We start from the raw sequence: 144179 nt of genomic DNA, 5'->3' as shown, positions 1-144179 counted from the left end.
ACCGCCAAGCAACGGAACATTGTTTTACGCTAGGGACGTAAACAGTCTTGACAGACTTGTTCGTGCTCGACAACATTCGCGTCTATATATTTTCTTTTTATGTCATTTATGACGTCGAGTCTTTTTTTTTTTTTTTCTCTCTCTCTCCTTATGAAGGATTCTTTATTAGTTACAATCGAGGGAATTTTATTTTGTTAGTTTTGTTGGTTAGTTTTTTTATTTGTTGGTTGTCTGCGCACATTGTCGATTCGAATGTAACGATAATGTTTATTTCATGATGCCAATAAAAATTTTCTAATCTTTAATCTCTTTTATAGCGTTCCTAACCTAAAACTACGCAACATTTGAAGCAATTACTCAAACTAATTTCGTCGAATGTCGTCCAATAGAGTTGCTCGACTTTCATAGCATAAAACATTTCGTAGTTTTTTTTTCTCCTTATGAAGGATTCTTTATTAGTTACAATCAAGGGAATTTTATTTTGTTAGTTTTGTTGGTTTTTTTATGCGCACATTATCGATTCGAATAAAATAATGTTTCTGATTGATGAATCGCTAAATTTAACCTGAAAAAAATAATCTAACCTAACTTAAAACGATTTGGATTATCGATAACGAAGTTTCATCGCTAGTTAGTTTTCTTAACCTCTTTTATAGCATTCCTAACCTAAAACTACGCAACGTTTGAAGCAATTCAAACCAACTTCGAGTGTCGTCCAATAGAGTTGCTCGACTTTCATAGCATAGAACATTTCTACGAAATTATCGCTATTAACGTAATATACTTATCTAACGCCCAAGAAAACAGCCGGATCTCGTCCATGAACTCGATGGAAACACTCGATTTACCGTACGCTTGGAGCATGTTTCTCGGCCATAGATCTAGGATAGCAACGATTTTCCCGTACTAATTTCATCGTATAATCCTTCATAATACCCGATAACCGCGTGATAAGCCACTCCACCCTCTTCTGCCATCTCATGCGAATCTCCTCATCGTTACACGGACGAACGTAAATTATTATAATAGGTCGCTTACCGATCGTAATTTCTAATGAATTTTTTAATACCGGTTCACACTAACAGCCATTATCTGTAAACAGTTAACAATGTTACTAGAAATAAAAAATATCGATATTATGTATACTATGAAGAGAGCAGACTACACAAATTGTGATCTATTGTGGTACAGAAAGAATAGATTAATTCTCGTTAAGAATGGCGTTGGTGCAAGTCGTATTATAATATATATATATATATATATATAATGATATGATTCTTTGATAAGCTTAGAATTAATGTTCTTTAAGAGTCGAAAAATAGTTGTTATATGGATTATATGGTGTTAATTTGTATTTGTTAAATTAATTCAAGACTTGTATCTTTCTATTATCCGAGGGCATACAGAATTTGTTCCACGTGCATGTTTGTGAACAACACAACTGTACAGACGCCTTTGAAAATGTATATAATATGAGAAATGATTTTTGTTTATCGATCCCCGAACGATCTGCAAATAATGAGAGATCAAATATACATATATCATAAAGCTATAATAATAACTATTTTAACTGAATACGGATTTCACGTGTGGATATTACCTTGTACATTGTCCGCGTGCATAATTCGACGACATTTGTAAATAATTTAGTAGTGGATGGATCTTTAAGCTTCTCCAACCACACAAAATAAGATAATTCAACACGATTTAAACAACGATCCTATACACAGATTACTCTTAAATACTACTCTTCCGACGTAATGCTCCACACGATTAACGTCTAATGCATAATAAATACACAAGAAACCAACGCTCTTGGATCGTGCTCGATAAAAGCGACGTTTCGTCCATCTTGCGATCTTAATATCCGAACATTTTCCACTAGGATTCCCCTAGCAGGATCAGCCTCGCTTCCGTCGATAAATTGCGCCGTTAAACAACAATTCCTTTTTACCACCATCTTCTCTTCATTAAATTCTCCTACTCTATACCTTCCCTGTATCATATTCGACACACAAATAATTGTATGTATGTACACAAATATAAACTTAATATATAAAAATATATAACTTAATATATATAATAATATAAAATATAATAATAATAATAATATAAAATATAACTTAATATATATAAATATATACTCGAAAATTGCGCAAATCATCGAAGGGAGGAGGGAGACGTAGCGCCCTGGAAAGCGTTTTCCATTCTTCGGCGAGGAGGAGAGTAACAGTACCCTTGGTGTTCCATAAGGGATTCGCATAAATCTGTCGGGTTGCAAGCAAATTGTCGGGAGATAGAACGGCGACGTGTAGAGAAGGAGCCACGCTCGGGCAAGAATAACAGCTAACAGGAAACGTTGTACGTGGCCTGTTGTGTGTACGCGGTTTGTTGGCCGGGTATGGTAGTCCCGTTCGTGTTGCCGGATACTTGGGCCTCCCCAGAGAGAGAGAGAGAGAGAGAGATTCCTCTCTTGGAAAAGAAGAAGGGACTCCTCGAGACCTCTCCTCTTAATCTCTCTTTCCCTCGCTCCCGGTATCCGCGAGATGAACTCCCCGGATGAACGTATATGGCGCACGGTAATTGTCTCCGTAGGTGCTGAGGGTATTAGTCGAGGGGGACGAGGATGGCACAAGAGTTTTCAAGGTTTCTCTTCTCGTTCTCTTCTATCCTCGGTAGGATATCGATGCTCGACGAGGGGGTCGACGGTTGAAATTAATTGGTCGGCCGGGGTTGCTTCGAGTAATGATACGATGTAAAATGTTGCGTTTTAAGAGAAGAAGTGGAAAAGTTTGAAATTATAGGAAAAGGGTTAATTATAGGAAAATTATTCTATATCGTGGTTATTTGAAGTTATCTGTTTTTATTTAAATACTCGAGATTGTAATCGAGTTGTAATAATAATATTATGGCGTTAGGGGCAATGAAAAAAAAAAAAAAAAAAAAAAAAAAAAGGAAATGAAAAACGCGAAATGTATTGAGAGTATTTAGTAGGCGATTGTACGAGTCTCCTCGAGACTTGTCAAATCGTATATTGGCTACTTTTCTTTTGAAAATCAAATGTGAAAGTAATAACCATTCAACACCGGCAATAACTTTAACTTATCCTTGAAATCGTTTCGTATAACACGATAGACATTTGTTACAAGTACAACAACGTATAGAACGTATATCCTTGCTTGTCAGCGTCTCTTCTAAGAGATTAACAAAATATCCATATTTTCCAATAGCATCGTAAATTCTGTTAAAACCCTGCCAATTACTCGCATTACAACCACACAAGTCCTAATAATCCCACAAGCAAACAAATACATATCATTACACGGGACATTACACTTTCCCGGTATTCCCTTCTTCACTAAGTTTCAATTCCTTCTTCCCGCACCGCCCATAACTCACCAACACCTTATCCCCTAATCATTACCAGCATCTCTACAAATATTTGCCAGCGCTCAATAAACCCACCCACATCTTCATCCCTACTCCCCTCTCCTAACCTGTCCCCAGAGTAGCAGAGAAGAAGAAGAAGAAGAAGCCGGGGGCTCGACGGGCTTCGATCGATCGATCGATCGATCGATCGATCGATCGGCCGTTCGGACCGAAGTGTTGGTTTCGTGAATGAAGCAGTTTACGCCGAACACGATATCGCTTACAGCGACAATTTAGCGCCGTTAGTTAGAATTATGCGCGAAACCGAATACACGCGCTCATATTACACGCGATCCACGGATTTATAGTATGCCGCGGAGGATCCACGACAGGATCCTCCCTCCTACAACCCTTCTTCATCCCTACCCCCATCCATATCGATCCCATCGGCCGCGAATTAAGTTTCCGGGCAATACGAGACGCGTGTGCAACACTCAAGGTCGTAATTTCACCGTATCTATCCACTCCATTACTGGGATTCTCGTGAACTCTAACTGGATTTCCCGTTGCCTCGACCATCGATCATCTTGGTACGGATCGTAGCGATATCCGTTCCCTGCTTACTTCCTAACTGGTTTCCTCTGTACAGGATGTCCAAGAATAGATAATACGTTGTATAAAAAAAAAGGGGATATAGAATACGTTTATTCTTCGTTATGCAATAAAAATAAATAGAAAAAGAAAACGTGGAGTATAATCTTGTTGCTCGTATTCTTTGTTTTCGAGAAGTTAAAAAAAGTACTTGCAAGTACAAGCAAGGGAAGTAAGATTAGATTCGAATCGGAAAAAGTCGGCCGAGTTCGGCAGTTTTCGTAACCGAGCCTGCCCGACTTTTTCCGATTGAACCCGACTGATCCGCGCGCAATAAATTTTTAAATTCAAATTTCTCGAAAACTATTGAACGAAACGAGAAAACTTTTTATTCCACGTATATTCGTCTTATTTTTCGTAGAATAACTTACTATCGTTTATTATGTTAATATTAAGGATATTATTTAAATATTCATCGAGTTTTCAAACTTGAATTTCTCGAAAAAAATGTTATCTCTTTCTTTCCACGCACTTTTACCCGTAGCCCATTATCTTGAGAGATATCCTCGCTCGTTTCTTATGGAAACAGCTCGAAAACGGCGCGTTGCGACTCACGTTACCGATTACGTTTCGAACGTGGGCGAATCACTTTCGCGCGATCCAACAGCTTTAACTTGCATCGACACACACAGAACCATAAAACCGGCAATTAAATACGAGACAGCTCAGCTCGAGGAGAGATCTCTTGGCGTCGTGCGCCCGATAATTTTATTAAGCCGTTAGTTTGACGTTTTCCGAGGAAAGAGTGGCATGTTTACTGGCGCGCACGCATGAGCCATGTCACCGAGTTTTTGACCGACGATTTATATTCCGTTTTAATGGACGATAGTATAAGTTTGATGAATTAATTAATCGGATGTCGTATCGATTGATCGATGACCATTACGCGGATCGTTGGAAACAAAAAATGAATACTTGCGCGCTTCGTGACGAGATTATTAAGATTCTTGTGGAGGTGTGAACTTACTGAAATAAGAAGGAACTTTTGACAGAGTAATAGTAAAGATAACGAGGTATGTGGAGTAAATGAGGAATATTTAAATAATCAATCGAAAACTGGTACAGTAGACGATCAGATTTAATAATTTTTAAGAAAATTATAATACTTTATAACACTAATAATAATTCTAAGTTCTGACCGAAGCAATATTTCAAATATTTGCAAAACAAAAGTTCTATGAAAAGAATTGAAATAAATAATCGATCCACTTTTTTATCTGTAAATATTTTTAAGTCTCTTCGTAGTATTATTACTTTTACTTTACGACTCGATGAATATTTTCTGAAACTCGACTATGCCATCCAGAAGTTGCTAATCTACGTTTTATGACGCTCACAGCTAATAACGTTTCACGGTTAATTTGAATTTCTGCAGCTACAAGACGTTTATAACTCTTGGATATCGCTTTCATCTTTAAATTATCTGGTTTTGTGCCATCTTTCCAAATGGTAGAATAAACGTTTACGTTCCTCCAATTTTAAAAATATTTCCCCAATTCTTTTTTTAAAATAGCCAATCTATTCTTTATCAAATCACCATCAACAATTTACGTAACAAATAGAATCCATTGTCCAAAGAAAAGTTTCTGATATAATACTCAGATATTTCCTCACAGTACTGTAACTATAGAATTTTTCTGACTGATCAAATCTCTCGTTTAACTCGTCCAAAATAAACGTTTCCGTTCAAATCTCCACACGTTTTTCATACTATAAACTTCGTTCCAGAGAAATCTAACGATAGTTACGCATGTAAGTTCGATCAGTGAACCGTTTCTTTTTTTTTTTTTTCGTATTCATAGTACTCCATTCGACTACAAATTGGTTTTGATACGATGTAAAACAGGAGAAAGTAAGTAAGTCACTGTGTCACATTTAGAACACGAGGATATTATAATCGTACAGCGTAGTTTCCTAGCTGGAGGTATTGTCTTATTTTACAGAATAATAATTTTTTAATTTTTACCTCTTGAGAATTCACGTATTTTTCGTAAATTAATTCAACAATGAAGTGAAGTAACAAGTACAATGGAATTAAAATTAACCTCAAAATTATTCTATACGTTTTGCCAAAAAAAAAAATATTCGAACAAAGTTTGTAATTTTCAAGATTTTTTTTTATATATTTGGACAGACGTAGATCAGACAGATGTCTTTCAACTTGCTGGACATCGTGTCAGTAGTTTCGAAGCAACGTATTTGGCCCAATTTTTCGTGACAGATAACGTCACGTTCGTGGAACAGGTTACGTAAAATAGAAATGACAGAGCTGTTTCCGCGCCTTCTCGTTTATCATTTTCTAGAACAACAGCTTGGAATAACAACGAAGTTCTAAAAGTGACGAGAGAAAAGTCGAAAAAATCTAATGATATTAATGACGACACATGATCCATTTATTTAGAAAACGATATCGTAATAGAACAGTCGATAGAAACGTGCAGAAAGAAAGAAAAACAATAATTTCAATCAATTGGGAATCTTTGTTTTTTTTTATTGTTATTTATTAAAATATATCGGATCTTTCTTAATTTTTCCCAAATGAAAAATTCTTTCATCAGAAATTATTTTTATATACATTAAATTTTTCATTAAAATTCTTAAAACTTACAAGCTCGGTTCACGTATAATCTTGTACTACAGAGAGAATTATCGTGGAATTTTGAAAAATTTTTAATCCTGTATCAATCAATCATTTCTTAATTTTTCTTAATTAAAGCACACGTTTCATAAATCAATATCGATATTATTTTCCACAGAATCAACTCAGTCTTAAACTCTCAGAGTCGAAGCAACCATTTTCGAACATAACCTATCCACCGATATTATCCTCGTTAAGGATCGAGCCGAAGATTTCTCGATACGAGTAATTGAGCCACCGAGTCTCGAGGTTTTTTTGGGAAAAAAGAAAAAAAAATAGTATAACGTTTACACTAAATTTAACATTGTAGAACTCGTGTTATCGTTAATCGTTAACCGCCTCGCGGCAACGCGCAGGACAGGTTCATACGAATCTCGAGTTGCAACATAATCGCAATTGCAAAAACGCATAAGCCAGGCTTACTCGTCCGGGCAACTTTGTTCGCATGGAACGCGTGTACACTACCCGTCAAAAGTATCCTCCTATCTTCCCCATTTTTGTAATTTAATTATAAATATCTTTGTATGAAAACGGCTGCTGTATAAATTATAAAACGTGTTAAAATAAATTTCCAACGTTCGAACTTACGATTTCGTGGCTTGAAGGAATTTATAAGAGACTTTATGCAGATCATCATTGTTGAGATTAATTTGATTGGAAACGTATATAATCGGCAAGTGGGATTGTTCATTCAAGCGATATATGATCAATTATTGCTACACCATTGCAATTGATCGTAATTGATGATCCCTTCCTTGATGTTCAATAATTCAACTTTTATAATTTAAATTAATATTCTCATACGAATTGTTTCCACTTCAATAATTATTTGAAAAATTCCAAAATTCTCTCTACAAGATAATATATCGAATAAAAAAGAGATTCAATGGCAAGTTAAAATTCTCTTTTCCCCGCGCGAATTATATACACTTCGTGCTCCACGACTTGATACGAATGAATCAGAGTCTCGAGGATACTTATGAGCAACATTGTATAGCCATGTACGAGCGTACGATTGCGTGGCTTTTTTCTCGTGGAAGGAACTTTTGCAACTCCTTCCTCCACGCGAAAGTTAGAATCCTCTCCCGTATTCCTAGCATTCTCGGCGATATTTCATTGTCGCCAAGCGTTATGAACGCGTGCTGTCTTGCCGTGCAATGCCGTGCAACTTCGCGACGATTTTTATTTTTCTATTGCTAAGGATCCAGTTATTAATCAGCGATACGCGGTTAACTGAAATTCTTGACAGAGTCTTGTCGTCAGTGTCGTGGAACTCGTGATCGATGAAATTTCGAACGAGTATCGTGGATGATAACCACGAAACGATAACCAACAATTTTTTTTATACAAAATTGAAGAAGAATTTGATATTGTATTCAAGATCGGACGTCGAAAGAATTTTCCTTGCCGACAGTGATCGATTCTAATGCATCTATAATACGATCGTATAATGCGTCTTTAGCATCTTAATGATCTCTAAACGCAACGATAAATTCTGACTTTTACGACACTAAACGTCATGACACGTCGTTGGCATTGAATTTATTGTGTTACAACGTACGTAAGGATCGTAAAAATCACGACGTTTAGCGTGTGCAAGTGAAAGCACACACGCTAAATCGATATTTATTCGAATGAGTTGCAGTGGATAAATCAAAAAACGAGAGAAAACAAAAATTTTGAATCAAATTTATAAAATCACTGGAATTGGTATAGTATGTTAATATACGAGTTTCTGTAGATGCAATCGCTCTATTCTAGTTACTTTTTCCCCCTCTACTAATCCTAAATTAACCATTGTGGCATCAAGTTACCAGATAGAAACACGTATCTCCTTTAAAAAGTGGCTCGATACTAGGATTATCGAGAAAAATTCTTCGATGCGTTATCTTTTTCTTCAAATCAGAAATAATAACGCTCCTTTCCGAATCGCGAAAGGAACGCGGATCAATTGGTCAATTTGAAAGAAAACATCTATTTTCACACGCATTTTTCTTTCTATCGTGGTTTTGTCACATATACTAGCATTAGCATAGACATAGAATCCAAAGAATTCTAATGTATCGATATAATAGAAATAAAAATTCTTTTACATCTTATAATATATTAATATAATAATAATAACTTAAATAATAATTGTATATACGAATAAGCTAGACATACTATAGATATATTAATATTATAATTAATAGTTTCGAAGATATTCATAACTTCATAAATAAAAATAACTTTTACGACTTTCAATATTCGGAATTATAGGTCTACTATTATGTAACGCGTAGTATTAAGATTGTCAACAAAGCGTTTGAAGTGGAGGATAGGCGATTCCTAGCGAAGGACCCCTCTTGCCCCTGTGTCCCCCACTTTTTTCTAGCAGCGAAACAGTACGTATCTCGATGAAACACGATACTCCTCTACTTTCGTTTGCTTCAAACTTATACACAAAGCGTCACTGTTTACTCTCTAAACCCACGGCACTATTTATACACATTATACGATCCATTATTCGTTCAACGTATTGACGGATTTCCAGACAAACTACGGTCCGTCAGTGTAGACTTTAATTCCCCTACGTACGTTCTTCGTATACTTATCTTTGTGCAATCACGGAAAACGGCCGAGGCACGCTTGAGAACAAGAAAGTTCCATTTCCTATTTGCCCGCGCTGTACGGACCCGCTCCCTCGTTGTTTCGCGATTTGCATCGGACTACAATGCGCCGCATGCTGTTTCGTTTCGTATGCGGCTTTGTCGCGCGTACACGTACGCGACCTGTCCGGGTTCGCACGACAACGATTCCCATATCAGATATTCATCTCTCGTATGCCGGTTAACCGCCGTCGAACGCGACACCGTACTGCGATTCTTGGTGTATATTATGTTGATATAATTTGAGGAATGGACGGATCGTGATGGAAACGTGGGTTTGGATGGCGGTTTGTTCCGGAGTTCGAACACGGTTTTGTTACATATATATATATATATATATTTTTGTTTAACGAAGACGCGTATGATGTACGAGTTATACGGATCGATGTAAGAGTAGGTGGGTAGTTTACTGCTTCTATATAAATATGAAATATGAAAAGATTGTGTGTTGGGAATGGCTGTATGATGTAGAATTTTTTTTTTTAATATCATAAGTGAGCAATGGTGCAGCTTGCTGCTATAACTATCTATCAGTGTGGAATTTTTTTTAACATCATTTTTATTTAGGAACTAAATAAAAATTACCAAGGAAGACTGTTTCACTGTTATAATGCAATGTTTTTTTTAACGTTAGAAGATTTAGAAATTTCGATAAGATTCATATATTTCTGCGTAAACGGGTGGGAAGGGGGGTGGGGATCAGAGTGAAAATTTCTTACGTAAGAGTATATCTGTTGGAAGGTATAGATGTTATCTGGTGGTTGATTAGGCATGCTATTGCTGGGAACGATGTGCTACGAGTTTCACTTTTGTTGTTCACCCATGTTACTGCGAGGAAACTCTACGTTCATTTTGCCAGGAAAATGCGATTATCCGTGAATAAATTAGAGATCTCTGGATACTTAAAGGTTCATTTCGATCGTTAATTTCGGATTGTGGTAAAACAAACGAGGAAGTGATATTTTTTTTCCATCGACATTACAGTTTTTGCGCTTTCTTGCAACGTGATTAGATTTAGGATAGTCAGATTCGAACCGGGCACTCGAGTAAGCACACTTTTTATACCGTGTGCAATCGCTTCCTTGTTATCCGAACGAAAACGAACGTGAGAATCGTAACTAATTGTACATTGTGCAAACGGAAGAAGGCCGTGCGTGAAAAGTTAACGGCCTTGTAACGAAAGATTAACTTACCGGAACATTTTGCAAAATACAATTACAGAACTTCTAACCCATACAATTGTTATTTCTCTTTTTCCTTTTTCTTTTTCTTTTTCTTCTTCTTCCACGCTTTCGATCTTGCGCAAATTACAATTGCGAAATTTTATTTGTACAAATAATATTCTCCTTCGCGACCTTGCACAAGTATCAAATAGAAAATCAACTGTTGATCATATATATCTTCTACGCGCGTAAAAAGAGAACGAAACCTTACATCTTTTCTCTTTCTTTACGTAATCATTCCTACGCTAAAATATTATTAAAAGATTTGTTATATATTTGTTTATAAATGTATCGTGAAAAGATCTACCAATAAATTGATTTATTATTTATCTCATATATTTAATTATTTTTTATTTATTTATTTTATTAATAAATTCATTTTTAATTAATTTTAATATAAAAAAAAAAAAATCTAAATATATTTTAAAAAAATGAAATTGACAATGATAAATTTATTTGAAATATTTGATCCATCATTTAATCATTATATCTCACTAAATTGAACATTTATATTTTTACCAATTTTTATCTTACCAAGAATTTTTTGATTAATTCAATCTCGAATTTTATTTATTTTTAAATCTTTATTAAATTTTATATATAATGAATTTAAAATTTTTTCTAAATCAAAATATCAATCAAATATTATTATTTTTATTAGATTAATAATTTACATTATAATTGTAAATATATTTAGATTAATTCCTTATGTATTCACAATTACAAGACATTTATTATTAAATATAATTTTATCCTTAACATTATGATTTAGATTCTTAATTTATTTAATTTATAAAAATTATTTAATATTTCTTAGACACTTAGTTCCACTAAATTCACCAACTTTTTAAATAAATTTTATAGTAATTATTGAATTAATTAGATTAATTATTCGCCCATTTTAAAAAAAAATTAAATAAAAATTTTAAAAAATTTAAAAAACAAAAAAAATTTTTTAAAATTTTTTTATTTAACTTACGTTTCAACGAAGACACTTGTGACTTATTTCTTTATTCTTACGCAATTATATTCGCTTTTATTGTTTATCTCGACGATTTTTAAAGAGTTTTAGCTCTCTCTCTTTCTCTCTTTCTCTATCGATCCTGTCAAAACGCGAAGGGAAACTTAACGAATGCAGAACGCGTATCGGTAACCGCAAGTTAAGAAACAAAAATCGCCCTTCTGCTTAACGCACCATAAATGGAACCGATTTCGCAGCCGAAACCGCAATTGGGACGATCGTAAATGAAGCGACACCGTTTTCTCTTTACCTATTCAACTTTGCAAAAGCGGTGGTCGAATACGAACTTGGGCAAAGTGAAAGGGTAAAGTGGTACATCGACCTGTTCGAAATTTCTCATTCATAATGTCAATATTAATCGATTTCTAATAATTATCCGAATTGCATAAATTACCAAATTGATATGTTTAAGTTAATTTTCTATTCTAAAGAGATATTTAATTGTGCTTGTGAAAAAGCAGAAACGTGAAATTGGCAATTTTTCATTTCGATTCACGGAATAATTGTTGGAATAATTGTACGATCTCGATGATTTATCTTAATATAAATATCAAGCTAGCTAAGTAATTTTAGAATTTATTCACAATTCGTCTACGAATCGTGGTGGAGTTACATCAAATTCGATGATTAAGAGATCGAGAGAATCATTAGTGAATTTAATTTCCTCATATAAAAGCCTATTAATCAAGACTACTTCCTCTTACGATTTCATCATCATCCATCACGCATACTTTTTTCTCCTCCATTCATTACTTGAATAATATCGAATGAGACACGTTTGTAAAAAAAGGAAAAAAAAAAAAATATTCCAATTCCTCGAAACTTATTTCAAAGAAAAAAAATTTACCGAGAATTCCTTCTTAAAACGACACGTTGTTTTACTAATGTACTCTACCAAATTGTAATCAACTGTATAAGAAATTAATTTCAAAAAAATTACTCCAATAACTTCGGCAAAGCTATCAATTACTATCCTTCATTCGTATTATTCACGAAAATTTTAAATGTCATATACCAAACTCTCTTAATAATAGAATAAAATTCAGAATAATCATCTCCCTCGCCACAGTGCGTTTTTTCCCTCCTATCGTGGGAATCTATCTAATCCGTTCGAAGAGAGGAGAACCGATGAACCTTTCACCACGATTTCCACTACCCATCCGAATCGAAGGGAGGAGTCGTCCTCTCACTCTCACTTTTCCACCTTTCCAACTGTATCGAATCCCTCCCAGGAACACGACCATCCATCCATCCATCCATCCATCAATCCGTTTTAACGCACGAGTTTTAACCTCGAAGCGAAATTTACGAAGCTTTCTCCTCCAACGAGGAGGCCTTCCTCCCCTCCCCTCTACGCTTTTATTACCGCAATAAAAGCCGATATGATAGGGCCCGGCTGTCGTTGGCCGGGGGAGGGGGAACGAAGAACGAAAGGTGTACAAGGCCGGGGTCGGATATCGGAAGGTAGCATCCTCCTCTGTTCGAGTGAACGCGGCCGAGCCGCTATCACCGTGTACTATGACGTGATACATGACGCGGGCCGCGATAATAATCGTCGAATGGCATTCGAAGCCCTCGGGCGATGTTCCGTGCGACTGGCCACGAGGGGGAGGAGGAGGAGGAGGAGGAGGGGAGTAAACCCCCTTTGGCCAAGGACTCGTTATCGGCGCTGTTCATCCGCATAATCTGGCCCCTCGATAACCTATGACCGTGTAATTTATCGACAGACGCATTGGTCGCCGTCGTGGTCTGCCTGCGTTTTTGTCACCGCTCGATAATTTTTTTTTTCCTCTCTTTTCTTTTTTTTCTTTTGCTCTTTTACTCGAGGGGGATATTTATTTACTCGCGACGACTCGCTTCGAGGCGACAATTGAATTGGTTATGCGTACCAAAAATTAAGATATTGTCTTCATGGATGGAACTTGATATAGTTTCCTTTTTTTTTTTGGAAAGTTAGTTAATAGATGTTATAATTGAATTTTTACTCGAATTAATATTTTCAATCTCGAGTAACTCGAGATGACACAAAATGATTTTATACACTTTTTAAGAAAGGAATCTAAAGGAATCTGTTCAATTAAATCAACTACTGTCCTCTTATTAATTATTGGAGATCTAGGATAAATCACTCGAGTTGAAAGATATAAAAAAAAGTTTATTATTAGAACGTTAAAAGTGTATGATCTTTCGATCGAGAAATGGTATAGCTTCGTGTTGCGACACCCCATTTAATTGATTATCGATTGCTGCTCGAATCGGCGTAATCTGGTATGCGGTGGATACGAAACGACTTAATAAATTCGTTCAGGATCGTGGAAAATATAAAGACCCGTTCACGGTCTGGCGAGTACGGCCAGCTGATACGGTATCGATATGGTTATTGTTGCTGGATTTCTTTTAGATTTTCCACCACACCGTGACTTATCTTTGCGCCGGATACGGATACGGCTTCCTGGACCTGAAATCCATTGTGAATCGTATACGTATATCAATTCTTGGAAAATCGATCGATCTTATTTACGGTACGATCTTGTTCTCGAAAGTTGGAACTGTTCGAACGATTGTCGATCATTCTCTTTTTCTTTTTTTTTCACGTTCGAATATGAATAAGTAGACAAGAAATGGAATAGTTTCTAGATGAAGTTTTTTCTCATTGTATCGATTATGCAGATCAAGAATCTAAAGTTTTCTTGTATCACTCAACGTGATAACATTCGCGATTCCATCGAATGGGGAGCGTAACGATCCATGAATTAAATTTCAATCCGAAGCAATTTTACCAAACGTTCCCTCCACGTGTGAAAGAAGTGAATTATCACCTCCTCCATATCGTAATTTCGCAAAAACTGCCGGAACAAAGCGAACAAAATCCACCTAATTCGCCGTGTTAATACCAAAAACAAAAAAAAAAAAGAAAAAGGGAAAGAAAGAAAAACGATTCCATATCCTCGAGCTTCCTCTTCTTCCTTTATCCCCAGACGTAAGCAAGAAACGCCATTCGGAATCAACGTTATTGTCCAACAAACAGGAAGGGGGGAGGAGAGAGAGAGAGAGAGAGAGAGAGAGAGAAAACGAAATGGTTAATACACCTCCTTCTCGTCCAAGCTAACAAACTCGAATTTTTCTTTTTCTTTTTTCTTTTTCTCATCCTACCAGAAGAACAACCAGACACACAACTCTCTCTCATTCATAATCCTCCAACGGGTCGTTATCGTTTGGCCAGTCAATCTGTCTGTTCGTTTCTCCCCCCTCCTCCTCCTCCTCTTTTTTTTTTTCTCGCTCGGATTCGTCGCGGACCGATGTATTCAGATGAGTTTCGCCCCGACCTTGAAACCGTAAGGGTTCATCGAACTACCGGACACGGGGTCCAAGCAAGGGGATACTTTGAAGTCTGAACAGCGTCGTGTCTCACCTCGCCTCGCCTCATCTCGCATCGCCTAACCTGAACTTGCCTCGGTGGTCCCAGTTAGTTGGTGGCTGCACACGTACGCTCTCCACTGCGGTGGACGACTGCTATGAAGTTTCTCGACCTTTCGATCCTTTCGTTGGCCGTTGAACCGGAACGATACCGTCGAAAAGTACGATTTGTCCAGCCAGTCGTTTTTTCTTTTTTTTTTTTTTTTTTTTTTTTTTTTTNNTTTTTCTATTATTTTTTTTTTTTTTTTGATTACACAAGTTCGTGACTTGTCTGTTCGGGCGAGGAGAAATAAACTTAGACTTCGTTCTTGATGGTAAGGAATAATATTCGCGAGAGATCGAGGCGGTTAGGATTTCAAGATTGGATTTCGATATTATTTTCTTTGAATAAGTAAAAAAAAAAAAAAAAGAATTATTTTACGTTATATTTGCGCGCACGGTTCGGGCTTATCGGTATTTATGGAGATTTGTTTTATGGCGATAAAGGTATGAAGGTATGGATATCTTGAACAGGTTAGGTTAGATGTCTAGCTTATTATGATTCTAATGTGTAGGAGTTTGTGCAACGTGTCCCTTCTTGGTGTATTCTTCTTGAGCGTAGGTTGAAAATTGTAAAGCGATGTCGTTCGTTTGCATGAAGTTGAGGATGAAGTTCTTCTTGAAGCGTAATTTTGTAGTCTGAGTAGGAGGGAATGATGGGGGATTTTTTCCTCTTTTCTCTTTTTTTTTTTTTTTTTTTTTTTAAACGTTGAGCGCTGGTTTCAATTTCCTTCCTAGGATAGCGTTACTAATTAACTTAACGAAGGATTTTTAGATTTTTAGAATTTATTTTTATCACAACTATATTTCACAAGACGATTAAATATAGCATTATCGTATGAACGAAAATTTAAATTAATTTTCAAATATTTTTCTAAAAAAAAAAACGAAGCCTTTTAATATCCAATTATACAAGAGACCTTAACGTAGAGGATATATTTCATCGATCGCTTTCGCCTTTTATCCATCTATGATGACTTTGCAACTTGCAGGAATAGGAATAAATTCAATACGCGCTTATAAATCCAATGAAAAATTTATCAACACCCATCCAACGAAAAGAAACTTTATAGAAACTAAAAACGAACTACGATACTACACAGAGAGAACTACAATTACTTTCGAAGAGACGAAGAAAATTAATTTCAAATAAGTTCGAATCTATCCAATCAATCCTATACTGAAATTAATTATAAATTTCGGATAAAGAATTCGAATCTCGTTTGTCGAATCGATGTTCGAACCTACGATTCGTTTGATCCCATCACTAGTTGCAATACCTCAAGCTTAACGATTCTGTAAAGGCTACCACTATTTGTCGAATTGAATCACGTTAATCCATTCGTGATTCCGCGATCGAATTGCGGCACGATAGTCTCCAGGAGCAGATCCTTAGATCGACTCGTGGTGAACACTCGTTAAGAACATTCCTAAGGGGACCGGCCTAAAGCCCCTCCCCCCCCCCCCTTCTGTCCCTTCGAAAGCTGAGCTCCGGATACGATCTGGTAGTTAGACGGTAGTTCTCGAGCTCGATCTCGCACAATGCAGCCGTGATTTGTCGACTTTGGACGAGATCAATGTGCACTGTACGTGCAATCAACCTGGCTGCATTGCCGTGTATAAGCCGATTCGAAAAATCCTCTTCAGCTAATTAAAGGTGGAGAGTGAGTGAGCGAATGAAAGAGAGAGAGAGAGAGAGAGAGAGAGAGAGAGAGAGAGAGAGAGAGAGAGAGAGAGTTGTGCAACGCTTGCAGTATGAGGTATTTCCAGAGAGGGAATAGGGCAACTTTTCTCCGAGTGCTGTTTGTTCTCGTTCGTGTTCTTTTCTTCTTTATGTATTTGTCGAACACTTTTGTTTGTTGAAACTGCGTTTGAACATTCGTTTTACTTGGATTTTATGAATGGAGGAACGTTAACGTTTCACTTTGAAAATTTTCATTTTTGCACAGTTTGAAATGCGAATGGACGAGGAATAAAGATTTAAGAAACATATTTTTTTTTTGACAATTTCTGAACGAATGCTTTCTAAAATTAATCAAGATTTTATTCGTTTTACTACTTTTACGTACTCGTCTTTGAATCGATCATGCAAAAATATTATATATCAATATCCCATGTAATATTCTCAAGTACTGAAGAAATGGTGGGGATAGCTCGTAGCCAATGAACGTTCAAATTCGTGATACACCAGATCACTTAACAAATGTTCCACCAGAGCTCCCTCTTTATCTTCGCGACGAAACTAACCTATTCTCACGTACGCGCGATAGAGGTTAGGTCGACATGGCCGCTAACTCATTGCCAGGCAAACGCGTAGGTATCGTACGAGAGGGCATACTTCGATTCACTTCGAGTCTATACCGAGTCGCTATCTTGGGCAATTGTGTCCACACGAGGCAACAGGCGACAAGTCAGCTGGTGCGACACAACGAGATCTCGCGCCTTTTCGTGATTTTCTGCTCTTAGGCGTGTCAGTGGCCGATAGTATACCGACAAATCGCCGCGGCCATTGTGATATCCTTGTCAAACTACCGTTCCGTGGGTTTTCGTTCGATCGCGTGGAATGAAGCACTTGGGCGTTCGGCTGTAACTTTGACAGATAAGATCTGGACTCGCCTGTTGCCGTTCGCGGAAAATTTTTTTCCCCCTCTGGACTATTTTAGTAGCCTCCAGACTTGTCGTTTCGAAGTGGGTGTTAATGGAATTCCACGTTTTTCCCGCCGTTTCTTCTAAAGCGACGTTTTAATAGAGCGGTCTTGGCCGATCGCGGACAGTTTTTATTGTCGTATAAAACATTTCTCAAACTTTTACGTCGTAAACGGTGATTTACTCGCCGTGGAACGTACGCGTCGTTCGAGGTAGGTGTTGAAGGAATTATAATCTTTTTTCCAACCCATTCTTTATTGACGTTCACGAAACGAATAGGCGTTCGCTCTTTTAAAAATTTCGATATAATCCTTCCAACCAATATATTATTATTGCTATATCAATTTTTCAATAATTCGGAACCGTGAGATGATTTCGATCACGTCATATGAAAAGCTTCGATATATTTACGGAACACTTTCGAAGATCGAAGACATTATTTTCAATCTTCTAATCAATCCCTCAAAATAGATATTAACGTAGTATTATTAATTTCTTCTTCGCGTCAGAATTTTTCATCGCGAAGGGACAGGAACACGGGTACGAAACACGTTTAAACCGAGGCAGCTAAAATATTTGAGAATCCGTATTTATTGGGTTATAACTCGGCCCGGCTATTCAATCTGATAATTGAAGGTGGCCGGCCATTGCTCGTGGCTCGATCGGCAGAGCAGGATGGCTGGGTCGATCGCGTAGCAGTCCGGTTGAAGTTGGAGCCGGTTTCGCGCATTGCTACCGTACTAAAATATTGTTCGCCGTGGGTGGCTTTATGGGGTTCGCTGATGTAAGGCCCTTTCCGATTCCCTCTCTTGTCAGATACAAACTTATTGATAGTTGCAGCGTTGTAGTCTACCGGCCTGTATCTGGCTGGTATGCCACGGCTATCGCCACGCAACCCGGGCTACGGCACACACCGAAGGGGGGAGAAGGAGAGAGAGAGAGAGAGAGGGAGGGAGAGGGAGAGGGAGAGAGAGAGAGAGTGAGAGAGAGAGAGAGAGAGAGATAAAAAAAGAGTAAGAAANGAGAGAGAGAGAGAGAGAGAGAGAGAGAGAGAGAGAGAGAGAGGGGGTGTCGTGGCGAGATAGAAGCGGGGCTGCGCGGCCTATGCACCGCCACCACGATACCGAACTGAATTTATACCCTCGATCCTGGCACCTACTCGTCCTTCGAACGTCCTGACAAGGCTTTTGTCTCGATTCGAGCAAGCTGGGAGCGTTACCTTAGAGCGTTCACTTTGCTAGCGCTATGTTACTATATTGGGTAAGTGAGTTGTTGCTTATTGTCCTCGCTTCTTGGAGTAACGGAAGATATTTATGCCTCTGGATTGTATATAAATTGTGCACGGTTTAACTATGTAACACGATCGCTTGAATTGTTTTCGTTAATAGTTAGAATGAGTGAAAATTTATTTTCTTCATGATAGAAGCGAATGATTTTTATTTTATTTATTTTTCTTTTTTTAGTAATAAAAGAATGGTATATAGACTGATAAAGAAATTGATAGCGATATTGATAAAAAAATATGAAAAAAGATAAAATGGAAAAAAAATGTACGAATGTTCAGTTAATAATTTAAAATGCTAACTATAAAAATATTAAAATTCTTGAATTAAAGTAGAGAATTAACCTTTATCTTGAAACATGCATAAAATATCTCTTAACATCTTTTAAAATATTAGTTTGCTCTATATTAAGAAATTAAACGAGTGATTCCTACAAGATCTTCGATCAAAAGGATGAAAATTGTCGATTATCTTGTTTCGAATCTTATCTATCTACCAGAATAGCATCTCCGGGGGAATTCCTCTACAAATCGTTCAATCCCTTCTTTAAACTTCGCTGACGACTGTTATAAAATTCTTGCACGATACGAGAATTGCTAAATTACGTTTATCCGCCATTCGAATGCGGTTTCGCGGCATTTCTTATCCAAAAGGGAGGAGAAAGATTAAAAATGGTAGACCACTAATGAACATTCCTATTAATTCCAAGATAAAATGGAATGTAAACGAGTGGCCGGCGAATGAACGACATTAATTTCGCCGAACAAATGATGCTAATTTCACCAGCATTTGCAGTTTCAACCGGTAGCCCCTCATAAACGTACGAACCTCGTTTCGCCACTATTCATCATAAAAGACAAATTACCCCGTCCCGCCCTCGGTTAAATGCCCTGTCCACGAAGAAAAAGGGCTCGAGGTTCACTGAAAAGGTCCGCTGCCTCTGAATAAATTCGCCGCAAACTCGATTACAGTAATCATCCGCGTCCTCGTAATTAGAACTCCTAAAATAGCTGCACAGTCGTTGCCTTTTTAGTTATAAACGGAGAGAATTCACTTGATAGGTTGCTTAAATATCCTGTTTACAAGCGAGATTGACGAACACTACTAAATTTACGTAATTTCGAATAATATCGAATGAAAAAATAAAATTCGCAATAAATAAGTATTTATATACATCGTCGTGAGTATAGGTATTAAGTGTTTAATTACGTAACAAATAGCCTTTTGATGGACGAGACAGAACATTTAAAATATTCACACGCACGAGTCAAGATTTTACGTTCTTTTTGTTTCGATATATTCATTTCTTATTGAAAAACTAATAAATCGAAAATGATCGGAGACGAATAATTATGATGATTTTATTTTAATTCAATGAAAATTATTGATGCATTCAAGATTATCGAATATATGTGTCATATATATATCAATTTCGAAAACTATCGATATTATTGATTATTAGAAAGATTTTTTATTTGAAAATTAATCATTGAATTATAAGAAAATCATTTGAATTATAAAAGCATGTATCTTACCAATTTGTAGAAATTGAAGTGAAATTTATATGGAATCAGGAGGATTTCAAATTTTTCAATATGGAGTCTTTCCGTTGGACGTGAAAAAAATGTCGTAGAGAAGAATCACACATACACACATACTACAAGACTTATTTGACAAATAAATCTTTAAAAGATACTGTAATTCACCACTGATAATGTTATCATTCAACCACGAGTCAAGATTTTACGTTCTTTCCACTCACATCGCAATGTCAATCACAACAAACGTAACACAAAGCAAAATGAGGAAAGACGCGAAGGCCATTGAACGATAAGCGAACCGTTCGTCTCACTAGATCGATCGAAATTAATTAAAGTAAATCGTTGATTCGTATATCCTCGATGCGCATCGGCGTGTCGAACCGGTCAGTATATTCGAACGAACGTTGTACGCAGAAACGACAGCGAATTCATGATGAACGAATCGCGCGGTTAAAGGAACGTGACAAGCCATATTTGTTTTATATGGCATACTAGTAAATGATAAACGAGCATGCGCGATTAGGCAAAAGGAATAGATTCCGATTGCGCGCGCAATCATGGCACGGGCGCATGCGCAATTTTTATAGCTACGCCCGTATTTTCGCGCGTATTATTTATGATCCGCCATTACGTGATCTCGCGATAAAGTTTCTTAAATAATTTATACGTTACACAATCGTTTTGTTCGTTTATCGTAGCCTCTCGGGATCGTGTTGAACGCACCACTTCTAAGAAAATTTAATTTTTTTCGATCGTGCCGGATTAATCGACTTCTAATTTAACCTTATTCGCGTACGATGTGAAATAAAGTGAAATTCTTTCAACGATTCGTTACGAGCAAGAAGATGCCAAATCAACGAGAGAAAGTAAAAACTTTTTTTAAGTGCTACCCATTCCTTTATCAACAATTACACTAAATATCTTGTTGCTTATGAAGCTGTTACAACTGTGGATAATTAAGATTGAGGTTTGTTGTAAAAATATATATTAATATCTTTGAAAACTTTAGAGATTACATAAATTACAGATTCTTTCCGAGAATTTTGTTACAAATATATTCATTATCAAAGAATCATGAAAATTATTGCAATTATAAATTGTTTTGTTTGAAATTATTCAATATCAATCAATACCATTATTAATATGTGAATAATGTATATATCGAGTATCATAAATATATTTCATAACTATTTATTCAAGTATTTGAAGCAAAATTAACATTTTTGAAAATCATTTTTGATCATCAATTGAAGATCTAATCAATTAAAGATCATCTATTGTTTCAATCTTATTAAAAATTATGTAAAAGTAATTGAAAGTTATACATAACCTTAAAATGTAAAAATGTAAAAAGAAAGGCAAAAATTTTCATGGTTACATGATAGATATTTCGTGAAATTGAATTTATCTACGCATAAAATATACACAATTTAGATTTTTTGAATCAATCAAATTCTTGAAATTTTTTAAAAAATTTCAAACACGTGGTGTAATAGCCAAGTTGCTTCTTTTTTTTACACAAATTCATTCATTAATCTTCTTATATGACATGTTTCATTACCTTTTCTTTACGTATCGTATAATATAAGATACCATAACCAATCTTCTCCTTAACAACACCGTCAGGTTCGTTTTCTACATTTTTGCAGACACCTTTAATAAACAATTAAATATTTTTACCCAATGCAATTCGTTAATATCCTTTTCTCCACCATGACTAAGGCAAAAATCTCGCAGCACAAATGTTTCGAAGTTACGAACGAGCACGTTTCAGCTCAACCATCGAGAAAATATTAAATATCGCACTTGGGCGAAGTTTACGTCCCTTCTCGGTGAACTGGCAATTAACTTTTTCAATTACACGCAACCTGGCGTTCTTGTTGGGCGTGGGACTTGGTTGTACAATGAAATTTTGTTGTCTCATATACCGAACACGCAGATATACTTATTAAACTCTTTGCACACGTTATTTCGATTTTTGCGTTATTGTGTAACTGCATACTATATTTATGTTTATGATGAGGTTAGGATTCGTATTTTCTCTCTCTTTATTATTATCGTGTTATGTAGATATCATTATTCTAATTTTAATTAAAGTTTCAAAATTTAAAAGTTTTGTCAAGATTATGTAAATTTTTAATTTTCTTTGTATTTTTTTTTTTGTCAAGATTAAGAAATTGGAAAATATTATTGAATAGATAGATTTGAGTTTAAATTTTCTTTTTATTGAATCGGAAGGAATTGAATTTTAATCATTATCTATCTATATTTTCATGGTTAATTATTAACTAAATTCAACGATTCATATTAAAATCCTTCTATTCTTCAAAATCCATAACCTCTGACTCAGTTTCGTTAAAATTTATTATTATAATCCACGGTCCGAGAAAATTAAAGCTTGTTTATCCATAAAATGACTTGCTGCTTTATACATACCTGATATTTCATCACATACAAAAGATCATTAATTACGCAGAGGATTATAATCTTAGATAAAGTATCCCTTTCTTTGGCGTCTTAATTTTGCCAATCTAATACCTTACAATTCTATTATCAAGCGATTCATCCCGCGTAGATGATGCAACAAGAGAAACAAGAAATACGATGAGGGTAGACTCAAGGGGAAAGAAAAGGGAAACGATTCTTTACAACTTCAGGTCAAGGATGTAATTAGTTACGGTTTTTTCTTGTCATTGCAATTTTTGATTTAACAGTAATAACTCTGCAACTATAGTATGATTTTTACCCTCGTATATGTAATGTAACTGAACAATTAATGGTCTCTTTTCAACTTACAATGAATTTATTTCTGTTTTTCGAGATTGCATCATATTATAATAATATATGGCGAAAATATAGTTTCTGATGAAAATTGAAAAGTTAAATTTAATTTTTGATATTTTTATTAAAATTATTCCATCAAAAATTTATAATTGAATTAAGGTTTTAGATTTTCAAAAAGTTTTTAAACAACACACTTTTTATTTCATACTTCACACATACGTATTTTACATTAACCAATCGATCATCTTTTCCAATTATTTTCAATTCTTTCTTCCAACATAAAAATTCCATTGTGCTTATTATAAGAGTATTTCAAAACTACGTTAATTTTCCAAAAAGCTCGCTAATCATTTAACTTGGAAATCGCTTAAAAATGGGTTCAACATAATTTATCGTAGGGATAGCTGGTGGACCGATAAACTCAGACCATTCCACGGATCTCACATACAAACGAGTCAATTAACCTTAATTGCCGCATAATCGTTTTAACCGTGCACGGACACGACTCATCTCTTCATGTATGCGTGCACGCTAATTATTCCGCGACGTAGCCGACTAGTAACGATAATTTCAGTAGAGGCGTCGCTATTCACGAGGCCAGGGCAACTCTATCGTGGCCTACGTTTACGACTTCTATATATATTCCATGTTTATTGAGTACAGTATGCCGCTTTAAACCCGTGTGTCGTGGAGAATGTTTGCTGTTCTCATGTTAATGGTAAAATAAAGATGTATCACTGGAATAAAGGATAACTGACATAGCTAAGTGATCTAAATTTTTTCGGTTTAAAAAAAATTGAAATGCTCGATATCATATATATAAAAATTGTTCTAAATATATAATATCCAAATCTTTTAGAAAATATTCCAAAATTTTTCCAATTTTTAATATTGCTACGAATTGAATTTCTATCCGTTTAGTGATACATCATCCTTCAATACCTTAGCTATTAAAGTAAATTAATTTATTCGAACGAAACTGACGAGAAAAAACTGATCAGTAACTATAATCTTAAGCAAGTAGGCTTAGAATTTGCGCGAAGTTCGGAAATTTCATTCAAGGATTGAGCCGTAAAAGGAGAAACTCGTGGACATTTTCCACGAGGTCTCGTAGCACCCCTCTGCGATTTCCATCGTGGCCGTCCCGAATTTCCACAGGCGGCTGCGGCGGTCCAAATTCCTCGAGAGACTAGAATTCTCTGAAGAAGTGGTCGACCTTTCCTTTTTCAAATCGGCCCCCACCAATCGAGCTTCCACGAAAGTGGAAATCTTGCCGGACCGGGCCTCACCGTTCCACTTTCTAACCGATTTATCGAGCAACGATTCTCGTAATAAGCCTGCTCGTGGCTCTCCTTTACCGGATCGATCGCGTAATTTCGCATTGTCGTTTCGTAGCCGTCGTCCTCCATTCGTTTTTTCTTTTTTTTTTTACCTGCCGTTCGATCTTGGGAAACGCGTGTTTTCTTTCTGCGCTCAGATCCCATTACGCGAAATCCGATATCGGTGTATCCATCCATCGTGCGTGAAATCCTAATGGAAATCCACGATTAAAATGGATACGTAAAATTCTTAAGGATAAACGTGGAAGATTGATTAGTATTGCTGATCATTTTCCCTTTTTTTTTTTTTCTCGATACTCCTTTATAGACTTCTGTATATGGTTGCTTGCTCCTGTAAAATTTATCTATATTTTAATAAAAGGTTACTTTTATTAGTTCTTGCAATCTGCAATTTAAGATATAATAGTATTCAATAATATTTATTCTTGATGTTTCTTTGCGAATTCTTATTCGATCGTTGCTGGTATTTGATTGTTACAGTCATTTTTGCAGAAATCAATTTATAATTGTATAATCTTCTGAAAGTGTCTTGTACATTTATGTACATCTTAACGTATCTATATCTATATAGATATTCTTATGCATATTTTTCCAATGATCCACGAATGAGTATATAAAATTAAAGTTAATTTTCACGCAATTACATTACACATGTTTTGTAATAGTTAACGTAATATGATATACAAAATACACGTGCTATAAGGATCCAGTATATACGTGAATATACGTTGATTAACATCTAATCTATGACTATATAGTCAGCAATTACAGCTGACTAATCCCATCAAAATTAAATTTCCACGATCACGTTATTATTATAAAATAAACCAGTGTGTAAGTGCAAGTTAGTTTTTTTTTTTAATGAAGGAATCGATTATATATATGTATATATTTTTTTTTCAATGTAAAATTCTCAGCGTTTCACGAAGATTATCGGTAAATCTCGCTCGAAGAAACACGGTATTTTTCCGCACGATTTCACGCCGAGTGCTCGATAGAGTACACGGCCAGTGCTCGGCCGTGCCTATTAGTTACTGTCGCAGAAATTAACGACGAATATATACGTCGTATATTAAACAGGGGTGTCCGCGAGAGAGACAGAGAAAGGACGAAGAAACCCATAACCGGAAACTTTTCCTTTAATTATGATTAAGTCGCTGTTACATTAACAAGTAGCCGATCCATTTGACCCGCGTTACGTTTCTTAACTAGGAGAGATGCGATTTTTTCTTTTTTATATGGAATTTTTCAAATACTTCTTTTTTTATTTTTACAAATGAAATAACACTTCTTCTTTACAAAATTACAGCATCGTGTATTATCAGATTAACCTGTTCAGGTTTCCATTAATCTTTGTTGACTTTCCGTTTTACTTAGAAATTTACCACAATATTTTATTTAATATATTCTCTCTTTGATCTCCCTCTTTCCCTACATTTCTCGTCGCCAATGTTTCGTTAAAGAAATTGCATATATTTCTTTTTAAGAATATTTAATCCTGCTTCTTAACTTCACAATCGAAAATCAGAGATTATTCTATACGATTCGATAACCTTTTGTCCAAAATCACGTTCCATTTTCAATTATCATTATTATTTTCCTCCTTGTCTCCTTGTAAATACTTCTAATTTAATTTTTAATTCTCCCCCGTAAACAATTTTCGTCATCTTCGACTCGAATTAAGGAAAACAATGGCTACTCTCCGATCTCCTCTCCCTCTTCTCTCGTTTCAAATTTATATATACCCTCGTTCTCACGGAATCCGGACGTATATCGGCCAATATCGGCCACGGTTGACCCAAACGCGGTTCTACGTCTACGTTTGCCGTGGCTCAATTACGCTTCATTACACGTCGACGATCGACGGCCGCGGTCTTCATCAACGTGGCTTTATCGGGTCGTTAGCGACGTTGCGCTCGATGTCCCACACACACACACACACACACACACACACACAGCGATTTAACCTCCCCTCGCCTCCTTTAACGGTGCAACGGCCGTTTTTACGGTACCCAAGGGTACGTTTATCGATCGAGCGGTCTTCCTCGATCCACGGTTAAAAGTCGAATCTCCTCTTCGAGGGAGAGCTTCCTTTTGATTAGTAATAATCGAGTTCACCGCTTGTTAACCGGGACTGGAGTTATTCGAGTCCGTTCGAGGAGAAGGTTTGTCGGAGAATAATCGAATTGTAAATATTTCGTATCGTTTCGTATGCTCGTTCGTCTTTCAAATTTATATACATGGTTTGTATATAAACGAATAATATTTTTGTGGCAAAGGACGGAATTTTACTTTATAGAGAAGTACGCGTACGGTTTATATACGTATGTATAAGTTATAATGTATATATAATGGGGAAATGAAATTTTTACAATTTTTTTTTTTTGGATTTGTGTCGAAGAATTTTTAAAAATTAAGTTTTAAATTTTATTATTGTGGAGAGATAGGAAATTGTTACTTATTTTTTATTATTAATATTAATATGATTAAATTTTAAATTTAATGCGTAATTTTTTCCCCTTTATTAATTTATTAATTAATATTTTTTATTGAATAATTTAAAAATTAAAGTCCTCTCGTGCAATTAAGAAAATTAGTATCCAAAATTTTTATGTTTATTTGACAAGATAAAATTCTAAATAGAGGACAAAAGGATTCCAACAATTTTTTAAAATTTTTTAAATTTTATTATTACAGAATTACCAAAAAAACAAATATAATTGTAAAGTATAAATTTATCTTTGAATAGATCGATATATGAACATTATCAATAAATATCATAAATTTTGATCAAAACGCGTATTTCATTGTCGCTGTATTTCCGCATTTCTATTCATTCACTTTTTGATTTCCGTGTTGTAGACCAACAATGTATTGTAATGTAGAATAAACGTACAATGCTCGTTGCAGCAACCATGCTCTCTGCAGCAACATATTCCGCATATTAAAGTTATTCTACTAAATCTTCTACGGTGTGGAAAGTGGGCGTAGAAAAAAAAAATTGATTTATAGAGAAAACGAGTATTAACAATGATTTGTGGCCACTCTAACCTTCCTTCTAATTTAATTTCTTAATGCTTAAATGTTGGCGTTAAATTTACATAATAAATTAATTTCCACGAAGAATACGATGATTAATTTACATTTATTTTCTTTTTCTTGCTCCTATTCATTCAACTTCTAATCAATTTAATATTATTCCGATCAATTGAATCAATATCTTTTGGGATGAATCATCGATCGATTAAAAGAGATTTCACGAGATAAATTAATCGAATAATTTATTAAAAAAAGATCGAAACGTCAAATTGATTTAAGATTCGATTAAGGAAGAAAATAAATCGATGCATAATATCTCTCGTATAAAATTACGATTCTATAATTTTCAATACTATTCCCTCTAGTTGAACAATTCTCAAATTTTATCTTGTTTGATAATCGGCGCAATGTTGTAACGCGAGAATGAAATGCTGGGAAAACACCAAGCATTAGGAAAGCGATGATCCACTTAATTAACAATTGGACGTACGCTGGGAATAATTTTTTACGGAATAGAATTTCGAAAAATATTCCACTGTTCTGTTCTGAGAAAAAAAGATCATTATTATTATTATTATTATTATTATTATTATTATTATTATTATCGAAAAAAAATTCCACGAGTCGGATAAAATCGGCCATTCCTTTCGATTCCCATCGGATTAGATTATCATCGCGAAGTTGCAACGGAATTCCAACCGACTATATCATTCACGAATCTTCAATAACATCTTTATTAACTCTCTACTCGCCCGTATGATCGTACCTGACAGCATCGCTGCTCGACCGTTTCATCTTCGATCCGCGATCCAACGAGCGCAAACAGATGTAGACAGAACATCCCCACCCCTCGTAGAAAAGAAATTATCGCGAGGTAATATTTCGTTCGAAACGGAATACCAACCCTTTGAGATCCAAAGATACGATAAGATAAAAATAGAAATTGCGTTCTCGCGAATTTAATACAATTCTGCGGCATAAAAATAAAATTTTCATCATAAAATTTGGCAAAAAAACAATAATTCTAATTTTCTCTTTTTTCTCTCGAAGAATTGTAATATTCGGTAAAAATAAAATTTACACGATGATTTTGGTAGAAGTACATTTTATGTGATACATTATATCCGTTTTATTTGTATTTCTTTGCAAAAAGAGAACAATAATTTCTCTTTTCTCCGAAGCATTATAATTAAAATAAAATTTGGCAAAGGTGACACTTGAAACTATAATATATCTATTATAGTTTTGCAAAAAAAAAAAAAAAAAAGTAATCATTCTAATTTTTCCCTTTTCTGGAGCACAATGAAAGTGCTCCCGAGTGAAAGTCGGCCGATTCCAAGTGAAAATTCACTGTTGCGACTTTTCTCGTTGGAGCGTGACGCTTTGAATTTTACCGCGCCGCGGAAAGAGTTCAACTCTCGAGAGTTGAATCACAGGGCGGCTGCCGTTTAACAATCGTCGAGGAGGAAAGCGAATCGATAAAACTCAATTGCGTCGTCGATGACGTTTTACATCGAACACGGTTGAATGGCCAGCCAGATTTTTTTTCTTCGTTCCTACGGTACGTTTAACCGATCGGTAAAATAGGAATGGCTACGTAAAAGTGAAAATTGCTCGTATAAGATACGAGTTTTAATTACAACCTGTTATATTTCTCGTATCAATTACCAGATAATGAAAGTAATTAGAGATTCGATCTGTTCGAGGCGATGGTAATAAAGGATCGCGGATAAGATAAATTTGAGATGGCAAATAAATTTTATTGTTCCCGGTTAATTATAATTGATTTCAGACAGTCAGAAATGAAATTCATTTTGTCGAGTCGAGAAACCCGATCATTATAGTTTATTGAACACGTACGTGTCTATCCCTTATTATTATCCCATATATCATATTAAACGCATTAAAATTAAGAATATTACTCTTAAAGATAATTTTAAAAAGTAAAAGATTTATCTCCTTTCATTTCCTCCCAATTCAATATCGAATGATTACTTTCCCAAAATTATCCAATAACATCAAACCATATTTAACTTGAAAATATTCTAACCAATCCAAATCGAATCGAAATAATTGGAATCCCCAAATTTGCTAATCCCCAAACCTTTTATCCAACACTCAAACTGTCTCTCACAAATTTCACACGGAATGTGAATCCAACGATCAACACCTGCTCAGTTTCAAAAACTGCGCGAATCCGAATCTTTTCCCTCCTCCCCCTTCGATCCCCTTACGAACGTCCCCCTCGTTGTATCGTTGAATTTTCACTTCCAGGTTTCGTTCGGCTGTCGTTTCGCCCGGTCGTTCGCATTTCGCCGGCGTGTGTGCACGTTTCCTTCCGATCAGATAAAAATGTTATGCATTCAACGCATGCCTATCTGCCCGCCATACCCGCCGATGCTCTCGGCCACGGAGCCCTCAGTATCCCCAAGGAATCCTCGATCGGGCCGAGCGCACGATTCGCCCCCCTCCCCTCCCTCGCGGAAGAGCATGGCGGCCGTGGTGGGGATAGCGGACGGCGGAGTGGGGAGGACGAGGAGGAGGGAGGGAGGCAGAGTAGGCGATCGCAGCGTGCGCGAGCGAGCACCACACCACCTCTGTTGAGAAGGCAAGCGGAGAGCAGCGCGCCAGGGGTATATGGCGAGGAGGGCGAGGAGGCGACTCCTTCGAGGTCGCGGATGGACCTCTTCCTTCTGGATAGAGAGAGAGAGGAGAGAGAGAGAGAGAGAGTCCTTCGGCGGCCGATTTATCAGAGCCGAAAGATCAGAGACCAGGTGAGCAACACACGCTTGATCATAGACACGGGCGCGCGGTATCGCGTGGATAACGCCTGTACACGAATGGCTTAACAACGCAATTTATCAAACCGGGCCGGCTTTCATCCGCCCGATTCTACGTAGCAATTAACGTGTCCACCGGGGGAACATCGTATTTTAAAGGTTTACGGCCGTGACACGCCCATACAAAATTCTAACCAACGGCGCGGGATCCGATTTTTTTCCCGAGCGAGGCGTTATTAGATTTACGAGCTGGGCGTTGTGAATGAATGAATGACGCCTCGTCGCGATTTTGACCGATTCTCGTCTCTTCTTCGATCCGATTTCTCGAGGAAATTCGATTCGGGGGGAAAAAAATGGAATGGAAAATATCTCTGGATGAAAAATCGATCGACGCCATTTTGATTTTGATCAGAGCCAATTAATTGTTTAACACATATCTGATAAATAAACGGGACGAAGGACGATTAATTACCACGTATTATATCATTCTTTGCTGTAATTTTAATTAAATTAATTTCTAATTTTTCGTCTTATATAAAAATTATTTGATTTTTGAATCTAAATGAAGAAGTGTACCATCCGCGAAATTCGTGAAATAAATAAGATAACACATTAGTTTCTCTCCTCGACGATAACTCATGCATACACTATATCCAGAGAGAATGGAACGAGAATAACATCCTCGACGAACACGCACCCTGTCCAACCTCTGAATCGATCGAAATCTACGATCCGATTTTATTCGACTATCCAACTAACATCTTGCACGATAAATTCACGAAAATATTGTATAAATGATAGTTTAGAAACAGTGGAAAGATGCTTACTTTTCACTTTTATTACGAGAATATTAAATATCGATTATTTATTATAGAATTTACATAATTGATATACGATTTCCCGTGATTTGAACAATTGTTAATAATATGAAATTATATAATATATTTATTATTATTAATTATTATTATAATATATTTATTAATATTATTATTATATATTATATAATTATATAATATATGAAATTATATAATAAATATAATTTATTATATAAAAATTATATAATAAATAAAAAATAATTATATATAAATTATATATAAAATTGTGAATAATTTGAACAATTGTTTTTCTTTTCCATACATAAACTATAATATTTTCGTTTAATTCGCGTGAAAGGATAACAATTGATCAAATTGATTATCTGGATGAATAATCACATTTTCATTCAATTATATTATATTATATAAACACACGAGGCGAAGATTTTAAAGAACATTTAAAAGCTCGGTCTCGCGAAACCTAGATTTCATCCAAGAGTGGATCCCTTTACCCGTGTTACGTTCGAAGCTTCCAAAGGCACGCCATTGATAAAGTTTCACCTCGACCTTTCATTGTCCTTTAAGCCATTAGGAGGGAACGCCGCTCGCCACGAAACGGCCGCAATGTTAATGTCTAAAGTATGTTTTCTCCCGCGGTTGGCCGGTTAATGGCCGGATCCGTGCGCACGAAGCTCGATTCAATGGCATTGAAGTTATCGGCGAACATCGTTGCCACGAAAAAGCGTTCCGCGATTAACCCTAAGTGCCGCTTTGATCTGCCAATAGGCCAGTCCTCGGTTCGTGGTTTACGGGCGGAGATATATCCGGGTGAAAGCTTTCATTCTCCGGGAGATTACTCGAATTATTTATTTATTTTTTTTTTTTCGAACGACACGCAATTTTACATATTTATATCAATGTTGTGCAGAAAGAAAAATACGCAGAGGTGTTATGAAAGAAAATGATCTGGTATGTGTAGTTTCATTAAAAGTGTTGTACGATTTTTGATTATGAAATATTTCATATTTTTCTCGAAAACGAACGATTTTTAAAAATGGAGGAATCGTAAAATATCGAGATGATGATGAAAATGAAACTGGTGGAATTGATGCGTTTCGTTTGGTTATATTATATGTTAATTGTCTTGAAGGTATTTACGAAATATTTCTTGCGTTTAAAATTTATCTTTGCGAAAGACATTTATGCACGAATCGATAATTGACCGAAGTAATAATCCTCGTTGAAATTAATCTGCGGCAAATTGTCTAGATGATTTAGATTGATTGAAATGATTTACAGAAAGGAGGGAGGGAGAGAATAGACGTAGTACTTGGTGTGTGCTAACGTTAGCCATGTTGATTTACCATCTCTCTATAAATCTTTCCAGCAATAACTCGTTGTTTATTCTCTTACGAGCGGGAGAAACTTCAATGTTTTCGATTAAGACTTCGAGGACTTGAAGCTTTTCATCGGTTATGTACGTAATAGACGATAGATTTTTGAATAAAGAAGAAATTGAGATATGATCGAACAAATTTTTCAAAAATACTTCGTTCGAATTTGTATTCCTAATCCTGATTTAATTTCTCAATCTAAATTATTTGAATTCTTCGAATATCAAATCTCTCGTTCTAAGAAATCATTTAACTTAAGTTAATAACAAAAAATAAAAATCACTCCACGATTCCAAAAATCGCACATCTTCTTCATCAATTTTCCACTCGATTAAATTTAACCACCATTGTATTAACAAATGTTCAAAGCACTCTGTCAATTTTCCAAAAATTCGCATTTCATCGAATCTTCGACTCTTCCTCCAAAAATAATTCTCCACAAATTACAACTAAATTATCCCTTCGCTCAATTTCTCTGATATTTAGATCAATTTTCTGATAAACTCCTCCCTAATCACCGTCCTATCAATTTTCCAAAAAAAAAAAAAANAAAAGGAAAAGAAAAAAAGAAAAAAATATCAATCACAACAAGAATCGTCGCATTCTCGAAAGGAAGAAACAGAAGCTCGCAAAAAACTGCGCACCCAACTTCATCGAATCGAAACGATCTTCAACTTCTTCGACGATCCTCGGCATCGGTTCCGGCGGTCCCCTGTCCCCCAATCGGAGGGAGCGATTCGGCAAGAATGTTAACGAATCGCGGAATCCCGAAGGCAGATGGATAACGGCGGTGTCGGTCGTTTCGCAGATGGGCGCTGCCCTGGCCACCGTTCCAATGTCCACAGAAAGGGGGATGGAGAGGGGGGAGGGGAGGGCGGGAGGCCCTCTCGAACCAGGGTTCATCGAACCCGAATGTTCGAATATCTGTCGAGGAGAGGAGCACCGGTTGTACCAGGAACCGAGAACAAAGTACCGGGTACCATTCACCGGCTACGAACCGGAGGCCCCCCCTTGCCAGATAAGGGCGGCCAGCCCTGCCCCCCTCCTCCCTACCTTCGTGAACGTCTCGTCCCACAAACGAGCAGACGGAAATCGCGAGTCCTCGACGTCCTGGCTAATGATGCTGCACGTTGCCCTCTCTGCTTATGGGGAATATGTGTAAGTGCACGGGTGTATAAGTACGTATATGTACACATAGGGTACACCACGTTGGTAACCCCCTTCTTATCCCCCTACTTTGTTTGTTGATCCCTTGCGTATTCGCCGAGAGCCAACGACCTGCGCTTCCGATGTTTCTTTTCTGCGTGTGGATCGGGTATGGAATTGTTGGAATTTATAATCTTTATTTTTTTTTTTTTTTGACGTTTGTGTTTTATAGATTACGATTTTGAACGGAATTGTAAAATTGGAAGTCATTATATAAGGATTGTATAGTAGGTGGTAAAATTATCGAATTCATTTTGAAAGAATTAAACTACAAGTGAAATGCAAATGAAAATTGTATAATTTAGATGTAGCTAAATGACGTAAATGATAATAGATTTATAATTAGAAATAAAAGTAAAAGAGAGTTATCGAAAAGAAACACGTAAGAATGTTGCTCCCTAAAAAAATTCTAATTCAAAGCATCTAATTACAAGCAACATTAAAGGACACGTTCAAAGCGTCAAGAGAAATCGGGATGCGTGGGATCGGCGAAAGTGTATGCATTTGGTAAAAAGGTCAATCGAAAGCAACCTTTTAACCATGCATAGTTTACAAAATATCTAAACCTGTATAAAAATTCAATTTTATATTGGAATGATTCTATCTTAATAGAGATTTATAACAAGGAATACAATTAATTATACTAATAGAATATGTATTTTCAACAAAATTCTCTCGATAATAAAATAATTCGAAATCAAAATCAGATAGGATATTATTCTTACGAACTTTCTTTTTCATACGAAATATTTTCATATAGTAGATTTATCCATCTAAACGAGACACTGTATACACGCATATTTGGTACACATTACGCGATATGCACTAAATATAAATCTCTAAAGACTTATTCAACGAAACCGAGAAACACACCGACAAAATATAACCTCGAATACCGCTTCACCTCGAGCAAAGTGCATACCTTCGAGCAAATCGTATTCCCGCGTTAACATACAAAATGTCGGCTGCGCATCTCGTCGGTTCGGTTTCGCCTTGGGACGGGTAGGCGAACGAAGGAAATCAGAAGCTGGACGTCGCGGCTAATGATGCTGCACGGCTTGTCCAACTGGCACACAGTAGTAGACTCTATTCTTTATTCGTTACTTTATTTGCTTCTTCTCTCCCACGTGCAGGCCGCGATTCACTCGCGTGTCGCGTTCAGACGTCGCCCGTTACCTCTTCCGTCGTGTAGCTTTTTGCTCGGGCTGCCGTACGGCTAATTTATGTACTTATGAGAGTGTAGCGGTGGGATAGAGGCAAGGGGGGAAACCGTCCTGCGCAGTGTGTGCCAGGTCTGCTCGTTCCAATAATGACGCCCTGTTCGTCGCGTAATTTACGCGTTTTTGCCTCGATGGAATGTTGTACCCGCCACGGTGATCGGTTGAATTTGTGGCTGTTCAAACGTGGCCTCCTCCCGTGACATAGTTCTTTCCAGTAGAGAAGGGAAAGAAGAATCGAGGGAAAACTCAAATTCCCACGCAGTCGAGAATTATAGAGGGCGCGTATCACAGAGCTCGTCTTGTACGGACGCCATTTGCAAGAGGTAAAGTTATTATTTATGGGACACGAGGCTTTTTTAACGTGGCACGCGAATGGGTCTCGATAATAGTTGTGTACGATGTAATTAGCATAACCAGATACAAGGGAAACTTGGATAGTTTGGATAAGTGCGTTTGAGTGGTCCGCAGAAGAAGACTTGTGAAGATTTGTGAGGTTAAATGGTCGGTTTTGCGTCGTTACGTTAAATTCGATGATAGTGATTGCGTAGATATGTTCAACTTTATGTTATTTTTGACATATAAAATTGAGATTAAGATTAATAGATTAGAAAAACGATTAAGAAGTTAGTTTGAGGAATTTTTCTTTGAATTTGATTTTTTAGGTTAGACATTCATCTTTGAAAAATTTCTATCTCGCGATTCTGTAATTTGTGTTATTATCCTATATTGAAATTGAATATCTTAATTTAATTTCCATATTTATATCTTTTTCAATATATTAATTTGAGATTTGATGACTGATTTCTACTTGTTCCTCTACGATGATCAAAATAATCTTCTACGCCATTCATCGTATACGTAAGCAAAAGCAAGCAATGACTATCGATGTTTTCGATCGTAAAATATCATCATCTCTGACATACCTTCCATTCGTCAAGGGCTTGGCCAATAGCCTTGGATAGTTAATTGCCCAGGTACGTTCGCCCATGTTATCATCTGTTATCGATTGATAACACGTCGGCCGCCAGTGAGGTAACTGTAACTTGATAGATCGTACTTCATGGATCACGTTGGTTTCCAACGCGATCGACCCTTGGGCGATCTTGGACAGGATGTTCCCATGCCGGTTGACGTTTATCGCCTTCCTTTTTCGCTCGTTCGCCGAGAAATCAACGTTGCATTACGCGCATGCTTGAATACCAGATCCTACGGATGCCGTGAACTTGGATACGTGTATCTGCTTAGTAAAATATTAATCACGCGTGAAAATATATTTCGAGGAAAATAATCTAGTATCGCTCGTGGATCGTGTTTTTTTTTTTAAACAAATATTGATTTCTGATCGAATTATACGGGTCAGTGCGGCTGTTACTTGATAGATCGTTAAATTTTTCTTTTTATTTTCGTTTTTTTTATCGTCAATCGATTCCTTCGAATCGTGGATAATAAATCTTTGATGATTTTTTGTTTCGATATTGCGCTATTTCGGACTTTATCGAATTTGAAATTATTGAAATATAATCGATCCTCCTGTAATATGTAATTAATTCGTTCCGTGTCGAAATCGTATTAAGTGAAACGTAGAACTAGAACAGAAGAATGTCAACAAAAACAGCGCGATGAAAACATTCTTACTAGGTGAGTACTCTCCAAGTTTATTATGCTCTGGTATAAACAAAAGAAGTTTCTCAGTTTTTGCATCGTGTTATTATAACAGACCATTGTACATTAAAACTTCTTCATTCGATCAGATAGCATTGAAAGCGAGTCATACAAATTCTAAAATATCGTAACGTTAATTCGTCAAATTCTTAGATATATCCAAAGAAATCTATTAGAAATCTAAAATCTCGTATATCCAAAAAACACTTCACTATCGAAACTCGCATATAAACTTATCCGTGTCGCACACTTTCGTTAAAAAGTCAATACCCATAGAAAAGCATCCGCAGAACTATTCACGCGTGTGAAGAAACGACAAAAATTCCTCTATTACACGAGTATGTTCGTGATAAAAGCGCAGCAGGCGGTTTCGATCACAATGGCAGTTCCTGCTGGTGTCAAGTTGATTAGCCTGAGCCGTGGAGTTTCGAGGCACGTGTCCTTCGTCGGTAACCGTTATGTGGACGTGACCTATGTCGTCGTCCATAGCGAAGGCCTAGGATCAATGAGCGATCGTTTCTTGGAAGTTAGGATTATGCCCGTGGCTATGCACAATGTTCCACTCCTAACGGTCCGCCCGTGCACCAGTGACCCGAACAAGCGCAAACTTCGCCCTGCCGCCATTGTTCTCCGTCCAATCAGACCAGTTGGCTACCCTGTTTTCTTCTCTAATTGTCGCTAATAAGCGTATTTTATTGCTCTTTCTTCTTCTAACGATAGACCCTCGCTTAGAGAGAGATCTGGGAACGATTGCTAAAGTTTTTCAGACAGATTATAGGCTGTAGAGTTATCGGGTAGTTAAATTTTTTTCTATGCATCGTGGAGGAGGATTCTCTTAATTATACTCTATTTATTTCTCTAATTTTTTAATTTTCATTTCTTCAAAACTTATTGCTTCGACGTTGATCAATTGGTTCTTTCAGTTGATTCTTAAAATTTATTTATTGGAGAAGGATACTTTGAGGCAATTAAACAATCACTTGTTTTTTCCAACTTCAAATATAACTCGCAAATGTATTTTACAAATCTCTATCAAAAAAGCAATTCTGATCCATTCTTTGATCTATTCTAAGAATGTCATCAACCTGAAGTAACCATAAATTAAAAATCCATCTTTATTTCCACTTTATCCACTCTCCACAAAGTCCACGGTTCAAAGAAGAAGGATCCTTCTCAGACGATCCGTCTTAATTCTATCTTGTCACGAGGATTAGAAAAAAAATCCCTAGATAACTAAACTGGTCCTCTTCTCGTTCAATAATACTTCTTCTTCTGTAGTTCTTTTTCCATGTACACATTTGACGCTTACGAGGACGACATCTTCGGTTCTTTGTCGCTCAAATTCCTCGCTTGTCACCTAATTTGATCCGCTCGAACGATCTCGCCTCTTTTTCAAGCGGAGAGACTGGTTTTTGGCCTCTTAGATTCGCCGATTAAGATAAATCTAAGCGAGGATATAGTATAGAGAAACGGCTTCGTCGGGAGGGGAACAACTTCGGGGTGAGCAACCTTATTTGGCGTGACAATTGGACGTGGCTGACGCGAAAGCCTGTTAACAAGTCCGAATTAATACCCCTCGTCGCGTTTCGTGACTTGTCCCGACCACGTTCCTGGAGGGATCCGCTAAATCAGATTAAATTTTAACTCTTGCCAACAATTTCCATTCAATTCAAAAGATTCCTCTATATATATATATATATCACCCCATCCAAATATAATACCAATATCTCTGAATTGTATCCTTATTCCAGATATTACTTCTACACAAGACTTGTCGAAATCAAAGAAAAAATCCACCCCCTCCACAAACCCAAACCCAATCTTTACCTATCCTCCAACCTCACGATCCTCGCCACTCATCGATCCTCCACGAAATATATCTCGAATTTCTCCTTACACGCACGCCATAAAACACCCTTCTCCCCTTTCTACCCGTTTCTAAACCCGAAGCGCCAGATATACGGACTCAATCTCCTCGAATGATACGAAGGAAACTTTTCCATCGAAGTAATTCCGCTCATTACGTCCACGCCGCTCATCACGCGCTGATGATGATACCCTATCCGGCCGTGTGGAGCACGAGAGATAGTTAGCCGTTTGTAACGAGGACGAGGGTGATAAATTTTCGCGTGTCGGCTAACAAGACCGCTCGAAAATTGCACGGCCTTTCTTAGAAATTCACCGCCTGGTCCTCGCCTCCTGGTTTGGTCTATAAGCTTGGAGGAGAGCTGGCTGGGAAGGGGATAAAAGAAAGGAAGAGAGAGAGGGAGAAAGAGAGAGATCCAGACGGAACCACGTAGGCGTCCAGGGACAACGTCCTGGCTTTCAGGGTGCGTTGCACCCGCCCGCCAACCTTCCGTCCGAAATCCTTGAAAGGGGGGCTGGAGGAGCAGAGCCGGTGACAAGGGTACGCGCGAGAGGAGATCATTGTGGGGAGGAAGAAGGCATCGCGCCCACGTTCGACAAACCGGACCTGTCCGACGCTTCTTCTTCCCTGCACGCTCACCTCACGGTGACGGCCGCGTTTCTCATCCGACTTCGCGGCTACCTGCTGCTCCTCTTCGCCATAGCCGCATAGCGGATCGACGATTAGGCTCTTCTTCTCGATAAACGATCGAACGAGTGCATCGATCGGGGTGACGAAGATTTTTGGCGGGGAAGAATTTCTGAAGGACAAGTTTTAACACTGTCTTAGAAAATTATTGTCGTGAATATCGTGGGTTTTTTTTTTTTTTTTTTAAATTTTTAAAACAGGAAAAGTCAAGAGAAATGAATTCTGTTTTATAGGTTATATCCAGAGGAATTCCTCAGAGTGCACACGCATGCTCTAAGGTGAGCAACGCGACCAGTCGCGTATATGGACATAGAGGGCAAGGCGAGCGCGATGCGGCACGCGTCGGCATTCTGAATCGCGCCGCTGTTTTCCGGTCTGCGCCTGCGCCGGTTCCGTTAACCGCGTTATGTGATTGTGCTAATGGGTCAAATTGCGTCTGTCATCTAACGAACACGTGGGCGGCCCAAGACACATAATTTCGTTGATTGACATCGATTGCTAGTAGATGATTTTGTAATAATCATCTAAATTCGTCTTGATTTTTATGCCACTTATCGTTTCGATTAAAAGTTAAATAAATAGTTTAAGTGGAGAGAAGGAAATTCAGATCGGTTAAATATATTTGCCGCTTATCGTTTCGATTAAATAAATAGTTTGAATGGAGAGAAGGAAATTCAGATCGGTTAAATATGTCTTCTAATGCGTAGATCGGAAAGAATAATCATTTAGGAGATATTTTAAATATTACAAATATCAACTTTGTTCCAAATCACATTAAGAGAAATTTAAAGAGAATATTTTTTTCTTTTTTTTTGTAGAGCGGATCTTCTACGCCGTTCTCCACCGACTCGAAATGGGGAGAAAGAGAGAGAGAGAGAGAGAGAGAGAGGATTCGTGCATCAAGATCGGATCGATTCTCAAGAACGAGAAAGTAATGGCCCATGAAAATTCACGAGGTACGGAGCAGGGAGCGATAGGCTGCGTGGTAAGTGGCTAATCGTGATCATGAATAAACATTATCGTGGAAATTGTGACATCTTAGAGACGATTCTTGCGGTTACCTCATCCTCCTCCTCGTCCTCCTTTGCCATTCTCTTAGAACGAGTTAAGCTAATTAATTCGATTCGCCGAGTGTCAATAATTAAGCCACCGAATGCAAACCGAGGGATAGAGAATAATATATGTATATATTTTCTTATTCTAATGTATATTTTCTGCGAGAAGATAATAAGATATTTGTATACTGTTTATATATTTTATTACGAAACGTAGGTGATACTCGATATTTTCGATATGTCAGAAGTGTTTAGAGTTGATAAGGAAACTTGTAGGTGATTTTAAAAATGTAAATATTCCGTGATGAGATCGTGTTTTGCAAATGTAATTGTTGATATTTAAGAATATATAATGAAAGTCTTTTATATATACGTCTTTTATATATTTTGATTTGCAGAGGATGAAGTAATATTGATATTAAAGGGGTGAATTTTTTCCATTATTAATTCTGCGATGAAATATTTAGAATAGTTGAGATTACGAGTGAACACAATTTTTTTTAACGAGATATTTTTAATAATTCTATAGAAACATAATTCATGTAAATATCTCATTTACAATTTCTATTCAATATATTTATTTCAAATTTCAATACCAAGTTCCTTAAATACGTACTATTATATTATACACGACCAACAATTCCACTGCTATTGAAATTTCAAATATTTATATTATAATATTAATTGTAATTAATTATCATCCAACAGTGAACAAATACGTCTCATATCTGTCGAAAATTTGGCTGGTGGGCTAGTGCTTTATCCGGCCAGGTGAAATTCGACGATGGAAAAGAGTGGTTGATGCAGACGTGGAAGGTGCAGTCGCAGTGAAACGACCGGTAGGTAGGCTGTAAAAGGTAAACCCGTCGTACCGGCACCGTTCGTGGTCCGCGGGCATTCCAGGCGACGCCAACGTGCCCTCCTCCTCCGCCTCCTCCACCTTCTCTTTCTTCTCCTTCTTCTTTTCCTCTAGCTTGCCCACCTTCTTCGCCCTCCCCCTCCTTCCACCCTTACCAAACCTCTCCCAACGTTTGCCTCTCGCGATAATGCAACCGCGTGCTGCAAAGTTGCCGAATCGAAGATTTAAGACTTTCACGATTTATCTGTATTTACAGGTGTTTGTTATCGAGATTTTATTTTACTTTCTTTTTTTTTTCTTTTACACGTTTGTCGATAATGTATAGCAAAAAGTGTGGATGAATTATTGTGCTGTAGGAAAGAATAGATATACTAGAATAGTGTGTACAATGTCTAGGGATATTTCACTCGTCAAATTTTCGTAATTGTAGGATTTTATTTTATTTTTTTTTTCTATTTTTCGTTCGTCGAATGTTATTTTAGGTTAGGTTGGATTTGGTGAAGAAATTCGTAGTTGTTTTGTGATTGTAATTTGTTTTAGATTCTATTTTTAGTAGTTACTTCAAATCACAAAAAAGTTGTCGAATCGAAGATTTAAGACTTTCACGATTTATCTGTTTACAGGTGTTTGTTATCGAGATTTTATTTTACTTTCTTTCTTTTTTCTTTTACACGTTTGTCGATAATGTATAGCAAAAAGTGTGGATGAATTATTGTGCTGTAGGAAAGAATAGGTATACTAGAATAGTGTGCACAATGTCTAGGGATATTTCACTCGTCAAATTTTCGTAATTGTAGGATCGTCGAATGTTATTTTAGGTTAGGTTGGATTTGGTGAAGGAATTGATAGTTGTTTTGTGATTGTAATTTGTTTTCAGATTCTATTTTTAGTAGTTACTTCAAATCACAAAGAGATTTGTTAATAATTGTTGAGGTTAAGCAATTATGGATTAATTGCTATTTTAAGTCACCAAAAAGTTTTTTTTTTTTTTGAATTGGTGAATGTTTTAGGGATCTATTATAAAAGTTTTTTAAACTTTGGCAATTATTGATTTATATGAAAATTTATAGGTGTTTTATGATTTCATCATAGAACTTTATCATTTTATTATGTGGAACTTCTTTTTAATTATAAATGTCGAACACTTTCCACTATTAATCATAAGATCATAAATTCATTTTCTTTGAGAGAAAAGAAACAGAAAAATTTTCTCATTAAATTTAATGTTTTATATCTGTTTAATTATATTATTTCTCATAATGAACAAGATCTTTGCTCAGGATCTTGTTTTGAGATAGATTTTAAATTAAATCTCTTCTCTCAAGAATCTGAATCTTTCTCATAAATCATTATAAAAATTAATGATAAGATTGAAAAATATATGTGAATTTTAATTACAGTTATCCTACAGTTATCCTCATAGATAAGAAAATTTATGTTGTTTCTTAATTAAAGGTGAATGAATAATTGCAATTCATTGGACAGATATTGAAATGCAGAGAGCATAAATACAAATCCAATATCCAATTGTCTATGTCAATAAGTGTATGACTTATTATTAATCCAATTAATTAGCATATATATATATATATATATATGTATTTAAAGCTCATTCATTTTGATCCAAATCAACAATTTCTCACTAAAATTAATCACTTCTCCACGATTCAAATTTCAATCGCAATTATTCATATCAAAAAATCAATTCAAACATTTATTTCAAAATATCAACATTTACAACGAATCTTTCACATCCTACTCATCCACGAAAAAAAATCTCAAAGTTTTAACGAAATACCAAGAACGTACAACGCTCACAAACCATAAGATTGGCGCGTATCAAAGGACAAATACGAGATCAGAGGATTTGTCAGAATCCTATTTCGTAACAAAGGACGACATATACAATCACAATATACGCCGATATATTAAGGCTTGCTCACGGGACGTTTCGATACTTTCGTGATCCAATGGTACGTGAACGGTGGTGCAGAGGAGGCCGAGCAGGAGGATAAGCAGATTCATTCGATTCCTTCGTAGGCCGAACGTTACGAGCCACCGACAACTGATCTTTTACAGCTACTTGCTATGCATTGAACAACGTCGTGTTCGGACAGGGTGTCGTTTAACGGAAGTTGTTGCCTGGTAGATTGCATCCACCACCGTTCCATCTGCAAGGAATTTAATTACACAGGTGATGTGCACGCAGAAGAGCTATGAATTAAGTTTTGCGCGTGGACGAATTAATATATATATATATATATATAGTTCTTGGAATTTTGTTTGCTGTAATTAACCCTTTCGCTACGAAGGATCAATTGCAGCGGATTTTTATGGATTTCGTTGACTTTTGGAGTCAGGTATTTTCTTTTTCGAAGTTGTCGCGTTTGTGAATTCGATCGATATTAATGGGGACGAAGAAAAGTAATTTTCTTTTTTTTTTTTTAACAATTCGTGTCACGATTCGTGAGTGAGATATATAATGTATATATTTTTTAAAGATATGTTTCTTATTTCCATTATAGTTTCGTCGTAGGTTCCTTCGTGAAAAATACTCGAGACGAATACGTAATGGATTCGAACGTGCATGGATTCGGGCGTATCTAGTAAATATAGTTTTCGCGTGAAAGTGTGTCACGTTCCACCCTTTTCGGTCTAAAATTTCTTATTTCTATTTTGGCAAGCGTTGAGTTTCAAGAAAAGGATGAAACGAAGATTTCGAATTTATCACTTTCAACGACTTAATGTCCATTCTAGTTATAGAATTGAATTTCAATTTGATGGATTTATATGCGATATGCTACGCGGCATTCCCATGTGATACATGGGAAACATACAGAAGCAAACGGAACGTTATACGGTATCAGGTAGCGAGGGAACAAGCATTTACATCTGTTTATAAGAAATGAAGGATGTAATGATATACGCAGACAGAAAGTTTGAATTTAAATTTCAAACATCGGGCACGCCTAATAATTCACACGATAGGGGGGATAATATGAAGGGATACAATGCCTGATTTTCAATGCCAATGTTTTCAAAAAAGTAAGAAACATTTCCATCGCAATTCGAAAAGAATTGCATACTTACAACATCGACAAATATCGAATTTCCAATCTGTTCCAACTCCTCTTTGATACTCCTCTTTTAAAAACCTTCTCCAATTCCCCTTTCAGAATAAATTCAGCGGATAGAATCTCCTCTTAAGAATTCGAATTCTCGAACAACAAACCGAATCGAACCGTGTCAAACCGAGTCGAGGAAACGGCCCGTAGAGAGATAAAAAGATAGAGAGAGAGAGAACCTCGCTCGATTCCACCCCCTTTCAACCGCTTTATCTTCCTTCCTTCGAACCGATTCGAAAGGCCTTAGGCCATGGGTTCGATTCATCGTTCCATCCTCGAAACCAGAGAGAGACAGAGAGAGAGAAAAAATCCCTATACACCCGATTCGCAGATTGCCAGTCTCAAGGCGACTTCTCCTCCGCCGGTACAATCGCGGTCGGTCGTATATATAAGCCCAAGATGAATCCCCTAGCCATCGGTACGCGTAATGTCTTCATTGAAGACGGTGCCTCTCCTATCATAATCTCGCTATGATGGACGAGCGGTCTTTATGCGGGGACGCGGAATGGAACGAGATTAAACGAACGGTCATCAATAGCGTGAAAGGCTTGGTATATCCCGCGTTCGAAAGGGGGTGGAAGCAAGGGGTCGGGCGGACGACTCAATTAGTTAGTCGTCGAGTTCTTCTATCCTTCTCTGATCCCGGCGCAACACGCGAAACTCTTTTCTATCGTTGCTGTTCGAGCGCATGCGCGATTTCTACCGGTGACAAATAACGGCGAGGAAGATGGATCGCGACGAGTAATTGGAGAGAGTATCGATGGACAGTTTTTCTTTTAATTGTTATCGGATCTTCTTCGTAGAATAGAATTCGTCGATATCTCGTGTAAGCAGTTTATAAGAATTCTTTGAAAAGAAACAGGATAAGATCGGGGGTTATATCATTATGCGTCACATCGAAAATCTAACGATAAACTTTTCGTTTTATTCTTCATTTTTCATCCCCCAAAATCTCTATTCCTATTCTATTATTTTGTATAGGATTCTATGAAACGTATAGGAAAAATAGGATCCCTTTTGTGACTCGTTCACTCGCGTGATTCAAAATCACGTCTATTGTAATAAAGTTTCGCACGCACGATCTTTTCGAAATTCGAAAGAAAGCGTTCCACTTCTCGATAATATCGAAGAACGATGCCGATGTCTAGACTGCATGATAAATGTAACCTGAATACTTGTTATAGACAGGAGAAAGCAATAATAATTGATATCACGTATATCATTTTTAAGAAAATTTGATTTCGAGTCTTGGCAATTGAATGGTTTCATTGCGAAAAACGTAAAATTTAAAGAACGATTCTTCTAAAAATTAAGAATAAAAAAATCTGTATCTTCTTCGTTTTCTAATTTTAACAACATCCAAGAAAAAAGAAATCTAATATGAAATTGAAGAACAAATAAATATTGAAATATTAAAAAAAAAAAAAAAAAAAAAAGAATATCTCGAGGAATCCACGAGATGGGTCACCAAGAACTGTTGCACCATGAGGGATGGCGATCAGGTTGGATCGGGTCTCGATAGGGGTGGTAGAATGGGCGCCCCAGGGAGAGAGGGTAGGCGGATTATTTGCATTTTAATTTGCATATTAAAACACGGCTCGTCGATCAAGCAAGCTGGGCCGCGAAATATGATAGGCTGAGCTCCGTGGCCGTCGCATTAACGTTGTAAAGGTGAGTTACACGACCGCAAGGCAACCCGACGGCCATGAGATCGTTCACGCATGCCGATCTTGAAATATGCACCCGTGGACCAAGATTACCGTGCAACGATAGCGCCGTTGTCTCGATCGATATCCCGACCTATCGCGTCCTTGCGATTCACTGTTTGCACAGAAACCGAGGGAGAACGGTATATGGATCTCGAGAACAGACGAGTTATGGGTCGTTACTCGCGATTTTCGTCGATATCCGATGGATGGAATATGGGGCGAGTTGTAAAGTATGCAAGAACGTTTATTTTTTTTTTTTTTTTTTTTTTTTTTTTTTTGAGATACTTGTTTCAGATTTATAGTTATTATAGTATAGAAGACAAGGTTAAGGGAGGTTAAGGATCTGGGAAAGAGTTTTGTATGCAGTGTTTTTCAATTTCTAGATTTTATAGAGTGAAAAAAGATTTTAATTGATTAAGGTGGAACTTTCCAAAAGTGAAATAGTTAATAGGGACAAAAGTGAATTTGAATAATAAATTTCATTGGATAGATTCAGGATTGGAGTGTATGATTGGAAATGAAGATTTTGATTGATTGTAGAATAAATAATTTTCAAAAGTAAAGTAGAGTAACATGAGTGTTTGAATAGTAAATTTAATTGGATTGAATATTAATAAATCTAGGAAAAATTCAAGATAGGAATGTGTAAAGTTTATCAGTTTCACATTTTACAGATTAAAAAAAAGATTTTAGGTGATTTAGATAATTAATTTAGATCAGAGTAAAGAAGACAAGTATGTAAGACAAATATGTAATAAGACAAATATGTAAATGAAAATAAAGCAAGACATAAGTGTTTAAATAATATACAAGAGAATATGTTTAAATTTGATGGATATAAAATAAAGATCTCTATTTGATATATAATATATCTTTTTGAATTTGAATTTGATATAGGTAATAATAGGTATTTGAATCATAGGTAATTGAAGACAGGATTGAAAAAAAGAAAATTGTGTGAAGTTTTTTTATTTTTATTTTTATAAAATTACAGTTAAAGGAACTTGATTATTTGATAAGAGCATTTTTATGTGAAAATAAAGATAAAGGAGATAGAAAAAAATAGAGAATATTTACAGATTTCAGAATAAAATGCACAATGGAAAAACTTTTATATATTTTAATTAGTTTCAGGATGTAATTTTTTTAATTAGATGCTATCTTTGACTTCCGTCATTATGTCTTTTTGCAGAATAACAAATCTATGATGATATCTAACTCTATGAACGGTACAATTTAACGTTTGTCGAGTGTTATGTATTTGCATTAAATGAAAGAATCTGTGTACTCACGTCCGGTGCTGTTGTCCTGCTTTTCACATATTCTCTTGTATATAATAAAATACATTGTAACGTCTATAAAAATTTTGAGGATAAAATTAACGAATTGATGAAGCGTACTATATTCATCTTATAAGTACTTTGAACTAAATTATATCTCATAAAAAAGAATTTCAATCAATTTGTTAAAACAAAATAAAGCAAAAGAATCATCTTATGGATTCACTTCATGAAATCGCTCAATATCACACCATCCAACATTTCTCAGAACGTTGAAACATGATACCAGAGCATAACCTCTTTCAAAAATTCAACCAAAATTCAATAACACGATACACGATATATCGATTATTCGAAGCTCGATATTCATTTGCTAGAATCACAATCGAAATCACTCGACAACAACCTACTATTTTATGGAATATTCACGCGAAAACTATAATAAAACGTGTACCAAAAACCCTAACTTTCCATAAATACAACCAAAATTCGGTAATAAGATACAGGTATCGATTACCAATTATTTCCAATATCCATATCCATCACGCTCGATATCTATCACACGTGATGGAATCACTCGATAACAAAGCATCTCTTATTCCGTATACACATCTTTCAGAGACCACAGTAACGTCCACCCGACATAGGTAAGGAAAATCACCTCTGGATCCCTATAGTTGTCCGCTATTATCGTTGTTTCAAGCCGTTAATATTAATGGACGTAAACGCGTATCGGTCGGTGGAAACTGCGTAGACGCAGAGAGAGAAAGAGAATGCATTCGTGACTCTGTGCAGATGTGTGTACAGGGAGAGAAAGAAAGAGCATTCGTATCTCTTTGTAATGCGGAGAGAGAGAGAGAGAGAGAGAGAAAGATAGAAAGAGGTGTATTCGTAGCTCCCCTGTTAGTTGTAATTGAACGGACGCAGCTGTGCGCTCTACGTGCTCGTAAAACATTAATGACCTATAGCCGCTGACGATCGTTTCGCGTTATTATTCCTCAAAGTCAGAGCCAGACCGCGGCATGTTTATCTCTGCATTTTCAATTTTCTTGATCGTGGGTGAACCGGCTAGATGCGCGGACAGGATGAAAGCGTAATGACCACGGTTGTGCTCGAGAGATTGTGCTCCTAGGGAAAACGGGATTCTTGTTAGAACGCGTTGTTTAGCCACGATTGCAGAGATATTTTTGTGAATAACTACGCTTTTCGAGTAATTCTTTTTTTCTTTTGTTTAGAATTAAGAGAGGAGATTAAGTTTGGATTATTTACGTTTCATTATTCTTGCAAAATTGTTGTGTAAGAAGATTTCAATATTTAAATTCTACGTGTTCCAACTTGAAATAAAGAGGATTTTTATTTTTATTTTATTATTTTTGTTTGGAGTTTAAGAAAATTTGTAGAATTTTTTGAAGAAAAGTTGTGTGATGAAGATGTAATACAAAAATTATTAGATTCTTTTGCTTCAGAAATAGAATGTAGAGGAATCTTAGATCTTTGTTTCAGAAATTAATTATTCTTTGAAGATTTAAATTACATTGCTGTTAATCTTGATTTCGATTTCTCTAATTTTAGTGATTATGATTAGATCTTTTATTACTAGAATATAAGTTATAAAATTTATATCTTGAAAATTATTACGTATTATAAATTTATATAAATTTAATGAGATGCCTGAAAGTGGATATTATTTCCCAAATAAAACATCACACAGTTTAACTGCAAATCAGTGTATTATAAAATAATAACTATACAATAAGAAAATTACAAATCGTGTTTCTCGTGGGTGTTCACAACCAGTATCAACAAATGTACAAAACGCTGGTCGTCGAATAAACCATCTTAAACGCTAAAACGTTACCAACAATTGTACAACAAAAAAATGTTTTTATCGAATATCGAAAACAATCCGCTTCAAACTAAATTAATAATCATTGCTAAAAACGTGTCCCTTGCACACAACCAGGCAAGAAGGAACTATTTCTTTCATACGCAATTTTTTATTCTATTCTCTTCACTCCTCAAGAAAAAAAAAAAAAAATATACGATCCATATACGATCACAAAAGAAGAAATTCTTACACATTATCAAATATGGGTCACGCAACATTTTCACTCATCTAAAAGATACACTGATAAATCAATAAATTTCCAATTTCGAATTTAAATTTCCATCAATCTAGATTTAAAAAAAAAATTCCAAATTCGCTTCAATCATCCAATCAATCATGGAACCACACTCCGAAAATTAATAAATTGATTTAACTCAGGTCACGAACACATGGTCGACGATATTTCATTCTATATCCACTTAACCGTACGCATATCAATCCATAAATCACAAACGAAGAATCATATCCTTCGTCACACGTCCTCGAATACGGGTCGTCCCTAAATAATAATCGATCGTCCACAGCGCAGAATCCTTTAATGCAACCGGAAGTCGGGTTGGCGTCCCGCCGAGGGCCCGCTACATCCGCCGCGAGCGCCCAGGACCGCAATTACGCGATCATTTTCACCGGTCAACAGCCTTGTAAATCTTCCGGTCCGGTTCCCCGTGGAGGACGCGGCCGTTCTCTCTCGGGAAAAGGGTAGAAAAAGACTCTGGGAGGATAATTCCTTCGGCAAATGACGCTGTAAATTCTTCCTCGACGCTTGTTCCCCCTCTCTGTCCATCTTGATTCTAGGAAGTCACACGTTGTCCCTTATCAATGAACCACGATAGAGCTACGTTTATACGATGTACAAGAGGACAAGCAGGTTCATACTTGATAATTAGTAGACTGGAGGATGTTTATATGTACGTGTGATACGTAAAAAAAAAAAAAAAAAAATATTCAACGTACGTTGGGATGTTATTAAGATAATTGAAGAATGAATTATATATATATATATATATATTTTATTTTTATTCGTGTATAAATTTTGTATAAATATCCTCAGTCTAATAATTAGATTAATAAGAAGAGGGGGTTACAAATTTAGAAATGAATGTTTCTATGGAACATAGGGCTATTGTAATATTGTAGAAGTATTAACTTTGGCAAAGTTATTATTCGATGATACCATTAGAGATTGGGAGAATGAATAGAAAAGAAGAAGAAATTTTTATTGAAAAAAGGAATAATAATTTGAACATATTGTTACGTAATATATATTTTCATCTATTTAATTACGATTCTTTTTATTGAAAAAAATAATTACTTATATTTTCAGTTATTATCACAAAGATACAAGGGATGATAGTTTAGATAGTTTTACTTGTACAAGTTTGTATAAACGAAATTCTAACTGTGCCAAAGACTCTCTCTTCCATGTTTATTCATCTTGTTAACGTGTCTGTCGTTACGATCTGCGCCAATGCGATCCAAGCTGCTCGATAAAATTAGAGTGTCACTTGCTGGAATCGATCGGGTTGGAAAGGAAATTTTATTGAAGCTGGGATGGAAACTGTCTTTTAAAAAAATGTTCAGAACGTGTCGAGCGATTCAAGATCTCGATCCTTTTTCGCCCGAAGGCAGAATAAAACTTGAGAGCATTTCAATGTGGTTGATGTTTACGAGCTGTGCAAGGATGATTTAGTTTATACGTTGGAAAGTTTAAAACGTTCTTCTTCTCGGGAACTGGTTCCCTCGACTGCCTCCTTATTCCTTCTCAATTTTATAAAACGAAAATACATTTTTATTATTATTTCTCGGCGATTTAATTATTGGAAGCGTCGAAATCGAAGATAACACCAATTTTTCCCGTCCTCCAACACTCGCCTACCTCCTTCCTTTCGACACTTTCACAAAAACTTTCCACCCCCGATTCCAACCCCAATCCATCCCATAAAATACCAAACGATCTTTCGATCTCGTTTAATCCCCCTCTCCCTTTCGAGCTCAACTCAACAACTCAAATAATCCAAATTTCTCCTGCCCCAGCATCAACAGACGGTGTTGTAAATCCCTTCCTCCTCCTCGCCGACGTTCGATATCTCGGATTGGGACAAAGCCAACTTGACGTAACCTCTGTCCTTCTCCCTTGTCCCATTCCTCCCCTCCGGCGGGGGCGGCGGAGGGGGTGGCTTCTCCTCCGGGGAGGAGGGGGCAGGGCTGGTGGTAGGCTCGCAGATCTCCGCGTATATCTCCTCGGTCTTGGAGGACGGCGGGGTGGATGGTAGCGGGGTCAAGCTGTCCCTGACCTTGGAGTAAGGTGGATCCATGTCCTGCTGGGTCTGGAGCTCGAGCACGCTGGTCGAGACCGATCGTTGCACCTGGTGTCTCGAGGACGGGACGCCCGACGCCTGGATCAGATTCGCCTCCGACTCGAGGCTCGCGTATCTCTCCGACCTCATGCCGATTTCAGGCCTCACGGCGAACGTGAACGAGGCCGACTTCTTTGCCGGGTTCCTCCCTCCCCTTCCACCCTGGGCTATCCTCGAGATCCGGTCGAGGAAGCCGTGGTTGTTGCCGCCCCCGCCCGTCGCCCGCCCGTTGCTCCGATCCCTGATCGTTGTCCGTTTAATGTGCTCCAACCCCTCCTTCAGACTCTGGAGGATCGGCTTCGCTTCCGGCTTCGACTTGATCTCCTTCAGGTGGAGCTCCTTTAACTGGCCGCCGCTCGCCGGCGGCTTGGGTGGCGCCACCCGCGGCTCCGTCGCCCTCTGGTCCAACGCCCTCCTGCAATTCGAAAAAGGGGAAAAGAGAGAGAATTAACCTCCCCTCGTTGGATTCTCCAATTGGAACGACGAGGAACGCGTTTTCGATCGATATATATATATATATATTATTCTATTTATATCCTCGTTGTCGAAATTCACCTGCAAGCCGAGAGTAATCGCTGCATCTTGGGCGAGGCGAGGAGCCGAGCTTCGGACGGGCAGCCTAGCCTTGCCCTCTTCACTCGTGGCGCGGTCGGTCCCGTCGCGACCAGCTCGAGGAGTTCCGGGACCGTGGAGTTGGGCAGGGGCCTCTCGGGCATCAAAGGTACCGCGCATCCCAGCACTATGGGGCCCCTTGTCGCGCCTTCCAGCTGCATCAGGCCGCTGTAATCTCGCGGCAACGGTATGGGCAATGGTCCAGCGACCAGTCGTACCTGATCAAACGATATTCACGAGCTCGGGAAATATTTTCAAGGAATATAAAAGTTTCTCGAGTTTCGTATCATTCCTTTTCTTCTTTTTTCGAGGCTCACCCTTAGAGGCAGGTCCCTTCTGGCGAGCTGGTGGACCCTGTAGAGGACGGCGTCGCTTCCGGTATCGAGGCTCCCGCTCTGGCAAGTCGCGTAGAACTCTCCTCGCGCGGAGAGGGGCGCGAACAGTTCGTGGCCGTGGGAATCCAAGCACTGGGCGTACTGGTCTCGCTCCGACGACCTTGAACTCTTGCCCTCCGGCGCGCTGACCACCCCGGAAACACCGCTCGACAGGACAGGCGCCCTCCGCGTGTCCTGGAAAACCGCGGCCAGTCGCAGAACCTCACCGGCCCTCACCGTCGTTTTCGTGTAGTGGGCCCTCAGGTTCCCGTTCTCTGAAACGGAATTAATCGATCGATCATCGACAGGAGGGCAATTTTTAATTAACGAGTAATGAAACGAATCGCGAACAGTTTCGATCGTGGAAATTTGATAAAAAGATTGGAAAAGAGGGGGGTATAAAAGTAAGTATAAAACTAAGATACTATTCGCTTTTGAACTATGTCCCCTGTTCCCGACTGGCGAAAGCGTTATTCACGTATAACACGTATCTCAATTCACAGTTGGCAACAAAGCGCCTCATTATTCCAATTACCTGTCTCAGTTACCCACGCTATCATTAACAAAACGAGCTTCCATCCATCCATCCATCCGCTCTATTCCATTACCCAGCTTAATAAATCTTTTCCAAGCAACTAATAACAGTGTTAACATTACAACCCCGGGAATTTTATCTCCTCGCGAAGAAGAATTCAGCTGGCGGCCACTTCAAACGGTTTCACGATTTTACACATTCTTATCTCTACGTATCCACCTTATGATTAATTATCTAAAAAATATCTCTATAAAAAATTCTCTAAAATATATATCCAAAAAATTGCAAATTTTACGCTCTTCCTCTTACCTCTCCCCCCACGCAAACATCACTATATATCTCACGTACGTAGAATATATATATAATATATATATATATATATATATCGCGTATACTTTTATATAGGGGAGAGAAGTGGGCATAGAAATGGCGTTTGGCGCGGCTGTATAATCGTTACGGTGCATAATGGGACGGCGAGGGCCGGTTGCGTATCGTAAGAACCCTTGGCGGCTTTCACCGGGCCGCGTGCCTATTACGTTACGTGCCCCTCGCCTACGTTTAAACGCGCGGGCAAACCGCGCCGGCCAGTTCGCATTAACAGACACATTGACATTCGTGTCACGGCCAGTCGCTGCACCCAGGGGAATAATCCGCGCCGCTGCTTACGTGCGTGAGTGCACGCATCGTATATACCGAAGCGGGATGCGTTGTCACGTCCTAGACGAAGGGGGAGCCGCGATAGGGACAATCCTGGCTTCGACACGGCCACGTGGCCTCTGGAGGGATCCTGTTTCCGTGTTTTTCCACCAGATTTTTGCGTGGAAATTTTTTATAAAATGTGAATCTTGGGTCAGGTCAGGTTAGGTCAGGTCATTTTTCAGGAAATATTCGAAATTATTCGAAATTAATAATTAATTCGAAATTATGAAAAAGAAAATTTTATGGAGAGAATTTTCGAAGAAGGTTTCGTAGAATTTTCGTTTGAGGGATGAAAGTGTATGCAGGGGACGTTTTAGTAGTTGTCTCTGAAATATTCTTGTATAAATATAATTTCGTTTGCTTCTCGAAAGATATGCAATATCCGTCTCGAATATGTTGAAGTTTCTCAGTGTTTAGGGGAGAAAAGGAAAAGGATTGTGCGTTGAAAATGATTATGACTGCGTCATAACACTTTTATCAATCGTTTTTTAAGCATTAAATCTACGAGCATTATCTGCCATTAAAATAATCATCCGACAGTAGAATCTTTTTCTCAGGACACCGAACCACCATTAATTCTTTACGACGTCCACTTTCTGTTTTCCTTTTAGCAAACGAAAGTGCAGAAGTTAATCACTTCATAAACGAGTCGTTTCCTCATAAATTTGCTTTTCTTCTTCATTTACCGTTGCATCACGTAATAAAGCAATTTATTCATTCTAAACAAAAGTTATAGCCTCTTTCCGTTCGATCATAGGAAACGCATAATACACGTCTAATTAATAAAACATTTTTCTACTACAAACTATATTTGCAAATAACTTAACTTCGATTAAAAATTAATTCGATTAAAAATTCAATACGTTATATTTTCTCCTTGCATTGAACATTTCTTCCTGGCATTATAAATAAAAAAACAAAAAATAACATATAATACAGTTGTTATTATTATTATTATTATTATTATTATTATTAAAGATCACGTATTCTTGTACATTTCGCATTCACGTATTACGATATCGAACAAACTTACCCATTTTGGAGTGTGTCAGAGTGTAGGCTCTCAGAGGTTTGGCAAGGAGAAACGCTGGGACACCAGCTCGAACCAAGGCACCCACTCTTCGATACACCCTGGCACTTCCGGTACCACTGTTGTTCGAGACAACGGAGAACCAGCCTGCAACAGGAATAAAATACATTTCAAGCTAACGTTACGTACATATACGAACGAGATCATCACGATTATTCCAGCTTGTTGAACATTTCTCTCAGATTTACATTTATTAGAAAATTATTTATTAGAGTTAGAAAAAAATAATCTACTAAAATTTACAACAACGTTTTGAGCAGAATTATTTAATCTATTCGTTCAGATTTAATAATAAATTTTTCATTGCACGGAATATAGATTTGCATCTGTATATAACAATTCCAAAAAAAAAGTAATGGAACTCTTACGAGAGAGAGATTTAATATCTATGAAACTGTCGCTGAGACTATGTAACAATCGATTCGCGCACAAACTTTCACGGAATGAATCAAAATTAGATCGGATGGATTGGTAATTTTCGCTTTCTCGTGGAGGGAAGGGACACGCAAGCGGTGGCATCTGTGTCAGAGGCGAGGCGAGGGGCGAGGCTTGCACTTCGTTTCGCAGTGGCGGTTCGTTAACAAGCTCGCGTGGCTCGTGACAAACGTTACCGTTGCTCCACTTCCACGGATGAAAAACCACCATTATACTTTCGTACTGTCAAGAAACGATTTTTAATAATAACATTTATAATAACATTTTACGAGATTTTCGCGAATCACAAGACTCTCGGTTACATCGAAGATAATTTATAGATAGGCGTTTTAATAATACATGGGGTATATTCGTGAAACGTTTGAAGAGGATAAAACTGTAGAGAATAATTGGTACACAAAAATGTTTTCTTTTACTTTGATCAAGTAAAGAAAAATATATAGATTCTTAAAACACTGGAGCTATAGTGTCTAAATATATACATTACACGTGATGATAGTGAAGACTAGAATCATTAAAATAAAATAGAGTGGATAATTCCTATCTCAAAAGACAAGATGGAATATTCGACTTTTAAAAACATTTCATAAAAAAGTTTCTTCATATTTCGATCGACCAGGAAAATATACTTAATTCTTAACAACTGATACTAGTTTACTATAATATCCTGAGTATCTATAAATGATTTCAATTGGAATAAAAACTTTTTCGTAACGAAAAAAAAATCCACGAAATCCAAATCATTTCGACGATTGATCTGGGAAAAAATTACATTAATTGGATTATAATTTAACTAGGAAAAAAAAAAAAAAAAAGAAAATTTTACCAGAGGGATAAAATCGTAATTAGAGGTAGCCGGTTTAAATTTATCGCGAGCCGTTAAGAATTGAACAGCCTCTTTGTCTTTGGGCAAAGAAAGGAGGGGAGGGTGGTGGACGAGATTGTAATTTAATCTAGCCTGGCGAGCGAGCCTCGATCGACGATAAATTCCGTCGTTGCTCATAAAACCGGACGTGTTGTATCGGCGATAAAACACCCACGTTAAAATACATTCGTGGAAAGGACGTTTCGAGGAAAGGACGGCAACAACAATCATTGGGAACTCGCGCATTAGTACTAGCTGTAAATCAATTCAAGATGGCGGAAATACGATGTAAACCGCTTGCAAATCGATTCAGCGATTTATACGCCCCCATTGTACGTGGAGCCGGGACAACCGGCCGATGTTTTTACATTCGGCTATAAATTATGGGAAGAATCGCGCGTATATCCTCCAAATCGTCGATAAATTATTAATTTAAGCTTTGGAAGCGCGGTTGCGATATGATGGCGCCCATTTTTCCTTCCCCAGGGACCAGGTAATGGAATGATTTTTCTTCCATTAATTAACGAGTCCATGTCGAAATAAGTAAAAAAAAATTCGAAGAGAAATTTTTAAATATCGCTTGATAATTGAGATTTGATAATCATTGCACACGAATAATGAAATGTAAGAATGTAATTTGATAGGTTAACGGTCAGCTTTGATAAATACACAGTCAATATTAATAAAATTTAATAGACTGGGATTATCAAGAATTATGAATAATTTTCAATTTTATTCCTTTTCCAATATATAATAAGAATCGTGGATAAATATTTATGATAATGTAAATTTAAATTCTATTCGAAATGTATATATATATTTTTGAGATAGCAGAAAGAAAGAAATATTCGCGTATCTGAATTTCAATTGATGGGATTACAGTTATACACTTTTAATTAAATTACATCGAGTCGTTGAACAGACTCGTTGAATTTACATTAAAATATTACATTACATTATACGATTATACAATTAAAGATATTTTTATGAATAATTATCATTAATTACGATTAAAATATTTCTTTATATAATATAATAATAAAAATTTCTTGAATTATCTTCTATTTCAACGAAGATCAAAGTGTTTCGATGACTTCTCTTTGTAATAAAAAAATTGTTTCTCCGATTGCAAATCAAACATTAGCCCCAACTCCAAACGTATCCGAGATATATTTCACGCCATGGCCCGTTACTCGCCAAACACACGATCACAGACAGAAGAAACGAGAGTACATGATGATATACATTAATGCATCACCGTTGGAGTTCATTCTATTACAGTTGGCTGGTACTGTTTCGTCATTAATATTCGATTAACCTGTGTCCCGTGAACAATGGAGTCGTGGCTCTTCTACGTGGTGGTGTTTCGGCTTCGTGGACCAACCGAGTCACTTGTGATTCTTCTTTTTCTCTTCAATTTTTACGTTTCAGAGAGGAGGAAACAACACGGTTGTATGGAAATTAGAGCCGATGTTATGAAATCGAGGATAAAACGTTGATCATTAAAATCAGATCATTGGCAGAGATCACGAATTTATTTTTTTTCAAACTTGTTAACAAAAAAAATCGATGGTTATTTCTTAATTCTTCTCATTGCCGATATATAAAGGCTATTAGGAAACACAGGTGATCATTAAAAGTGGGATTACACGTCCCATTTTTAAAAATTACGCGTTCAAGTTATTCTTTTTTTTCTCTTTCCCTCAATCCAATTCCCTAACAGTATATTACGAAACAGTATAATATTGGACGCAAAATTGCTTGAAATAAATTGTCCTCGTCGACCAGTCAATCAAAAGATCAATTATCTTCATCCACATTCTCGTCGAAAAGAAGAAAAAAAATTCGCATAGCTTTCTTTTCTCCGCGATACAATGAGGACACGCAACGTGTAACGCCATCTAGAACAGCGTTTCTCAATTATTTTACCACGTGACCCAACATAGTTAATTAGTTAATCGTGATCTGAATATTTTCAATAATTTAAAATACTTTGGATATTTGAATAATGGAACGATTCTTATTTTTTTAATTCAAAATTGAATGACAACACGAAGATAAGTGTAAAATGATACATGTAAAAATAAAATGATGAAGAATAATTAATAAGACACATTTTACAAATATTGAATTCCGTGTAAGTAGAATTGGATGCAGAAGGCGATTTATGGTTTGTGATTTGTAACACCTTTCAAAGTGAAGATTTATATTTGTACAAATGTTAGGCGAGAGAAGAGAGTTAGAGATTATCAAGCGGATCAAAAATGATCCATACATCGAATTGCAAAGATCAATTTAATAAGTAAACGATAGAATATTTTCTTTATTTCAAAATGGAGTTTTTCAGCTAAATCCAAATCAGACCACTTTATTATTCTCTCTTCAACACGGCAATAAGTTGAGAAACTCTGATCTATAGATAATAATCTCTTAATCTCTGGTGCGTACCCACGCACGTGTGTGTATACAAAGTAAGTAAGCAATTACGTTGGGCCAGAATTACGCAAGGAGAGCCGTATGCTAATCATTCTCGTTGCGAGAAATGAAAAAGAAATCGAGGGTAGCACACCGATACTCATTAGGCTGGCCAACACATTGCCAAATACATACCGAACCAGATTATTCAGATCACTCTCATTATCTCGGAGGTCAGGGCAAGCTGGGAAGTAAGAATGAATTCCAACGTCGACGACTTTCACGTTGCGTAACCGTCCTTTCCTCTCTCTCTTGCTCCATGCGTGAACGCACCCTGAGCGTTGTGCATCAGCGTGTAATTGATGCCCCATTACGAGCAAACGAATTTAGCTACCAAATGAGGCGATGCTTTGCCGGCTCTTTGGAATCAACGTGTTACGTGTTGCTCGTGAAAAGTGAAATTGAAAGAGATAATGCAACTGTGACAGTTTATTAATAAGATTCTTTTCAGAAGAATATTCTTGTCGTAGTAAAATTTAGAATTTAAATTTTTATAATACAAAGCAAGTTCGATTCTGGATGTGTCTGGATATTTTAAATGATAATTCTGTAATGTATTTCTAATTCGTCTAAATAAATACAGAAATAAATAAAGAAATAGAAACATGACGATTTTGTCATGTGCGATAGATGGTTATCCATTCGATAATAAAGTCAAGTTACATTGGCCGCGATTAATACTTGGATGGGTGTACGTTTTTTAATTAACTCCCGTATAATGGAATTTTTAGTTGATTGATAATTCGAAGATGTTTCATAGGATTTTCTCTCTCTCAAATTAATAAACAATATTCGATTTTAATTCATTAAAAATGATATAATAATCTTATCAAGAGGATCATTGAAAAATTGGATCGATTTATTTATAATCTACTCAATCGTTTAATAATTGCCAAATAGCATAAAACTTGGATAAAAAAAGTATCATTCTTATATGGAAGCAAATATTTGATCCATGATAATTTATCGTCGATCCTTGATCTTATCTTTCTTCTAAAATATAAGATATTTGCATGAAAAGTCAACAAAAAAAAAGAGAAAAAGAAAAAAGAGAAGAACCAAATGAAAATGAAATTTCCCGATATTGAGCAACAATGAATTTGAAACAAGGATTCTCAAGTCAAAATCATCCCCTTAGATTTGGGGGTATATTTTGACACTTAATCATTTATATTACATCACGTTAGAAATTTACTAAAGAGAGGAGAGATTGTGAAGACAAATTGAACACGTCAGAGTGGATGGAATTATGAATCATGAAAAGAGTTTTGACATGTTGAAAGTGAAATCTTGAGAATAATTTGAAAATAAAGTTGAATCGAAGACGAAATATAAGATATATATGAAAAACATGGTTTTATTGGGTGATTTGGATGGAAGAGGAAGAAGTGGGATTGAATGACGGGTAGTAATATGAAAGGAAGATTGAGATTTGTTGCGGATAATTTCATTTTGATATGAGTTTCGATTCGTGAAAGTGAATTCGAAGAATGAATTCGAAAATTATATTTAATTTTTTTTAATTATGAAATATAGAGATTATATTTAATCTTCTTTTTCTTTTTTTTAACTTATTAAGAAAGCTGAAATATAAGTGTTGGAATAACTCGTTTGATGAACACTTTTATTTCAACTTTGATTATTAGAAGATTTCCAAATTTTTGCAATAGTTTCAATTCATTATTATCATATACTTTTTTTTATTTTCATTATTTTTTTAATCAGAATACATTAATTACAATTTATATTAATTACAATTAATACAATTTATCTTCAAGATCATTGATCAATCAATGGTCAGACAATGATCAATCTATGATCAGTTAATGACCGATAAATAGTCGGACATCAACTTATGATCAAACAATAGCCAATCAGAGGTCAATTTACGACCAAGCACTTTATTAATAGCCAATCAATGGATAGAGATCAACTCATGATCACTCCTATTATAACTAACCTATTATCAACCAATGATCGGACAATAGTCAATTCATCTAACCATTCCCACTCCCCAATTACTTGTACATATTTTTTAAAAGTTATTTTAGAAAAAAAACTACACCAAAGAAACCGTAAGACAACCAAAATACCAACGATCAAGTATATATACATAAATATATACCGTAATTTATCCCAGAGCACAAACAACAACTTTCCAGGTCACGTGTTTTCGTGAAGAAACACTTTCTTGCCAGACGATGTTCCCAAGATCTCAGCCACATAATAATCAACGCGATATTACCGCGAATCTGATAAACGCATTACGCTATACGCGGAGGGAGAGCTTCCGTGACTGCAACTTTCGAGCGGGCCTTCTCCTACAAAGCGAAGAGTGGAATTCAAACGGTATTGTAAAGACCAAGCCTCGGTTCCCAAACCTGCCGACTCGAGTGGGACCTCGTCGCACGTAACACCGCCTCGTGAAAGGCGCAATTTTTCGCGATATCCCTCCACTAGGAAGTCGATGAGATCCGTGCGCATGTGCGCGTGTGTTCCAGGAAGATGCGCCGTCGACGTTAACAAGAAAAAAAAGGAAATTTCTTTTCGAGACAAAATTGAAATTTTTAAAAGTCTCCACGAGTATCGAGCAACGAGTTGAAGAAAAAGTTGAGACCGACACTCTTCGTCGATCTTTGATGGACGAATGGATTTAGATCATTCTGAATAGTAGTTTTTATTCGTGTTATTATGGTAAAATTGATGATAAAATAATCGGAACGGACATTGTTAATTGAAACAATCGTAACTGGTGGATACGTATTAATCATACGTGCGAGCAAAGCAATTTTCTTGGGAAATGGATCTACGTAATCTAATAACACGTAGAAACCCGGTGTCCCACTTTCCAAAGAAATAGAAACTTGCATCGCTTATCCATTGATCGGTCGAAATAAAAGAAAAAAAAAACGAAATTGCAAATATTACGATAATATATTGTTGCGTGTTTTCGATGTTCATTGCAGAAAGAAGAAAGAAAAAAAATAAAAAGAAAATATAAATTTTAATCTAATTTTAAACTCGTTGAACGATCGTTGACATTTAACGTTGGTTTTACGGTGCGCTTTCTTGGGTTACAACTCGATGCGCTCGTTTTAGAAAATTATTACGTGCATCGTTATATAAACAATACACGGTACTCGTTGAGAAAATGAAAAGTTGATGCGAAAACGTTGCTCGTTTCACGATGATCTCTCTGAAGCGAAGTGGCGAAAACCTTGATGGAAATTCAATGTATGGGAAAACTTGTCTTGCATATATAATAACATAGAAAAATTTTCCATTTATGTATCACACTTCGAAAGAATAATTAATAGAAAATTTCTATTATTCACTGCGAAACATCCTTTCAATGACTAGATACATAACCTAATCTTACGATATAAACATTGCAGATTTCATATTCTCTATAACGATCTCTAATAATGATCGACATTATTTACGACAGTATTTAATTACCGTTGAATAAAAATACTGCGATATTGAAAGTACAGTTTTTCTCCCCGAAAAATCGAGATAAAAGTTAAAAATCACGAGGAACGATCAAGAGGGGAAAAGGTACGGGCTCTTTCATCTTGCGAACCGAGAAAACTTGGTTTCTCCGTCATGGTTCGCGGACCAGAGAAACGAGAAGTCGGTTACCTCGAGCTGGCGCGCCGATACTTTTCCAGTCGAACAGCTGTCATCGAGCGGAGAGTATCGTGAAACGCCTACGCGGCTATCGCTCACCGTACGTATGCAAAATAATAGAAATAACGTGTCGTTTGTTCGAGAATGGAGAGCCGAGAAATTTCACGATTTATGAATTTACGAAAAAAGAGAGAATCTATCCGGTAATACACCCGGAATTCACTATTACGCACGTAGAATATCCATAAAGAATAACGTATAATATATATATATCTATAAATACTTGCAGAATAAGAAATGGAGATAAATTTTTATTCCAAGAAAATAAAATTATTCGAGATCATCATTGAGATCAGACATTTAAATTTAAAACACTAATTAATTGATCTTCCATATTTATTCAATCTTCTTTTTTTTATTATTATTATTCTCCATTATTGCTCTTCCCAATCAAGCAAAGTCAAACATCACGAATAGACGTTGCCAAAACTCGAGCGAACTACTGCAGAAGAAACTCGAGATCATTATTTATATCCTCCTCACATCTTAATAATAATAACAGCCACCAGTCACTTTGATATTTCCTCGTCAAAACTGCATAAAGTCATCAGAGAGGATAAAACCTCTCGCGAATCCCTAATTACTCATCTTCCAATCATCATCATCATCATCATCATCATCATCATCACCACCATCACCATCGCCATCACCTACACCATCGCTCCTTGCATCGGTGCGAACAACGGTTCCAGCCAGCCAGCTCAGCGTTCCGTTCATTCTACAAAATCCTTCACGGCTCCTCTAATTGGCCGTAGACTGCGTGCATTATCCGTTGGCCGGGCAACCGACCCGTTAGAACGATCCATTTTACAATTAAAAACGAATTAATCAATCCTGAGCTGCACAGCACAGTTTACGCAGGGCAATCTCGGTTGCATTCGACGATCCTACGTAGTCGCTCGCCACATCTATGGTATCCACGTATTTCCGTCATTTCCAACTCCCGCCTGAATAGTTGCACGTAATAATCACCGGTGCTGAAATAGTTGGCTCGTTTTTCAACCGGGTAACACAACCGTGCCGCGACAGTTATGCACACGGAAGGCACCGATCAACGCAGGAACGAGATCCTATTAGCGATGGGTACGACACCCTCGCGATACTTCCGTGGGAAACGGTTCACTTTGTTTTCGCGCGGATATTATTTCTGGTAAACGATCCTTCGCGTTTCGTTCCAATCGATTTTTCGAGGAAGAATTTTTATTTCGTTTTTAAGTGACTGAAAATTTAGCAATCCTTCGATGAATTTTGTAGACATTGATTGGATTCGAAATTTAATGTTTCATTTGAGTGTATTAGGAGATGTTCGTGGGCGAAAGGAAAAGGTAAATTCGTAACAAAAAATTGTTTTTGTTTCGTCTAACGATTGTAGAACTAGTTTTAGATTCTGTTAATCAATGTAATATATTCTTGAACGAAATAGATGACGCGTGTATCTTTGTTAATCCACACACGATCCACACCTATAAGATTCATAAAGGAAATTGCTAAATTTTCAATCACTAAAAAGACACTTAAAGACGTTAAAAATTCCTCAAAAAGAATTCTTCCTCGAAAAATCAGAGTCGTTCACACTTGGTTATTTAATGCCACGATTCATTATGGTAACAATTTGCAATTGAATCGATACGATCGTTTTTCATCCTCTCGTCGAATCAATAATGCGAAGTTAGTTCGATGAAAAGGATTAAACAATACTGTTTTTTTAATATCTATTTTTAACAATAGAAATGAACAGTTTCGATGTTAAAAACTTTTATTTCATTTCAATTAATTTCGAAATAACCTATCTATAATAAATTTTACATTTCGAACGAAACATAACCTATCTGTCACGTCTCGAACAGATTTACGAATTCTCGGCTCGTCTCGATCCAACGAAAGGAAAAGAAATTAATAACAATAATAATAATAAAAAAAGAAAGAAACAATATCCTTATCGCAATCCAATCGAAATCTGGACGACAAATTTTCGCAATCGATCGCTCGCAACATTGACACGATCCAATCCATTAATCAACCTCGCGATCAGCTTGTTCTAATAAATATCGAATTATATATCTCTTACGTAGGCAGTAATCTCGACTTTCTATCTTGCGCAGCGATAGACGTCCGTTCACGATCCTCGTAAAACCTCTTTCGAGCGTACAAACCGGGCCGAGGCGAAAAATTAAATCGATCACCCTCGCCCATAGCCCGAGGTTAGGTTAGGTGCGCTTATGCAACCGCGCAGGCGCGCGCGGTCTTCGATACTTTCGAGAACGCTTGGTGTCTCGGTTCAAGCACAACGATTCAGTTAAATGCTTTCCCTCCTTTCCAACCTCCTTGGGATTACGACCTTGTCCCGGCTCTCTCGTCGAGCCACTCTCGATTTCTTCCGGTCTGGTCGGCCGTCGCTTGTGTCCCTGTTAAGCTTTGGTTACGGTGAATGCGTTTTTCGACCATTTGTCGTTCTCACAGTAGCTACTCTTCGAAGAAATTCGCAAGAATTTGTCGCCTCGGCAAATGCATTCATTCGTTGCAAATTGGTCAAGTTTTTTTAATGAAAGAGATTAATTTGTTCGGTAAAGGAATAAAGTTTTTCGTGAAAATCTTTTTATTAATTAATGCTTGTTTTCAAGCGTTTCGAAAGTTCACTCGTCAGAGAGTAGATTAAGTAAATTAGATTAGTTAAATCAGTTATTTCTCGACGAATCAATCTGATCTGATGAATGATAGTCGGGTAAAAAAACTTTTGTAAGAATTTATGAAGTAACGATTGTTCCATTTTTGAGATTGTGGATGTGTTTTTGATATTTTCATAGATCAAAATGTCAGTTCACGAGGCAAATTTTAATCAATATACATACAAATCCATCGAAACTTGAGTTACGAAATATTATCACGAACGTCTCGAGCTAAAGTTTCGAAACAAATCCATGTGGATGAATAGAAAAAAAAATATTGGAACAATCGTGTGGTAATACACACGCGTGGAAGATCAGAATCAACTATAAATCTTGACTCTCCATTTTATATACTTACATCGAGTAATTGCCCCCCTCCAAAAATTTTTCGAAAGTAACACAACGAAATCGAAACAAGGATTCGACTTTTTCTCGAAAGAATCTCGGTTGGAAGCGTTCCACCATTCTCCAGCCTTGAAATCGTAACCCGAACGATTCCCAGAGCCGCTCTCGGTGATCGCAAGGTTGTGCCCGTAATCAGGAGAATACGATCCTTTCGAGCAAACCGGTCACGAGGACCCGCGACGAGGTGTTGTATCGCGTCAAAAGAAGATTTCCTTAAGAAGCATTCCAAAAAAAGGGAACAAAGTCTTCGAACGAATACGATCAAGCATAGATACGAGCATAAATACGTACAAAGACACTCAACACATTTGTGGACGTACGTTCCTCGAGAAACAGGATAGAATTGTATCGATATCTCGAAACTTGCAAATTATTTTAAATTATATAATAATTATTATAATATATATTATATATATATAATTATAATAATTATTATAATAATAATTACATATATTATAATAATTAATATAACCAGTTCTCGAAAATATATTAAAACTCATGTCTACACACGTCTACTATATTTCCTCGAAAGAATGTTATTATATTATTTTGGAGAAAATTAAAAATTTCGCGATAATTGTTTCTTTCAGAAACTAATCGAATGCTAATTCTTACCTTCACCCCGTGCATAACAGTAAACACGTGCATTCATTTATCCGATCGTTTCCTCTCGCACGCGACACGCCCATCGACCTGAACGCCGCCATAAATCAACCACACGCAACAATCCACGTAATCCACGAAATTCCCTCGCGTATTATTATTAGGCGGATCTTTAAGGTGTCTCGATCGATTACGCCGTGCTTTCCATCTGTCCTAAGCTCGTATCCCCACCATTCTCGATATCTCTATCGGGAAAATGGAGATGAAAGAGCAGATAGGAACAAAGCACAACGATCAGTAATTAACGCTCCTCCCTCCTCCCCTTCGAAGAGGGGCCCCCATTATCGTTCACCAGCCAGACCGCTATTACTTCCTCCTACCATCGCCCCTGTTTCCTTTACCGCAGGTCAAGGTCTCGCGCGCCATCTATCGACGCAACGAGTTTAAAGACCCCCCTCCAGGGAGAGGGGGGGACCAGGAAAAGGTGGCGTTACCGCCGAGTCACGGCCGCGTGAAAAAGGTTGCGATACCCTGCGATACACTCCTCTCCGTTACTGTTACGACGAGCGCGTGTTCCACTGTCACGCTTCATCGCCACCACCGTCCTTTCCTTTCGTGCCTCGTTGGACAGGGAATCTCTTTGAATCGATCAAAATTGTCATCATGATTTTTATTTATAAGTCGTTATATGTCTTCCAACCATTGCATAATGTACAATATTATTGAACGATTAAAGTTTAGATTATTAAGATAAATTATTAAGGTAAAGTTTAGATTATTAAGATTAATAAGATAATTAAAATCATATATATATGATATATTTCTTTGGGAATGAAAAATTATAGAAATTATTGTACGAAGAGGAACCAAGAGTCTTACCATTATTTATATATATTCGAATCGATGGAATTTTTTTTTTTCTCGCTTCATTCTGAACTTCCTTCCAATCGCGTTAAAACCGAGATAACTCGGCAAAAACATCATGTTACACCTCGTTCTATTCCACGCTGAAAACACGTTACTTGTTCTCACATATATATATATATATACGCGTGAGCTGGCCAAGTTTCCATTGCGCCCGTGTTCCAGAGGGAGCAAAAGGAGCGTGCACAGGTAGTGGAAAAGCATCTGCCAACGTTTCCAACATCCCATGTGAACAAACTCTAGCGCGGCTACCGGTCCAGCGAGTCGTCGACTCGATCCGAACGAAACGAGTCCCCGGGACGTGGTTTCCAGGACGCAACAACGATCCGTGTATACGTGGCTACCGGCCAGAAGGGGGATAGAAGAAGAACGGTGCCTCCAGATCACGTAATCTGACTAATCGCTTCCGGTTTCGCGATGCTAGCTTCCAGTATTTTATATGGCCACGCGAGGCGTACTCGATGATGGTGTACCATTGAAGAGGATGAAGAGGATAGGTGCATGGAGGAGGTTAAACGGGCAGTTGAACCTCCTTGATCACGGATGAAGGGATGAGAGGGTGGTTTTGGGCGAGAAGGGTTTCTTGAAGAATTTGTTTCTTCGCCTTTTATCAAATTTTTGATTAAGATTGATGGAACGATCCCCCTCCCTAAAAGTGCAGTGGATGTGTAGGTTTTGTTGGATTTAGTTTGATCTAATAATACTTTTCTATATTTAGGATGTGCTCGCTGGAAGGGAGCGCCATCTAGCGCTAGATAGATCTAGATAAAAGTGTTTGAAAGAAGAAAAGTAACTAGGCTAGTAAAAGAAATTTTTAATTTAAAAAAATTTTCTAATAATACTTTTCTATATTTAGGATGTGTTCGCTGGAAGGGAGCGCCATCTAGCGCTAGATAGATCTAGATAAAAGTGTTTGAGAGAAGAAAAGTAACTAGGCTAGTAAAAATAAGAATTCGATGATCGAAGAATTATTGTTTACTTAAGAAATTTTAATTCGAACGTAGAAAATCTTTTTGATGATCCTTGAGACGAGTTGAGGTGGCGACTAGATGATTCAGTAGGTAACTGTAGTTCTGAACGAACTCTGATTGTGAATAATCGAATAACTGTGTCTGAGGAATTGGGTAGCTGAGGATGACTGATTTGTTAGGTGCAATAGGTGCAATTGGGAAGAGAATTAGGCGAGAATGAACGATCAGCTTGTGATTTCAGCTTGTCCAAAAATGCAGATCTTGCTTGATAATGCATCCAAGATGAAAAGAGTCTCATCGTTTATGTTTCATCTAGATATATGGTCCAGGAAATTTGCTGAAATGTTTTTACAATTAGATATGATAATAGTTGCCTGTTAAACATCTACAAATATTTTTAAAAATTACACATAGTGATAATTATAATTAATATCAAAATCAAATTTTCATTTCATCAATAAATGTTCATACAATTTTTGCTTAAAGTTGATTATTTCATCTTGATAGACTTGAACTTAGCAGGTGTTCTTGCAAATAGAAGTAAGAGTGATATAGGTGAACGAACCTGTATATATAACTTCGTGGTAATGGTAATAAAGAAAGTTAGATGGATGACCTTAAATGATCTAATTAACCGGCTGCAGTTACATCAGAGCAATTGGATTAATCAGTTACAGGATGTGATACGTTCACTATTTAACTTTTATCGTCAAACTAGTTTTAAAGTCCCGATCAACAATCTTATAACATCGGTCAAGAATGTCCAATATAATATTGGATGATATTAAACTGTCGAGTTTTATTTTATTCGTATCTATATATTAATTCACTTCCAGTTCATTGCACGTTTCTATTTGCGCGGATTTCAAAATTGAAAGTGGTTTGCCACTTTCAGAAGACGTAAATAACAAACCTATTAAAATGATAATTTTAAGTTTCTCCTTTTTTCAACTATTAAAAATAACTTTCATTGAGATACATAACCTGATTACGCATACATGCACTATATTCAAATTCATTTGCTCGTGATATATTTGTAAACTCCATTCATCGATCAACACATATCGATACAAATATCGATCAAATCAATGAGAAAATAAAATTTCTTTGCCACGAGTATTTCCCTATAAACGTCACAATCTTCGAAAAAACACGTTAAAACGTACAATTCTCGATCCATTTCTCTCATCTTACGCTACCACCACACTGTCCACCACAATTTCAACACCTAAAGTGGCCACTTTCGTGGCGTTCTGGAAAAGCAATCAGAGCCGACTGCGAAAATTACAGGATGCAACGGGAATGCAGTTGCACTGGTACGCTCCTGACCCGTTTCCCTCGATAGCCAATCCAAAGAGGGGATCTTTCGGCCGGCGATACCCCTTCGTTCCAACTTTACCCACGAGATAGCGCAACGTTGTTACGTGTCATTTTCTATGGGGAATGCGGGTTTCGCCGTCAGACAGACTCCACCGTGTCTTTTGCTCTTTCTTTTCCTTCTCTCCCTTTTTTGCCCCGTTTTATTTCGTTTTTCAAGTAACTCATGATGATTGTTCCCCGGCTACCGAGCTGTGCTTCGCTTGGGAAACTGTTCATTATCAACGCGTGAAAATGACCGGTTTGGTGCGCGCTGGTCTTTAGCTTTGCTCTCAGAGGAATGGATGGATACATAGTATCTCTTATTTACTGTACTTGTGTTCTACTACGAATAATTCGAATAGAATTTTAGAATGTAAATTGATTTTTTTTTTATTTTATTCAGTGTCTTGTAATTTCAAGTATTTTAGTAAGTAATTTGATAATTCTTGTATGGATTTTTTGTTGCAAGTTTTGTAGCGAATTGTCACGTATCAGAAAAATATTTGTAGCAATTTGTGTACAATTTACAAAAATAGTAATAAGATAATATTTAAGAAAAACTATTTTTTTTAAAAATCTACTTCAATTTATCCTCGAGTGTTAGAATTCTTAGAAAAGAGATTGCATTTTCACATTTGATCTGAAGCTTGAGACAGGTCTAACCTCGATCCATCTCGCGTGACAAATATATTATTACACTCGAAGCGAAGTTTTCTTACATTAAATTATACAGGATTAGAACAACTTGTCTGTCAAATAGTCTGGAACTTTGGAATTGATTACACTTAATAAATAATATCCGGTGGCAGTACTGGTATGCAACGAATTTCAACAGCTAATGACTTACGAAATCATCTGGTAACGATGGTTCAATCTTGTTATTCATTTTTAATCATTTATAAAATTCGTGAGAATTATTTCAAAATCGAATAACTCACCGAGGAAATGTTTTGTATTTATACAAATCGTCTTAACATTATATCTACATCATTACACGAGTAAAAACAAACCGCACTTTCCCACAAGTCTTAATCCTGGCGAATGGCTTGATTCATAAATCATGGAATAACGTAGATACACGTAATCCGCCGCGAAGAATAATTTCAAAACTCGTTGAAACCTATCGTGCAAATCGACGAAACCAGTTTTTAGAGAAATTGAACGTCTTGCTTTTGAATGTGGTAGGAAAGTATAATTTGTCGAGGCATTTGATAAAATGGTTTTTAAATGAAATGAATTTTTTTTAAATGAAATATTGCTTAAGAGAGTGATAAGAAAATTTGGTTTAACTCAAAAATTTATTATACGATCGACCAATGATGATAAGAGCTAAGGAATTTTTTATACCTTTTGGAAATTACAATTCTCATAAAATTTAGATAGAGAGAATATCATTTTCTTTTCTACCATGATATTATTATAGGAAAGAATCGAGTGGATAATACGTAAATCAGACGATGGAATATTTTTTTTTACATATTATTCAACAAATGAATAAATATAAGAATAAAAAAAAAAAAAAGGAAGCGAAAGTATTAGGGTTGTATCGAACAGATGACTAGAGGAAGTGACTTTCTTCGCGGATGTTTGGCAAGTGTGAAATGATTGATTAATTTTAAAATAATGGAAAGTGTTGCAGGAAGGAAGTAAGAATGTTTCCTACTCGCGAAAACAATCTGTAAGAACTTTCCAACACGGCATACAATTTAATAGTTTCATCGTCTGACAGACTAACACTGATATTGTTCCTATTTCTTTTTTCGATCAATCTTGCATTATTTCATCAACAATTCGGCAAAAAAAATCATAAATAAAATAATTCAATCGTTGGCTACTCGTATATATAATTTATTCGTGCAATTAACATTCCATTATTCGTGCATTTCCCCCAACGGTTCAGTAAACTACCGCCATCTAGGGAATATCTTGCCAACAACAATTTCTCGAAAATTTGCCTAAGTTAAGCGTGCTTGTTAGATCAAATTCGCACGCCTACATTTGTTGTCCAACAGTTTTCCTAATAGACTTTGCAAGGGATGAAAGTGAAGAAAAAGAAAAAGGAAGAAAGAAATAGAAAAACAAGATAATATAATATCTCATATCCACACATCTGGCATAACCTCAAACATGGACGAGGCTAGCAGCATCGTAAAACACCGAGTAAAACTCTGCGCTTGGAGAAGGAATAAAACAACAATTCCTTCCCTTTCGCGAAGGAGCACGTCCATTTTCCATTCAAAATATATCCACCTTATGAATTTACCGCGATAACAATGTATATTCTGACCAAACCTACGGCCATGCCTAATCTCATTTCCATACCGGACGTTTAGAATAATTTCGAAAGAACGTTGAGACGTTCGACGTTTACGTCCCTCCCTTACGCCTTCCCCCCTCCCCCCCCCTTCCTTCCTAACTGCTTTCGATTCCACGGATGGAAGATTCCTACCATTGGAAATTGAACTCGTGCACGTGGAATGTTTCTAGGGAATGATAAGACACCTACGTGCGGGCAAGGAACAAAGAGAGGAAGAAAAAGGGAGGATGTCGTTTCTCACGGCGTCACCGTTCGACGATATCTTTAGAGGTTGGCTTTAGAAGCGGCTTGGCTAGACCGGACCCTTTTGTTTTATAGCATTGCATCGGGAATCCTGAAAATTATGACTGGTGAAACGAGGCGCTTCGAAGTTCCTTACGGCCACTCAACGTCGCGCCGTTGACGAGGCTACACTTTGGGTTCAACAACCCTTATACCACCATGTACAGGGTGGCTCGATCGAATGGGAGAATTTGGGAGATGTTGGAGCGAAGGATGTGAATTGTGGATCATGATGTAGATAGTTTTAGTCTTTGGAGATGTCTACTGAACGAAGCTACGCTTTGGATTCGATACTTTTGTACCACCATATATACAGTGGCTCGAATGGAAGAATTTGGGAGGTGTTGGAGCGAAGGATGTGAATTGTGGATGATGACGTACGTAGTTTTAGTCTTTGGAGATGTCTATTGAACGAAACTATACTTTGAACTCGATATTTTTGTATCACCATATATACAGTGGCACAAATGAAAGAATTTGGGAGGTGTTGGAGCGAAGAATGTGAATTGTGGACGATAACGTAGGTAGTTTTAGTCTTTGGAGATGTCTATTGAACGAAGCTACACTTTGGATTCGATACTTTTGTACCACCATATATACAGGCTCAAATGGAAGAATTTGGGAGGTGTTGGACCGAAGGATGTGATATGTGGAGACCTGGATGATGATATAGATAGTTTTATCTTTGGAGATGTCTATTGAACGAAGCTACACTTTGGATTCGATACTTTTGTACCACCATATATACAGTGGCACAAATGAAAGAATTTGGGAGGTGTTGGAGCGAAGAATGTGAATTGTGGACGATAACGTAGGTAGTTTTAGTCTTTGAAGATGTCTATTGAACGAAGCTACACTTTGGATTCGATACTTTTGTACCACCATATATACAGGGTCAAATGAAAGAATTTGGGAGGTGTTGGAGCGAAGGATGTGATATGTGGAGACCTGGATGATGATGTAGATAGTTTTATCTTTGGAGATGTCTACTAAACGAAGCTACGCTTTGGATTCGATACTTTTGTACCACCATATATAGGGTGACTCGAATGGAAGAATTTTGGAGGTGTTGGAGCGAAGGATGTGAATTGTGGATGATGATGTAGATAGTTTTAGTCTTTGGAGATGTCTACTGAACGAAGTTACGCTTTGGATTCGATACTTTTGTACCATCATATATAGGGTGGCTCGAATGGAAGAATTTGGAAGGTGTTGGAGGTGAATTGTGAAGACCTGGATGATGATTTAGATAGTTTTATCTTTGGAGATATCTACTGAATGAAGTTATATTTTAGATTCAACATTTCTGTACCATCATATATAGGGTGGCACAATTGAATAGGAGAATTTGGAAGGTAGAATTGTGGATTGTAAAAACTTAGATGATAATATTTTATTTTTGCAGATGTGCACTGAATTATGTATCGACGAAGTTACATACACTTACATACAGATACATACACTTTGGATTCGATACTTTATATCACCATATATAGAGTGGTTCTATCGAATGAAGAAATATGGAAGGTGTGGATTGTGGAAACTTAGATGATGACGTTTTATCTTTGCAGATGTGTACTGAATGAAGCTACACTTTGGATTCGATACTTTTATACCAGCATATATAGAATCGAATAATGATAACGATATTTTTGGAGATTTGCAATTTACATTCAAGTGTGTGAGCTGTTAGAGATAGAATCTTAAATGATGTTTGTACTTTGATAGAGATAACTATTGAATTGTAAGTAGAATTCTAAGTAATATTAATTTTGGGGATATTTATTAAAAATGTGTAAAAATTGTTAGAGATACAATTAATTAATTTTAAATATATATATATTGAAATATGCGAATAATTTATCAATCTTCTTTCAATTTAATATCACACAATTTAATATTGATTTCAAGACTTTGATATTCGATATTTGATATCGAGTGAATTTTCATATATTCATTTGAGCTTTTCACTTAGCAGGTTTTAAACCATTTTAATAATAGCATCATACAACCATCGTCTGGTTGAATGCTATTCTCGTGAAAAGGTTGATCCATACTCCATACCGAGTATAGGCGATAATATGAAGTTATCATTCCTCCGCCTCTTAATAGCCTCGATGAACAGCTTTTTCTTTTTTTTTTTTTTNGCCTCGATGAACAGCTTTTTTTTTTTTTTTTTATTCCCGACAGAGAGATCTTTGATCATCAATCGTGAGTTACGGTCACACCTCGAGGCACGATAATCCCACCTCTATCTATCCATTCAATGTATCCCTTCGAACGTGTCAAGCGTTCGTATCATTTCTTTATTGCGAACCCTCCCTTATCGTTCACCGTGTGTAATGTTAAGCTCGCTCTCCTCCAATGCGTATGCACATATACATGTATGCACACGATCCTTTGACCAGATTATTTTCCGTTTCTCCTTTTGGAACGAGGAGTGGAGAGGAGATTTCAACGAGTTAACTCACGTTTTAAACAAAACTGTGGGACTCGATACCGAGAGGATGGCTTCGACCTTGCTTACGAATTAAATTTTTATCATTTATTATCTCATTCATCCCCTGCCCCCCCTCTTCCAACGCTCGATTTCTTTTTTTTATTTTTCATATAATTTTTAGACGAAAATTTATATCGATTTGAATACGTTTTAATAATTTTGTATAAATCAAACGAATATTTTTTTTAATTTAATCAGTATAAAAATTGTACGATATTATTATAATTACAAAATTATTATATCGCATTTTAAACCGGTTATATTTCCATTTATAACCATAACAATCCAATTTCTCGACGACTCGTCGACTCGTATTGTCTCGTTTGTAAATATAAATATATAGGCGTTCGTTCTTAACTCGTGTTTGGATTCGATACTTTTGATATAAAAAAATCGATCGTAATCCAACGCAATTTTTCGCCATCGATTTATTATCCGCGTTATCGAGAGATATTCGAAAATTAATAGAGCGATCAAATCGATCCTCGTTGCTCGATATTCGATGTCACGCCTTTTCTTTGTCCCAGAAAAGGGAGTGGTCATGCTAATGCAACGTGGGGGGATTTCTTCTGTATTCGCGCATTGCCACTTGTGTTGCCACGCGTGCTCTCGCGCACATAAATTATTCCCCCATCCAACCATCTCGTCAAATATATTAATTTCGTTTAAAAATTATTATTCAATCCCACCGTGATGATATTTCCAAATTTTATCCGTTCAAACTTTTTGTCGAGCAGGGAACGCAAAAGGGGAGGAGGGGAAAGAAAAAATTCCGCTATAACGTATTCTTAATAATAATAATAACAATAATAACAATAATAATAATAATAATAACAATAATAATAATAATAATAATAATAATAATAATAATAATAAGGGGGAGGACAATCAAGGTAATGACAGTGTTCGAGTCTCGATCGGCTCAATCCGAGGCTCAAAGTTGTTGCAATTTGTTATTACCGCGTAACAGGGTTATTTATAAAACGACACGTCCCCAATTGTCCGGACCGATCACAATTTTCCGCATTTTCTATGGCCGCTCGGATGGACCGGAGTTAAACGTTCCGCCGGAAGCGAGGCAGCGTAATACCACGTTTCGATACACACTTACGGGTGTGTATCGATAAAGGGCGGCCGTGAACGGAAGCTTGCCGCCGCTTCCAATGTTCCAGCTTTTCGAGTAGAATATTTCCATTCTACTTTTAAAAGAGCGAGGTAACTTTTTTTTCTTTAAATTTTAATTATCGGATTAATTAATTTATAGCGAAGCGAATTATTTGAAATAAGAACGAAGGAGGGACGCGAGTAGTTGGTAGTTGGAAGTGGAGATCGAGGAGGTGGCGCCATCTGTCGGGCGCGAGTTTTCATTTCAGGGAAATATCAATTGCGGGAGAATTTTTTTTACGTGGCATTATTGATAACTGTTGTTGATCGGTATGCGAGAGAGGATTTAATTGGCATTAAGGTAAGTTGATTTGTAAATTTCATTCGGTAATATATAGATTTTTTAATTTAATTTATGTTTTATTATAAACTTGTACAGCTTGTATACGGTATACGTAGGGAGAATTTATTGATAATCTTATGACATTTTACAACGATTTTGCAATTTAAGATATTAGAATTGCAATTAGTTTTATTACGAAATTTGTTACTTATTAGCAACATGAGAAAAATTTTGATGATTTTTATGCAAGAAGGCGCGTGCAAATCGTAAATTTTTTTCTTTTTAAAAAGTAATATCTTACTTGTTATTACTACACAACAGGTATATAGAGACGTTTAAATATATTTCATGCGATAAATTATTAAATTACTCACTTTAAACCCCTTTTTGTAATAAATATATAATTGCCATCCGAATAATTTCCACCTCGAGATTTTTTTTACATTGTACGTTATAATCTCAGTTGTATCAACAACCTTCGAAAAAAAAAAAGAAAAAAAGAAAAAAAGAAAAATCTCGCCCCATCCATTATTTAGGATAATCGATACCCTGTTATATTCCACCTCTTGAAACACGTTTTGCACGAGAACGCATTTTCGAGCTTATTATTCTCATGGATATCAATTAAAATACTTACTCGCCGTGAATTACCTGATAAAATAAACGGCCCCTCCATAACTGACAGCAACTAATATTTATTGTGAATCGCGTGTTTTCGAGTTTCAAAGCGTCCGAAACGTAGCTTACGATAATCGTGCCACGCTGATTGATAAAAATGATAGCAGAATTTTTTTCCCCTTTTTTTTTTTTTAATCCCAAGAAACCGGTTTCGGATTGGAAATTGAAATTTCGTATGAATTTATTAATATTCGTTAGAGAAAACGAAAACGTTACGCGCGATTTATAATTGAATTTTATTAACGAATTTAATTTTAATTTTCTTCAGATTTTAATCATTCGTGCAAATATTAATAGATTTGACATAAAAAAAAAAAAGACGTAACATTTTCTTGGAGAAAAACATTCGATTTTTCAGATTAGCTTTATTCCTTTAGTCCTTTAGAGATAAGTTTGAATATATTATTATAACCAATCGTATATACAAGGTGACCAAAAAAAAAAAAAAAAAAAATCTCATTTTTCAAATTCTACAAATCTTCTGAAATTAAAATCAGAATACGTCTCGGCCCAAGCTAATTTCCTACGTCCCACATTATGGCCGAGAGGTATTCGCTGCAGATGTAAATACCCGTGGGCCCCGAGGGGCCCCAGGCCTATTAAATATAGGCTGGACAAATTGCTCGCATGAACTAGAATAATTAGCATCACCAGCCTCCGGTGGTGGTGGTGGTGGGCATACATCCTTGGAACAAGGAACGACGAGGCGGACTACTCAAGAAACGTCCTTTCACTTTCCATTTCGCTACCCTCTGTGCCAGTGTTGCCCAACCTTCTCCCCTAATAATCCTCCCCTTCTTTAAGCTACACATTTCAAATTTTTTTTTATAATTTTATAATCTCTTTTGCGTTCAATCTCCAGATAATTTTTCCACAAAAACAATATAGTTAGAAAATATTTTGTAATTACTAAAAAAATTATTACTTATTTAATTTTTTTTTCTTTTCAATATCCGTTTGCAATTGAAAGTACCTACATGAAACATGAGTATATCCAAAATCTTTGTTTTTAAACATGAAAATATAAGATAATATCCCACGTATTTCAATCATCAACAAGTAATGAACGATGATGAAAAAAGAAGACTGCAATATCTCTTATGAACATGCATTCTTTTAGAAAAGAAACGATCAAGTGACTCGAAACTTTGAAGGATAAACAGCAGATTATATATTTAATTTAAACGTCTCTTTGAGATTCTAAATATTTAACCCTGTGTTGCCCTATTTTCTAAAATACCCTTTTTAAGTTGTATAACAAAAAAAAGAGAGAAGGAAGAGGTAAAATGATTTTTTCCACCGATTCATCATGGATCAGGATTCACGGCGCTTGGAAATCCACGAGTCCCTCTTCCACGCTAGCAAGGATCGTTGGCATGACATCACGGTTGCGTTTAATCAGACCCGCGCTGACTTGATGCGCGGGCTCCTCCGGTGCGAGCTGGCTGCTTAAGAATGTAATTTAATATGCAACGTTACCGCGGGCCCCGGCGTGTCATATTTATAGGTATTTATGCATCAAGCTTCGCACGGCCACGTTTTACGCCTAGCAGCCGGTGCAGCCGGGGTATCATTGAAATTACCCCCTTGGTGAGCCACCACGGCAAAATGGTGGATGGAAGGAGGAAGGGATTTACACGTGGGAGGAATTTATCGTTGTTTATCACTCGTTAGTCTCACCTTGGAGGCGTCCAGGCATCTTTGTTGCCCGTTCTACTATGACTTTCGAGGATTCTAAGGAGGGAGAGGGGAGGGGAGGGGAGGGGATGGTTGCCTTGGCGATCGATGGAATTTGGAAACGATCGTGGAAATCGAGATCGAGATTCGTGATGATAATTAGGTGTTGGATCGTCGAGAGAAAAAGTTGTGAGTATTTTAAAAGTATTTATAAAATTGACGAGTATTTTTTTTAATAATAATAAAGGATTCAATAAAGAATCGAGGTTAATTTGAATATTTGAATAATGCACGAATTATTTTCTCGAACTCTTCAATACTTTTAAAAAAAATATATTTTCAATCCTCTTCGCATACTTCGATTTTACATATTAAACAAGAGCAGCGGGTTAATATATCACGAAAGCAAGAAAAGGACGAGTTGATGAACGCGCATCCTTTACCATCTCGCTCAAGGTTACGTTCGTAGGAAGAAAAATCGCCTTTATTAATTTACCCTTCCTCCCTCCCTCCCTATGTTCCTTCATCACACGCTCTCAAGCCGCGAGATCCTTTCATATTCTCAATGCCATTTTTTTTTTTTTTTTTATTTTTTCCTTCCCCACTCTGCACCCATACGCGATAAGTTCGAACGTTGCACGAAGATACGAGAGAACAAGGCGCAAGGAAGAAAGACACGCGTTCTTTCGAAGCAGAAGAAGAAGAAGAAGAAGAAGAAGAAGAAGAAGATCGATAATTAAGAGGGATAATTCGCGTCCGAGAAAATGATCCTAATATCGTTGCATTTTGCGTCTCCTCCCGAGGAGACGTTTTTCGTTCTTCGTAATATTACGACGCCGTCTCTCCCTCCCCCCCCCCATTTAAATGCTAACCTTTAAAGATTAAAATTCATACTTATGCAAATGGGGCAACGTAGACGGGCCTTCACTCGGCGTACACACGGGGGAAGCATCGATCACGAGTTAATTACAGGATACAGGCTCGAAGGCAGAGACACGGGAGTTTCCATAAAATAATCGTTCTGTTTTATTTTCGTCCTCCCCTTTCAAGCTTTCAATTTCAATTTCAATTTCCTTCCCTTCGATTTTAATTCGATTCCGATTTTTATTTCTACGTAGAATCCGTTGACACGAGTGCTGCGAGATATTACGAAATTTCTAGGGATCCCTAGAACGAATTATCGAACTATACGTATTCCAATTCGACGATAAAATAATATCATCTTGAGAGATTTTAATTTCGTTATTTTAATCGTATTTTCAGCGGATAAAAATGATAAATTTTTAAGAAATCTCGTTCTTGGATTCAAAGAAATGATCGATATCTTATTATTGAACGAAATACCGGTGAGCAAAATTACAATCGATGAAAAATTACTTTCGAGACGAAGCCGTTCCGAAATATATTCCGTCTGATTAAAATTCATGCTTATGCAAAGCATAATACATCTCTGAATGGTTCTTTTCTTCGTGGACATCGGGCACGAGTACTAATTACAGGACACCGTGGAATAGAAAACCCCGTCAACGGCACGTTTTGTTTCTTTCACCGCTTCGACAACCTTGAAACAACGCACAAAAGCTTCTTTTCAATCCAAGGAACTCATCATTTTTCACCACGATCCTTATTGTTATTACGTCGGATCCGTGAATAGCCTACGAAAATAGTTGAACGCGAAAACGGATATTGTTGTTGTTGTTGTTTTCTCGATCGTTTCTTCCTTTTCTTAAGAAAGCTTTCCTATTATTATAATATAATACATATCCTTATAATTAGATAGAAGATACGGGTGTAATAAAATTCCTTTTTATTTATTTTGGCTCGAAAGCCGGAAACAACTTCCTCCTCCCCTTCGTGGAAAGCCTCCTCCACTTTCCTCAAAATGGATCCTATCTCCCCCTTCACGCGACATTCCGCGATAGTTTCTCTTTCCAGGAAAACCACTTTCGAGGGAAACACGCGATCTCGAACGTGGAAAACGTGGCCATTTTCAAGCTGGACCGATTATTTGAGAAATTATCTCATTACCTGGGGGAAACGGGGGATACTTATTTTATTAACTAGTCTTTTTCTTTTAATAATCCTTCAAGAATAGTCGACGATGATTCGTAGAATCAAAATTGAAGAAGGAAGAATATCCTCGAATATCAAATTTATATATTTAATCGCGCGTTGATATTGTTTATATAAGAAAAAGTATTTTACGTTCTCTTACACGCAACAGCCATCCATTTCCACGAAACTTATTTACCTATTTACCTCCCCCCTTCACGATATGGCCAACGATTCCCAAGAATTTACCTAGGTAGAAATGTTAGAAAACCTCTTGGTATATATCTCTCTAAGCCTCGTTTAAAACGTATTTCCATGGAACGATGATAACAGAATAGCGATAACAGGCATTCCCCATCCCGTAATAAATCTACGTGCTCGTTGGCCGGGATGAATTCACCAGCTTTCCCCGAGCGATTAAGCGAGAGAGGGAACGAGGCGATTCCCTCGATTTAATATCACAGTATTCACAACAGCCCTGCTAGGGGGAGGAGGGAGGAGTTCTCTAGGAAATTGGAACGATCTCGTACGCGTTTCTGTGAAAGAGAAGCAGGGCCTCTTCCCTATAACCCTTCCAGATTGCTACTCTCCTCCACGATTTCTGGCCGTTGAGAGGAGCAACAACGTCTGATTTAGAAAACTCGAAATGCACACGTGCGCTGGAAACGGAAAGCACTGTAATCTTTCGTATTCCGGTTAAGGATGAATGCCCGTCGGTTGAAAAATCTTCTTCCTTATTTTTTCGTTCCGTCTGTGGAATCTCTGGGTAGAAGCGAACCACTGTGATGATCCAGGGTACAATGTGAGGAGATTGAATTAAAGCGACGGAAAAAAGGGCGATAATTGGATAATTCGAGACGAAGTTTGTCTTTTTTTCTTTCTTTCCAAGTCGCAGTTAAACAATATTTGCAAAATTTGGCTCGTTAGATCACATTAAGAACATCTTGCGATATGAATATTAATTATATTTATTCACTTTTTTGTAAAATTATAATCTGTTTATTTAATTTTCGCGTTGAACAATTCGGATATTATAATTTAAGGGGGCAGAAATTTGGAAAATTTGAATCGCGTTAAGTTTATTAAGATCTTACTACGAGACGCGATACTAGCGCCATGTGACCATTAACTATGACCCGATATAAGGATATATTTGTTCACTTTTTGACGCGAATACACGCTTAAATCGACTTTTTTGAGACTGGTTTGTAAAATTATAATCTGTTTATTTAATTTTCGCGTTGAACAATTAGGATATCATAATTTAAGGGGGCAGAAATTTGGAAAATTTGGATCGCGTTAAGTTTATTAAGATCTTACTACTAGCGCCACGTGACCATTAACTGCTATTACCCGATATAACGATATATTTGTTCACTTTTTGACGCGAATACACGATTGAATCGACTTATCCTAGCTAAAAGAGATCTTTATCCATAGATTTATTCGCTTTTTCCCTCTTTGTTTCGCGTGAAACGTTATCATTCGGAGTGGAGCGTGTCTATCAGGTGCGGCCAGGACGAAGTTTATGAGCGTGGAGAGATGGACGAGAGAGAGAGAGAGAGAGATGGAAGGAAGAAAGGCTTATCTTTATAGGACCTGTTGTACAGATATCGCGTGAAAGCGCGCTCGTGACTTCGCGAGACACCGTGGGAGTGCTTTGCCGATCGAGAGAATCGCTTTTCAATCGAGCGAACGACGTTGTAATCTCGCCTCGTGACGAGAAAAAGAGTCGTATCTTCCTCTGTGAAACGAAGGAGTTCTGGCGTGTGTAGGCGTAGGCAGAGAGAGAGAGACAATTTTTAAATTCTTCTCTCATAAATCTTAATAGAAAACACTTCCAAATTATTCAAAAAAGATTAGTTAGTCAAACTTTCCAATACCCCAGTAATCACCTCTCCAAAATGCAAAAATAGCTCCTTCGACTATTCTCTATTTCTTCGAATTAAAAATTCAATTCAAACACCCTGAAATTAAAGATTAACCAATTTTGAACTTCGATACCTTCTTCGACAACTCGTCAAATTGAACGTCAAATCCTCCCATCCGACCGTTGAAAAACCTTCTTTCAAAAGTCCTCTCAACTTCGATAAAACAGATCCTGAGGCTAAAACTCTGTGAGAGGTTTAAACTCCCTGGATTGTTGTCGGGCGGAAGTGGGTGCCACAGCGCCCGATTCCCTTCCCCATAACCCCGGTTGATTTACAACCAGGAACGCGTAGTATTGCGCGCGGGGATTTCGCAGGCGGCCACGTTCTCGGCCGCCCCTGGATTTGCATAAATCCCTCGGAAAACGCGAGGGAGCCGCGAAATCGAAAGTCGAGAATCGGCCTCTGCCTCTGCCTCTGTGCCCGCAGCGCGTCAAGGGTATTCCCCGCGAGGGAAGGGCAAGCCTGGCATCGTTTTACGACCAGGGTAGGAGGCACGAAAGGTGGTTCCTCCGAGCCATCGGGAACGAGCCGTGGACGGGGGATTTATGGCGGACCAATGGTCGTGGAATTTCTTGTTTTATTTATGGGCCGATGCACGGCCGACGATCGACTGGAAATATGTTTATTCCAGCTGCGGATGGTCTACACCTGGTTGACTCTTTGGAATCGAATTCTGCCCTCCGGGGGTTGCGTTCTCTCGAGGAACGAAGGATGCCTCGATCCTTCCAGGTATCGTGCCCGTGTGGAATTCCTTGTCCGGGGTGTTGAACTTTGGGCCAGATTAGGTAGGTCGTGGTTTGGAGAGGTTTCAGAGAGCGTTGAATTGGCGTTGCTGTTGAAGTGGGGGTATTGGATTTGAGAGAGGTTTGAAGAGACTATAAAATGATGAATTCTTTGGACGATGAAGTTGAAGGTTTAGATTGGATATTGGATATGATATAAATAATAGAAGATAGTGTAGGTTATGGTTCGGAGGAAACTGTTAAAGTGTTGAATTGTCAAGATTAAATATAATATACATATGGGGTATGATTTAAAGAGTGTTGTCAGTTTGAAAATAAATAAATAAATAAATGAAATAATAAAGTGAATTGGATACAATATATAAATCATGGTTTAGAAAAGTTTTTAAAGTCGTCATTCTGAAAAAAAAATCAATAGAAAAAGGAGATTCTGTAATGTGAAATGAACAAAAAGTACAAAAGTAATAAATAGGCATCATTTTCTTTGATTATAGAAGGTAATATTGGCAGAATTACATTATATCTCGATGTTAACATAAAATTTAGATAGTCATAAATAATACTTTATACGAAATGAGCGTGTCCCAATAATTAAATCCTTTTTACTTAAAACGCATTCCTTCTCTGTGAGTTTAACAGTCGGAAATTTATCGGCGGTTATATTTTAAATGATTATGTAAATGTACTGTTTTTCAATCAGTTTCTCGTCGTACGCTTGTTTTAATTTTTCTTACGCGTCAGATCAGAGTAACGACACGATCGTCATTATAAATGCTAAAAATTCACGCTTGGAATTTTTTTTTTTTCTTTTCCCTTCTAAAAGCTACATTTACATTCTTTTAACGTTTATACGATTACACGGGGGAAGCATAATAATCGCTGTATTATTTCGATTAGTTAATAGACATTAATTTGCCATTTGCCAGTCGTGTGTTGCGTTATACCTATATCTATAAAAACGCGTGAAAAGAAAAAAAAAAAACGACAGAGGAAACCTATTAAAAGTCACCATATTATGAATCTTTTAGCACTATCTTGACAACCTTCTCCTCTCTTCCCTTGTATTAAGATTCTTTCAATCGCCAATTTGTTGTTATTACTCGTTTAATTTTTAAAGCAAACCCAAAATTTTTCAATATCATTCCTGTATTCCTTCCCTGATTCCCCAACAATAAAATTCGAGATTACGAATCAACAGCAGATGTTTTCCAATCCAGAAGATATTGAATTGAATTGTTGAAAATCTTTTGACTTATCCTTTTCTCCAGAATTATTTGACTTAGGAATTAGATAGGCTCGTAATTAAATTCTCCTCTCCACGGAGTCCAACGGGCTCCGTAATTAAATCCTCAAAGTGTGTATCGATCGTCCCGTACGAGCAGGACGAGAGTGGCTTTTCGAGGAGCAAATCCGTTGCAGAGATTCGGAGCACGCGACGAGGGGGCGAGAAGGGGCGACGATTGTAACACGGTGTCGAGATTAGACCGGTCGAGGCTTCGTTAGCGACCCATTGTGAACGGAGATGCGATCATTACGCGTCTAGTTTGCATAAGTTCCTGATGGAAGCGTGGGTGGAGAACGCCCGACTTGGAAAGTTGATAAGGATAGCAGAGGGGAGGAGGAATGGGAGAAAGAAGAATGAGTTTCATGATCTTCTTTATTTTTTCTTTTTTTTTTCAATATTTGCGACTCTTTTTCGTCGTCAAAACTTGTATTGTTTGAATTTTTTTTTTTTTGTTTGAATTTTTTTTTTTTTTCCTTTCTTTCTTTTTCTTTTTCGAGGAATCATTCACAATTACACCAAGTGGATTATTTTCGAATATCGTATCATCGATTTCAATTTCTGAAGAAATGCAATAAAATGTTAAATAGAAATGGAAAATCGAGAGGGACGTCGAAGGTAAGTCTTTAAGTGGGAATTTAAAGAGCGACGATAAGGAGAGAGGGAGTATTGGAAAGAGAGAGACAGAGGCAGGAAGAGAGACGGCCGTTCCAACCGTTTCCAACGAAACTGTTGCAGCGGAATCACGGCATCAACCGTGATTTTCGACCCACGCCGTGTATCCAGCCGTGCATACGTAATTCACGCGTTTTCGTTGGAAAAGTATCGGTCAGCCGTTATGCTAATACGAGGCCTTATGTCACTGACCACCTCCACCGTGACCTCTTCGTTGAATAATCAAAGAGAGAGAGGTATTCGAGACGATACGCTTTATGGCGGATCAGAATTATACTCAGATATGAAATTATAACGATTTAATTATTAATTTAACATCGGCACGCGTTTGACTCGATCGAGTGAAGGGTACGAACGATCCTCGAACACGATCAATTATTATTTTGATATTTTTTTTTATTTTCGTGATTCAGATATGAAATTATAACGATTTAATTTAATATCGCACGCGTTTGACTCGATCGAGTGAAGGGTACGAACGATCCTCGAACACGATCAATTATTATTTTGATTTTTTTTTTTATTTTCGTGATTCAGATATGAAATTATAACGATTTAATTTAACATCGCACGCGTTTGACTCGATCGAGTGAAGGGTACGAACGATCCTCGAACACGATCAACGAACCATGATATTTCTTTTTATTTTCATGATTAAATGTGATTGAATTTTATGTGTCGTGTGCTCGATCCTTTTAACCGATTCCTCGAGCCACGTTGTAATTTTTACGATTCATGGCCGTCATTTCCAATCACGATATCATAAGATAAGATCTGACAAACTCTTCCAATAATTCACAATTTATAAATAAACGTCGGTCGTCATCGAAGCTGATTCGCAACACCGATAATCCGAAATCGATAATTCGCGAAGCGACGTGAAACGAAACTAAAACGACGACGTTAGGAAAAACGCTTGGTCAGGCTCGAGCACGGCACAAATCGAACGCTCCTTCGAACGCTCGGTCTCATTGTTGGGACCGCCACCTACAAACCATCCGTTACTTTCTTTCTCTGGGCCTCGGTTAAATCACCACCGTGCCTACTACAACCTGATTACATATGTACACACTCGGCTGCAGGTAAATAAGCAAACAAATGCGGCTTCTTGTGCATCGTCGTGCACAGGAAATCTCGAGAATGTTGCAAGCGATCTTTGACCCTTGGTGTATGGGGTTTTAATAAAACGTGCAACGACATTTTGCGTATCGTATCAATAACCGTACTATATTTGATTCTCCATCTCGAACAACGCAAAAAGGAAAAAACACGTTGGGATCGATTTTATTATCAACTTTTGACAGAGTTCCATAAAACAATTCTCGGATAGTGGTCGAATAAATTAAGACATTCGCAATACCGGATAAAATCCGTAAATCAAACAGCAGCATCCCCGTTTCTACCGTCTGTTCCCGAGCCGTTGGGCGGTCGTTTTGAAGAAGGGATAATCGTAAAACTGGTTAAAAAGGAGCGAGATGGGAATGTAAACGTTTCCATCGATCAAAGGGGCCGTTTATTAATCGGCCACATTCCCTGGCCTCGATCTTGCGCAAGCCGGCCAGCTTTAATCCACGCTCAGATCGAATTCCACGATAGCGACTCGCGCGCACGATCGATCATCGCGGCCGACGTGATCGATATATCGGCACACAGCCGATTCTATGCTGGCCGGGGATATCTCCCGTTCCATTAAGCGCCACCGCACCAGTTTAATGAATTTTCTGGCCGGATATCGGCCCCTTGCGCTTTTTCCATCGCGTTTCGACGGTTCTCCTTGACTTGATTTATCGGCCGCGGAGGAGAAAAGTTTCGAATGCTCGGTGGACGGGTTTGGAAATGCCGTCGTCTCCCGCTCGTGTCTATTATTTGCAGATTTCTCTATCGAAATCGTTTTGTATCTGATAATAATGGAATCTGGTTCTGAACGAGTTCCACACTCGTCGATTGTATTTTAATCGTGTGATGGATGCGAGATAGGGATAATTGAACAGGACGCGGCGATGTAAATGAAGTTGGAAAAAGAAAAAAAAAAAAAAAAAAAGATGGAGAGTTTCGTTACGTATTTATGCTATTTGTCGATAAGAATTTTTCATTCGTATATAATGGATTGGATGTAAGAGTTGCTCGCGAGAAACGAGGATTGGTGAGCCACCTGGCGGTGGAAATAAGAAACGTGACAAACCCGATGTTTCCAGAATCGTTAATTCGATTCAATTTTCAATATCTCTTTCCAAAATTTCCATTATTGAAATTCAACTATTGATCTTCCAGTTGAAAAGTTTATCGTCGCAGTGCATATCCTTTCCTCTTAAAAACTACAAAAGAGAGGCAAATTCCACTCACCGGGATATCCCTCCGGAATCACAATCTCGGGTCCAACCTTCACGTCATGCCGGTAGCGATGCATCAGCAGCGTAGCCGTGACTCTCAGCGATCTTTGCTGTTGTTTGTACAACAATATCGGTCTTCCACCGGCACCTTCCACCCTCACCACCCTAGGTAACGAGAATCTGTCGAGGAACTCGCGCAGCGGCATGAAACCGGCACCCGAGCCCGCAGCTTCCGCGGTCGCCTCTCGAGAGCTGGGCAACGAGTCGTCTCCGGTTCCGGTCGCCTCGCCGCTCGACAGTGTCGAAAATTCACCACTCGACGACATCGTCCCGCGATATCCACGATTTCATAGACACCAGATTCGGCGAGCGTGCAGGTCGAACGAATCGGCAGTTCCACCGCGAGTTTCTTCGTTCGTCGTCTTCTGCAAAGAGAAATAGAGAGAAACGTGTACGTGTGGCGTGGATAAACTTTTTTTAACTTGCTTCGACACATCGATGCTCCGATCCAAACAATGGGAAAACAGAGATAAGAAGGGAGAAAAGCGTGGAAGAGCATCCAGATGGAATTCGTTATTCCACGAAGCGTGGCAGCCTTGACAGTGATTCGCCCGCGGCGAAGTGTGCCTCGGCTAACGAGTGATTATGCTCTCAGGGCCGGCTTGACGATGATGGTGATGATGATGATGAATTTATGACGATGATTATCTCTGGTGGCGTACCGCTGTGTCGCCACCGGTGTTTGTCTTTCAGACGAGGAGACAGTGGAGAGAGTGGAGAGAAAGAGAGAGAAAAGAAAGCAAGAAGAGTGAAAAATAAATGGAATCTAGTCTGTTGGGTTGCAATCAGTTAAGGATAAATTCTTGCGGATGACTGTTTGACGCGAGACAAATTAGAACGACGAATTAGTTCTAAGTGATTGGGATAAAGGATTGATAAAGGAGAGATTTTTAATTGGATCATTGGACAGATGATGTCTCTAGAAATAGATTTTTAGATGCAGTTTTTCTGTCTTTAGAAAATGGAGTAATAGGATGAGATGATTGCCCTTGTTGAGAGCTTTTGACTAAATAAGTCAGTTTGTAATCTCTACTAACCTAAAATTAAAGGAAATTGTTTCAATCTCAAATTCGTATAAAAGTACCTGTATAAATAACTTTTCTTCTATATTAAGAATTTCAATTTCTTACTGATATATAAGTAATGGAAGAAAAAGAAAATTTCAGATTAGTTTTCGATTTAAAATCGTCTTATTAAAATTTTCCAATTTTCTGTAATCTTAACCTCAAATTCATATAAACAACTTCTCTATATTATATATCTATATTAAGAAATTTTCAATTTTCTCTTATGTAAGTGTCTGGAAAAATTTTTAGGTTAGGTTTTCGATCTAGTTGATGCTCCAACAATCTTCTTCTTCAAAAAATTGAATTTAATAATGATTTCCCTCTCTCGACTGAATGATATCGAATATAAATATATCTTAATCTCATATATAATTAGTGATAAGGCGTCAATTTTAATTTTTTTTTTTTTTTCATACAGTATATTTCACCCACGTGTTTGTGAAATAATATCGAAATAACTTCCATCGTGGATGATTGATTATTATATACACAAACATTGTAGCTCGAGATGATCAAAACATGGAATGAAATGTTTTCTAGGAACTCAAATTGTTTACAAATGTGTATAATATTGTGGTAACAAAATTATCTTGAAGAATTTTATTAATATATTATATTATCGACATTATAAAAAAAATGACATAATATTACTATTCCTCTTACAAAATTTTCGTAAACATTAACAGCTCAATTTATCCGCAACTCTTGTTTGCTAAACATAATTACAAGGTTACGTTGACAAAAACCTGATGACAATTCGCGGTTTCTTTGGATCGTGAAAAAAAAAAAAAAAAAAAAAAAAAAAAACGTATAAATTGCCTAGTTAGCACTCGGTCATAACAAATGGGATTTTTGCGTTTGACGACTCGATAATTTGCCGTGTCAGTTTAAATCATACTGTTATAAATCAACCCCCCATACTTCTTGTTACTTGTTATTTGATGCTCGTCGCGTATATACTTTACCGGTGGCTTGACGCGAGCACAAGTTATGGAAAGATGCGTTTTTAATCGGCCGAGGATCAAGGGATTCAAAGACAATTCATTTTCAAAATTATTTGAAGATATATTCGTAAAAATTGGAATCGATAATTATCCATAAAACAATCTGTTTTAAATGATATTTAATAATTAAAAATTACATAATATTATCTTCATTAGCTAGATAAAAGTGCTGATTATTTTATTTTTGAACGAATCATAAGTTATCCTTAAAAAAATAAAATTCATTTCAAATAAAAATACACAAAAATATTGCAATTGATTTATCAAAAAAAAAAAAAAAAAAAATATTTCGCTATCAAATGAAACACTAATCAAAAACGATTCGATCCATCGACAATTCTTCCTTGTCACCAAGTAATTAAACCCCCATTACGATTACACCGATTCGGAGGCAAAATAATCGAGGGGATCGAAAGGATTGGTGGCAGGTTTGTCTTTGGTTTTCATGGAAAAAGGAAGAGAGGGGGGGAGGAAAAAGAAGGAAAAAATGCTCGCTCATGCGTATTCATGACCGGAACCATGGATAATGCCCGGGGTCTCTGTACATCATATCTTACACACAGCTGGAATATTAATTCCTGTCATTCGTATGCGATGCGAGTGCGATGTTGCTGTGAACGCGCGAGCGCAACTCTGAAGAATGGTACAGGTGCAAGTCACCTAGGAGAAACTTGAGTTTTTGCGGTTATGGAGGAGAATGATCGAAAGGGTAGACCTTGGAATTTAAATTGGCCCGATCGAAGTAATTATTTCAACCTAATTTGGATCAATTAACGGATGATAAAAGTTCGATGAGCGAAGAAAAGAAAAGTTGATTTCTCTGTTGATAGATCTTATGGGGGGAGGGGAGGAAGGAGATTAAATTCTGTGTTTAGCGTCACTTAAAAATGTCATACCTCTTTTTCTACGATATTTTCTGATTTTTATCTTTAATTGAGCGATTATAATTCTTGATCACAAGTCAGGAGTGAATTTTTTTTGAACCATTGTTAAATGGCTGTGTTGTTAATATTATTATTTATAAAATTATTATCGTACGATTATTGATTATTATTATTTTAACGGGATATCCAATTTTAATTTATAAATTACTCGTAAATTATTTGCCTCGTGATCAAATGGTTTCGAGGTAATCCGATATAATTAATTTTTTTTCTTTTGTTTTATAAATAAAAGTACGAAGATCACGTATGTTTCTTTAAATAGAATCGTATAATTTTCAATGCGTTAATCGATGCGCAAAGTTTGATCTGCACGTTTAGGTATTCAATATGCCAACCGTGTTCGGTCAAACGTTTTGTATTCTATCACGGAAAACAGCTTTGGCTCCCGCATACACTCGATCTTTTGTTTTAAGATGTTCGATTCAATTTATGCGACTCTTTGTTCGATATCACGAACTCGTAGATCCAACTTGTAACGTCGTTCATTGTATCAATAATTTCAGTAGCTCGAATTTCTCAAAAATATTTAAATTTTATTTCAATAATCAAATTCTAGAATGATCGAATCCGTCATTTTTAATATCTGTTATCCTAAAACATTCAAAACTTATTCGTTTATTATTCCGATACATTTTTCAATATCCATTATCCCGAAAAAAATGTCATCATTCCATCTCTCGAATTTTAATTTTAAAGATTTACTTTTTTATAAAAAGTTTTTTCGTAAGATCGAGTCCGCCATTTTTAACATTTCACGAAATTCGAACGTGTTACGATTTTCCCTAAATGGCATGGCCCAGAAATGAAAACAACAGCGACCCCTCGATTTCTGTTCGATTCCGAAGAAACTGGGGAGGCTGTCGTCCTCGACAGGCAGAACTTTCGAAACGCTTTCGTTCTCTCGCGAGATCGTTCGAACAGCGCGCCATTTCACTTTCGAACGTGTTCCTTTTTTGGTGTCGGGTGTAGGACCGGTGTAATCGGCCGGCGTTTGTCATCTGTAACACGCGTAATCGTCGACTCGAGCCGCGCCACCGGTTAAAATTGCCATGAAGCGCGAATCAAATTAATTATAGGAAGACGTTCATTACACACCCGTAATTAATACTTTCACGATCGATGCTTCGCTTCGTGATCGGTAACTTCTTTCCTTTGACAAATTGCGTCACGGTTGTGGTTTGCTAATTTCAAGTTGGAAATTTTATTATATACGATATAGTGTCCTCTTTTTTGTTGGTAATATATACCACGAGCAACTGTTTCAAGTGAAATTAGAAAGAAAATGCTAGGGTTCCCTAGAAAAGTTCTCCCTCCTTTTCCAAAGATTTCATCAAACTAATTGAAACATTTTTCAATGAAATTAGGATAAATTCTCTAGGAATTTTTTCAAAACTTAACAAAAAAATGTTAATAAATCCCCATAACAACTCAAAAAATAAATCGTTGTAATCTAGAGTTCCCTAGAAATTGTTTCTTAAAACTCAACTCCTCAAATTCAATAAAGATTAAAATAATCGAATGAAAATCTGAATCCTCTCGTACATATAATGATAAAGTTAACGATATACCGCTACGAAATAAGCGATCAACGAGGTCGACGATGGAAAATAGGTTCTCCGCGCGAAGCGCATAATAGATCGAGTCAAGTGAAAGTCCCAGATTTAGCAATTTATTCATTAACGGCGTACGCCGTCCTGGAAACGCTCGATGCTTTTCGCGTGGCGGATATTCCTCTTTGTCCCTCCTGACGTAATTCGACGCGGTGCACGCGTCTGCGTGCGATTCCACGCGCGTATCGCCCGAGCTGATTTTAATTAAGAGCGGCAGGAAAGTCGGCCTGCATCGTCTTACTTTCTTGCGATTCGTAATTAACGAGCTTGCTCGCGCGCCTGCCGAGAAGAGAGAAAGGAGGGGAGAGGGGGGAAAGAGAGAAAAATGTACGTTTGCACGGTTATTTTTAGACACGGACCATCTGAATTTATGATCGCGATGCGTTTGATATTGTGCAACGGAGTTCCGTGAGAACGAAACCACCGGCGTGATTGCGGCCTTTTAGCGCGTTTACCCGTCCCTTCCTTCGCAATTCACCGCCTGTTTGCTCGATATCTCCACCAGTTTTTTCGTTTCTCCGCTTTTCGTTTCTTGTATATATATGCGGTATATTTTGTTAATAACAATTTTTTCAAAGGAAAAAAAACAATTTAACAAATTTAAGTAAATTATTAAATAATATTTTAAATTTTAAACATTAAAATAAATAAATTGGTATGAGTTTAAGAAACAGATGTGAAGTCGCTAGGATACTCTAGAAATTCCCTAGAAATTTCCAAAATATTCGACAACAGTTTTACATGTTGGTTGTTCCAGCATTAAGAATGTATAAATAGGAAGGAATGGATTTTAAAATTTACTACGAGTTGGATATGATGGCGATGAATCTTTTCCGTGTTAAAATTCAAGTTATTAGAATGTGATTAACATAGATAAAAATCTATATTATAAACTACCTAGTTCATATAAAATACCTATTCTACTTCTTGAAAGGAAATTTCTTTAATTACATTCAAATGAATAATTATATAAAAATATATTGTATTATTTTTCTTTATTATTTTTCTTTAAAGGTAAGAATTTTTAATAAAAGAAATTTGTAAAAAGATATATATATATATGTAGCAAAAAATTATTAAACATAATGAATAAATTTTCATTTCATCCATGCACTCCTATATTATTTCACAATGCATACGTGTGTGAATATGAGTATTAGTAAAAATACTCTTCTCAATTTCAGATAATAAATAATCTACGACTCGTAAAACGAACAAATCGCCTACAAAGTCAATTATATGTAAGAAACTATTAATTTTCAATCCATTGGTCTTGCAAGATGGAGTGATTCATATGAACAGCATTCTCAGGGAGCCAATAGGCCAACGATTAAACAGTAAACAATTCTTCATTTGCATAATATTATTAAAACGAAAAAAAATATTAGTCGATTCGAAATTTTTTTTTAATTTATCGATATTGGTTTTTTCAAAAAATCGCCTCGAACTCGTCTCGTACCACTAGAAAATTCCAAATAAACTCGTCAACAGGCTTTGATAAAGTGTTATCCTTATAAAAGTGCAAACTTCGCTGCGCAAGCGTTTCTCATAAAAGACGAGTTAACTCGTTCTGGCTGGTTGAGAAGTTAAAAGCCGTCGTGCAACATTTTTGCCGCCGTATAAATATACACATAGAGCAGCTTGTTTACTTTTCTTTTGCCAACCGGAGTAAGTATATTTTTTTTTTCTTTTTTAAAGAGTATTCTCGTCATAATGCGAATGCCTTCGATAATCTTTCTCATTTGCACTGATTAAAGTTGTAGTTTTCATACATTTTTTTCAAATTGTTTTTATTTACGTTAAATGATATATATTTTATACATTATAGCGATATGTATAATGTATATATATATATNGTATATATATATTTTATATATATATAAAAAATGAAGAAATATGATGAAATTCTTATATATAAATTATATATAATTAAAATGAAGTAGTAGAAAAATTCTGTAACATGTCACCTGTCAAATCAATAATATTATCAATTAATAAATTCTTGTGAAAGAGAGTTAAATAAATTTGGAATAATTTACACTATTCATTATTAGACTTACACTCTTCATTATTAGACCACATAAGACTTTTACTTTCAATTATAAAGATTCCATTCAACTGAAAGTATCACAAATGTTTTTTCTAAAACATATTTTTTCTAAATAACACCGATTTTTTTATAAACTCTATCCAATGATCATGAACAATTTTCTCACCTAGTTACACAACACAATTTCTTCGATTCCTTCGATTTCCTTACTCCCGCCATTCGCATAAATGCTCTCACGACCACAAGAATAACACCAATTTGCCCACGGTCAACATTTTATGTAGCTCATGTTTACCAAGTATATCTCTTTTGAGCCAATATCAATTCGTCCGAGATTGCCTAGCACGGCAAAATAACGCAATCCCTTGATATGAATTGCAAAACAACACATCGATCGATTGTTTCCTCGATTTATCGAGATGGATGCCAAATATCATCTATCCCATCTCGTTTTCATCGAACGTTCCAATAACACACTTCAGTAGCCACTTCATGCACCAATCCTTGTCAAACAATCATCGAATAAATCGAACGAAAAAAAGGAAAAAAGAGGGATAGGGAAAGAAACAAAAAACAAATAAGAAAAAGAAACACCTGTATCTTTGCACCCACCTTTCTCACCGCTCTCAGCCTCCTTCCCAATAGGTAGAATCTCAAAAATCCCGTAAACGCGTGTGTATAACCTCTTAAGAGCCACGGGATCGAACGGATGCGCGGATCCTATCACGCATGCGGTTCACCTGCACCATACAACTCGTTACGAGCATGACCACGCACGAAAGAGAACGAAACGATGTTTTGATGAAAAACTTTCACCCGGATCCTCTCTATCACCGACGACAATCCTCTGTTTCGCCACACGAACCGAGCAACGATCAGAACTAATCGATCAACGATCAACGATAGACTGAACACGATCGGTCGACTTCTCGAAGGATCGGGCGGCAGGAGGAGGGACGCGATAGCGCGATCGATCCATCGATCGATTCGAGACGCTTCGAGACTCGACGTAGAACAGCCCGACGCTAGCGGACGAGATCGTGCGACTAAAGTTAAACCGCGATCCGCGAGGACGCGCCAACGAACGACCGACCGTTACCCCCACCCTCAACTCGGCTTCAAATAAACTGTATCGCGCAGACTCGGGGGCACACCGACTCACGAGGATATCTCCTTCGTTGAGTGTCGAGTCTTTCCACTCCCTTTCTATGAACGTTGCTCCTGCCTTTCGGTCTTTTTCTTTTTCCTACGTTGATTTCTGTTTCCGGTTCCGCGCCAGATTTCCCGCTAAGTAAAACGATGAACCTTTGAGGATATTCTTCTAATCGATTTTCCTCTCGATATAGTGCATAGTTCGGGTTGAATCGTAATAGGTTAGGATATCGCGCGGCGATGTATTGTACGTTGCGTAATATGGTAATTTTGAATATGTTTAAGGAATGCATGGGGAGTTGGATGAAGATGAGAGGTTAGTGATTTTTGTGGAGTGATATCCAAGTGTTTGGGATTTAATAGACTTTGTTTAAAATTTGAAGAATGAAAGAAAGTGTTCGACGTGAAAAGTTGAATAGTGGTTTTAATACTAAATTTGAAGTATATAATTCGAACTTTGCATAAATTTTTGCATTTGCGTATCATTTTAATGGGAATGATAGAGTTTCCATGTAAAACAATGGGATATGATATTATTTGTAAATATACATCGTCTGTTTCCACGAATTCATATTTATATTCCCAGGTAATCATTATGGCATCAGTATAAATATGCACTTGCTTGCCAGATTCTAACTTTCTCTTGTAGGTTGCACTTTATATTCTTTTAATATTTAAACAATCTTTTCTAAAGATTACGATTCGTGTATCATTTATCAAGTTATTTATAAATCTTAAATAGCTTGTAAATTTTTTATAAATATGTATGGGATATATATATTTTATTTACACAACTAATAGCTTGTAAAATTTATAGGTTATGTATTTTTGCTTTGATGAAATGTTTGTAAATATTTTGATCTTGAATCATATTTTTATCATTTATCATTAATTTTAATATTATTATAATTTTAATATTATAATAAAATTAATTCATAATATTTAATTGATAATAATTATATTCAAAAAAAGTAACAATATTTCAACAATTTCTTTTTCACAAGATCGGGAAATGTCATATGGTCGTACGTATTTTTTTCCTCCTTTTTCTTTCTAATATAACTAAAAGAAGATGATAGATCATTAAAATCATTACGATACTTTTATACATCATAAAATATGAAAATATATTCTCAAAATAATTTCTTTTCTTCATTTTTCTAAACGGATATTTCATTATGAATAATTAGCTATGTCATTGTATATTTAAATTTATCATATTTATGTGCAAGTATTGCACACAAATTTAGTGATGCAAATTTAATAGTGCATTAATACAATACATTTATTAAAAGCAGGTAATTAAATATTAATGCGTTTTAGAAAAAGAAGCTACTGCATATTTTATTCAAGATTACATACTTCGTAATCGATTAATTATACAGGCGTGGCAAAACTTGTAAATAAATAGCTAATAATAACTAGATAGCTAATAATAATTTTTTATGTAAACATAAATCTATAATAAAAATAAAATAAATAAATCCTTTAGTTTAAATTAAATTTTGAAACTTAATTATGCGAAAAATTTGAAAATTTTTCTTTTAGAGAAAATTCTATCGATGAATAGTCTAGAATTTTTTGAAACATTTTGAAAAACTCAGAACAGTAAAACTATTAGATTTATATATAATCGATCTATTTTATCTACAAAGAATTAACAATAAATATTAATTTTGATAACAATAATATCGTGTTATTAACTAAGATTAATGTGTGAAAAAAAGAATTGATCGCAGTAAGAAATCCAAGATAATTTCATTGTAATTAATAATATTACGATTAATAAAAATATTCGTTAAGTATCGATATATGTATTATGACTCTGTTCTCTATTATTTATGTGAGATTCATTGTTCATCCGCGAATATAAGCATTAAATATTAGCTTATATCCATCATCTTATTAATGTGAAATACCATGATTTAATCACTTTGTTCGCGGTCTAATTAACAACCATCTATTATATAACCTATCCGTATAATTAACATAAATTACTGTATCGCAACTCAGTATTTCGCGATGAAACCGAGAAAGCTTCGATGTATTTGCATAGTTCGCATTTATCGAGATTAAAACAACGGGGCCATAATCTAAATACATTTCAACGGATAATGAGATATCATCGATGTTTTAATCCATTTCGATTAATCCAAACGTAACGTTGTCTCTCATATTTTTCTACTTTTCTATTCTTCTATTATTTCTATAAAAAAAAGTTATTATTAGTTATATTTGAATGACTATTTTTATATTTGTTAACGCAATTATACTTATGATTTAATGATATTTTAAAAAATATAAACATATTTTTAGATTTATATTAATTTGATCTTTCATCATTGTAATTATTTTTTTCAATATTAAAATATTATTAATTATTAGTATCTATTAATCAATTTGATTTGTTGACATCGAGTTTTAGTAATTTTCTTATTTTTTCTTAAATGCGTGTAATTACAATAGAAAAAAAAAAGATTTACAAGTTATTACATTTAATAATAACAGAGAGAATTCTCCAATTATATCTTATTGACCATAATTACTTCTCTGTAATTTAATATTAATTTAATCGTGTCGCTACATATATAATTTGATATTTACATCTTTAAACGGTTCTCAAATCCTGTTCACCAGATGCTATTCGAACATATGGTGTGCCACTTTTCAGAAATCTCGAGGAACCGCTATGCAACGCGATGTTTACGATATCGACCTCGTAGTCGTAAGTTTATAATATAAGTATATGCTTTCACGAATCGTTTTTTTTTATCTTCAATGTGTGTGGACAATTATCGAGCTTGCCAATGATTACATTATATCTTGACCTTCATCAACATGCTGTTGGATATCATCAGCCTTCGGATAAATTGCTCTTACGTTCTCTAACTGATTAACAGTGAAAGTATTAGTTTCTGGCTTGTGAGAAAATTCTTGATATATAATTTTTTTATTCGTTCATTTTATATTTATATAATTTAATTTAGTTACATTTCTATAACTATTGTAAGATTTCATATTCAATAAAATAGTGAGTTCTATGTTTATAAATCATCGAAATTCTTAACATTTAAATACAATTAAATGGCAAAATTCTATTCTATAAAAAATTTTGGTTGAAATTTTTATCACATTGAGTAAATTACAAACTGTAAAATTTGGATAACGTTAGAAACATGCTTATGTAACGTTAAATATATTATATAATGTAAATTTGATCATGCAAATTCTTTTCTAATTTTCAGAGAGAATAGAAAAAAATGGGAAAAATTTCTACCAATCAAGATCTTCTAAAATAATTAATCATATTCTCATTCGAGATATTTTAGAAAAAATATTCAAGAGTATTAAAATTTGTCTTCAAATCCATTCGATCAAGATTTAGATGGACAATAATGCGTGAATATATCCCGCCCATGATAGCAAAAACAGGTACCGTTAGCGGATTATTAATATTCATGATGTCAGCGATACGCTTGGGCATTGCAATACAAGGTTTCCTTGTACCCTATTCATCGAACGTGTCTGTTTCTCGGAAAAACGAGCAACTGCGTATCGGTATGCAAGCAATAATGCAATACGATTGATCGTTGTGCAATGCTTCACCGCCACCGATACTGTTTCAAAACGTATATTAGCGCCGAGTGATCGAAAAATTTTTTAACAATCCTTATTCTCTTCTAGAAATTAAAAATTATTATTATAAAATTTTCTGTATAAATATTGTTTTACAATTAATTTCTTCTCCTTTTTAACTTTTATTTTATTACACGTACATATAGTATAAATGTATCTAATGCACCGTTTCATCACTTCCTCTTTCAAATTTCCCTCGTAATTATTTGCCTCTATTATACAAACGCATTCGCGCATGCGCGCACATAGTCAACATGGTGTCGAAAACGCTTTCACGTTCCAACACCTGCTAATTACTTCGGAACGCTGGGAATATTGATGGCAGTGTTTAGACGAGAAATTGTTACTCGACCGTCATTGTCATCCCCGTAATTACCGGTCACGGAATGATTATTGACTCGCCACGATGCTGATTACAACGACGGGCAGCGACAGTGTTCATTGCGTGCCGCCGGCCTATTAATACGTTTCTTTTGCGAGCGTGTTGCCGAGGTCATGGATGGAACAGAGAGAAACATCGACACTCTTATATACACCGCATCGTGGATCTTCATTTTGAATTATGCCTTATTGTGCCTCGTCTCGAATCGCGACTGGCATTGTGCTAAGGATACGTGGACGTGATTGTTTGCCTTTGACTCGAGTCACACCCTGGTAGGTTTTCTCACATTTTTTTAAAGTTTTTTCTTTCTTACCTTTTTATTCTTTGTAAGTCTTTCAACGAGGAAACGTGTTGCGAGATATACTTTATTGCATAGCGTGAATATCTCATGAAAGATTCGATGAACGCCTGATGATTGTATGTATTGTTAGGTTATGTTCTCTCGACACATTGTTGTTTTAAGGTATTTTTGATTGATGAAAGATGCGAATAGTGGCTAATACTACGTCTTATTTCCCTTGATTTTTATTTCGATCGTTATTGATGTGAAGTTTATTAACATTGAACGTATTTTTAGTGACGGTTTTGAAGTGAAGGTGAATAAAGATGAGGATTAAACGGATATAAAATATTTATGAAGCATTACAATTTTTATATACATTTTATGAATCAACTCTGAGAGAAATAATGATGTTTTGTAATGGGTATGTTAATTTCATTTATGATGAACTCTTATATTTATTTTCTTATTAATTATTTTATTCAGCCTTAATTTTTCCTAATTATTTTACTTTTAACGTTACTATTTATTGCGATATTATGAAATGTATCATAGTATCAAATCCTTATTTATGATAATTTGATATTTTCCCACGGTTTTTCAATTATCACATCAACTTTTCTTCTATTTATTTTTAAAATTATCATTTAAACGCTTCAAATACCTTCACAGAATTTTATCTTCGAAACCAACGAAAGAATTTATTACCAGTGATCCTCGGCTCACGTCGATCGATCCAAGAATCACATCGCATTAATTACTATACGCATACCTGCATATGCTTCGTTATCGCTTGGCCATTCGAGTGAAAGTTTCCGCGAATCTCTAATCTTCGTTGGCGCGAAACCGGCGTTAATCATCGACGATTCACGTCCGGTTGAACGTGCTAATGCGGACGTTATCAAAGCGTGTTAACTTGCGTGACATCCTGAGCGACGGAGCAGGCCTGTCGGTTTTTCCGCGCCGCTCAAAGGGACGAGTGTCATCAAACATGCCGTACGTACTTCCCTGACTTTGTACACGGCTCACGAGCCGAGTACGCGAGTACATGCGTGTACTCTTACCGCATACACGCGTGAACAGGCCTTAACCCAGTGATTCTCATCCACCATTAGACTTATCATTCTTATAAAAAAATTTCTTGCCTTGTCCATTGCAATTGAAATTTTAATGAATATTAATTTATAAATGATCGAAATTGTTTTAGGTTAGGAATAATGTATTATTTCAGATTATGATTTAGAGTAGTCAAGAACAGATTAGATCTTCATCTTGTTTTGTAATATCATTAGAAATCTTTTTTTATTTGGACAATTTTTTTTATTTTAAAGTTTGAAATTTTGGCACCTTATCAATTTAATCGCGTTTAAAATTTGAATTTTTCCCGCGAAAGGAAAAAATTTTTCTAATGATTTTAAAAGCATTGATAGTCATCACGACAATTTCTTCTTCGATCATTTTCTCCAAACAAGCGTTCAATGTCAAATTGCACACCTTTGACAATCTTTAATACGATAAAAAGATAAAAACGAAATAATAAATGAAGTATCATTACTTTACGTTTATTACCTATAAATATTAAAAACGTTATTATCTTCTGAAAAAGAGAAAAAGAAAAAAAAAAGAGCTTCATATATTCTCAAACGATATCATTCTTCATCCAGGAATAAGTAACATTATCAATAACTCATTGATTCATAAATTCAGCGAAACACCTTCTCGAAATAATTTCACAACTTAATCGCTTCTATCAACTAACCGGCCGTCAAACAACCGAGGAATAATGATTTTATTCACCCGCAGGGTCAATATATTCCTCGTGGCGAGTGTAGTGCGGCCATTGCTGGCACACGGAAGCATATCGTCTATCGCTTCGAGACGGATGACCTTCCGAAGGTCAGCGCCTTTACTCCTTGAAGCCATGCAGTTACACGCAATAGTATTCCGTCAATAATCCTGTACGTGTAACAAATTGAATGCATTTAATTAAGTTTCGGATGGCACGGCAGCATCAGTGGAATAATATAAAGTATGGACGGATGGTAATGCAAATAATTAACAACTGTTGAAGGTACGAAGGGATTTATTTATGTTCCTAGGGGTTCTTGCAAGAAATGAAGAAAGGCTTAGCTTTAAATGTTTCCAGTTATTTTCTCAGTCTGATGAATGGGACAAGTCTAAGAGTAGAAAAAGGAAAGTGTATTTTTAATGTATTAATTGGATAGGTGGGTTCGTGTTTAAATCGTTTATTATTTTCATAATAATTTTATTTATTTTTTTTTTTTCAATGATTAATTAATTTCGTAATTCCAAGGTTCCATGAATCATCCCTTCTCAAAATTCAATTCGAATATAATTCTCCTTCAGAAAAATTTAAAACAATACACTTTCGTATATTCTTTGATTCAAAATAATTAAAGCTATATTGAAAAAAGTATATTATCTAATTTTTATAAAACTATAAAATAAGATTTTTTTTCTTTTTATTTAAATATAAGATGAAAAAGTTTTTTAGTGCAACTCCATCAATCCTATTCGCTAATTGCCTCATACCAACGTCTAATGTATCGTTCACAGGTTGCAATTATCAAAAATGATCGAGATGATTGATCGAAACCTACTTGTCAATCCGTCCTTGCAAAAGATCCCTCGGCTAGCCTCAAGGATGACCAGTAATAATTCTTCAGGAACTAGAATATCGATCCTGCCGCCTAACGACGTGTCATTCCAAACAGATCCCACGATCCCGATGCTTACGTAAATAATTGCCGTTCCAGTTTGTTTGCACGTCGCATTTGCACGCTTAAGACTTGATTGCACCGTTGACGGCGACGTTACGGAACGCAGCCCTACTCCATGTTAAAAGGCAATCCCATCCAGAAGTGGTACAGTGTCGACCTTGTTTTGCAACAATGTTATGGATGTACCACATGTTATTACAAGGAATGTGCAATGTCGAAAAGAGAATGGTAATAATTTTCGTGGCGATGCCAGGAACACGACTCGAGACGTTCCTTCTTTTCTGGTATAGTATTTATTTTATTAACACATAACACGTCCGCGTAATGATAAATTTTTGAATGTATTCCTAACATTTCAATATTTTTATAAATCAAGTTATAACATTATAAACATAGAAGAATTCCCTTCTTTTACTTACTACAATAATCGAATGTCGTAGGAAGCCGTATCGGGGAATGAAATCCAATTCCAATTAATTTCTTCTTGACTGAGTGGCAACTTGTTTACAATTTTAAAATCGGTATCCTTAAAAATAACTCTCCCGCTTCATTGTTCTTCTTCTCCAACAACATCATTCCTCATCAGTCGAATCGTCATGCCATCTACCAATGAAACACGCGCTGACTCTCAATCACCTTGGTCCGCATTGAGAAGGAAAAAGAAAGAAAAAAAAAAAAAAGGATCGTTCGAGACGCGCCACGGTGGTCATTATCATCATCAATCGACCTATAAATAATCATGAGCCTCTGTAAAGGGAAGCGACTTAATGAAAATGTCAATGACGCCGCAAAAACGATCCTCTTCGTTCTGGCATGGCGTTATTCAATGCTCGTACGCGGCCGCGGTCACAGGCGCGACTTCTTGTCTCTCGGTTGCACGCTCTTTTTCACTCGGTTGATTTGCGCGCTGAGCATTATTCGTCATTGCGGACACCTCGATCACACCCTGCATAAAGAAACTTGCCATTCCGCGTTTCGAGACCGGAGAATCGCGGTTTCGATCCTCATTTCCGTTTCGTCCGCCAGATGGCTCAATTTTTCCGCCGCCATATTGCCGTCCGCCGCTTGTCCACGCCGTTTTCCCCTCTGCTTTTTATCCCGTGTATTTTTTACTCGCTGCTGTTTTCTTTCGATTTTTCTTTTCGTCCTTTCCCCCCCCCCTTCCTTCGTTATTGCTTTATTACGTTTGTTCGATATGTTTAAATGAATTGGAAGCGTGAATCTCGTTATCGTCTTTGATTTTTATTGCGGTTAGGAATTATTGGAGAAAAGATGTTGGGCTTTCGATTCGAACGATTAGAAATAATCTAAAGTTGGCTCGATCAAAACGATATTGTCGATAACCGTTAATGAAATTATTTTAAATTAGGAAATAATTATTGTCGATGACAGGAAAATTTGTTTGCTTTCGACCATAGCGTGTTGATTGAAGAACGAGATAGAATTCAATTCAGAGTTTGAAAAATTATAGGGATGCTTTCGTATCTTACTTACTTATTAACTTGGCAATAATTAACTTATAGAGTTTTATAATTTATCAATTAAAAATCTCTCTCGTGACACATTCTACTCTTTTATAATCTATAATTATTAGGTATTTAAAAACACTTGCCAATTTACTCTCTGTAACAGGGACGGGACAAGCGGGAAGCGAGTTATATTCGTAGCGGTACTTCTAGTTCTCGCCACCATGGGGTTTCTAGCGTGACAACGGAACCTCTGTTTCTTGCGATTCCTATATCCAATCATATATCCATCAGAATAAATCATTTCCTTATAAGTTAAATAAAAAAAAAAAAATACGCGTTTCGTCTTAAGCAAGAAATTAAATTATTACAATAATTGCAAAAAAAAATTCAATACTAATCAAAAAATTTTTCCATCCATCTTTTTATAATGTTTCAATATCCATCTTATCATTTTCTTCATCTTATTATCCATCATCAATCGTTTCACATCGAAATCCTTTCAATTAACATTATACTCCAGTTTCCAAAAAAAAAAAAGTTTAAAATGAGAAACTTCAACCCTCTGTTAATCTCTGTAAACAACTTCCTTTCAATTCTTTCAATCATTTTAAATTCAACATCATCAACAATTTCTTACCATCATTCCAGATCCAACTTTCTCATCGAAATCCCTTAATTAAACATCCAGTTTCCTCCTCCTCCTCCTCCTCCTCAAGTGGAAAATCTAAAAAAACCTCGAAGCCGTCCATACTCGAAACGTGCAATCCACGTTCAAACCTTTCCTCTCGAAACCTCGTCTCCGTCGCAAGAAGCAGAAGCCTCCCGTGTGGTCCCCGTGCTTTTTTTTACAGCCCTGGTACTGGTTCACCAGCTCCACCAACTTCGTTAGTCCAAGGCTGCAGGCGATGCGGCCTTGTATTCGTTCCTAGCTCGTAAATTGCGCAACACTTGGTCCAAAGCCTCGATCGTTATTATTAATATTTAACAATGCAAACAGTTGGATGGTGCGCGCGAAACCAAGCGAGAATCGTTCGCCATTTAAGGGCGCACCGTCACGACGTGGCGCGGTAACCCGCAGAAATTAACGCTTTGCAACGGAATAAACGTCGAAACACAGATTTACGTTGGCCTTCGCGCGCCACTATTACACGTGCACACATTTAAACTTGCTAAGTGTTACTTTAACAGAGAGAAGCAGAGGGAGAGAGAGAGAGAGAGAGAGAGAGAGAGAGAGAGAGAGAGAGAGAGAGAGAGAGGGAATGCATACCAAATACGTGAGTCATTTCACGGTGTGGCTACTTTGTTTTCTGCTTTAACGCGCCCCCTATCCTCGCAAAAAGCCTCTATCGCGGCCGGGCTGATAAGTTACTCTTCTAAGAGCCACTACTTTCGAGCCTCGTTTCTTTCTCTTCTTGCGGATAGAATTGAAACGAGGCGAGGCCCTCGCCTACGGGAAACAATGATGATTTTTATCACGGCTGCACGCTTTTAACGCGACAGCCCGGGGACGGGGGATGGTGGTTGAGTCGATGAACCTGGCGGCCGTGAGATACCGGCGTTTTAGGTTAGGTTGTTAAGCGATCGTTTTTTGTTGTAATTTCATCGTGTAATTTCACGAGGGATTTGGAATCTGAAACTGTGCCGGAGTTGATTTAATTGTTGATTGTTGTGTTAAGTGTGCGTGATTGAATTACGTGAAAAAAGGATAATTGAGTATGAATAAATTAGTATAGAGTATAATAAAGGTTTATGCATTTATCGAAACTAAGAAAAAAGTAATTCAAGATTGATAATACATTAATAATTTATAAATTTTTCTGTTGGTAATAAAGATCTTTACTAATTAGAATGTTCATGAATATATTAACTATAATTTATAAAATAAAAAGGAATTCTTCGTGGTTGATTGTTAGAATTTTTCCATAATATTATATCTTTTTTTCTATAGTATTTTTTTATTAAAAAAACACATCGATTTGGATTTTCTATAATCCTTGCTATATATATGTGAACGTCTTTGAAACATGCACAAGCAATAAAATGCATTTTTAAAAATGAATACCTATTTGCATAAGATATTCTTATGTGAAATATGTATGATCCAAACGTCGTGCAACAATATGACGACTGTTTTGAAAGTTTTACCGGTATCATCTTATCGCGTTTCTTGCAGAAATAAGTGTAGTCGAAGTCGGTGCATAAATTAATCCAAGGTTAAGGAGTACGCTTGCACTCCAGCAACGGCAATCCCAGCCTATCGTCTTCTCCAATGTTGCATTGAGGTATGTGCCTGGAATAGGATAGTTATGAATTATTCAAAATAAAATTTTAACAATTTGTACAACTTTATTGTATTTTTTAATATTAAATCATCTATATCTACTATTTTCAAGCAATTTGATAGTTTTTAAATCTTCTTAGTTTCAGATATAACTTTTACATCAAAAATTATAATAAAATATATTCTATAAATAGATAAATGTACAAGTATCAGGATACTAATTACTTAATTAATAGTCACATAATGTTAATAATTAATAACTTATAGTCTTTACATAATATGATAAATATTAATATTAATTTTGCCAAGATTTCATCTATACTTTTGATAATTAAAAGAACAAAATATTATTCCACGTAGACAAAATTAATTTTACCATCAAATTATAAATTATATTTTAAATATCTCTCTCTCTGTTTCTCTCTTATTATATATATTCTCTTTCTTTTTAATAAATATGCATGTTGAAATATCTTTTTGACATAACAGCGAACATAAAACGATGCAATTAATTCTTTTCACTTACGACCACCCTGGTTGGACGAAGATAAATGTTTCAGAGAAAACATTACATAACAAGGCTCGCGTACATTGCTTTCTTCTCCATGCTTCTTAAAATACATTGTAAAATCGAGGACAACATTGTTAAACGATAAACCCTGTTTTGCAAATATTTACAATTATAATTTACAAATTGCCGAATTATTTTTAAATATTCGTAATTCAAAAAATTTCTTAAATTTAAAAAAAATATTTAACAAAATATTCGTGGATTGCGTTTTATTAGTTGAAATTTCGAAAATTTTTCAAATACAAGATTATAATATAAAAAAAGGAACAAGTCTGAATTGCTACATCAGTATCGAACAACATACTGTATAATAAAAAGGGAATACAAAGTTGCCTTGCTCCTCTTAACCATTCATAAATATTAAACTCTCAATTTCTCTCTTATAGCCATGTTCGCGCCATCTTGGGCCTCGAGAGCCGCGGTAAATTGTGCAACTTGCCGATGATACATCGAACGCGCATCTGGCCATGCATGTCCATACACGCGGCCTCCAATCTTTGATCATTTGCCATTTTAAATTGTTTCTCACATGATGATCGAAATTCTTTCCTCCTTTCAATAGTTCCATCGACTTCTCCTTTTATATCCTCGTTTAATCTTCATCTTTAAATAAGAATTCTTCGAGTCTGCATCCTTAAAGAAACTCCATCTTTGTAGTACTTTTTTTCTCTTAATTATATAAATGCATTTCTAAAGCATAAATAAGTATCCATAACGTGGGATAGATTTAAATTACTTAAAAATATTTGTTGAGGATTAAAATTCATGAAATTTGTGATATATATATAAATCTTGTTGAATTTCTTTAATTTTGATAACACGCATAAGGCTTAGTTGCTTTGCACGCAATTAACCAGGAATCAGATTAGATGAAGATTAGGTTAAATCAGAATAAACAGACGTTACAACGATCAGAAAAATTAGAATGGTTAAGGGAAGGTACAAAGTGGTATTAGAGACGGTAAAATGTTAAATTGTAAGATGTTGGGTTAGATGAAGTATGAGCTATCGTTAATCTATCTTGTTGAAAGTGCACCACGTATAATATGCCGAAGCTAATAACCTAATCTAGCTTGTTATCTAATTACACCTCTAATCAATATTAATGACCCCGAGTACGAGATACTAATATCTACAAATATCTGGTATCCGGCCAATCTGTGGCCAGACCCTTTGGTAACTACCAGTTCCCCTATATGAACTGATGTGGATCATCGTTATTTCTTGGGTTAAAGATCTGCCCTGTTTCAGAAAGACCCCCGAACAAATTTCCACGATTATAATCAGAAAATGCTTTTTCTCCCTGGATTTATTTAATAGAAACCCATCTCACAAGACGTTTTGTTCCTCTTCATTTCGCGATATTTATTATTGTAAACGTATCATTACCTTGATTAAATCGGTGTGTATCGTAATAATTTTAATTTTTTTCTTTTTCTTTTTCTTCTTTTTCGAGATCTTTGAATTATATTTATAATTACTTTTGTGTCGTTACATTTATTTCTTAATCATTTGTTGCCTCTCCAGATCGAGATCTTTTATATATAAAATGATTATTATCATCATCGATGATTTATTTGCAATGAATTTAATGGAAGAAGGACTGTTATGAGATATTTCTCCCTGAATTAAACAAAGGTTGATACAAAAATATCTGTCTCTGTCTCTTCTTCCATTCCGATAAATGGATCGATATTTTTGCACATCGACTTTCTTGTTTATTTTAATACACGCTCTTTAAGAACAATTTTTCAAAGGTATATTCGATTTATCAACGCTCTGCATGCAACGAGTCCTTAATAGATTTCGATTAACCTTTCGCATCGTGTCTTTCATCAGAAAAGAAAAAAATCGCAAAAAAATTTAATTTCTCTCCAATAAATGGAATTGCGTTAAAGTTAACGAATTCATTCCGCCGACAGTTCACAGTTAACAGATATGGTGAATTAAAATCGAAATCGTTAGCGGATAATAGCGATCGCTGTCACTGGATGACAGTAAGAATTGCAGGGGAATTCGTTAGCGGATAATAATCGAGCTGGGTCGATTATGCAACAACTATTATTCACTTTGGACGATTATGAAACAGATTGCAGAGCAAACTAAGCACGATAATTACTACCCGTAAAATATCATTTCCTTTCCGTACGATTTTAATTTCGATATTTAAGCCTGAACAGGCATTGCTTCACTTATTAAAATACGATGGAAGTGGTAAATTAATTTAATTATATATATCTTAACATGTTTCTTGATCTCTCGGTTATTAGTGGACTCGTAATGATCGGGGAAATAGAATACTTTCAATTGGGCCGACAAAGATATTTTTGTGCTTTGCTGCGCGGAGAAAGAAAAAAAGAAAAAAAAGGAGGAAAAGAGAAAAAAATCAAAATGTAATTGAATTCTTCTGTAACTATCACTGCTCTAGAAATTTCTTAAACGAAATTAATTCTGAACTGAAAATTGTATTAATCCTCCAAAGAGACTATGATCATTATTTCCTGCCGAGGTAATTACTTAAAAATTATAATAAATATTCGTTTAATTTCGTTTAAATATAATTGTAGATTAGACATTTTTCGATCTGCATTAAATATGAATAAATGTTACATAAAGTGATCGATAATGATTCAACTAAAAACAATAAATGTAAAAAATCATCTTCCATCTTTATGCGTGAGAACATAAATATAATCTTTAAAAATATCAAAGAGAAATATTTTCGAATCTGATTGTTAAATGACAAGTAAACGAAGATAGATGAGAAAAAAATTTGGAGAAAAATGTATTTCGTGAAATCCACGATGGATAATCGTCAGCCAGATAGTTCGATAATTGGCATTTCGCGCTTCGAGAATTTTAATTACCCTTCCTTAAAAGATCACGCAGAAAACAGTTTCATTAATTTTCCTCGGGGAGGACGCGAACTTGCGACCGCGAAGGAACTCGGATTCTGTACAGTTATTCCTGTCATTTCCTTACGTTCGACGGATGTTCAAGAACGAGGGAATGGTACGTCATCCGATTACGCTTTATGTAGCGAGTAACGAGCCTCGAGCTCCTTCCCAACTGGGTCACTTGGATTGCGTTGAAGAGAGACAGCTCGGAGGAACTGAAGGGAAAGATATGGAGATTAGGAGTGTACGATTATTAAAAAGGATCTAGTGAGATTTTTTTGCAACTGTAAAGTATGAATTATGTACTTTTTATTAGAAATGAAACAAAAAATGATAATTATTCTATACACATAACGAAGAAAATTTTATTTTATCAATGAGAATAAATGTATATTATATTATATTGACAGTTCCATTTTGCAAGTACATATATGTATATATATTCAAGAAGGATTATATTTTCTCTTAAAAATACTTGGACCTTTCTCTTAAAAAATTAACGTACATATTATTTTACATCCGATAAGTTCCAGTATGTTTAAAATCAATTATTTAAAACAGAGAGAGAGAAAAAAATGCGTAAAAAAATTACAAAGATCGAAAGAGAAAGAGTAAAGAAACCATTATGCGGAGAGAAACGTTTCACGGATGATAAAAATGGCGCGTGTTCTCGCGAGCACGTGTGCACGACCGGCGTCGATCCGGGCTAATATTACTACGGCATTGTTCGATCATTTTTTTTTCCTTCGAACGGAGATAATTCGAGGCATACCGGCTTTATGAGTGTATCGCGGGACAGGGAAGGAATGCCTCTAAATACCGGTTACAGACCCGACCAATACTTCCACGCGGCAAACTATTATTTCTACTTCTTGCGCGCCGGGTGGATTTTGCCGCGTGCAGGTTAGGTCCTGTTCATTTGTATCTGTTGCAACGACGATTGCGCGTGCGCGTTGCCACGTACACATGCGCGCAAAAATTATTCGAATACGATTTCCACCGAAACATTTGGTAATTTTTGATAACGTTTGATGGAAAGGAAAGTTTGATAAGGTTGAGTAACTGGTTAAAAACACGCGTGGCATGTAACTTTGTGACGAAAAATCATACGACAATCGCATTTCAGAATAATTTTTCATAAAGTGTACACTCTATTGAAAAATTTTTTGAAGGATTTAAAAATTATCGCAATTATTTAAAGATTGGAATCTCATTTTTGTAATGACGTTTTAAAACTAAATGTCAGATTTTTTAGTCATTTTGTTTCATTAAATAAAAAATATTTATTTGAATGTGTTATAAAGTTTTGTATCAATTTTTATATTTGTTTCGATTCTGTTTAAAAATATTGCACTGATACTTCACATCTTTCTTCGTATATATATATACACAGAGGTGGCAGTAGTGGAGTGAATTTTTCACTAAAGAAGGGTTTCCAACAGCGATCACACGCGAGCCGCGTATTACACGCGTTCTTGCGAATCGTTCGATTTAGCACGCGTGGCCGGCGTGGATCGCGTGGCTCGACCCTTTAGCCACGTAATTGCTTCAACAACGGAACACCGACGTTCCAAAGGGTTTCACGGAGTCGAGGAAACTATCAGGGTTCTTAAGTTCGTCAGTGGATACGTGCACGCTAGTTACTTTTTTTTATTTCTCTCTGTAGAAAGATTCTTTTGTTGATTGGCCAGACTGATGTGGTAAAGATGTATGTACACTTGCGAACGATGCCTATGAATATTTATGGCCAATACACAACGTGTTTTGTGCAAAGTATTGTAAAAATAATAGAATTTTCTTTAGAGTTTTAGAAAGAGATATAAAATGGTGGATTAAGATTTAAATATTTATCTTCCAAGTTTTCATTAGTGATTATTATAAATTAACTATAATTAACCTTAAAATATTAATTATGAAAAAATGAAGAGTATTTAAACAAAATTGAAATTATTATATGAATATTAAAACTATGGTTTTCAAAAGTCAAGAAATTTAGTAACCAAATAAGATGCAGTTATTGGAACTCATGCATGTGAAATCTGTCAAATATTTTTTAAAGATCAATCTTCATTATTTTTGAATATCTCCCAATAATATTAGTGACTGGTTATTTTTAACAAAGAACCAGAAAAAAATATCACTTTCCATTTGCATATTTAGATAAAAATCAGATTCAAATCTTTCCTCAAAGAATATGTAAGAACAACATTACCATGTTTCTACCTGTTTGTTTAAGGAATAAGAAGGATAAAACGTGGAAAAATAAAAAAGATTAATGTAAAAATGGAAAGAAAATGGAAGAGATAGGAAAGATTTGCATAAAAAAAGTTTTCACAAGGGAAAACTGTGAAATTGATGATCTTAATGTCCAATTTAATTTTATAGTGAAATGATATAATGAGGTTATCCGATAATTTGATTACATTTACTATGACGGTTGTTCATTGTGTGGTAATGATATGTTAAAATATTATCATTTAGTGTCATGAAATCTTTAATATATGAAACTCAGTTGCTCAAATATACTGCTATTCTTTACAACTTATTTCATCATAGTTGAAACTTCAAAATCCTCCCAGAACAAACAGAGATTTTTAATAATTTCTTATAAAATTATCGTGCAACAACATGGCAAAATTCGAAAATCGAAAGACACAGTTAATTTGTCCCCAAGATCAGAAGCGTTCAGAAAATGAAAATCATTTCCATCTCAAGTTTCCCACGAACCGGCAATTCAACAGTCGGAAGAAAATGAGATCTTTCGAGCAACACACGAGCAACGTGAAATCGAAACAGTCCAAATGATCACGTTACATGCAATAAATCCACGCGGCTATCGCGAACTTCAACTCATCGATTCCCAGTCCAAAGAAGAAGAAAAGAGTAAAAAAAAAAGAAAAGAAAAAGAAAAAGAAAAAGATCCGACAATTCCCCCGGCGTAACGTCGAGCCAAGCTTTTTCACTTGCTCCCGGACCTGCGTCCATAAATTTCACTACTGTTAGAAACGTACGACTAGACAGACTGGTTTTCTAAATTGCTCGCTCGACTTTCCTTATGAATACTCTCGACTCTCAAGGAGAAAGCCAATGAACTAATGAATCGATCCTCGATCGATTTTCTACTTTATAATATAACTATGGCTCATCCCTTGCCCGATCGTATTGTTGGCTCGCCATTTTATTTGTTTCGTTTCGATACGTACACCATGGATCCTTATATATACCATCCTAATGATCGACCCTCGACCTCCATCAGAAGGGATCCATCGATCTTAATGGTCGATCGATATCTTGCGGGGAGATTGGATAAAACAATCACGATATTATCAGGTATCTATATATATATATTACTTGAAAATTCCAGTACGAGAAAAGAATTTTTGGCATATTTTCTTATATCTCTATGAGAAGAAAGACATTTAAAAAATTCTGAGATTTGTAATAACATTTCAAAATTGTTCTAGATTCTAATTTTTATAGAAATTATTCTCGAAAAAATATTTATATAAACAGCAATATATATTTATCACAATTATTATCGAATATAATAAATTATTAATCAATGACTCGTGGAACGCGTTTAATCACGAGGGGGCCCAAGTCCCAATGGCCTCTTTCGTCGAACCACTTATATATTACGATCATGAGTAAGAGCTCCTAACAGTTTCTTTCTGTCCAATGGGTACCGCCTAAAAACGGTACTCCTATTATCGCGTTTGTTTTTCCACATTCTACGGTAACTTGAAGGGATTATAATCTTTAATCACGCGTTTGACACGGATACGCGTAATTTAGCTACGAACGCAAGAGAACCGGGACCTGGTGTGCCACGCCATGCACGTATATCCCGTCGATCAGAGGCGATTGCACGGTGTTCTGGCTACGAGACACGCCGGGCACGCGGAACACATTGCGAAAGTGTCGATGCCTGTGTGATCGGCGTTGTGACAAATATATACTCGGACGATAGCGCAGTGATTTTTTTTATTGTGTGAAGAAATGATAAATTAGGCTTAGAATTTTTTTATTTTATTATATTAATGATAATTGTTAATTATTAGCCACATTTTTTATAATTATTTTAAAAGAGAATCTAAATCTGGTTGCCGTGAACTCAACTGCGCCCTCTTGCAGAATAGTACATGGAATAATGGTTATCGAATTATCCTATATGTTAGAATCAATATTTCCATGAAACTTTTCAACGTGTTTCCTCAAAAATTTAAACGATTCGTGGGTGTGCAGATTGCAAGTCCCTATCACGCGATGTATACGTACCAATCACGCGATAAATTCGTGAGAAAATATCTTCCTTCCTGCGCTATGCGGGCACCATGCTCGTTCAAAATCTATCTTAACCAAAAAATAATCCTAACTAAAAAAAAAAAAAAAAAAAGAAAATGATAAAATGAAAAAAAGAAAATGATGTTTCCAAATGATAAATATTCTGTCCAACTAACGTTTAGAACTCTTTTTTAGCTAACTTGTCTTTAACTAGCTAATTACTATGCAGCTAGGTTTCCAGATACGGAACTTTTCCCTAATCACCTAATTTGTCTTCTAATTATTCTGTCAAAGCTAGATACTTTAAAGCTAGCTTCCAATCTTTTCCCAAATAAAAAAAAAAGCTAGTCCATCTTTAGCAGAGTTGATTATCGTTAATTATTCCTAGGCTCTAATCCAAAGATAGTCTCCAGATAGAAAATCTTTTCTTAACTAGCTATTTTATCTCTAGTTACTTCAAGATTAGCTAATATCAAAGCTAGCTAATTAGCTAAGGTTTATTTTATAAATTTCCTTTCCTACTTAATAAAACTATATGTATTCCAGCCAAGAGACGCTTTCTACCTAATTACCTAATTTGTCTCTAGTTACTTCAAAAATCTAGCTTCCACGTATAGGGAACCCTAACTATTCAATTTGTCACAGCTAGTTAGATACTCTCTAGCCAACTTCCAAGGAATCTTTTCCTAGAGCTAGCTGCTCTATCGTAACTGACTATTCTGAGGCTAACTAGCTACAATTGAAACCTACCTGATTACCTTCTTAGGCTAGCTTCCAGGTAGAGAAATACTTGCAAGGATGATGCAGGGGTTTCGATTCGCAGGCGAGCCTTTTAGACAGACGTTAACACCTCTTATCCTGACCCTGGCCGGCCATGATAGATAGCTTATGTAACAGTCGTAATGAAGCCTCTTTATTCTGTTAGCGAGAAGCGTAATAAACACCACGGCCGAAGCATCGGTTGGCAATTACGGCTCCCGAGGGAACGGTTTCTCCGTCCTCTCTCGAGTACGGTTCCCTCGGTAATATGTACATTTGCGTTGCGGCCAATTGCCGTTTCGAGAGTCATTGAATAAATTGAATCTTTATTGACGCCTCGCCGACACGGAGGCCGCAGTTCCACTCGTTTTCTTCCGTTTTGGCGCCGACAGGCTGAGAGAATTATTCGCGGGCACGCTAGTCGAAATATCGGGTTTCCAGTTTTTTATAACGGCCATCAAATCGGATTTGAATTTACGCGCCTCTGCTTATTGCTCGGCCGATTAATTAGGATCGCCATTAATGGCGTTGATTGGTTACTTTTTTTATTGGAGGAAAGAGAGGATCTTTATATTAAAGCGATGTATTTCGAAATGAATTAGGTTTTGATCTTTTTGTTTAATAATAAACTGGATTTGAATTTCTTTATCATATTAGATATCTCACTGACGAGACACGTTCTGATCTATCCACGAGATTGGTAGAAAGGAAAAGACTACTAGTTAGTTGGAAATCAAATCGAATTCACTCAAGGCTGAATTGTATTTTCAAATGTAACTTGATTTGTGTCTATCCAATTCTTACCTTATATAAAGTTTCTACTTTCTACATCAAATTTTCTATCAATCTCATCATTAATATCACAAATATATTATATTACATTTATTTTTAAAAAATCTTGGGCTATTGAATTGATGATATTCCATTAATGATTCCTTTCTAAATTTCTTAAAAAACGAAAAAAAAAAAAACAAGAATCTACATAACGTTACTCGTTAATCCTAAAGTAGAAAAATAAATGGCGCGTCATCGATTCGTGGCCCCGTGAACAATTTCGTGCACAGTTAACGCCCCCTGGCAGAGGATTCAGCCTTCAGGGTTCGATACCGGAGCTCTCCGCGTCCAGAGAGCATTTGTCGCAGTTATTCGAGCCGATGGTGCAATAACGGGGCGCACGATAGTAAATCCTGATTACTATTACTGATACGGGCGCAAAAAGCTGCCCGCTGGTAATGCATACACTTGGCCGACTGCGTGCGCGCACCTACACGCGCGCGCGTGTGTACGTAACGCCATGTTGGAACGATGTGTTGCACGTGCAACAGTGTGTCCAACCACACGTAGAGATAGGGAAGCCTTTTAACGAATGTTGGAAAGTTCACTGAACCCATTATCGCTTAGGTATGTACCGAGGTAAGAATCCGAACAATCGTGGCTGACAAGTCGGTTAGACAACAACGGTGTTACACTTAAGAGCTGCCAACGGATGAATAACTGGCAGGGGATGGTCGAGTTGGTAATAGTTGTTGAATGTATAGTGTGCATGCTGTTTTTTTTCTGGATGTTTTAATGCATGGTTGTTTAGTTTCTATTCTCTTGAATTTTTTTTTTTTTTTTGGTTTGTTTTCACTTGGTAGTTAACTTGACAGTGAATTTTGTGATTCTTAGAGAGATAAAATATTGGTTTATTTATGTTGAAATATGTTTTTGTTGGTTTAATAATTTGAATTATTGATATAAGTATATTTGGATATATAATATAAGTCAATTTAATATAAATTATTTTCAATGGTATTTTACCTAAATTTGTAAAATGTATTTTCATTTCAGGTAATAATTGTTGTTGCACTTGAAGATTTTTCCTGCTACTCTTGGCAAAGGAACTTCAACTGAAATGTATGGAGATTCCATTCAAAATAAATGCAATTGCAACTACATAGATGCACGAAATGCATAATAGTGGCATATGCAGAATCCATTGTGAAACCATCTAATTTTGCCTCATAAAATTATTTTCCTTTTGTAATCGTTTCAAGATTATAGCTTAGCTTACTTGAAGGAGTTATCTCGTGTTGTGTGTTGGGCAATATTTCTGGAAGATGGATAACGAGGAATTTAACTTAATCTAGACTCCAAATGGTGTAAAATTTTTATGATTATTTTTACACGAATATAAATTTCCTAGTTTTAAAATAGAACCTACTTCCGTCTCGAATGAAAATAAAAAAAATTCAAAAAATAAAATTTAACTTATAGATATATCTTTCTATTATAAGATCAAAATAAATTCTTTTTACCTAAATTTAAAATTCGAATATATATTTAAATAAATAATACTAGCAACGAAACACAAAAAAATAATAGTTATTTTAAAATGATATTATTCTTATACCATAAGAATTTCTTTTTTACTTACCACCAACAAAATCTTCAATTTAAACAATCTTTAAAAAAAAAATGCATATCTCTATCTCAGAAGTCATTCTTGTTATCGCTAGCGATTGGCGCGAATTTCAAATTCTTCGATCCAACATACCAATATCACGTCATCCAAAACCCAAGAATCTTGATCGTCAACACTATAAAAATCAAAAACTCAATCGACTTAAACGTGCAACGGTACATGAATAATCAGAATTTCTTTCCAGAAGAGAAAAGATTGTCCCAACCAGATCTATAGATTTGTCGTGGAAAGTGGCCAGATTCCATTATACCGGATTTCGAATGCGAGAAATCGAGGCTCCCATAAAGCAATAACGCAGCCTTACACACGGATGTCCGGTCGTTTGCGCATGCGCCAACGAAACGTTTTCATGGTAACAATCGTGTTCTCACTTTCAATAAACCGCTCGGCCATAAATAACGGCCTCAACAAGCCGGGCGCGCGTGTGCGTCGACCAGGAAAAAGTGCGGATCTTTCGTCGTGCATTTTCAGCTTGCAGCTGCTTCGTTTGTTTGTAAGCCTTTGGTTGGATTTTACATGAGTGAAAAAATTTTACCTTGTTTCTCCTTTATTCGATTTTTATTGGACTGTTGGAAATTTAAGGAAAAATTATCATATCTCCATAGAATTAGCATTTTATCGAATGACGTGGGTATTATATGACATTGTTTGCGTCGGTGACTGTTGCGCCATCTGACAAATATTTTCAATAGTTGTTTTTTTGCATTTTCATTGACCAACTATGTGGTATGAATGTTTTCAGAACGTGGAGAATATTTCCACTTGAAAAGAAGATAATGACTTGAAGAAGGTTGGAAACACTGATCTAAAAGTTTCATCAATTGCCAAGGATATCCGTCATCGAGATAATCAGTTGAAATTTATATTTATGAGATACTTTTGCATCTCAGACATATGAATAATGTCTCCATTATCAATCGTTAAGGAAACCTTGAATCGAATAAGTGGAACAAATAAAGAGCATAATAATCGTATGAAAGAATTTTCATTCTGCATGATCCTAGAAATGGAAAAAAATTTTTTTGCCTTTCGTGGAACTGATTGCTTCCAGTTCGGTTTGGGATTTTTATCCTGTGTACCTTGCGATAATGATTTGAAAAATATATTCAATAAGCGATGCCATAATATAATGCCATTTCTGAAATTGAAATAAATCAAGGTAATTTTACAAATAATATCAGAATGAAGAGATATAATAGTGGATGTAATTAAATTAAATTAAAATTGATTTATTAGAGAATTTAGAAAGTTAGTACCTTCAGAATTGTTCCAATCCATTTTTCCTCAAATTTCTATACCCTCAAATCATTTTAATTATATCCAATTAATCATCTTACAATTATAACTTGAAATTCATAATTTCAATTTTATCGAATACACTATTTTCATTTGTCTAAAACTGTACGAGTTTATCCACTGATCTTCCGTATATCCTGTCAGAACAAAACTAACCATTATGCGAACATTCCCCACAAGTACAAATTCCCTCGTTCAAACTTCAGACAAGTAACAGAACACAAACCGAACGACGAAAGATCAAGATTCAATTTAACATTCTTGCCTGCGACACGTCGGTTGACGCCGAAGAAGTATCCAACCTAGCGAGACCAATTACAGATACAACGTTCCTCCACAGTACGTACATACGCCATTTTTAAAAAGAAGCAAGATTTAACAGTGATAGGCGCGATAGCAGCTGGACCAGCCTCCTTGAAGAAATCAATTCTTCAGATCGTTGGCGCGAGATAACAGAGGCCGAAGCCGCCATTAGGTCTTAATTAAGAAAACCGCGTGTTCTCGTTTCGAATAATGCCCACGGCGGCGTCACGTCCCAACTCAAGGACGCGTACGTCTCAATTACTATCAACGCGATTCAAAGGCTGATGTCGCATGGGGAGACGATCGTTGCCCTCAGGCGGAAAGAGATCCGCCTTTTCGAACTTAGCAGAACATCCATCCATACTGGATCTCCAGTTGGGCGGAGTTGGTTATCGGGATTAATCTAAAAAAAACCGTTGAGAGGGATGTCATTGATCTTCCTCCGTCGTCGTGCCGGTGTCCTGGCTATCCAAAGGCATCGTTGGGCTGGAGACAATCCGAAGAAAACATCTCTGGTGGACGCAACCATGCAAATTGACGGGTGAGTCGCTATTGAACACGTTGTGTTAGTGTAGAGGATCTTCGGTGCCCTTTGATGTTGGAAGCGCTACGAGAATTTCGGCCGTGTTTGATTAAAATTGTTTTTTTAAGATGTGTGTAGATTGATTAATTAACAATTCAATTTTTAATTTAATAATTTGTGATTATGAATTTAAAAAATCAGTTATTTTTTTTTTACAATTTTTGAGAAATATACTTTTGATCGATGGTTTTTGCAACATAAAATATATTAGTTTTCATTTGATTATCATACTTAAGATATTTATTTTGTTTATCATAGTAATCATAGTTAGCGATAGCTTTAAAATTCACTTTAAGCTATAAGATCTCTAATTTATGATCTATACAGTTTTATATACAAACATATAGTTATTTCATTCACAAATCTAAATCTGAAAGATATTTAAATATTTTTCAATATTTTCCAAAGTTGAAAACCATCGAATCAAGATTCAATTACACATTTATTTAGCATTCCATTCTACGTATAATATGTCTCTAAATTCTTAGATCTCTTGTAACATCGAAACGATACATAGCTCACAGTTAGCTTGTAAATAAAATACCATCGATTTATTACATCGAACTGTTGTAGATTACATTTTAATAATTCCACGCATAAACTGAACATGATTCAAATGGCACGCCCTGCGCGCGTTCCTCAATAAGGTGCAATTATGCGCGCGCACCATTGCATACTCGCGTGCAAATACACTCTGTACAGACACGAAAGGATATCCCGCATATTATGCGGCTTGCACGGTGAGCCTCTTAAATCCTTCGCGACTAAGCTTAAATCAATCAGCGTAATTAACGCGCGCTTTGTACCACTAGCGCTAGAATACGCTCGAGGTTAGGTTTGCTAGCGCGCGAGACTTGCTTTCTTCGTGTTCGTTACCTCTCCCTGAACACATACTTTTCTTATTGCTGTTTAGACAATCCTGTTCGTTTAGTGACGTGTATTGACGTTAATTAATGCAGTAGAATGTTTATTGTTCTTTGTATGATAGATTAAATGAAGATAATTATTATAAAGTATAAAAAGAGATTTAATGCTTAAATTTATAGTCTTTTAGCTTATATTATATTATATATTATATATTATATATTATATTATATTATATATTAGTTAGCTTTATACTCTGTGATTGTAAAAAAAAAAATATCAATTTCAATTGATAATTCAATTGAAAGTTTAAAATTTGACATTAAATATTTGCTATCGAGACATGAAGATGTGTAAACTAATTATAAAGTTATGTATGTCTAACAATTTATGAAATAATATATCTTTCATTTGTGCTGGTACATAGATGAAAAAAAACAAGATTCTAATTCTTAAACAATGTTTCAAATAAACAAAGTTTTAAATATATTCTAACACATTTTTACATTTCTAACATGTATTAGAAAGAATTTGAATTTTTATAGAATTACTATAAAAATATTTAACATTTACCTGTAACTTTTTCACTCAATTATTTTATATCTTTCTTATTTCAATCCATATAAGATATAAATAAAACTTCTTGAAAAATGAACTTAACCTTAAAAAACTACTCTTCTTAAAAAAAAGAGAATATTAAATTTTCTTTTTTAAATTATCATGATTTTTCTATTCAAGACTAAAGTATCATCTCAAAAATTCACAATTTCATTATCAGAAATCAATTTAATACACGATCACACATATTTAAATCACTTTTGATTTTCATGTGGCAGCATGAATATGAAACTGGTTCTTGCGCATGATCCACGCGTTTCTGCAGTTCTGCAGATAATTAGTGGCGCCATATAACGGTTACACAGCGAGAGATTCAATTGCTCTACACATGCGTATTTCCAACTCGATTACGATTAAATCATAGACGAAACTCTACAGGAGATTAAATTTTATATTGGCATTTGCAAAATTGTATCTAACTATATATTTTGTTATACAATTGATCGTAAATCATCATACTTTAACGACAGTTTCGAAAAAATTATGAGATTATAAATTTTTTAATATTCAATCTCAATTGAATTTTTAAATACCATTATAACCTTAAACGAATTATACAGAAATAGCTATAAAATAGTCGTATATTATTATAGAATATAAATTAATATGATTGTAAATTATAAGATTGTATAATTTATAGGATTTATAATAATATTATAAATAAAAATTAATTTTATAAAAAAAATTATTTTTTTTTTATATTTAAAATACAAATAGAATAAATTAACTTCCTTTATCTTATATAATTCCAATAATCTCCAATGACATAGAAAATAAATTAAATGCTTTACATAGTGAACAATTTAATACATAGTTATTTAAGACATGCAAATTAGATGTCCCACGCCGTACTCCATATAATTTCGAATATCTTGCATATCGAAACACTACTATTATCCTTTTCCGCTACCATTATCCTTTGTATCCCGTACTACAAACTTATATATATTATAGCACATTGGATCTATAATTTCTCTTAAATTCATTCAACGTTCACGTATACATACCACCATACCATATACAAATGGTAGTAATTATCATAAAAGTAATCCAATATAACGTTAAAAGGTCATAATGAGGACGTTGTCTCAGCTTTCACCAGTGATCTTCCATCCAGGAAATCCTTATGCAACCCGTTGGAATTTCATTGGCCCCGTGTACAATGATCATGTCTGACGTTTCATAAATTTGTCTCATCCAAATGCTTTCACGTCGAAGATGGAAATAGTGACATTAAACTATCCTTTGCATCGAGGAATAGATTTGTATCCATGTTTTACGTAAGATCGACATCTATGTGAAATTTTTTTTTTCTTCGTATTATATATGATCGAGAAATTTCTCTCGAGTTTTCCTGCTTTTTTATTTTTTTCATTTTTTCAATGACGTGAGAACAGTCGAGTCTGGGAAGAAAAATTTTATGTCTAAACGTTCTTGTAAAAGAGGAAAGCCTTGAGAGGTTTGATATTTTTTATACATACCAATATTTGTATCAGTTAAGAAATATTTTATGATCACATTTTCATTATGAATTATGAGACACTGTGTATATATTTTATTAAATTTCATTGCTCATCTTCATATTATGCACATCGAATCAAGTCGACAATAAAGTTAACTATTTTATTGCTGAATATGACTAAAATCATCTGCAAGTTTTCTTCTTGATAAATAATTTCACAATTTCGATTTATATTACTCTTGATATCATATTCAAAATACTTTCATTCCAATATTTTCATTATATTTGCGAATAAAAAAAAAATCTCTAGATTTATTACGACATTTCAATTCATTTATTAATCAAAAACTTACTTGAAAAAAGATATTTTATTGATATGAATGATGAAAAGCCATTTCACAAAACCAATTTCTAAAATTATTTTGAAATTAATAGTCAAAATTATTTATGCACAGATTTTTAACAAGGATACTTTGAAAGCGATACTCAAAAATAAACTATCAAGTAACTTTACCACAAAACGAACTTATTGTCAGACATCTCGTATACGTCTCCTTCCTCTTCCGGAAGCCGCAGAATCGTTCACGATCGAAAACCGCTGGAAAACGAATCGCGAAAAAAAGAATAGGAAAATAGGTACGGTAGCAGCCTGGTACACGTTTCCACGTTTCCACGTTTTTACTTGATCGCCATCGGTTCAGGCCACGTTTCGCGCGATTCGTTTTTCCCCCTAGTGGCAGGCACAAGAACATAAAACGCGGCGAGATTGCATCGGTAGAAGGAATCGCGCGCATAACAAACCTATGAATTCCCCAGGACGCGAGAAGTCCGAAGCTTTGAACGGGGAAACGCGTCTGACAAGACAAAGGACATTGCTTCCTCATAGCCAGCTGGATTCCTCTAACGGGAACGCCACTTCAGAACGTTTAACGAAGATCCTGAAAAGCTTCGCTTGGAAATTATTGCTGTCTCGTAGAGGAAAATGTTCCATGGCCATTTTTCAAGGTTAGATCATAAGTTTGTTATGTTGTAATTTCTTATGCACCGAGATGATTGAGAAATATATAAAATATAAAAATATAAAAAAATATAAAATATATAATATATAATATAATATAATATAAATATAAAAAAATCGTGAGTTTCAGTATTTTAGATAAAAATATATTTGATGCACGATGTACTTGGATCATGCAACAACGTCAAACGTTCTTTTGTGAAAGAATTCTTTAAATTTAAATATATAACAAATTTTTAAGCTTTTTTTAATAAATGATACCAAATTAAAAAGATTCTTTAGCACATATATTATGAAAGATTTATTATCTACTTATATGTTTATTCTAAAATAATGATAGCATCTATCAAATTAATCAATTCTTTTCATAATATTTAGAATCACCATCTTATTGTATATTATATATATCTATAATTTTTTTATATGTCTTTATCTTACCATAACAACTATAACTAAATTATTTTAATTAATTATAAGATATTACTATGCAACTTTTCATACTAATTGTAATGTAATTTGTTTTTTATATGTTTTTTTCTGTTACAATAATTTTTTTTCTTGTTATTCACAATTTTAATTATTCAAAGTAACTAAAGAATGTAAGATATTAATCTTTTCAAAATTGATAAATACAAATAAATACAAATTTTTATAATATAACTTAACTATGTAAATTCTCCTTTCTGTATTTATGTCTATAAATACATATAGCTCTAAAGGATTTCTGTTCATAATTTAACTATGTAATTTCCCCTTTCTATCTTTGTCTGTCTATCACAACGATTATTCACAATTAAAATTATTTAAAGTAATTGTAAGATATTAATCATTACCGCATAACCTTTTCAAAATTGATGTATGCAAATACACATAGGTTCTCATAACATAACCTAACTATGTGGGCTCTCCTTCCTGTATCTGTCTGTTTGCGCCCATAGCGCCCTTCGGTCTAACTGTAGTCCCTATTCAATTCTGCAGACGCATGAACCGTAACGGTGGTTGACAAGCTTATCAAATTGCACGCCTATTTGCGATTCTCATTACACGCGTTACAATAGATGATGCGGTGATATCTATCATTATACACGTGCACACGTATGTAAACGCGTGGTTGGAATGTGAGAGTTGTGCGCACAGGGGAAAACGGCGTTCGGGAAATTTTCAACGGGTAATTTCATGGGTCAACGGCAGCACTCAGGAACAAAACTTTCTTGATGAAATACAGTCAGCTGTGAGCTTGGCATGACGAGTAGGTCTTTGGTCGAAAAAATGGATTAAAGGATTATTTTAAAAATTTTTAATAATTGCTTTGTTATTTTAATATTTTTAATATTTCTTGTTGATTAAATCAAATACAATAAATTGAATGTTTGCAAAGAGAAATATAACTTAAGCATAGAGATGTTGAATTCAATTTTATTTCTCTTAAAATTGTTTTGAATATCTTTTTGAAATATTATGAATAATAATATTAAAATAAGTTTTCTTAAGTGAATTAAAAGATAAATTTTGTAATAAAATGACAAATATTAGTTTAAAATTAATATGTGAAAGTTATTTGAAGTGAATAAGTAAGAAATAGATAAAATAGTATATTTAAATTTATATTTAATATAGCGTATAAGAAAAAAGAAAGAAAAGAAAGGAGTTTGAGTAATAAAGTAGTAGTAAGAGATTATATTCAAAATGACATTCATTAATTAATCATTAAATATTTCTATTCAGAAATAGATTTCAATTCATTGAAATGGCACATCATATATTCAATACAAAAATGTCAAGTCATTCAAATCATCATTTAAAATTGTAAGTTCATGATAATCTTAGAAAATATTGAAAGACTTTATATATCTAACAATTTGAATAAGGTATATTACAAGTCTTTGAATGATAACAATGCATCCTATAATTTTCTATGTACTTGCACAATAAGACATATCTATAAAACTATCCACATTGTACAATTAGTATTGTTTCTACAATTGATTATTCACACTATATGTAAATTGAGCTTCAATCAATGTTATTAATTTCCTCTATTTGCTTTCTTAATATTAACAAGTACTTAACATTCAAAACTTAAGAAAAAAATGTAATTCACAATTATTTTAATATTCAAAGTACCTAATTTCCTGTAATGATCAAAATTTTGTAATAAATAATTATTTTTATAATTCCTTAGAATCTATAAAATATCTTCTCAATCAAATACATAGATTTTAATTATTCTCCACAATATTACTTGCATTTATAAAAAAAATAAAATTTGAAAAATCTAAAATTATTAAATATTTATATTATAAAATATCTTCAATGGCTGATCAAAAAATATTTATCAAACACTTCATCGTGAGCTCTGAATATATCTTGACCTTAGCGACATAGTAGCATCCAAACTATTAGACATTGGAACGTGTACAGCAATCGAACCGGTGCCAGACTTTTCACCCGTACAAATCTGCATTTTGATCCGCCGATCCTATCACGACTAACATTACTGGAAACTGGTGCCTCATTAATTCTAGCTACCGGTCCTTGTTGTTTAAACGCATAGCAGAGTAAAGGGAAACCTGCCGGTTGTTACTTTAGTGTCCATTAACCGGTCTTCCTGACGTATGGCCTCTATGTTCCGAGCGAGTTGTCAGAGGTCGAATAAGAATATTTTGCGTTCTCTCATTTCTTTGCTCTAGGTTGCTAGGTACAATAAAAGTTGAATAAGTAGGTGAAATCGAGATCCAAACTACTTATAAAATTTATGAAGTATTAAAATTTAATCTTGATAGTCGAATTAGTAATAATGGAACCTCTAATATCAAAATTAATATAAAATACTATAATTTTTTCGAATAAGAGAATTCTTGTAATTAAAGAAAGAAACGTTAATTTTAGTTTATGATCTAATGCATAATTCAATTATTAATTCAATTCTACTTTACTAAAATAGAAATTCTATTATACATGTATAAAGCTCTATATAAACATGAAATAGTTACATGCCAATTAACTTTGATATCGTGTCTGACTAATCTAAACCTTTCAATTAAATATTTTATTATTCTTATTTCAAATCGTTTATTTCGTGTTCGACACCTATTTTCACTTTGCATGTTTCACGCAATCAGCTTTCAACTATTTATATTTTTATATTTTTTAAACAAATTTGAGTCATATCTCTTATCGAATGTTTTAGATGTTTGATTAAAAATCACATTTTTTGCATGTCAAGACAAACTAGACTACTTTGAAATTCTCGAAAATCTAGAATTTTAATCAGTTAAAGACACGATAACAACTTCTATTAAAAGTTTACACATTTCATTAATGATCTATTTCTCAAATATTTTTCACTGATCTTGTATTCTTGTATTCTTTCTTTTTATACATAAAACACTATTGATTGATGATGTAACAAGATTCTCTTTCATAAAATATTATCAAAACATGATCATATCTTTTTTAACTCTTGAGATCAAATTTCAATATCATTATTATTAATATAAGTGCAAACTTTCTCTACATTCTTCCATGATTTTTACATAACTTTATATAAGAAAAACTAAAAAAATAAAAGAATATACGCCTATTACCTCGCAGAATACTTCAAAAATATACAACTATTATCTCAAATCGTTTAAACTTAACAAAAAAGAATAAGACAAAATTTAAAATAAAAAAATCATTAAATAACATAATATATCAAAAATGAATTATTCTATCTTCCAAAATCATAAATCCATTTCTCACGGATTCATTTTCATTCAACACAACAATCGTGCACACGGATTACGTAACACATACGTGAACGAGGATTTGCTCGGTGGCACGGTCTCTTAAACGGCATCGGTTCCCTCCGCAAAACAAGTGGTCTAGCCAGTCGAGCAAATTACCCACACTTATTCCAGCTGGTACATAGGCAAGGGAGAACGTAGCCGGGACATCTTCATTCGACATCGACAGGAGACCGCGGTCTAGGCAGTAGTCGCCGACCGACCTGTCCCGTTGCTCGCCATTTTTCTGGCTGCACGCACGATCAGCCTCGTCGATAATTATCGGCCACGACACATACTCTGCCTGTGCACGCCTGTCCTATCTAGAGAAGATCCTGGAAGTATCCTTCTTTTGATACGAACGGACGGTGACCCCTGAGTTGTTTTCCTTCATCGATCGTTGACTTGGATTCGAATCGTTTTTCAAATGGGAATTGTTTGATTTAGTAAATGGAAAATATGTGATGCATTGTAGCTAGTTAACTCGTTATTTTTGTCAAATATTAAAATTTGAAATATATGAAAAGATTAAAAGAGAATTTATATTTTCCATTTGATATACAATGTTATAGAAAATTGTGTATTACGGATCAACGTTTCTCAATAGATCTTCTCTTATAGATTGAAATCCAATAGTGAATTCACATCATATTGAATATATAGTATACTGTGATATGTTTTTATAAAACATTTTTTTCTCATACATTTTTTTTAAGAATTTTTGAATTTTGTTTCTGTTCAAGAATATAATGCTGAATATTAACATATAAAAGAATTATTAAATTTAACCGTTAGTTTATACAATTTTTTTTCAATTTTTATTGTTTTATCTGTAAAATAAATTATTATTAGTGTAAATTATTGAATAAAAATTTGTCGATCGGATTCAAATTTTTTTTAACAAACGAAGTATTACTTACTGTACGAAATGCTTTGTTTCGTATCATTTTGAAAGTATCAGTTTTAATTCTAAGTCTTATGGAATCGATGGACAAATCTCGTTGGCGTAAGTCAAGCTTAATTAGGAGAAATCTATGTTATCTGACATCAAAGGAATAGTAAATTCGCCAATTATTTTCACACCAGTGATGGTTTAATTAAGATTCCGGGCTAAGTTTCATTTCTTCCTAGATTTTTATGACACACGCGATCTTCATCATAGATAATTATAATATCTCCACGCCATTTGTAACGTGTTATTAACAATAACAGGATTTATGCTTCCAAATCAGCGTATCAATTTTAAATTCTGTAATAAATTAGGCCATCATTATTGGACGAACGTTCCTTAATTTAACTTGCATAAAAATAAAGAAAACAAATTTTTCTTCTTAAAATTTTCTAAATTATTAAAACTAATTTAAGTGTTAACAATTTAAGTATTAAATAATAAATATTATTATACATGAATGAAAAATATAATCATTCATGAAAATTATTTTTATCTGAATATTTCTGTTTCAAGAATAGTAAACATAACCTTAAACTAATAATAGAGAACATTAAAAGAAATGGGAAGACTAAAATGTTTTCAGCATACATTTAACAAATAAAAGATCAACTATTAAAACTATTTAACCATAGCATAAATCAAAAGTAAACATATCTCAACAACTTCAACATAATTTTAGTCGACGCACAATTTCTGAACGAGGGAAGAACAAAAGGTACTTGGAATCGTGTTTCCACAAAGATTTATCCGTTTGCAATGCTTTTGTTCGAACAGTCGGCGATCCCAGTCACAAGCAACGATCGCGATCGAGACGATAATCCGGCTTCTGTTCGATCTTTGCGGATACAGAGAACATGAGGCTTGTTTCAACAGAAACTGTAACAGGAAATAGTGGCCCCCTGTTTTATCCTTGGGAATTTCAAAAGGAAAATAGCGAAACAAAGTGAAAGCTGTCCTCGAGATCATTAAACGCGGCATTGTAAACTGTCATCGATCAAGGAAATAGGAATTGGCCCTGAAAAATGGACTGTCGTCTCTGAAGCGATCGAAATCGATAAGAAAACGAAATTTATGTAATTTACTGTAATTTACTGAAATTTACGATATTAAAAATTAAAATAATTAAAAAAAAGAATCCTAAAGAATTTAAAAAAGAATATAAGAATAAAGAATCAGCTATTATAGAATTTGATCATTTTCCTAACCTAATATCTATCATATTTATTTTAATTATTAAAAAATGAAATAAAAAATTTCAATCATTATTTTTTTTCTTATCAGAAATTTTAAATATAATTCATCAGAAAAATGTAATCCAGAAGATAATACAAAAAATAAATTTAATTCATAATATCCAACTTAGAATATATTTGAATTTCAAAACTCTATTAGCAAGAGATTGATCTTACAGTAATCTTATCTAATGCTAATTGGAATTAATAGAACGTTTCGTTATTATCCTTTTCAACACTGATATATTGCAATATCGAGAACAACGCTTCAATTTTAAATGAACAAATTATTATGTATCACGATATATACGGTGAATCGAAATATTCTTTCCACTTATTTGTTACGATAGAAAATCAACTTTCACTGAATCGAATCGAAAGCGATTCTTATTCATCGTCTAGATCTAAGAAGATCATCAATCGACGACCTAATTGAGTCGTCGTCTTATGTAAGTAACGCGATGAACCATGATCCATTGCAGAATTCATAAGTGTTACGAGTGAAACATGTCTGGCTATGTGCGTACCGAAGTAGTTTACTTTGACAGTCAGTTGTAGTTCGTCCAATATTAGACGAATCTTTTTGATGCAAAATACATTTTTTGATTAGAGACTTTTGATTTATTAATTGTAAAATAAATATATTTGAAATCCAAATTACTTGTTAATTATTTTTTAGAATAAATAAAATGTCTCTTAATTAAGATTAAAAAAATAAATATAAAATACACATAATACTTACATGTATTTAAACACTGCTCCATAAATGGCAAAGAACAACAATAATAATATGACAAATGTATTATCTACATAATTTAACACTGTAAGCGCGAAGTATTTCGAATGATGCGAACGTCATTTCCATCAATCTCCCGTTCATCTTCAACTTTAAATGTATATGTACTCACGTAATCGAATTCCATCGTTAATTTGTACACACACAAGATTTCTGGGAGTCGCCAGAGATCGTACCTCATTTCACGGCATCATTATTTCGTCCAGTATTTCGTACGAGCACCCAACCATATCGAGTTCCTTTAAAGCCCGTTTCCATGTGCTCTCCATCGTGCCGATTCGTGTAAAAGTGTATGAATCGCGATCAGTTGTAATTGCAGCCGGTTGTGGGTAAGCAATTAATCTCCATTGGTCTGACATGCGCGTTAATGCGAAAGGAGCGTGCGCACCATTGACACGTGACGAAAAATGGAATCCAGGAGAGAAATCACGAGTCAAGATTTTCGTGGCGGTAATTGATGTGGGCGGTTTAAGATATCGAGTAATCTTCTTGAGAATACATGACAGGAAATTTGTTTGAGCTTAAAAGGTATGTAAATTATTTATGTTAAACCTATCGATGTGAGATGTTATTACAAGAATATTATTCATTTTAAATAGAATCACATACTTTTTATATTGAAAACTTTAGTTTAAAAAATTTAACATGAGAGGTAAAAAAAATATAAATATAAGAATATATATATATATTAAAATAATTCATACAAGCTTGAATTTTCTTCTGTCTTCCGACTTTACAAATTTTTCGACGCATGCGCAATAGCAATAATTTCTGAAAACAATTAAAGTTATCTATCATTTATCTATATATATATATATCATAAAAAATTAAAGTCCATCAAAGTTATGCACACAAATATCACGAATCATCACATTCGAGTTCAAATATAAATATATTTTATTTCGAATTATAGTTCGACGAGATAATCTCATGATCTCTGCGCATGCGCGGAAAAATTCGTAAACTTGGAAGGCAAAGGACAGTTCAAGCTTGTATGAATTATTCCATGGACGTGGACGCCGTGCACGATACGCAATTAAGCCACTCCGATGAATTGCAAATACAGTCGTTAGCCGACCATTACATTCGAATGCTTTCAAGAGTGGCCAGCGGATAGATGAGGTAGGAGGCAGAAAGGCAAGAGTCGCGAGAAACCGTCCAAGCAGCGTCGCTGTAATCCGAGCCATGAGCGGAATTTCAATCTCCTGGCAAATGGAACATCGTGGTCCCATGGCGTAAAGGTCGCCAACCGCGCGTGCACGCCATCCAGGACGGACGGCCTGATGATGGTCCGGGTCGGTCGTTACCCAGGCTAAGTGGACCGCCGTTACGGTGATCAGGGTAAGTGCTCCATATTCCGCGTGCTGTTTCATCCAATGACCAGATAACACGCGAGACCTGAGAGACGGCGATTTACAACTCGGCATGACCACTTGTCTTCGGCTCTATATATGTACGCGCAACAGAAGTTAGGTTAAGTTAGGTTATGTATTCTTGGATTTGAAGATTGGATTAAAATGAAAAGTAACAGTATATTTTTTTTAAATTTTTTGTTTGTATATTTGCTGCTTTATTATGAATTCTATCGTTTAGTGCAATTGAATTTTTATATATCAACTTTTGTGTTTGTTTTAATATCTAGAATTAACTTTCTGAGGATATTTCATGAATATTATAATACATCATTATTCATATTATTTATTTCAAGATACATAAATCAAAAAAATATTGGTTCGTTGAATTTAAAATGATTAAAAATAATTAATTTTTTTTTTTTTGATGTTTCACAATTTTAAGAGTATTTATCTAAAATTTCTTACTTAGAAATTTGAGATTTCTGTATTATAAGCATTTCTTTCATTCTATTCATAAATAGCTTCTTTATTCCCAAACCTTGATCTACAAGTCTGTTCCATATCCATCAAATCCCAATCACATTGTTCCTGTCATGAATGTAAACCGCTTCTACCAATATACGACATATTCTTGACTATTGTTATTGCATCCTATTTGTCCACTTTCCACATGTCAAAGAAGAAACAATCTTCCAAGGCTATCTTCTTTTTCATTCTCATCTTCTTATTTTCCTGAATTAGAAAAATTCATTTATGTTTACCTCCTATGATATTATAATTGATAAAAATTATATTATTATATAGTAAAGTATAATCTATTTTATATAATATAATGACCAACCCAGACTAATCTATAAATAGTTTCAATTAATTATTTATTTCTCATAATGAAAATAATACTTATTACAATTGATTAATGTGATAATGATTAAAATGTAATTGTTGTAAAATAACATTTAGTATTTGAGGTTAGGATTTGAAGAGTACATAACTGCCCAAAGTTTTAGACAATCTAAATTGCTATGTATGATATATCCAATTATATAAAAAATCTTTAAACATTTTATTAATTTCCATTTCAGAGAATTCTTCAAAATTTAAAAATATTCCATATCTCATATTGGATATAAAATTTTAATAAAAAGAGTTAAGAAACACACGCAATGCTATAGCAATTTCATTACTATATTTCCTTACAAATTCAATTATGATGAATATTGAGATCGTTTTCGTTTTCCAATAGCTCAACACGATTCAGTGGGAAATTTTCGAAACGTTTCTACGCGGAAGAGCAGTCAACAATGAATTGTTCGCATAATTGGTAAGCGCAATAACAGTTTCGCAACATTCGTCGATCTCCTAGCTTCGTAAGGAGAGTCAGTAAGTCAGTCAGTCAGTCAGTCAGTCAGCTGCTCAGCCGTGGGATTGGATCTCGACGTGCTAATGAGCGCCCGCGGTTACGCAACGCTCGTTAGAACCTCTCTTCGAGAATGGTGAATCGTCCTCGGTGAGAGTCCTTGCACGGGTGTGACCGACCCCTTGCGACATTCCACGACGAACGATTTCGCGCTAGATGCAATTGTGCCTACTAAGTTGGTGCCTCATTTGGAGAAATTATCCTCAAGTACAACGATAAAACTGACAATGAACGGTATTCTTTGAAAATTTCTTATGAAGCAGTGGTTGGCAAAAGCGACACGATTCGCAGACACAATTTTTTTAATTTTAAACTTTTGATAGGTTTAAGGGTATTGCTTCTTATTTGATATTTAGTTAATTTGGTAATAATATAGCAAAAATCTAATAATAAATATATCAATTTTATTGATATATGATATTATAAAGAAGATTTGAGACTTTATTAATATTAAAATTTATGAGCTATAATATGTTATACATATTATTATTTAATTTACATTATTATAATTTAAATTATATTGCAAGAGATTTTAGACAAAAATCTGCTTTTTACAAACAAAAAATGTAAAAGTAGTATTATTTAAGTTGAATAATTATAATGTTAATAGAATATTTATTTTGCAATCATATTTATAATATAGATTATAAATCAAATCCAAGAATACTCCAAGAATACAAAAATTTTAATTCTGACTTGTAAAATCATAAATTTTTTGATGTAATTATGCACTAAAATAATTTTTTGTTCACAAAGCAAATAATCATCTATTAAAATTTTTAAATATAAAGAGAATATGGTGATCATAGGTCTTTGATTTCTAGCTAGATTCAAATACCAATTCTATTTCCAGTATAGAATTGTAATATATGTGGTCCACTTATAAATACATTTCTAACTCGTCTAATCCGATCACGATATCGAAAACGTGATTCTCGATACTTATCGTCTCTTTTCCTCCATTTTACCACGACCTTTGTCGTCTCGAAGGAAGACGATCCTCTTCGTGGAAGTAATCGAGAGCTCCTTATTACATTCTATCCGACACTTGATTATTCTTCCAATGATGGATTAATTAAGTTGCCCGATTCGCCGATGTTTTCCACGCGTCAACAGGTGTCGGACAAGTACAATCGATTTCTCAATCAATCTCGAGTATCCTCGTAACTTTCCATCACGGCCATTTTGTTGGACCGCTCTCTCGTCTCGATTTATCTCAAACATTTGTTATTTTCAGACAAAACAGTCATTATCGAGGTGAATAACGACCACTTTGTAAAACGATGAACAATGCTTTTGTACTGTGACACGTCTCGTATTTACGTACTTACAATACGTTATTTCATGATTCCTCAATGGTTTTTTTTACAATTTCACGTAGGTAGTAGATATTAATTCTTTATTTTCTGACGATTTGTAATATCTCTTATTTTACTATACTGTCATAAATAGAATGTATTAAGTTAGATAAGTTACGGTTAAGATTTATAAATACTACTTCTTTCAAGTTTTCTTCTTTCTTTCAAGGTGCTGTACAATGATGCAAGTATAGAAAAATACTATACAATATAAAGAAGATTTATACGTACGTACACAATAGTTTCTTTTTCTCATAGACTCATTCTTGACTCTTTCAGACAAAAACAATATGACTTATTTCAATTCTGTCTGTTGCAAACTATAGTCATTTGTTAATGATACTTATTAATTAGATATATGTATGTTTATATCTCAATCAATATATGGAATATGGAATATCATTTAAATAATTTTCAATTATCTACAATAAAAATTGCTGTAAGAGATTTAAAACGAAGTTAAAAATCAATCTTCATGAATGTTCCTCATTGGATCCAAACATTTTTTTTTCCTCTTCCCAAGCAATTTCCATCTACCTGCCAAACAACTTATCCAATCAATAACTTGAAACGAAATAAATCCAAAGAGACAAGCGCCGATACAAAATTGACACACATTAGATCGTAAAACCTTATCCTCGTCGGCCTGTTACGATTAATCACGATAACATTTCGCGAATGAAAAGATCACTTACAGGTTGGAAAATCCTTCGACCCCGTTCTCACGATACTGGTTGGACGGTAGCCAGGAATTCTTAATAATAATCCATGTATTTTCCAAGTTGAACACAAGATCTCAGATACTGGTCGATCTGGTCACTGGCCTTGCTACATTTTTCAAAATTAATTAAAAATATTTTTCCTATTTACGAAAACTGGTTCTGGCAAAACAAGATTTCACGAAGTCGCTAAGAAATAAGACGGCTAGGCGAAATGATTGGCTATAACGTGAGAGTGACACCTTCATTTTCATCAGAACGCAGATCTGAAGCTGATAATGAAGAAATGAGATGCATTGAAATAAAGTAGGGTAATAAAGATGATAATTTGGAAGATTTTCGCATAGATAGAAGAGAGATTTCTATAATAAAGATTTCGCATATCCTCGAATATGATGCTCTCATTATTATAATCAAAGTTTATTATATAATTTTAAATTCTGATTCTAATAATCTATCTACAATAAATTCTAATATCACTTTCAAATTATACGAAATTATTCAAATTTAGATCAAAGATTATGGAATAAAATTTTTCAAATTTCTTGTAGATTTATAAAATTTTCTCTCCTCTTATTGAATTTTACAACAACAATGACTTATTTTGAATGCAATTTTCTTAAGATCCTTGGTCAACTGCTTAAAACTAAAACTAAGAATCTTCTTAAAACATATTGCATATTAATTATAAAGTCAAAAGAGAATTAGATGAAATTAATAATTTTTTCTTTTGTCTTCAAAAATAGATGGCTAGCCACCGTTTTATCTTTGCCAAGTCCTTAGAATCAAGAAGACCAAGAAACATTTTTAAGACTTATTGCATTATCTATTGTAAGGCCAAAGAAGAATTAAATGGAATTAGCCTTTTCGCTTGCCTCTATGCCGAAAAATAGATGGTTAGCCAATATCTCATGTTGGTACAATACTTGGCCAGAAGGCAGCACGTTTCTCTCATTATGCCTCAACCGTCTCGAAATCCTAACTGTACAATGCACTCACCCCGCCCAAGGGGCCAGCATCCTCGACACGCTCCCGTGTAGACGTGGAACGCAGGAACGTGGTCGATTATTTCGCGGAGAGAGGGAGCGAGAAGGTCGCAGATACACACCGAGCTAAGGGCCTCTTCTCTCGAATCGGTCATCTTGATTTACGACGTCGGAAGCGGCTGTAGATACTTCACGCACTCGCACATTTATACACACGCACACACTTGCTATGAATCGATCTGTCTACCTAGCCGTAGGTGCAGTTGGAAAAATCGAGGCGGTTCTAAACGTGGCCTTGAGACGCCTCGCTTTTTGATATTTGTATCAGAGGCGAGATTCCGATGTGAGAGTGTGCGATGAGAGTTGGTATGAGGGAGGGGATTTAATGGGATTTAAGGGTTAATGATGGTCGTGATTGGATGGAAGAGGTTGAAGTGGAGTGGCAGACGGTTATTTATATTTGGATTCTATTTTGAGAAGCATACGTATGTACATGTGTAAAAAAGTATGATATATATTATGGTAATGATTGGAGATTAATCGTAATTTTTCATTATAATGTTTACCAGTTATGTCAGTTTAGTTTAGTAAAAGAAATATCTTTTCAATTTTCCAATCATGATTCAATGATATTTTTCAAAAATATGTATGAAAGAATTAGAGGATTTATTTTTGTTATTTAATCAATTTTTCAAAAAAATTCTTTTCTAAAATCAAGTCAAAATTCACATTATACGAATTTTTAAACGATAGATTATGTATTAACTAAAGTTAATACATACAAAGCTAATACTAAAGCTAGAACAGAAGCAATAAAATTAAATGTACTTAGGAATTATAAAATAATAGTTTACTCTAATTATAACTAACAAAAGATAATAAATTCTAAAGTTGATCAATAAAAGTCAATCATTGTCACAATGAAGTCCATAAACTTTATCGAATTTCAACACAAAACTACTAACTTGATTAACCTTTAAACTCAATTCTTGTAAAAGGATCTAACCTAAAAAAGAAGGGAAAAAAAAAAAAAATACAGCACAACGATATTACTCAAGATCGGCACGCGGTGAATTTGAACCGGTCGGGCAGAGAAAAGCCAGCTTCCGATCTCCTAATTGAACTTCTATTCCAGCTCGTTGATCGTGATAATGACATTTACATAGGGAGCCTGATATCGGTTTACGGAACTGGTCCGGCCGCGAACACGTTAACGAAACTAATCTCAATTAAGACTGAATCCGATAATGAGGTGGTTTAGTGTTAGCGACCTAACCTCACGTGCACACACATATATATGTGCACACAGGGGTATAAACTTCGTAGACTTATCTAGTAACTTTCACATTCCACCGAGCGCGAAACGATTTGCCTTGGTGGTTTATTAACAGGCTTTAATTGCGAGTGCAACAACCCGCAACCGTGTTTGGTGCCGATTAATCACATTTGTCAGGACAACGCTTACTTCCTAGTGCATCGCATGCAGGCCGAACAGGGATCGATAGAATATCTTCGATATTCTTGTCGCGATGATACAAAGCCGGTGCCTTCTAACCACTGCTGTTTATCGAAATCACGATTGATTGATAATTAACGGCGATTCTATACTTGTCCTTCCTATTTATCGAAGTATATACTATATGTAATTTCTCTTAGCACAATTTAAAAGCATGTACTGCGTTTTCTTGAAAATCGAATGAAATTGGAATCGATTGATCAATTAGATATCGAAATAATTGTTTGCGATTTATATAATCGATTTTTATAACTTTAAAATATATTGTCAAAATCGTAATTTCCAATTTTTTAGAATATATAAAACCATTGTTTGAGATATATGGTATATATTTCTACTATTATAGATTTGGGATAGATCTGGATGGTTAGATCTGGATGGTTTAAGTTAAATCTTAAATTGAATTTTAATCATTTGAAAATATTAATTATCTAAAAATTTTCTTATCATTTAATGAAATTAAATTACAATTATTTATTACAATATTATATACATATTCATTAGAAAATTGTTTTAAGATCTTGTCTCTCTAGAACATAGAATTAGTCTCTCTTTTTTCGCTCACAAGTCTGCTCAGAACAAGAGTTTCTTCTAGCAACGATAAGGCAGTTTTTGTAACAAGTAACTTGTTCTAGTCGGTTTATACAACCCCACTTCTCTCTAAATGTCGTTCTATTTCTTATTCTCTTTAAATTGACCTTGTCGAATTAATTACTCTGTTAATTTGCTAATATTACATATCTCATTTCACGCGTATCCACAGAAATTCAGTTATTATCTTTAATATCGCCGAAATATTTATATTGTATTAGACAAAAGTTTCAAATATAATAATCTAGCAAAAAGATCAAAAAATTCGATATGAAATCTTCAATCAAATTTATCAGAAACTTGATTGAAAGTATATTTTTGTTTTAAGATGACATAATGTTAATTATTAAAATATTTTTATCAATATATATTGCTTTATAAAAATTTATAGTATTTAAATATCATTAATTATATGACTATATATCCCAAATGATTCATAGATAATTTTTATTATAGTTAAATTGTTTATTTTTAACGTAATAAACATTAATATAATACACAAAAAGATACTTGGATATCTGAATATTGTTATAAGCGAAGAGGTTAAGTTCCTTCGGCAATTTTAATATAAAAACTTTTTAGCAGTAATAGCACATATACATACATATACACACATACACTCAAATCAAAAATATCATACAATAATCAAATAAAATCAATCGATATTCTCAATCCTATAAATATAAATTTCTTTCATCGAAACGATCGTATTCACTTTCAAGTCACGTCCGGCCATCTTTCGAACCGATTCATCCGCGCGTGCGCTCCTTGACCACACATCCAGTATATATACGCACAATATGTATGTATATCCATTGAAACTCGCCTTAACCTAGGCAAAAGCGAATGGCAGTGAAGCAGTCGGACGAGCTTTGAGCCCAGGCTACGCCGGAGGCCGAAATGAAAGAGAAGGTGAACGCAAATACGGTATAAATCATGCGTGGGCACGTACACGAAATCAATCGAAAACCAGTGATCGAAGATCGTTCCCGAGGCCGGTATCAATAACCCCAATCACCGGATCGTTAAAGATCGCGGTGTCGGTCGGCCCTTAACGATGCAATTAGGCCGCGAGAGGGCGCTCGAATTAGGATTGATAAATGTCAGGAACGCCTCCATACTGCTCGCGTCGTTTCTGCTCTTTGCAATCAGAGGCAAACGAATTTATTCGGTATGTAGATGCAATATACTGACTTTGCTCGCGTCATTAATCCTCTGTCGCGCCGGTAATAAGCCCTTAATCTTCTCAGAGTATCGGCTACCAACTAGCGAAGGATTTCGCGAGTGTATTCGCAAGGTTAGGTTAGGTTAGATTGATCGTCTTGGATTCGTACGCATATTCCGCGAATTTGCAAGAAAATTGCGGCTTCTTATGCGGTAGCAAGGTGGTATTTATAAACGGAAAGATATTTTTCGTGTTGCTTGCGATTATTAAAGGTAATTAATGCGGTTAATAAATATTGGCTCGATCGCGTTAAATCATAGCGAAGGCCACCGGATGGGATCGAGGCTTTTGAAGAAGCCGGTCTTGGGTAGATTGTGGAATTTATGTGGTTTTTTCCATTTCTTTTTGCATCTTCGAGGTTTTTTCTTTTCGTGATTCTTGAAGATTTTTATGAATATAAAATTTTTCGATCGTGTGAAATTGATCGAGAGTTCAGATAAGATTTATTGGAAGATTGGAAAGAGGTATTTGGATGCTTCCAGTAGAAATTTTGCATACAGTGTAAGATGAAAATATTGATAGAATTATAATTATAATAAATTTGAGAAACAGGAATTTTATATAGTAAGTATAATTCCGTAAGCATAAACAATTCTATGCTGAATTATTGAGTATGTGTAATACGATAGAAATAATTTAAGAAACAATCATTAATTTACAATTTAATATGATCAGTGTGATTAATCTCATGATATCTCAACTATAGAAAATTTATTCTAAATAATTTGAATTTTATTTGTATTAATTTTTTTATTTTTGGGGGGAAATTTCAGAAGAAAAACAGTTGACAAAAAAAAAAAGAAATAAATTTTAGATTAAAGAACATATAAAAATGGAAGAGAATTAAAATTACGCAGGACTGAAGAAAGAATGTGACTGTTTCAAGGAGCCAATATTCAGCAATTCGTAATTTCAATTCGTTTAAATACACCATAAAAAGCTTCGATTTATTTCTGTCGCGCTACGTAATCGCCATGAAAGGAATATTCCTCGGTGAAGGTGAAAGTTCGAGGATCGTCCACGATGTACTGTAAATCATTCGAACAGCCCACGGAAATAAAACAACAGGAAAGTTTGTCTTGCACCATCTCTTCTCTACCTTCGAGGTCTGTACTTGATTCGAAATTTATTTATCGACCATGTTCACATATTTTTCTCCGATCTAATAATATGAATTCAATAACTTTTTTATTTTTTAGTGAATGAATCCAAATAATATTTCTAATAGTATGAATCAAAAATTTGCCTATCTTCTTGAATTTTTTTATGATCCAATAGTATAAATCCAAAGTTTTCTCATTCTTGAATCTTCTTCAACGATTATAGTTATCCAAGAAAAGCAAAGGTAACTCACTGATAGCTGCAGCTTCGAAATCACAGCACGTAATCATTGGCTGTTAAGTCTATAACCTTGATGTGACCTTCCTTTGAATTGACCCTGACAACCGTGCCAGGCCCAGCAGGGTCCGACCAACGTTCCCCTATTTTCGCATCGTGGAGGCCTGCGATGAGTCGGTCCCATTACAAGACACGATGGAGGGGACAAGCTGGATTTAATGAGCGGTTTCGCCTTTCGGTTGGCGCGATATGCGCGCCGATTCCTTGTAATTGGTATAATTGGCTTTGGCCGATCAGTGACCGGGTTGCTTGTTTCAAGGGTCGTCACTTTCGGCTCCGGTGAATTCAATCGATCCTATCTTTATTGGAATTCCTTTATTCGGTCGGCTTTGATCGACTTTGGCCGGTCACTTTGTGAGCGAAAGTCGGTTGATTGGTCAACAACGATCGATGGCCATTAGCTGAATTTTGAACAAAGATATGATAGATTCGATCTTATAGATTAATCTATAAATATGGCCTAATCTATATTTTAACATATTTTCTGAACAAGCAGGTTTGAAAAGAAATTGTCTTAAAAAATATTTTGGAAAAATTTTATAGTTATTAAAGTTTTTAATTTAATGTATAAATCTTTCAAAAATGGAAATTTCTTTTAAAGAAATTTAATGAAATTTCTTAGTAGCTCTTTAGTAACTTAATCTAATTCTTAAATTGTTTTTATTATACATATATGCAAATCTATATTTTTTTATAATTTTTCTAAAATTTTTTAGGATTCTTTTAGAATAGAAAAATGTGATACAGGATATCTTAGAATTTAAATAAATTATACTTAGCTATATACTTTTATATAATATGAATATATTTATACAATTTTCCTTTAATTTGCCACTATTCTTTCTTTCCAAAATAATTTTGATTTATTTGCAAAATCAAGTCATTTGACTTATTCTATTTGACAAATAAAAAAGTAGTTTATAATCCAATTAATTTGTAATTTAATCATTTTCTGATATTTATTATCAATTGATTTTTCCAAAAATTCAATTTTTCTTCTCAAACCTAAGATAAAATTCTAAAATTTCCATCTACACAAAAAATAATCGCACAATGCCAAAATATCCATTGTTCAATGTATCATATATTCTTTTCTTTCGGCCATTTCTTCTCTGATTCAAACACCGGTTCAGTTACACGGTCAAAAGGAGAATAGAAATAAAAGAACAAGGTAACCGATGTTACTTTCATTCGTTGCTTCGAGCCGCGTTCGTGGCCAACTCTTATTTCACAATCGAACTATAAGATCGTGATCTCGGTTGCCTCTCATTCGACTTTCCATTTCGTTCGATACACACCGCGCACATAATACATTACCCTGCCGCTTGTTCGCCGCTTTTAAGGCGCTGATTATGCATGCGTCCGGATATTTATGCGCCGCGAGAACTTCGACCGATTTTTATTTTTGCCACACGTTAATCACACCATGGCTTGAGGACGACCAAACAAAAGATTTATGGGTTTTCGTAAAATGGGGAGTGACGGTGAGGTAGCGTGGATCCTCTTTTTTTCTTTAAACTTCCCGCGCGAATTTTATTCTCCGAAATTTCCAAGATTCTTTTCAAAGATATTATGGATTAAGTCTATTTGTATAAATATTTCGTTTATGAAGAAATTTTTAGTAAAAAATATAATAAATAATGAACGAGAATAAATGGATATATTTTTCGTATTTAATTTATATGTAAATTAATTTAATCTAATCGATATTTTTAAAATGTTCAAAAAGATTTATTCTTATTTGGATGAAAAGGAGAAAATCAGGTGGAACTATAAGTTGAATAATCGATTATATTTGGTAAAACATTTACAAGGTAATAAGATTTTTTTTTTTTGTTCATTTAACGTTACATTTACAGGCAAGGCATCATCAAAGACCGTACCAACTCTACAATAATTGTAATAATTGTATAATGTTTACTTAAGAAAAGTATGTACCATCAAATTATCTTTATCATTACTATCAATATTTAATATTATGGTAGTTCGCTACTCTTATTAATTCTTTCGTCAGGAACAAATACATATTCTTTTTTTTTTTTTTGTTTATTCTCAATATATTTATATTATTTATAATATATACCTTTTTTTTTCTTTTGCATTAATTTTTATAATCAATATACATCAATTCGCGATTACATTGAACGGTGTTTAAGAACTGCATCCCGTGTAGGCAGAACAAGATTTTGTTTCGTACACATTCCTTGAGGTGTGTGTGCCTCCACGATCGAACGAACAAAGAAAAATATACGTGTTATATTATATTATAGAATATGTACTGTGTATGCATACGAAAAATTAAAAAGGAAGAGAAAAAAAATTCTGGAAATGTTTAAAACGTGTGTTCTTCCTTTCTTCGAAATTACACGCCACCTTCTTTCGTCTTTCCTTTTTCCTTTCGATCGTATGTTTCGGTCGTATCGCTGAGTCGATGCTCTTTTGAAAACGATTCGATCCACGTTATTTTTCTTGTCGTGTAACTTTTTTCTTACGATTCGTTTTCGAAGAGCGTTTTCGATCGATTTTCGAATAGAATTGCGGAAGATTTGGTCAGTCGCGAAATATATCGAAACAAATTCACTGTGATGTAATTATTTAAGCAGAATTGATTCAAACTTGTTTAACATACATTTATATCGATATTAAATATTTTTGCAAGAATTCAATTTGTAATTTCAAAAACTTTTCATCAATTCTAAAATTTTAAAATCGAAATATAAATCGATACCAAGTGTATCAAATAACGACATTTTCCAATTGATTAATATTGCCGTAAGGAATTCGAATTCGATAATAGTGCGACTGAAATCGTAATATAAACATAATTGTTCTAATATATTTCATTCCGCATTACAAGTGTACGATAAATGTATAAGTCTCAAATACACAGTTTTAACGTAGTACAACTATCCTGTATGATACGACGATATTAAAGGCCCATCCACATTGACAGACAATTGTTCGCGGATCGTGTCTGCATTTGACTATATATAAATTGTATTTAATCCACGAATATAATCCGCTGATATTGTTCAACTATTGACAGACGATGTACACAGACTGTTCGTAGACAATGTCTGTGAGTGTAGATAGGTCTTAAGGATTATTACATTCGTTGAAGTGAAGACGCTCGAATGAAAGGAGGCGTTCCTCGGTGCCGCGAAGCGAAGTCTATTTCATGCTTGCACGTAAAGACAGACAGACAGACAGACAGGCGGACAGAGACAGAGAAAAAGAGTAGCATGTATATGTGTGTATGTAAAGAGAGAGAGAGAACTATTGCACTATACTGATTCACGATAATCGTTTGATTAACTAGGCTGCGGCAGCGTTTCGTGGAGATTTCACATACGGTTCGATGAATCTCTTGAATTGGTTCAAACGTTGCTGAAGAATAGCTTGGAAACTTGAGAATATTATTTTATCGATAATATTGAAATTTGAAATATTGAATATGGGTTTTAAGGATGTATGGGAGTTTTAAGTTCAAGTATCTATTAAATAGAAATTTTAAATTGAAATTAGTTTGGTATTTGTTAAATTCATGGCAAGAATTTGAAAATAAATGTGATGTAATGTAATCATTTTTTAATAATTTTTCTTTGTTAGAATTATTGAAGTACTTGTATTGTTTTCTTTTTTCAATTTTGAAATTAAATTTATTTTTCTTTACTTAAATTGTCCTTCTTTTATTTTATAATATTGCACTACGCATCTGAAAAAAATTATCATAAAAATCAAATATAATTCAATCAAACTATATACACATCAAAAAAATTTTTGCTGAACGCAAATAAAAAAGACAAAATCATAAGGCAATAAGTTATTTAACACCGAATTCTTTTATTACATAAACACATAAACGATTGAAAATATACAAATCTTTTTAAGACTCTTCCAAGACATACCAAA

At 35.4% G+C, this 144179-nt stretch overlaps 1 protein-coding gene, 7 long non-coding RNA genes and 1 pseudogene across 11 annotated transcripts; 4 read left to right on the top strand and 5 right to left on the bottom strand.

Annotated features, from left to right (window-relative positions):
• Nucleotides 1-33436: 33436 nt before the first annotated feature.
• On the top strand, nt 33437-123163 carry LOC122718575 (annotated as a pseudogene).
• LOC122718574 lies at nt 50438-94910 on the bottom strand. 2 transcript variants are annotated; one of them, XM_043943713.1, is made up of 6 exons: nt 94508-94910; nt 87174-87585; nt 54797-54940; nt 52473-52804; nt 52099-52373; nt 50438-51958 (listed from the first exon to the last, which is right to left on the bottom strand). In XM_043943713.1, exons 2-6 carry the CDS (start codon nt 87484-87486, stop codon nt 51223-51225), a joined length of 1800 nt encoding a protein of 599 aa, XP_043799648.1. In that variant the 5' UTR covers nt 87487-87585; nt 94508-94910; the 3' UTR covers nt 50438-51222. The 2 variants fall into 2 exon arrangements, with proteins under 2 accessions (XP_043799648.1, XP_043799649.1); XM_043943714.1 differs by lacking the exon at nt 54797-54940.
• LOC122718580 lies at nt 95122-98755 on the top strand. The gene is made up of 2 exons (XR_006347420.1): nt 95122-95633; nt 98293-98755. It is a non-coding gene; the product is annotated as an uncharacterized LOC122718580 (long non-coding RNA).
• On the top strand, nt 98959-116296 carry LOC122718579. Of its 2 annotated transcripts, XR_006347419.1 has the most exons (4): nt 98959-99337; nt 101149-101416; nt 101923-102370; nt 116178-116296. It is a non-coding gene; the product is annotated as an uncharacterized LOC122718579 (long non-coding RNA). The 2 variants fall into 2 exon arrangements; XR_006347418.1 differs by lacking the exon at nt 116178-116296 and having other exon boundaries at nt 101923-105722.
• On the bottom strand, nt 116306-120703 carry LOC122718578. 2 transcript variants are annotated; one of them, XR_006347417.1, is made up of 4 exons: nt 120431-120703; nt 118068-119017; nt 116764-117949; nt 116306-116439 (listed from the first exon to the last, which is right to left on the bottom strand). It is a non-coding gene; the product is annotated as an uncharacterized LOC122718578 (long non-coding RNA). The 2 variants fall into 2 exon arrangements; XR_006347416.1 differs by lacking the exon at nt 120431-120703 and having other exon boundaries at nt 118068-119220.
• Nucleotides 121295-122119, bottom strand: LOC122718581. Its single transcript, XR_006347421.1, has 3 exons — nt 121957-122119; nt 121483-121878; nt 121295-121413 (listed from the first exon to the last, which is right to left on the bottom strand). It is a non-coding gene; the product is annotated as an uncharacterized LOC122718581 (long non-coding RNA).
• A 2021-nt stretch (nt 123164-125184) lies between the features above and the next one.
• On the bottom strand, nt 125185-129921 carry LOC122718576. The gene is made up of 3 exons (XR_006347415.1): nt 129649-129921; nt 127643-127971; nt 125185-127552 (listed from the first exon to the last, which is right to left on the bottom strand). It is a non-coding gene; the product is annotated as an uncharacterized LOC122718576 (long non-coding RNA).
• Nucleotides 129922-130104: 183 nt separating this feature from the next.
• LOC122718529 lies at nt 130105-134462 on the top strand. The gene is made up of 4 exons (XR_006347399.1): nt 130105-130230; nt 130616-131043; nt 133712-133851; nt 134002-134462. It is a non-coding gene; the product is annotated as an uncharacterized LOC122718529 (long non-coding RNA).
• Nucleotides 131056-136141, bottom strand: LOC122718530. The gene is made up of 3 exons (XR_006347400.1): nt 135551-136141; nt 134528-134660; nt 131056-131789 (listed from the first exon to the last, which is right to left on the bottom strand). It is a non-coding gene; the product is annotated as an uncharacterized LOC122718530 (long non-coding RNA).
• Nucleotides 136142-144179: the final 8038 nt, after the last annotated feature.

The sequence above is a fragment of the Apis laboriosa genome, unplaced genomic scaffold, assembly GCF_014066325.1.
Source record: "Apis laboriosa isolate Shangri-la unplaced genomic scaffold, ASM1406632v1 scaffold64_cov150, whole genome shotgun sequence".
Classification (NCBI taxonomy): domain Eukaryota; kingdom Metazoa; phylum Arthropoda; class Insecta; order Hymenoptera; family Apidae; genus Apis; species Apis laboriosa.
This window is presented reverse-complemented; position numbering and strand designations above follow the sequence as displayed.

Coding starts and splice junctions, on each gene's coding strand:
- LOC122718574 (XM_043943713.1), bottom strand. CDS start 87,486: ATGTCGTCGAGTGGTGAATTTTCGACACTGTCGAGCGGCGAGGCGACC. Junction 52,805..54,796: donor TCTGACACACTCCAAAATGG/GTAAGTTTGTTC, acceptor ATTCCGTTTCAG/AGAACGGGAACCTGAGGGCC. Junction 51,959..52,098: donor CGATTACTCTCGGCTTGCAG/GTGAATTTCGAC, acceptor TTCGAATTGCAG/GAGGGCGTTGGACCAGAGGG.